The sequence below is a fragment of the Notechis scutatus genome, chromosome Z (genome assembly GCF_049901735.1).
Source record: "Notechis scutatus isolate UNSWTSFEM ecotype Mainland chromosome Z, rNotScu1.2, whole genome shotgun sequence".
Classification (NCBI taxonomy): domain Eukaryota; kingdom Metazoa; phylum Chordata; class Lepidosauria; order Squamata; family Elapidae; genus Notechis; species Notechis scutatus.
The window spans coordinates 100,645,693-100,776,665 of NC_142025.1; the positions used below are offsets into that span (position 1 = coordinate 100,645,693).

Sequence of the window (130,973 nt, forward strand, 5' to 3'; positions counted from 1 at the left end):
ACCTCTCTGTGAGTTTAAATACCACTGACTATGATATCCCTCTGGATTAGTTTAGAGGATTGGGGGTGTTGTGGTGATTTGCCTCCTTCCTTGATTCCATTCAGTGATGATTGGAGAAGAGAGATCTTGGCAATTTGTGAATTGCTACATGATTTGGTGCTTTCTCCTCTCCTTTTTAAGGGCTGTATGGGGCTTTTGGATGAGCTCATTTATTTCCACAGGGTTAGAATCATAGGTATGCTGATGGTACTCAATTATACATCTCCACCACAGGCAAATTAAATGATGCTCTGAATGTCTTATCTCTGGAGGCTGTGAGGATCTGGTTGGGGAACAACAGACTTCTACTAAACACTGGCAAGAATAAGTAGATCTGGATTTTAGGGCCTACAGGTTCCAGGACTGTGCCATCTTTAATTCTAAAGGGGTTGCACTGCCCCTGGTAGACCATGCACAACCTATTGATCCTCCTAGACTCATAATTCCTATTCAATAAGCTGGAGGCAATCATGGCCAGGAGAGCCTTTGAACAGCTTAGTCTTCTGAGCCTGTTGCACCTATTTCTGGATTAGAAAGCCCTGCTCACGTCACTCATACTGTGGTCATCTCTGGATTGAACTATTGCAACACATTCTACATGGGGCTGTCTTTGAAGCATATCTAGAAGTTTTGGCAGGTACAGAATGCAGAGGAGCAGGGAATCATGTGTTCCTAGAACATCACATGTTACACCTCTGATCCAGGAGCACATTGGTCAGGATCAAGGTGTAGATAGCATGGGATCAGACTGTCTGAGGGACCTCCTCTCCCAGGTCATATCAACCCACGCCATTATATCTATCAAAGAAGGCATACTGCATGTACCATCAGCCAGCAGCCTACATTTGGCAGGTCTCGGGAGATGTGCCTTCTCTGCTATGTTGTGCACTTTAAAGAACAGTCTTCCTCCTCCCCAAAATTAGATTAGCTCCATCCCTTTTGATAATCTAGAACAGGGGTCGCCAACCTTTTGGACCTCAGGGACCACCAAACTCATAATTTTAGATCCCAGGGACCACTAACTGGTTCTGTGGACATGGCCTAATTTGTGAGTGTGTCTTGATAGTCATGTGACTGGCTGGGCATGGCTTGTATGTAAATATTATAAATATTTATATAAATATTGAATTTTTTATAAAAAAGAGCAACTTTTATCCAAAATCAGGCAAAGCAGGCAGATTGAGTTGCTCACAGAATCATTCAGTGATCTATCTATCTGCCATCGGCTAGCTCAGTCTCTCAAATTTGCTTGCCGTGAGTCTGCACTGAATGTGCTTGCAAGCAAACCTTCAGTCCTAAGGGAGGTTCGGCTGTGCTTAGCTAGAAAGCAAGAAATCCAACCATTTCCTGCTTCCTAGCTAATCTAAATCTCCCGGCACAGCAGAGCAGATGATGGTCAGAAAAAGGAAAAATAGCAATTTAGCAGACAAGCTTGCCGGGTAAGGAGTGAGTGGGCGGGGAGGGTTCCCGTGTGCCATATGGGCTGAGCAGCCTTGTGTTTCTGCGCAGCCTGGATTAATTGCTTTGGGAGGGTGTTCTGGGGGTGAGATTTCTCTGCGGCCCACCAAAATTTTCTCGCGGCCCACCAGTTGGTGACCGCTGATCTAGAAGCCCCTCAAAACTTGATTATGTTATCTGGCTGAGGGCTCCTAAGGAACTTGAGACACACTTACATGGCTACATTCTGAGTGGACTATTTTTATTCCTTCTTTGCCTATGCCTTCTTTGTCTGGGGTCCTTTGTATCTAATAATATTTTATAGTACACCATTATTTGGTGTATCTGTCATTTTCTATGTGGTTTTGCCCATTAATAGTGTGCTGTGGCTTTCAATGAGATAGGTGGCTATATAAAGTTGATTAATTAATTAATAAAAAGTAAAGTTAGCAATCAAACCAAGATGGCACATATTATTCTGTTTTCTGTTATATGTGCTAAGCACTTAACAACTTGTATAGTATAGTATATGAATAGTCTTATTTATGTAAACATTTCCTTTCTGAAGGTCACAATATCAGGGTTTCAACTGTCTTAATAAAAACAAAGCAAAAGTGCAAAACAAACAACAGAAACAACTCATAAGTGCTCTGACAGGTGTTTTTTAAATTGGGTTATGTACTTTTAAACATTGCCAAGTCTATGACTACACTTACAAACAGAAATGAATGTCAACATTCCAATATTGACTTGCTATGATGATTCCACAGAATGTGAACCAATACGGGTTGAACATCGCTCTTCAGAGATCTTTTGTTTCTGAGACTGTAGTGTTTTATGTACATTTACAAAGGCTTTTATTAGAACCAATTCTGAAATGCTTCAATCAATACCATCATCCTTATAAATCTCAATTCTTTTGAATCAGAACTTTGGAGATACCACTGATCTGTGTCACCCTTATATGGAGCTTTGTATTGACACAATCCATGCAGATACTCTCCAGATATCTAAGCAGACTCGTTCAATGGCTTTTGTTTCTTGAAGTAAAGAACATGAGAGAAGTTACGTCTTCAAAAGTTGGTCAAATAGGAACTGGGTTTTATTATAACAGCAGTGATGAGACATTGTCCTCTTCTTAACTTGAAGGCAGCGAAATAGTTTAGAAGGCAGAGAACAGGCCTTATAGAATGCCTAGCAATATCTCCCACTGAAAGAAATGGTAGAAAATTGTTTCTCAGTTCCCTACCATCATCTATTCACATGGTCTAAAAGTAGGTCAGATGGTTTATTCAAACACAGCTGCTTTCCTTCATTGAACTTGGGTGTTTTGAGAGCTGACATCCTAATCAGATATTCATGCACTTCATAATCTAAGAAGTCAGCATAACATGACTAGGCTGTCAGGTCACCTTTTAGGATCAGAGTTTCACCTGAGGAAAGGTGATTCAGAACACCATGGCGATGAAGAAGAAGCCAGTGCGCCTGGACATGGTGAATCATCTATGGCTGGAAAGGGAGAAGAAAAAATTATGAAGAAGCATGCACGAGAGCAAAAAAGACCCAGGAGCATAAGAGTCACCCAACAGTCCCAGAAGGGTACCTATCATCCTTTCAGGAATGCATTCAGGAATCCGCAGCTGAACATTTTTCACATGCATCCCATTTATATATATTTACAGATTATCTCAAACCCAAAAGACTCTAAGAATTCCTGAATTAATTATTCTTAAAAGATAAAGGTTCCCCTCGCACATATTTGCTAGTAATTTCCTGGCTCTAGGGGGCGGTGCTCATCTCCGTTACAAAGTCGAAGAGCCAGCGCTGTCCGAGGACATCTCCGTATGGCCAGCATGACTAAATGCCAAAGGCGCATGGAATGCTGTAAAAAAGTAGCCCCTATTTTTCTACTTGCATTTTAACATGCTTTCGAACTGCTAGGTTGGCAGAAGCTGGGACAAGTAACGGGAGTTCACTCCATTATATGGCACTAGGGATTCAAACGGCTGATCTTTCTGATTGACAAGCTCAGCGTCTTAGCCACTGAGCCACCATGTCCCTGTATAATTATTCTTAGCTAGGTGCTTTTTAAGCTGACAAGTAAGCAAATTTTATTGTTTATTTTCTGACAGGTACATTTCAAATGCTAAAACAGACAATTCCCATTGTATAGATTGTTGGGGGCAATATGCTGACTCTGTAAACCACTAAGAGAGGGCTGTAAAAGTACTATAAAGCAGTATATAAGTCTAAGTGCTATTACTATAGGATCCTGGCTCAGTCATCAATGTTCATGGCCTTTAAAGGATCTATATAACTCTGGGAATTAGAGAAATGAATTTGTTCATTCTTTTTGAAACAATACTTTTGAACCACCTCTGAGCAGACTATCATACTTGCCTCTGTCTCTCTCTTTGTCTCTCTCTGTCTCTGTCTCTCTCTTAGGAAAATTGATTTAAACAGTGAAGTAAGTTTATATCACTTGTATTTCAAGTGTATCAGTACAGGTTGTCCAAATTGGCAGGCTGCATAAAATACAACTTTGGCTTGCTCAGTAGACCTAAAATTCAAGAGGCTAGGTTGCATATAACAATGTAAGTATGCTTGGGGTTAAACTGGACTTTGAATTTAATTGTGGCATACTAGCCAAAATGATTGCTCAAGCCATGGGAGGTCAGTATCTATAGAGTGTTGGTAACCATAATATATGGAAGGCTGCAATTTGGAATGAAAGTGGAGTAAATGAAATTAATTACTTAATTAAAGGAAAAAGAAAGAAAAGGTTAGGTGTCATCAATAGATCTTAATAAAGGCATATAGTGAAATTGATAAATACTATCCAGGAAGTAATTGTGTATGTCAGAAATGGTATCATCAAGGTTGATTTTTTAAAATGATTTAAGGCTCTCACCAAACAATCCTCGATGACTTATGTAAGATCAAAACTATTATGTAGGATAAAAATCATAACAGTAATGAATGTATTAAAAACACATTACACTGGGCAATTGATTCCAAACTCCACCTAAGCAGGATCACGTGACATCTTGGCCCAGTGCCTATAGTAAACCCAGGTCTTTAAAATCCTACAGAAAATTAGTAGGATTGAAGCTGTCCAGATCTTGGCATGGGAATTCTAATCCACAGAGAAAGAGTGGTGACAAGAAAAAGCATGCCTCTGGAGTTCCATCAGGTGGCATTATTTTATTGATAGAACTGGAATATGTTGAAAGTACATATGAAAGTAGAAGTCATAGGCTGGAGGTAAAGATATCTTATGAACCTAATTTGGAAGAACCGGGGTTGAGTTTAGGGAAATATTATTCACTTGAATTAATGCAATATAGAAAAAAAATTAAATGATATGAATGGATAGGTTGGATGAAAACAAGAGATTTAAAGAAAAAGTGATTGTGCAATTGGAAAAAAAATATTGGTCCCCTATTCAAAGAGAAAACCCCCAGACTGAATGCAAAACATTTATTGGGGAAATAATTTGGGAAGTGTCTCCAGACAGGATTTGGCAGAATTCTGGTTGAAAGATTATGAAGGATGACAATGAGCAAAATTTGGTAAGTGCACTAAGCAAAGATGTGTGATAGTCTCTTAGTTGTTCACTGTGTGGACAAAGTGATGTCCATATAAATAATGCTAATGGTGACATCAATGCTGTGTGGTTAGGGACATGAATGTGCTTTTTCCATTCCTTTGGCTGAGAAAAAGAATGTTTCATTTACCAAATGTTTCATTTATTCTGATACATTTTTCTGAGAAGGGGCATGAAGGGGTATTTCAAAGGGGTCCATGACACAACCAAATAAAAAACCCTGCCATAGCCAAATTTATTTGAATTCCAGAAAAAAAAAGTATTTTCTGATGTATATCTTAAAATCCTATGCAACATAGGATTTTAAGCTACACATGTAAAGATGTAAAGATGCTTCAAGAAGTGGGGATCCAAACAGTCATATATCAAAGATCAAGGAAGTTGAATTTGATAAGGAAAATTGAACGAACAACTAAATCAAACAAATAAATTTGTCTGTCTTTGCATAATGTTTTCGATACCAAAGCTAGGAGTGGCACAAAGAGCCATGGAAAGATACTTGCTCAGCATTACAAGACAAGATAGAAAGACCCGCACATGGAAAGGACAATAGTAATAGTTACCAGTCAGTGATAAAGTTCACATCCAATTGTTATATCTTGCTCACTTTGGAAAATCTTGATTATACCTAAGGAGGGCAGATTTGTGTAGTATTTAAGTAAGAACCCACTAGAAATCCCAAACTTTTAGAATAGAAAGGTAAGATATATTTTTTTAAAGGAGAAATAAACAGTAGCCAACTATTTCCATTCTGCTGCCAAGGAACTATACGGACACAGAGCCACCAGAAGCCAAAGTCCTCATGAGGGAAATATGCAGACATTTTGATGTTTGTTGTTCAAGTGTGCTTTGGCAGAACATGCCAAGTAGATTACAAACTCATCTCCTTTTAGGTTTTAAAAACTGCCCCAAGGAAAAATAAATAAAGGGAGAGGTTATAAAACAAGTTCAAAAGACAAGCTAAGGCTCCTTTTCCACCTCTCCCATTTTTACCCCCTGGAAGATATAACATGTCATTTCTAGATGAAATATTTTTATTTTTCCTGATCTGACAAGTTAATTAGAGGTGGGTTAATCAAATAAGTGATACTTGATTTTCCTCTCTCTCTGTGTGTGTGTTTGTATGAGGAAGCTAACTTTGGAAGGAAAAGTTGTAAAACGGGGCAAAATTCATTTAACAAATGTCTCAGAAATAGAAATCGGGTTCAATTGTTGTCGTAAGTCGAAAACTACTTGAATTAAGCAGATTTGCTGAATGAAACAGTTGTTAAGCAAATTTTGCCCTATTTGCAACCTTTCTTGACACAGTTATTAAGTGAATCACTGCAGTTGTTAAATTAGTAAACACGGATGTTAAGTGAATCTGGCTTCCCCGTTGACCATGCTTATCAGAAGGTCGCAAAAGGGGACACTGCAACCATCATAAACATAAATCAGTTGCCAAGCGTCCCAATTTTGGTCATGCAGCCATGGGGATGCCACAACAGTCATAAGTATGAAAACCAGTTGTAAGTCCATTTTTTCGGGGCTGTTGTAACTTTGAATAGTCATTGAATGAACTGTTGTAAATTGAAGACTACCTGTAAGTTGAAAATGTTGGTTTGCTTACCTCTAGGCAAAGATCTAAAGGCCTTGGGAATGGACATTAACAGCTGGGGAACCTTGACCTCTGATCGTTCAGCTTGGAGGCTAAAGACGCAGCATGGCCTTCTCCAATTTGAAGACACACTCGTTTGGCAGGCTGAGGTAAAGAGGCAGTCCCGGAACCAGTGAAATCTGGGAGCTGGACAGGGGATAGACTGTATCTGTCCTCAGTGTGGAAGGGATTGCCACTCTCAAATTGGCCTTTTTAGCCACACTAGATGCTGTTTAGGACCTCTTTTCAGACCACAATACCAGTCTTTTGAGACTGAAGGATGCCAATAAAGGAAAAGATCCCTGTTTGGCCGAGTCTGTTAGAGAGGGAAATGTGAGAGATGGATGTGAGCCCATGTGTGAGGGGATCACAGGAGCATGTACATGATGGCAAACTGTTGAATTTCCACCACATGCTTTATCGTATCAATTAATTATAACCTAGAGTTGCATTTGCTATTAGTGCTACGTTCGGTTCAGATTAAACTTCATTTGGGGTTTTGCTTTGGAGTTGAGGTAAGCAAGGTTTTGCCAGCACAGTGCAAACTCTCCCTTATTTATTTATTAAATTTAAAACAGCCGCCCAACTCATATACTTGTATGTGCAATGTGACTCATATGCATATAGGAAAGGAGTGGAGTTTGCAGCATGATACATGGTGTTGTTTTTGTCATTTTGACAGAAGTGATGGATCATATGGACACCTCCAGGATTGCCGTCAATTCACTTGAGAAGCCACTTTCTTCAGGTTCTATTCTATCCAAAGGTCATTCTGCCAATCACTGCCAAGGAACTGTAATGGCATAAGAAAGGACTTTGGACGTACCATATGTCCAAAGATTGGCTATCATTTTGGAATATGACATTTTATTCTGTTTGCTGATTATCTTCACCAAAAGATAACCACCAAATTGTTACTTCCTCACTTTTGACGCAAGATTGCATTCTAGCCACCTAGAACTCTATTCCAGGCTATCTGTTCACTTTCTATAACAATGCAAACAATCTAATTTGGATGTTTTGTCAACATTACTTCCTCTACCCAATAACTTTCTTGCTCAACTGGAAGAAGTTCCTCTCCTCTGGTTAGGCCTTATGATCTCATGTCATAGATTGCCTCAGAAAATAGGTTATGGAATTGCTGCTTGACAATAGGATGTTGCTGATAGGAGTCAAGAATAGTCTGAGGATCTGATGTGGTGTGCAAATGCCTTCAGGGACTTAGGTAAGTTGTCATGCTGCAGAAGAAGGCTTCTTGGCTCTCCAAGCTGGGTGTTCACCAACTTCAAAGGTGCTTTGGGAAACAGGATGTAGAAGGGAGGGCCTGTTTAAGAACACCACTGCATAAAAGAAACATGATTTACTACAGTTAAAGGTTCAGCTTATTCTGAAAAAGAATTCCTAAGGATTTTACCAGATCATACTCTAAATGGCTTGTTCTGCTAGTTAATCACAACCTTTTGCAATCTGGTGCCTTCCTGGTGTGTTGGATTGTGTTGTTGGGAATGAGAACAATTATCCTATACATTTGGAGGACACAAGTTTGCTTTATAACATAATGTTGTAAACATACACCTGCACACACCTACATCTTATGATGGTGCTTTACAGTCAAGAAGTATAGTATCACAGTAGCAAACACCCTTTTATACACACCCATAAAGATAAAGAGGAAGAAATTGCTGTAAACAATGGACACAAGCACAATTAATATTTCTATGGCCACATATTGCTGGGGTGGGGGAAGGGGGGAATAGAACATCTGATGGGAGGAGGAGGAGTGGAATCTAGAAGGGCACCCAACTACATTCTGAATAGAATACTTTTATTAAAGTCAGGCCAGAATGCCAAACTAACAATGAATAATGAGCATGGATCATTATGAAAAATTGCTCATGAAAATGACCACATTGGTAACAATAGAATTGGACTTCAACAAATTAACTCAAATTCATGTAACAAATTCAAACTGAACCTGTAAGGATTACAGGAACATGATGAATCCTTCTGGGTAAAAAAGCTGAACATTTTGCAACCAAAAATAAAACTTTTGCTTCCCCCCCCCCCAGCTTTTCCTTTCTTTTTTAAAAGAATAATTATCTCAAAGGAGGGAAAGGCAGTGCTCCTGAAATACTGGATATATTACTTCCTATCCTTCTTTTGAAAAAGTTATAGGGAACACATCAGCCTTTTCTTGCCTAATAATGCTTCACTTCTTGAGTGAAATGGACAATGTTGAATTAATTTCTCTACAAGCTAGTCTTCATCAATCCCTTTGAATGTGGCAGCTAATAAATCCCAAGACAGACAGAGAACAAGTTCAGTGCAACCAGGTACTAGGCTGAGAAAAGTAGACGGAACTTAGGAGTTTCAATTGCATCAAGGAGTTTTATTATATGCATCTTCCTGTCCAGGAGGATTATCCAGTGGGTGGAGTCATGGAATGACATTGGCCAGCACCTATTCAAAAACTCAGGACTCATTGTGCCATAATTTATGGCAGGGTTTCTCAACCATGGCAACTTTAAGAAGTGTGGATTTCAATTCCCAGAATTCTGCAGCCAGCATCTCCACCCATCTTAAAGCTGCTGTGCTGAGAAACACTGATTTATGATGTTTTAGTATGGAGGCCCATGATGATCCCGGAAATGAGATGGCATGGGCAAGATGAAAACGAGTCCCAGACTGATAAAGATTCTGGAGATTGCGTTATTATCTGTCAACTGCATGGCTTCCTATGATCACTGAAGGGTTCTTAAGAACTGTGTCATAGTAAGCCTGTTTGGAAGGAAAAACAGAAACTCTCCACTCAAATATTCTCTTAAATACGTATATCAGTTTAACTTGAAAGTAATTCTAACCTTGGAATTCTCATAGTTCCCTCTTTTCATTTTAGTAAATCTTATTTAAGAGAACTATGGGAAAGTGTGAAAATCTTGCTTGGGGAAATAAACATTTTCAGTTTTAGGCGACTGCTAAATATTCTGTTTCAATTTGTTTGGGATATTAAAATAATGTATTACATGTTGTGGTTTCTTCTAGGGATTAAACTACAGTGTACAAAATCTGTACCATTAAGATTCAGTGGAAAGCTGTGCAGGGACCAACAAATATCGTTCCCTAGTAACATAACCATGGAGTTATAAGAGCCATGCTAGTGCAATGGTTAGAATGCAGTATTGCAGGCTAATTCTGCTGATTGCCAACTGCCAGCAGTTCGGCAGTTCGAGTCTCACCAGCTCAAGGTTAACTCAGCCTTCCATCCTTCCGAGGTCAGTCAAATGAGGATTCAGATTGTTGGGGGCAATATGCTGACTCTGTACTGCTGCAGTGGCTGCAGAGATTTACAATATATCAAAAACACTTACGCTTATCTACCACCTCATAGTGCTTTTACAGCACTCTATGGTGGTTTACAATGTCAGCATATTGCCCCCAACAATCTGGATCAACTTTGAGCCCCATCAGGATCAAACTCCAGACTGTGAGCAGAATTTGTCTGCAATATCACTCCTTAACCACTGTGCCACCAGGTAAATGTGTTATATGAACACAGCCAATGTGTGTGTACTGAACAGAAATTTGGATTTTTGATCTCTTGTACCATGACTAGAAACTTGAACACAATACATAGTTGGGTTTCTGATTTATTTTTTAATTTGACCCAGATTTGGAAGAAGCACCCACTCCTCTTGTGATCTTTTGCTGAAGTTCTCTGGGTCCTGATGTTGTCGGGGGACAAGTCTGAGCATTCTCAGATGGCTTCTCCCATAACGTCTGGCTCCAGAGAAGTTTGGAGACAACAAGAAGAGCCATGATTTTCCCACGGTATTCCCTTATAGGCTTGATGAGAATGTCTCTGTATTTTCAGGGGGAAAAAAAAAGTGGAGACAGAATTGGGAGCATGGGAGTGGATCTTTATTCCTGTCTTGTGAGTAACAAATCCCTCCCCCCAAGGGTACAGGGAGATTAGTCTGCCTCAGGGAGGGTGTTGAGTCATCCCTGACACCACAAGGGACTTTCTGAATTAGAGGAGAATTTCTCTGTGCTGAATGGGATGTTCCTTGTGAAATGGGTGACCACAGATGCTTGGCAAGGCCAGCTAGTGATGATGGGAAAATAGGGAGATTCAGGGAGGGCAGCTTATGCTTTCAAGTACAGCTCTGGGGTTTGTTCAATGGTTTGTTTTTATTCACAGCTATTTGCTTTAGTTTCAACATTGTCCTTGGTAGAGCTGGAAGGAAAACTCCTGAGTGTAGACCAAGCCAATATAATTCTACTTAGGGGCAGTTTCAGAATTTTCTGTAGTTTTTTTTTTTTTAAATCTTACTAGTGGCAAATAAATCTGCTAATTTCCCTTCGTTAAATCTGGGAATAGTTTTTCTAAGCATTTTGCTCTAAAAACCATATCCTTAACATTATTATTGTTTTAATAAATTAAATATATGCCTAAATATTTATTTATTTATTTATTTAATAACCACCAATTCAAGACCTTGGTGGAGTTTTACTTATTTTTGGATATGTTAGATGCTTCCTCTATAGCGGACTAGTCTTGCCTGTAGGCATTATTTCAATGTGTCAACTTATTTTTATTGGGCTGTAAGGATCCTGTATTTACCGTGTCAAATGATCCACCCAATGCAATATTTTCCTTTCAGACTAGCAATGACCCTTAAGAAATTGAAGTAAAGGTTTTTACCATTTTCTGCTCCCTAATACCATTAACTGAAGAGGAAAAAAAAAACACCTCACCATGTATTCAAGAGCTGTACCCTGTCCTGAAATTATGTCACTCCACAAGTCTTTCCTTTTTTCCCACACTATAGTCAGGTATGTGCAACTTTCAGCAGGTTTACTGATGGCAAGAGGCTGGAGGGTTTGGGGAAAGATATTAAACTGATTATAGCTGTTGAAAAAAAAGTGTAAAGGATGCCAAAATGAGAGATAAGCATTTACTTATGACTTAGACACTGATGTAGAAAAATCAAGTTGCCTTGTGCTAAAAAGGATGGATTCAATGGTTAGACGATTTCTTACATCAGGAAATTTTCCTTCTATCTTGAAAAAAATATATCTAAAGAGATATTTGAGAAGCATCATCTTGTTTCAAATATTTCTTTTAGGGCCAGGTGCTGAAGAGGATGGTAGCTGACAAGTTTTAGTATGGGACAGTATGGATTATCTAAACCCATCCCAGTGAAGCTTCAGGTGGGTTGTGGCACCAAAACTGACTTGGAGGTCTTGATAGATGACTTGCTTTGGGAACAGTAGAGGGAACAAAGTGGATCATTTTGAATGTGCGTTTTTTGATATGTAATGGTCAAATTATCCTATCAAATTGACTTAGACTTTTTTCTTATAGCGATGACTTACTCCCAGTAGCTTGATTAGATTACCAAAACATACCACTTGTTGGCTTGTCTTTGAAGACAATTTGGGGGGAGGGTACAGAATGGGTCAGTGAGAATGCTGCCTGAAATTCCTTTTATTGCCAAATAACACAGAGACAAATGATAGGTGATCTTGAATGCTATGCTGTGAAACTGATTGATTTCTGCAGAATAAGCTCTCATTAAATAGTATGAATAATAGTTAATAGAATAGAATTGTGATCGCATATAATATTTACCCCCTTTTGATCAATAGCGAATCTCTATTAGTGTTGTCAAACATTTGAGGTTTTGTAGGTTAGGCTACTTCAGGGAAAATAAGTTTACTTATCTACGTGGTTCGGATTCTTCTCTTCATCTGGTATCATATTGACTGTCATAGAGGCACAAGGACAGTCATGTTGTTGTTGTTTTAAGTAAAAGAGGTACATTCAGTGAAGTGGGGACTTAACGCAACTCTTTACTGGGTTATTTTTTTCTTAAGTAGAAATTCACATCGCAAGAATTTACAGATTTGATGTTGCCTCTCAGAAATGCAATACTGGAGAGAAACATCTATAGTCTGCAACAAAAACTAGATGGCATATATGGCTAGCAAGTTGCATATTGTTCATCTCAGTGACTATATCCCAGTGAATTTTGTATTTCTCGTGTGTGTCACCTATGGGTTTCAAAACTGAGCTTGGAACAAGACTGAAATTGGGAGAACTAAACACAACACAAAAGCTAAGCATCCAGGTGGATAGAATTTTTGTGGGTTTTAGAGAGTGGAGAAGAATGGAGTTTAAAGGAAACATTTCTCTTTGCTTTACAGTGTTCCAAAGAAAGAGGGGTTGAAATGTGTGGTTTGAAAGAGCTGGAGCTAATGTCCTCCCTGAAATGGGACTGCAAGTATTGGGTTACAGCATAGCCTGACATGTGAAAGTTCCACTGGAGGTCACGGATGGATTAAAGAATTCCAGTCCCTATTCAGTGGCCACTGAACCAGAGTTAACAAGAATATTGTTATGAAAGTGGACAGGTAAGGTTGTAAGAAAAAGTGTCTACAATGAACAGTCTACCAATAGAGGTATTCATCTTTTCTCCAAATGACTGCCCAGACTACGTAATCTAATGGCAGAGATATAATGTTGAAATATTGAGTTTGCCATTTGATTCTAGACCTGTACAATTTCAGATATGATCATTCTAGTAAAGGACTTTGATTTGATTGGGAAGTTCAAAGGAAGCCTTCAAAGGACTGACATGTTTGTGAGCCCAAACCTGTCAACCCTTTGAATATAATCTCAGATGGATGCTGATGCTAGTAATGTTATTGGGCCTTCATACAAATGAGATCTGAAGGATAATATACAGTAGCTACATGGAGTTCCGTTTGTTCCATATTCCAGCTAACCTGTGAGCCATATCTTTCCCCACAAACCTGCTTCCAATAAGCACTAACATACCTTGGCCAATCAGGATACTCATTTCCATTTCCACAAACATGTTTAATATTTTTTTAAATTTCCACAATTCTGTGAATTATTACATTCCCCGAATCCTTTTATCTCTTATTTATTGGAATTTGTAGGATTTATGTTCAATCTGTCATTAGTAAAATATTGATGTCAGCTTTCTCCAGCTTGGTGCAGTCTACTGGCCATGCTGGCTAGAGATGACAGGAGTTCTAGTCAGCTGACTTGGAGGGCATAAGAAGACATCATCCTTCTTCCATAAATAGGCCCCCACGTGACATTGTAGTGTCACCAAATAGACTACTGAATTTTAGTACCACAATTCTGAAACCTGGGTGCAAAGGTTTGTTTTTTTTTTGGACAACTGAAGAGCGAACTTACAGAATTGGCAAGGTTTACCCCAAATAGACTAAACAGTTTAAAAAACAAAAAACCCATTTGCTATTTAAAAAAAATGTCCAGAGACTCTCCTCAGCCCCCAAATCCAGTTTTTCTGACACGAGTGATGAGTCTTTTATGTACATCATTGTCCAATACATCTGAGGCAGGAAAGGCTCCCTCCAAAGGATTTCCACATACTTCTTGTTGTCTCCCTTTCTTTTAAGAAAGAAAGAATGAAGGGGAAAAAAACACAAGAATAGGATTCAAAAAAGGGAGGCATGGGTTTGGGTATTTTTTTTTTTTTGACTCCTACTCTTTCAAGCAAGCCTTCTTGATCTCCTTCTTTCAGGTTGGCTTTAGAAATGAAACATAACCAGGGTTGTGAAATACAAACCTCTAGAATGAATTCCAGGGACTAACCATTGAGGAAATCACCAAACAAAAGACAAGGGTAATTTAGGTTTTAAAACACTGAAAAGGAGAAGAAGGGATGTACTATTATATAGCAGTGATGTTTCTGATTAACACAAGCTCATCTGTATTTTCTTTAGTTGTAAATTAGATTTTTGATATTGACTGGCTGATACAAAATTAATTTATAATTTACAAGGAGTTTTTAATGGTTTATTTTTTTAATGAGTTAAGCACCTTCCCTGCTTTTCAGTATTTCTTTTAGCTCTTGACCTTTGGATCTCTACTATTTAGCAACAGGATTCTCATTTATGAAGCTGCCAAAGAGATGTGCAGTATGTCTGGGCCCAGCTGCAGGTATTCAGGTAGTCCTTGATTTACAACTGGTCACATGGTCGCATTTTGGGCCCTTAATAAGTGGTCCACCTTTATGTCTATTTGCAGCATCCTGTGTCCATGAAACCATGATTTTAGACATTTTTTTCTAGAATCTTTCACTTTTAGTTTCAGGTCATAAAATCAGGCATGGTCATATGATGACCTGTTTAATGACTGCCACAGCTTACCACCATAATTCCAGGCCCAATTATGATTATAAACCAAGGACTACATGTACTTATTCAAATGTTCCACTAATGTCAATGAAATACTATACTGTATTGGATGACAATCCTGGTTTTTTGAATGTAGGAAAGCATTTATTTCAACATCCAAGAAGAAGGAGATTGATGCTGTCAAAGTTGATTCACTGAGCATTCAGCAGAGAGGTATGGACTTCATTGTGCATGCTGTCTTGGTAATTTGCTTTCTTTATTTAAAAAAGGGACAAAACTTCATTTGGATATAATTCTTATGGATTTGTGGCTCCATCAACAAAAATACACTTTTGTGCATTGTTATAATTCTTCTTGAACTAAAACAATAGAATTGAAATAAATCATTAATTGTCTGATGGTAAAGATTGTTTGAGAAATAAAGGACTTGAGAAGTAATGGATTAGTTTTAAGGTTTACACTGGCAAGTATTAGACAAAATGAAAGGGAGAATAAGAATAGGCAATACAGTATACTCAAATACAGTATACTCAAATGAGACAAGAAAGGAAGGAAGGAAGGAAGGAAGGAAGGAAGGAAGGAAGGAAGGAAGGAAGGAAGGAAGGAAGGAAGGAAGGAAGGAAAGGAAAGGAAAGGAAAGAAAAAGGTTATGGAATTCTGGGAGTTGAAGTTCATACATCTTGAAGTTGTCAAGATTAAGGAACACTGTTCTACTCTGTTCAAATATTTGACCACAGAATTATCGGAATTTTGATTAATAAATTAATTACATCTGCCTTTATCTGCAAAATAAGGAGAGGGATGAATATAAAGTTCCTCAAATATATAGCCCCACCAGATCTAAAATTAGTTAGTACTGATGATGGACACTCAGAAACGAGACTAAGAATCTTTTTTCCTGTGTGTATGTGTGTGTGTTTGTGTTATTCCCACTTGCTGGGCTGGCAAAGCAAATCCAGCTGTGAATTGTTCTTGGTATTAGCCCAGAAGGCAGGAATTAAGCAGTTTTTTCTACCAATGAGCTGCGGCTGATGGAAACATTACTCCAGCATAACTAAAGAGACCAGGTTGGGCACCTTAAATAGGATGAGAGAAAGAAAGAAAAGAGAAGAGTGTTCAGCCCCTTTTTTCGTTCTCTGGTTGCAAAGAATTGTGCCATTTGTTCCACTGAGTTTCCTTTGCTTGTCTATCACGCTCCCAGTAACAACTGCTGCACATGTGGTCTGAAGGTTTGAAAAACAGGTCACCGTAGAAAAACCTAAAAATGTGGGAGTGTGTATGTGAATGGGGGAACCTGGTAGGTGAAAATTTTGGTGGGCCGCAAAGAAATCTCACCCCAGAACACCCTCCCAAAGCAATTAATCCAGGCTGCGCAGAAACACAAGGCTGCTCAGCCCACATGGCCCGCAGGAACCCTCCCCGCCCACTCACTCCTTACCTGGCAAACTTGTCTGCTAAGTTGCTATTTTTCCTTTTTCGGACCATCATCTGTTCTGCTGTGCCGGGAGATTTAGATTAGCTAGGAAGCAGGAAATTGTTGGATTTCTTGCTTTCTAGCTAAGCACAGCCGAATCTCCCTTAGGACTGAAGGTTTGCTTGCAAGCACATTCAGTGCAGACTCACGGCAAGCAAATTTGAGAGACTGAGCTCACCGATGGCAGATAGATAGATCACTGAATGATTCTGTGAACAACTCAATCTGCCTGCTTTGCCTGATTTTGGATAAAAGTTGCTCTTTCTTTTAAATAAAAAATTCAATATTTACATGCATGGTGTGTTGTGAGTTAATTTTGTGAGTTTGCTTGCTAGCAAATTTTATGATTTTGCTTGCAAGCAAATTTTATGTGACAGACTGAGCTAGCCGATGGCAGATAGATAGATCTCTGAATGAATCTGTGATTCTCTAAGCAATGCAATCTGCCTGCCTGCTTTGCCTGATTTTGGGTAAAAGTTGCTCTTTTTTAATAAAAAAAATCCACTATTTATATGAATATTTATAATATTTACATACAAGCCATTCCCAGCCAGTCACATGACCATCAAGCCACACCCACAAATTCGGCCATGCCCACAGAACCAGTTAGTGGTCCCTGGGATCTAAAATTATGAGTTTGGTGGTCCCTGAGGTCCAAAAGGTTGGCGACCCCTGCTTTAAATTGTCTAGGACAAGAAGGATTTATTGGTCTAAAAGTAGATAAGTTTTTTTGTCTGTAGTTAGTGATGTCATAATTTTGGGAGTTGGGGCAGGATTTGATAGATTCTTAAAGATTACAACAGGCCCCTTAAATTCATGTAAACCTTGTCAAAAATTCAGCAATACTTATCACATTATTTTGAGGTAAGCACTGTTATGTAAAGTTCAGAAGAGGAGTAGAAATAGTACACTGAATAAATTAAATATCAGCTAAGAAAAACTGAAGGTTCTACAGCATAGCTGAATCTGGTTTGCACTGACCATTCTCTATACCTGGCCATATCTTTAAAACCCTACATATTTCCCTGCTTCCACCATTTTCACACGGTTATTCATAACAATTCCTCATTCTTTAAACTTACCTCTTTTTTTCAGAGGATCTCACAAACTCCATCTAACAACGTTCTCAGTTTTTTCATTCTTCTGTGACTCATTCATTCTTCCTTTTTTGCCTTTTGAACATTTATTCTCTATACAGCAGGGGTCCCCAACCACCGGTCCGCGGACCGGTACCGGTCCGTGGAACAAGTCCTACTGGGCCGCTGGCTTGCTGGGTGCCGCCATCTTTTTTGATGAAAAAGTGCTTCGGTGAGCTTTTCGGGTAGAAAGCTCACGGAAGCACGTTTTCATCAAAAAAGATGGCGGCGCCAGCGCTTTCGGTGAGCTTTTCCGGGTAGAAAGCTCACCGGAAGCACGTTTCATCAAAAAGATGGCGGCGCCAGCGCTTCGGTGAGCTTTTCCGGGTAGAAAGCCATTTCTACCCGAAAAGCTCACGAAAGGTGCTAGCGCCACCATCATGATAACTGCTTCGGTGAGATCACCGGAAGCACTTTTCATCAAAAAGATGGCGGCGCCCAGCTGATGCGGTGCCGGCCGCGGCGCCCAGCTGATGCCGTGCCGGGCCATGGCGCCCAGCTGATGCCGGTACCGGGCGCAGTGTAAAAAGGTTGGGGATCACTGCTATACAGTATGACCAAACCACCTTATTTTACTTTTATTTATTTTGATTTTATATTTAATTAACATTTTTTCTGTCCTTTCCTGTCTTTATCTTTTCTTGTTTCACACATCTTTGAAACTATCACATTCCCACAACTTTCAACTTATTATGTTGTTCCTTACATATGCAACTTTCACTTATGTATAACCAAGTGGGCAGAAATATATTCTTCTTTTCTTCCCACAAAAATTTATTTCTCACTCTAGCTACTTACTTCCCGCAACTATTTCCCCAGCATTTCTAGAAGAGGTCAATGAAGTAAGATAAGACCCCATCTCCTCCTCATATGCATCTTGCTCTCTTTCCCCCTATCTTTGTCAATATTAAACCACATTTAATTTTACTATTTATTGTTTGGATATTTCATATTGGTGCTCTATTGATTGTAAACCACCTAAAGTCATTTCTAGGTGAGATAAGAAGCTTATAAGCTTAATAATTAAACAATACCTCTTGAAGTTCTTCCATCTATGTATCCTTCTCTAGTAAACATAATCATCATCATCATCACCATCATTTTAGCTATTGTCTATCTATTGCAGGATGAAGGCCTCTTCCACATGTTCCCAATCTATACAGTCCTGAGCTTTCTTTTGCCAGTTGGGCCCACCATACCTACTGATGTTTTCAATCCATCTTGTTTTAGGTCTCTTTTGTGGACCTGCTTTTAATCAAGTGGGATCCATTCTATAACTCCCTTGGTCCATCTGCCATTTACTTTTGCTATGTGACCAGCCCATTTCCATTTTAATACTCTTGCTGATATACTTTTGTTTCTAATCTAGCGGTTGTTTGTTTCTAATCTAGCGGTCTAATCTAGTGGTTGCCAACTGGTAGGCCACGGCCCACTGGTGGGCCGCGATAAAATTTTGGTGGGCTGCAGAGAAATCTCACTCCCAGAGCACCACACAAAGCAATTAATCCAGGCTGCACCGCCCACATGGCACGTGGGAATCCTCCCCACCCACCCACTCCTTACCTGGAAAATTTGCCTGCTAAGTTGCTATTTTTCCTTTTCCTGGCCATCAGCTATTCTGCTGTGCCAGGAGATTTAAATTAGCTAGGAAGCAGGAAATGGTTGGATTTCTTGCTTTCTAGCTAGTCTTTAGATCTTCGGCTCTGCTTTTAAGCATAGCCGAACCTCCCTTAGGACTGAAGGTTCTATTATTCAGTGCAGACTCACGGCAAGCAAATTTTATGTGACAGACTCAGGTAGCCAATGGCAGATAGATAGATCACTGAATGATTCTGTGAGCAACTGAATCTGCCTGCCTGCTTTGCCTGATTTTGAGTAAAGGTTGCTCTTTTTATATAAAAAAATCAATATTTACATACATGGTGTGTTGTGAGCTAATTTTGTGAGTTTGCTTGCAGACAAATTTTATGTGACAGACTGAGCTAGCCAATGGCAGATAGATAGATCTGTGATTCTCTAAGCAACGCAATCTGCCTGCTTGCTTTGCCTGATTTTGGGAAAAAGTTGCTCTTTTTTTTAAAAAAATCACTATTTATATGAATATTTATAATATTTACAAACAAGCCATTCCCACCCAGTCACATGACCACCAAGCCACACCCACAAATTAGGCCACACCCACAGAACCAGTTAGTGGTTCCTGGGATCTAAAATTATGAGTTTGGTGGTCCCTGAGGTCCAAAAGGTTGGCGACCCCTGCTCTAAAGCATTGCTTACAAGAATAAAGACATATCACAACCTTGCTGGGAATTATTGAATTCTTCTTCTGCTGCTGCTACAATCTGATTGTCCCTATTACTTGTTTATAAAATCTAGAATGATGGCAACATCAGCAGAAAAAAATGACTTCATGTGAGCACCCCAGGCAATAGTATCAGGACTAAAGTTCCCCTCGTACATACGTGTTAGTCGTTCCCGACTCTAGGGGGCAGTGCTCATCTCCGTTACAAAGCCGAAGAGCCAGCGCACGGAATGCTGTTACCTTCCCACCAAAGTGGTCCCTATTTTTCTACTTGCATTTTTACATGCTTTCGAACTGCTAGGATGGCAGAAGCTGGGACAAATAACGGGAGCTCACTCCTTTATGGCATGCTCGGGATTCGAACCGCTGAACTGCTGACCTTTCTGATCGACAAGTTCAGCATCTTATTCACTGAGCCATCACATCCCTACAGTATCAGGATTAGCTCAATCTAAATTTACTGTTTTGAATATAATTTCTAGGGAGAGACTATGCACTGCCAAAGTTGGCTTTAATAATACCACTCATATATGCCTATGAACTCTTCTTGGAAGTGAAGTTGAATCCATAGAAATGTCATGGATCTGCCAATGGACCCTTCTTCAGAGACAAGTTCAAAGGAGGAGGATGAGTTTGAGTCAGCAGAGGAAAATGTGGAGCTGAGCGATGGTTCAGATCAGGGCTTGGAGAATGCTAGCCTGATGGAGAAGCCTCAGCTGGATTGATCAGGCAAGCGACAGGCTGCGCCTGTGCAAGGTGAGCCATAGCCACAGCAAATTGGTCAGGTGGCTCCAGGCAAGGACTGGGAGCAACTGCCACCCTTAAGCAATAAGAAGGCATTGGAGTCCATATGTCCTCCTGATCCAAGGTCACGTAGGGCAGAGAGGAGACAGACACAATACCGGTCAGCTAAACTACACATGAGGAGGCAACATTGCATCTCGTGAAGGGGTGCATCAGCATTGCCTACTTAATCACACCCCAAAGACTTGAGCATTGCTGGAGCAACATACCCAGTTTTGTGCCTTGTGTGTTCATGTAATATATCCTGACCCATTCAACTGGTGGACTGCTTTCCTGGGCTTTGTGTGTGCCCATTGGACTTGGTTACCCAGTGACTCTTGCCATGCTGAATTCAGAATCTGAACTGTGCCTTGAGGATACTTTTTGAGGACTGTTTGGGGGGTATGAATAAACCCTGCAGAACTTTTGCTGTATGTGAGTGTGTGTGAGAGGAACAGGGCAGCACAGTAAGGCCCAGCCACCACATTCACAAACATGGCTGTGGATCTGTCATAATGTGGAATATTAAGTGACTTCAGAATATTAAGTGCCATCAAGTAAAGAACAAGCCAGGACCCCCATGAGGACTGTTTATGCCATTGCCTATGCCAGAAAGGCCTTGGGGAAGCATATCAATGGATTTCAACACTACCTCCTGAAGTCACCAAGATGGCCCATTTTGTGCCATGCATGGGCCTACCCAAAGGAGATGGTGCAGTTGTTTGTGTGCCATATCTTCCAGCTGCATGGACTCTCTGAGTGCATTGTATTGGACCGAGGTATCCAATTCACAACCCAGTTTTGGTGTGCATTCTAGGGACAGCTACAAGTGCAGGTGTCCCTTGCATCATAGGGAAATAGATGGAGAGACAGCATATGAATGCCATGCAGGAGCAGTATTTGTGATGCTTTGTGAATTTTCAGCAGGATAACTGGGTAGATCTGCTGGTGCTGGCAGAGTTTGCATGCAACAATGCCCATCATGCTTCAACATGCATGTCCTGTCCCCATTCTTGGCAACCTACAGATTTCATCCACATTTGTTTCCTTTGGCCCTTTTGGCCCAGTGGTCATCCCTTTGGACCACTGTGCACCAAGCATTGCAGGAACAGTTGGAGCAGGCCAAGGAGGACTATAAAAAGTTTGTGGATTAACATCAATGAGATGTGCCTCCCTTAGCAGTTGACAATTGTGTCTGCCTCTCTATCCATATGATGTGACCTGAAAACTGGATCATCGCTTCCTAGGTCAATTTCTTGGTGGAAGCTGTCATCTATTCAGTGGCATATTGTGACCCTGTGTGAATCCACCCAGTATTCCATTGGTCTCTGCTTGTGCCCACTATGCTGGCCAGCCCCCTTTGGGTGTCAGGGGCCCCCTGGAGTCATTGTTAGTGCAAAGGAAACTGGAATACAAGGTGATGTGCATCAGGGATTCCCAAGTCTGCTGGGTTCCTCCAATATTTGATAGACTGGAAGAGCTATGGCCCTGAAGACATGTCATGGAGGAGACACCGAAGCAGTTCATGGCCACTAAAGCAGATGGTTTAATATTTCCATCACTGCAGAAACCTGGTCCTCAGGGACCTAAGAGGGTGCTGGGGGGGCGGGAGAGTGTCATGGATCCATCCTCATATCCCTCTACAGATGTCAGTTTGGAAGAGGAGGAGAAGGAGAGGGAATTGGCATGAAAGCATGGAGCTGAGTGATGGCCCGGATCCAGGTTCGGAGAGAGCTAGCCTGAAGGAGCAGCCTCAGCTGGATAGATCAGCAGATAGACGAGTGACAGGTGGTGTCTGAGCTAGATGAATCACAGCTGCAACAAGTTGGTCAGGAGGCTCCAGGTGAGATCTGGGAGCAGTTGTTGCCTGTTAGCAATGCCTGTTAGTCATCCAAGGGCAGATGGCAGAGAGGAGACAGACACGATGCAGGTCAGTACACTATTTGTGAGGACACAACCTTGCCTGTCATGAAGGGCTGCACTGGTGTCACCTACTTAATCCTGTCCCAAGGATTCAAGCCTTGCTGGAGCAATGTGCCCAGTCGGATGCCTTGTTTGCTCATGTCATGTATCCTGACCTGTTTGACACACGGACTGCTTTCCTGGACTTCATATGTGTCCATTGGACTCAGTTACCCAGTGACTCTTGCTGTGATGAGCTCGGAATCTGAATGGGGGTGCTTACTTTCTGAGGAGCTGTTTGGGGGGATTTGAATAAAAACCTGTAGAATTCTTGCAGAATGAACCTGTAGAAGGTGCATATATGTGAAGGGAGTGAGGCAACACAATAAATCAGACATGAATGGTAGGTGATCCATGCTATCTTTCATATAAATTAAAACCCACCGGGGATAGAGATATGCATCCATTCTGGGCACTCTATTTCAATTTAGTACCTTCCAGATGTGTTGATCTCCAGTGATCCCAAACTAACTCCACTGTTAATGGGAACTGGTCTAACAGGTCTGAAAGCACCAGGCTGAAAAATGGTGCTATTGTGCTTTCTCCTTGACTATCATCATGGGGCAAGAAAACTCAAGATCTGGCTACCTAAGAAATTCCATTCAATAGATGAGCAGATGAAAATGAGGATCATTTGCTAAAGGAAGGTTGTAGGAAAATGCCAGCTCAAGGTGAGGCTGATAGATGGAACTGTGGCTTCTGAAAACTCGTGGTTCCCCTCAGTCAGAGGCTGGATTTCTGTCAAGGCTGAATCCACCTGTTATATATCAGTGTCCGTCCTGGCCCAGCCTTCCTTGAAGGACCACCTTGTGGCTGTAGAAAAGGGCGGGTGGTAAATAGCAGAGCAAAAATCTGCCCGCAGCATGTCTGCCTTGCTTGCAAAGAGACTGTGAGGCGCCTCTTAATAGCCCTTTAATTATACATCTACCATCACTTATTTGTTTTATTCTTTTTTTTTCTCCCCTTTCTTTCATGACTTCTTTTAATTTTTTTTTTTACGAAAAGCTTAGGGTACTCTAGATATGTAAATATACCACACAGAAAACAGTTCTGCTTAATTACCACTTTGAAAATTGTGTACTGCTGAGAACTAAGCTGAGATTGGAGGCAGCAGGATGATACCCTGGTGGGTAGGAGCTCCACTTTAGAGGACAGAAACAGTGTAAAGGAGAAGACACTTCAGTCTCTCTTGGAAATTTCAGGCAACTTGTAAATCTGGACTTCAAGTCATTGAGGAAACTCTCTTTTCTCTATTGTCTGCATTATTTTATCTGATTGGGCAACCACAATTGGAAATGACTCATTAGGGAAAAGGGCTTAGTTTTATTTTGGATCATGTTCCATAGACTGAGGAAAGCTTGTAGGCTGATGTACACCTGGGTGGATTTGATGTTTCAACCCAAGCTTAGATGGGCTACTTCACTTGTCTTATACAATGAGATTTATCACCATTGCTAAAGAAAAAGTCAGACTCTTTCTGTTTGCCTAGAGTGTCATGGATCACTCAGGACTTTGGTCCAGATTGGATGACCATGGACCATCAACAGAAGCCCAGCTCCATTTTATGGACTTGCAAATTGCTGAAACACATGCTGCCAATTGCAATGCAATAGGATGTGATTTAGTTCTCAATCTAAAAAGATTATGTTTCCTTGTTGTATTGGAAGGGCTACCCAAAGTCCAACTTTAGTTTAAATATTTGTCTGCTTTTTTTAAAAAAAAAACCTAGCTTTTCATTAAGTCAAACTACATGTTGAACCTGGATCTTAAATTAATTCATGTTCAGATTTTATGCAAAACATTAATTCATATATTAATGTCAATTCCCAGGTGGCCTGATACATTAAACAGCAAAAGAAAAACTAAGCAATGTTAATATTAGTCAAATCCAAATTTATGTTCTGCAAAGGCAATTCAAAAATAATCCTAAAACGAGGAGAATGAATCTTGACTTTTCTTTTAGACAGTTTAAAGTGAACAGGCATATGCCATCTGTTTCTATTTATCTTGTTAGGCAAAATCTTTCCAAGTGACACTTTTGTCTAAACTGGCACCTGTAGATACCGACGTGTGCAAACTTTGCTTGAATCTGCCTCTTCCTTTCACTTCTTTTGGGTTGATGCTTTTCCTGCCTTTCTTGGTGATACAAAAGCATCACCCTAGGTGGGTAATTATATTTTAAATAATTAAAAATAGATCCCCATTCTAACCTTTGCCACCTACAGGGAACGGAAATTGGGAAACTCTTGTGCTTAGAATGACCATTTATTAGTAAGTCAAGTCAACAGAAATTCTTGAGATGATAGAATTGAATGGATAAACTGATTCTGTCTTTCCTCCAGTAACCTCCATTGGGGAGATGACAGCTGGAGATAAAAGTCTTCCAACTGAAGCTATAATGAGAATACAGCTTTCTATGCATGTTTAAATGCACTCCATCACAATTTCAACGCCCCTTCCCCCTTGACACATGTGTCTATACACAGACACACACAGAGACAGTCAGAAAGAGAGACAGAGACACAGAGACAGAAAGAAAGAGAGTAGAAAAAAGGAAGAACCACTTTTGGATATGCTTTTTAATATGTATAATACATTCCATATTCCATGTTTAATCCATGCCTGGAGTCCTGCAACCTGGTAACTTCAAATCTGATTGGATAGTTCATAGCTTCTGTATTGTACAAACTAAACCACTGTATTAGTTCATAATTTGGCATCCAGTCATTCATAGTTAAGTAAATAAAGGGAATCTGAATACAGTATCTTTTCAGTAGCAATAAAGACAATGTGCAATTCAGAGAACATAAGACTGGCAGATGTATTATTTTGTGTTTCAAATATTATACATTAGATTTTTTTCAGCTATCCAAGAAGGAAAATGTAACTTTGCTAATAAAATAAACTTGCTTCTCTACTCTATGTCCCTAAGCAGGAAAAATCTATGTGCCTGAGCGGTGAGCAAATTTATTCTTTAAACAAATGCTTAGATTTTACAAAGTCAAAGAAACTGGGATTCTCATGGAGTGAGTGTGCGCTCCAAGGATTCTTCACTATTTATCCCGATGCACAAAACTGTGTGCTACTCAGATTTAGGAGTGTTGTTTGCCTTGCTCAAGCTCAAGCTAAAAAGGTAGGGAAGTGAAACCATTCCAGCAGCTTTTTAATTTTCCAGAAGAATAAACTAAATATGATTTGTGTTGGCTCTAGTTACTCTTTGGAAACCTGGACAACAAAGCAATTTTCTGATATTAACCAAGATAGGCTGTCACAAGTGAGGACTGGGAATGCTGTCAGAGGTAGGGTTACCTTTTCCTGCCATGCTTTCAATATTTTGCATAACTCTTCCCACAAAATTGTCTCTTTTGACAGATCCAGAAGATGTTGGCAATAGGACGTTGCTGCAAGAGAAAATTTTGAGTTGATGTTTTATCTGCTTAGCAACCCATGCCTGTTGGCATGGAAATCCCAATCCCTTGAACCTCAAATATGTGAGCATCAAAACCAGTTATTTGGCGTGAAAGCTTTGTGCAAATTGTGGAATTATGGCGTGGGACTCAAAGCTCAAGAATTCAACTTGTCCTTATTAACACAGAACAGTTCTCTTTGAAAGATATCTAAACCAAATGAAGTTCAAATGAAAAACTCCTAAGAAGATCAAGACGTGGCCTTGCACTTACCTGTCAACACGTAGTGCATGAGACACAGACTGTGAGTGTAAACAGACAGATCACTTGATAACAGTCTTGCATGTTCAGACGTAAGGGATCATATTTCTTTTTAAATAAGGTATCAGGAATATCTTGTCCTTGGACCTAATGTGGCTCATGGTTGGATCTGCAATCAATGAGTCTTTTCCAGACCCTCTTTCCCTATCCCAGGCCCCACATTTTGCCCCTTGCACAAGACTAGTGGTGGGATTCAAATAATTTAACAACCAGTTCTCTGCCCTAATGATTTCTTCCAACAACCAGTTCACCAAACTGCTCAGAAAGTTAATAACCGGTTCTCCCGAACTGGTGAGAACTGGCTGGATCCCACCACTTCACTAGACCTACAAAATAAGAAAGCGAGTCTTTCCAATCTCCAAACATACTGAAAATTAGCTTTTTTCCCCTTCTCCGGGGCTAAAAGGGGGGTGGGTGGGTTTATTTCGAACTGAATTTCTTTTTTCTTTTTTTTTAATGATTCCTGGGATGAGTTTCTTTAACTTTTGTGAAGTCTAAGATTTTATTTTTTTTTAAGAGTCAATGCTCGCTGCTCAGGGTACATAGACTCTCCTGCTTAATTTGGGACTAGGAACAATAGTCATGAGGTGGCATATGTATGAATTATGTGCGGGTATGCAGGAGAGAGTTGGCAACCTGGGACCAGTTAGGGATCAAATTCAGTTCCACTTGCAAGCCAGAAACCAGGGTTAATAAAGGGTAGAGACTCTACTCATTTTCAAAAGCCCTTCTCAGACATTATTTGCTTTTCTAGACCTGCCCTGCTCCATCCTGCATGAAGGGCATGTGTTTTGCAGCTGCTGAATAATTTCACAAGATGGTTGAAGCACAAGGTTCTGACAATATTTACTTGAATAGGACCTGTATTTTTCTTCCAATTTGCTTTAATGCCTATCTGTCATGGGCAATGGCTTAAGAACAACATTATTTTCCACTGCGATATTTTGAATTCCCATTATGTCCATTGGCAAAATACTTCAAAAGACATTTATTCCTCCTAGATATCTCTGGCGGTAGCATGCGTTTCACCTTACCAAAAAGTTTTCACCTTACAAGAAAACTTCATATTCAGTTCCCTGAATCTAACTCCCTTCTCTATTTTAGCATTTAGCAACAATGTAGGCAGTTTAGGATGGGATAGGACTTCCAATGAAGAATCAGGCCTGCACTCTGAAATGCAGCCAGGTGCAACTTTCCATTGGGAAGTTCAAAGGTTATTTACAAGCAGGAGTGCCTTTAGCTGCCCACTACCTGAGCAGCCACAAAGCAGGCACAATGGCATATAGCAATAGGAATAGCACTTAGACTTATATACCGCTTTATAGTGCTTTACAGCCCTCTCAAAGCGGTTTACAGATATTGCCCCCAACAATTTGGGTCCTCGTTTTACCCACCTCGAAAGGCTGGAAGGCTGAGTCAACCTTGAGCCTGGTGGGATATGCTTTGTGATGGGATTATTGTCATGTATGCAATTTATGACTTTTGTAGAATCTGGAAATTGCATGTAGACTAGAATGCAGCAATTGCTGCTTGCAGGAAAGACCATATCAGGCCTGTAAGGCTGAAATGATTATCACTTTCTCGGCAAACTCAGTGTTGGTGACAAATGTTAGGCTACCTTAGAAGCAGCCTCCTATTATACTGTTTGCAATGGAGAGTTCCTTTTGACTGTGAACTTCTACAATGGAGACAAATTCCTTTGTGTCCAATCACACTTGGTCAATAAAGAATTCTAATTCTAATTCTAATTCTAATTCTAATTCTAACTCTAACTCTAACTCTAACTCTAACTCTAACTCTAACTCTAACTCTAACTCTAACTCTAACTCTAACTCTAACTCTAACTCTAACTCTAACTCTAACTCTAACTCTAACTCTAATTCTATTCTATTATTTCCACTCTACTCCACTGCACTCCATGCTAGCTGTGGCAGAGGCACAATTAGGGAGGTCAACAGAAAGGGAGTTCTTGGTGGATACACCCAACCTGTGAAATTCTTCACTTTGAGAAATTTTACAAACCATTTAAGGCCGTGTTTTTCAATCTTGGCAACTGTAAGATATGTGAAACTCATGGTGGCTGGAGAATTCTGGGAGTGGATTTCTACTGAAATTACGGGAATCACAATGATTAAACGGCCCTTTACACATTTAAGGAACCAGCAAGTAATTAAGGTATAGATTCTGCAGAGAAGTCTCGGAGACAGTCCAACACATGATGGCATAGTGTAAGATGCATGCAAGTGTAAGATGCATGCATAGTGTAAGATGCATGGCATAGTGTAAGATGGCATAGTGTAAGATGCATTACACTGAATAACACAATCAAGTAATAGCACCACGTACAGGAACATCTGCATTATGTAGGGTAGGTTTTCCCAAGTCCATAGAAGTTTATGGAAAGTAGTAGAGCTAAGATTCTAAGAGACTTTCAGATCCAGATGGACTGCCAGGTATAGACAGTGTGGCAGTAGACAAGGACCAACGACAGCTGTGGTGAAAGATGTAGTAATGCCAAGTGACAACAACACAAGGAAGAAAGTATATGAGAAGCTGAAAAAGTACCAGAGCCTGAAAGAAAAACAAGAGAGCACTCAGGATTGTAACTGGTAAGCTGGAAGACTGACTGCAACAGATCCCAGGAACGCCAGAACTCTTGTGTCCAGAAAACTGCAGTGCTAGGAACAATAAAGATACTGCCCAGAACGCTCAAATTCCCAGGAGATTCTCTGGTAGGGAATCTGAGACTGATGAAGACCTATAATATATCACACATACAGGTGAGAAATTATTTTTTACATCATTTTTTTAAAATTAAAAGTATAGATAAAAAAATTATGCAAACCCATATAAAGTAAAGAAGGAAAAAGAAAAACTAAGAAAGAGAATGCAGAATATACAAGAAAAGACAAAGTTAAAGAAAAATAGAAAAGAAAAAAGATACAAGGAAGTTACTTCCAATATCCAGTTATAAGTAGATGTCAGTTTCTATCGTTGAAGAATAGATAAAGTGCATTCATAAATATAAATATAGTTTAAAGATTTCCAATTGTTTGCTGCTAAATTCCCTGATATGGAGTTCAATTGCTTAACTTGCAGTCAGTCATTTGGCTAATTTTCCTGAGTTATCTAATGTGATTAAAGGTTTAAAAGTTTCCCTGGCCAGTCACGACCAACCCAAGGGGATGGTGGTCACCTCTGATTCTCAGCCAAGGGAGCCTGTGCTATCTGAGAGACACTTCTGTCATCATATGGCCAGCATAAAATATAGAACGCAGTAACCTTCCCTCCAATGTGATACCTATTTATCTACTCACATTTGCATGTTTCTGAAGTGCTATGCTGGCAGAAGCTGCTGCAAGTAACAGGCGTTCACTCTGTTGAGACCCACTTGGAACCAGGCTGTCGACTTTCCAGCTGACAAGCCCAGCATCTTAACTACTGAGCCATTGTGCCACCCTAATGTGATTATCCTATCCTATCCTGTCCTATCCTTATTTGATTTCTGTTACACTGAATGTAACAGTGTAGCTGTGAATTCTTGACTCAGAGCTACAATCAAGACCAGAATTTCTGTGGCTAAGCAAAGCAGTTGTTACATGAGTAGTGCACAAGTTAACAACTTTTTTGCCCCGGTTCTTAAGTGACTCACTTAAGCAAAACCAGCTTCCTCCATTAACTTTGTTTGTCTGAAGACAATTGGGAGGCTTGCAAATGGCGATCATATAATCCCAGGATGCTGCAACAGGCATAAATATTGGTTTCCAAGCATCCAAAAATTTGATTATCTGACCATGGTAGTACAGTAACTATGAAGACTGGTTAAAAGTAATTTTTTCCAGTGCTATTGTAACTTCAAACTCTGGCTAAATGAATGCTTGTAAGTCAATGACTACCTGTGGTGCCCTCCTATCATCATCATCTTCAATTAATGACTGCATAATCCCTTGCGGGGTGGAGTCTGGCCAACTGAACTGAGCTAGCAGAGTGTTTGAATGGCCGGATGCCCTTCCTGTCACCAATGCAGAGTTTTGTTGGTGGAAAATATGCTGTTTCTAGAAACAGGCAAATGAATTCTTGGAAAAAAAGGGGTTCAGTTTTTCTTTACGTATCCTCATAAAACTTGTAGTTTCTTTGATATGTTTCATCTCCATTTGGATTATAAATAGAAATCTTCCAAGTCACTTCCATTTATAATTTTGCTTGGGAACTATATTGCTGTTGCAAGTACCTCCTATTTATAACTATAAATTTACACCCCAAAACCAGCATTTGGGCTGAAACTGCATCAAATGTTTGTATTTCATGCTGCAAACTGGCTGATGGCCACACCTTCCTTCAGACTCAGCATATTCCAGAAGGAATAGACATTATAGCAATTGTAGAAAATACAACAAAATATCCAATCCCCAAATGTCCAATTTATGATTATTTTTCCCACTGCTAGAAGCTTTGATCTACAGTGAATATAGGTCCTTGAAGAAAGTTGGCAAGTTTAGCAGATGAAGTAAGATGTGAGAATATGTCAGTCTATGCGAAAATAAAGGCTCTAGCAGAAAACCCCATCAGGACTAATGCTACATTGTGGTCCCAAGGTTTACAAGTCAGGACACTGAACATATTCTTCCTTCAGCATGAACTCATTGATAGTTCTAGGTAAGCCATCTTTCTCAGCTTCAGTATTCCCTACTGTAAAATGGGAATAATAATACTGCTTTAATTTATTATTAAAATGAAGTATGTTAATGATAACTGACAGCAATATAAATAAAAGAGCATAGCTGGTGATGTTGATTAGCACTAGAAGAAGAAAAATAGCAATAGGTTCAAAAGCTCCATATTAACAAAATAAAAAAAAAATTCAACTTCTCATTTTTCCTTTTCTGTCACCCCCATCCCTTTAATAGACTCCATTGTAAAATAACAGTTTTTAAATCCCTTTTGAACTGCTCTTACATGTCATAATGGACACAGAAGGCTGGAGTTAATTATCGGCATAATTGATTAAATATGTCACATTTCTTGTTGACACATCCACACCTTCTCAAAAGGGTCCATATGTGGGTTATAATTACACTCACTCCCACCTACCCAAGTCAGCTTAACACAGGCCAAGAAGAGAAGAACAAGAGGTCCAGGGGAAAAAAATGCTTCCAGCAGAAAATCGCTGGCCCCCAATTACTGCTAGGCATTATCAAAGAAAGATTAGAATGAGAAATAAGTGGTGAAGAATAACTTGAAAGCAAAAGCTAAAGCTTTCCCCAGCCTGATTCCCATCATCCATGGCCAGCATAGCTGGGAATCATTGGAATTGAAGTCCAGTAATTCTAAAATTTATTGCTGAGAAAGGTTGTTCACTCTTTTCCTTCTGTGTATCTTCTTGTATATCTCCTTTCATAGTCAATGTCCAGAGATAGTAATTATATGGACTTCTAAAGTTTGGCCACATGTCAGTTAGACCCAGGCTCTTTCTGGTTTGTGAAAATAGCCCAGGAGGTGATCTGGGTGTGTATGTGTGTGTATGTGTGGCGTGGCGGCGGGGGGGAGGGCTGTCCTTGTGGCTTTAAAGGAGGCTGTGGTGTACACCTTCTCAGGAACTTCCTGGACCTCTTCATTCTGGAGAGTTAACCAATTTCCAACCTTCCCTTTGTGGGAAAGGTAATTGTGGCTAGATAGAAGTTGCAGAAAATTTTGGAGGAAGCAGATTATATGGACCATTCCAGCTGGGTTTGAAGGCCAGGATGTAATACAGAGACAGCATTGGTAGCATTTATTGATGGCATTTGGCAAAACTAGATGGAAGTGCTTCTTGATTTCTCAATGAATTTTTTTAATCCTATGAACCCATGGTATCTTTTATGACCAACTGTGGAGGTTTGGAACAAGCACATTGTGCCTCCGTGTTTGCCTCTTTTCTCAGAGGCCAATCCCAATCAGTACTGTTAGAAGGAGAGAGATCACATTCACAACCCTCCACTTGTGGGGCATTGATGCTCTAACACCTCTTGTTTAAGATCTACATGAACCATCAGAGTGAAGGTCATCTGTAAATTTGGGGTTGACCAATATGCAGATGAAACTAAACTATACAATTCCTCCGTTTCTAGAAACTTTCAGATATGATGAGGAGGATCAGATTTGGACTAAGTCCTGACAAGAATAGAGTGAATGCAGCTGTTTGGCCTCTAGATTGGGAACTTCTCTACCTTTGGTCTTGATAGGATTGGACTTCACTATTTGAGATTATTGTCAGCAGTTCATCCGAGATTGATGGGGTGAACGATAAGCTATCAACTCACTCCTGTAGCTTCAGTGAAGTTTTTTATTTGTCTTCCACACCACAACAACAAGTAAAAACGATCAAATTATGTTTAAAGTCAGCTCTGGGTTTCGTTGCAACCCAGAGCTGTATTTATACATGTTATACTTTGGATAGCAACATAATTACTATAACCACCTTCCATCTAGCTTCACTGCCTAGCATCCGGCATCCTTAAATTAAAGAAACATGGTAACTGCACCTTTCCCCTGCTCGATGAATCCATGTACCCTCATTTGTTTCTTATCATAAAAACATCACCCCCTTGACATCCAGCCACGAATCATTATTATTACATCACTCCTTGTCAGGAAGCCGATGTTAGTTATTTGACGAATATTCATTATCGTGTCCACACTAGGCAAGTGAAAGAATATGGTTGTATCACATCCTGGCTGTCTCGGCTCCAGTCTGTTCTTTATTGGAGTCATGACAGAGCGGCCCCCTCTACCAAGATTCTGCCTAGAATACAAGAAAACATTAGACAAAAGGGATAATGGTGTATAGAGGTTATACATCTGCCCCTGGCTTATCAGGATGTCGGCTGTGGAACTTTTTCCTCAATCTATCTCAATTTCTTCCTCAATCTATTTGCACACATATCTAACTCATTCACCCAGGATGCCTCTGATTTGGGATACCCTTTCCATTGTACGAGGTATTGAATAGTATGTCTTTGTATTCTAGAATCTAGTATTCTATTTCAGATTGTTCTGGTTCTCTATGTACTGGTTTCATAGGTATCTCGTTGTTTCTAGGGATACTTGTTTTAAGTAAATTTGTATGAAAAACGGGATGAATCCACCCTAGCCATGATGGTAATTCGTGTTTAACTGTCATGGGGTTAATGACTCTTACTATAACAAAAGGGCCTAAATATTTTGGACCCAGTTTTCGGCTGTTCAATTTTAATTTGATATATTTGGTAGGAAGATACATTTTATCTCCCACCTGGAAGGGTTTAATATTCTTCCATTTTTTGTTTGTTTGAATTTTATATTCTCTGGAAGCTTTTTCTAATGCTTTTTGTACGTTATTCCAGCATCCTTGTATTTTTTCTGTCCATTCTTTAACACCAGGTAGGTCTTCCTCTTGACAGATGAATTCCGAACTTGGGCCGAATTCCATACCATGTACTATATAAAATGGACTATACCCGGTACTGCTATGCAGGGCGTTGTTGTAAGCAATTTCAGCAAACGGTAATAAATCTACCCATTCTCTTTGTTGATGTGAATATCGTTAAATATCGTTCGACCATGGCATTCATTCTTTCTGTGGCTCCGTTTGTATTTGGGTGGTATGCTGAGCTGAGTCCCCATCAAAGTGAGGAACGGCCTCCAAAATCGTGCCATGAACTGCACCCCCCTGTCAGATATTATTCTTCTGGGCGCCCCATGTAATCTATACACTTGTGTCACAAACATATCTGCCAATCGTTCTGCTGATGGTAGGCCTTTACAGGGGACAAAATGCACCTGTTTTGAAAATAAGTCAATTATGGTCCATATTACCGTGTATCCCTTGCTGTTTGGCAATTCAACAATAAAATCCATGGCTATATCTTGCCATGGACGTGTTGGCTCTGATACTGTCTGCAATAGTCCCATTGGTTTGCCTACTCTGGGCTTAGATGTTGTGCATATATGGCATGTCTTTACATACTGTTTGACATCAACCCTCATTTTGGGCCACCAAAACTGACAGCGGGTTAGATGTAATGTCTTTAAAAATCCGAAATATCCTGCCTGTTTTACATCATGACAATTCGTAAGTATTCCGTCTCTACACTTGGCTGGCACGTACACTTTATTCCCTCTCCAAGCTATGCCATCTTTAAATGAACACAAATGGGATTTTTTTTTTCAGCCAAGCATCTTGTGTAGTAGCATTTCGTATTGTGTCACAGGTTGTTTTCTTTAAACGAGTCACTTGAACAACATTTTTAGATGAGTTATCAACAATTAGGGATTGAATAATAATATCTCATGTTGATTGATATTGGGGCAACCGGAACAAGGCATCCGCCATGAAATTTTGTCCTTTTGGTACATACTTTAATTTGAAATTAAATCGATTAAAGTACAGAACCCACCTGACCTGCTTAGGAGACAATCGTCTTGGTTTTTGTAATGCTTCCAAAGTTCGGTGATCCATCCACACTTCAAAAACCTCCTGTGCCCCTTCCAGGAAATGCCTCCAAGTACTTAGTGCCCATATTACGGTGACGGCCTCCTTCTCCCATATTGCCCAGCCTCTCTCTGTAGTAGTAAACTTCCTTGATGTATATGCACATGGCTGTAGTGCTCTGGTTTCATTCTCCTGTAACAGGATAGCCCCTATGGCTACATCACTCGTGTCCTCCTGCACGAAGTATTTCTTCGTTGGATCAGGATGTCGCAAAATGGGTGCTTGAGAGAATAACGATTTCAATGTTTCAAAGGCCTGTTGACATTGGTCCGACCATTTAACTGGTTGATTTGGCTTTGGTTTTTCTGTTTGTTTCTTTGTTTTTAGCAACTCAGTTAATGGCAGTGCAATGTGGGCAAGTTTAGGTATAAATTGTCAATAAAAGTTTGCAAAGTCCAAAAAACTTTGTACCTGTCTTCTTGTTTGTGGGATTTTCCATTCCATTACAGTTTTTACCTTCATGGGATCCATCTCCAATCCTGCATTAGAGATTCAGTATCCTAGGTAGTCTAGTTTCGTACAATGGAACTCACACTTAGATAATTTGATATATAATTTGGCATTCAATAATTTAGTTAATACACTCCTCATCAATTGGATGTGTTCTTCCATAGTTTTTATGTAAATAAGTATATCACCAAATATACTAGCACCCCATGGTATAAATGTTCCTGTAGTACACCATTAATAAGTTGCATGAACACTGTGGGGGCCCCTTGTAATCCAAAAGGCATTACTCGGAATTGATAGCTTCCAAGGGGACAATTGAATGTTGTTTTCCATTCATCCTCAGGTCTTACTCTCACTCAATAATATGCCTCACGCAAGTCTAATTTAGTATAGAAATGTCCAGTTGATAGGGTAGCCAACAACTCACTGATTAATGGTAACGGGTACAGGTTATTGACGCAGACCACGTTAAGTTCTCTAAAATCAACACACCAATGTAGGCCACCATCTTTTTTTTCTCAGAATAGTACAGGGGCAGCTATTTGCGATCGTCTGGCTTTAATAAATCCCCAAGCTAAATTCTTGTCCAGAAAGTTCCTCATTTCTGTCATTTCTTTTGGTGTCATTGCATACATTCGGGGTTTTGGCAATTTTGCCCCTGGAATCAGTTCGATAGCACAATCCATTGGGCGATGTGGTGGTACAATCTCACACTTTGTCTCACTAAATATTTCCGCCAAATCCTGATATACTGATGGAAAAGAGGAACTACTATGTTCATCTAGTAAACTAATGGGCTCCACCCTTAAACTCTGCTGTTGTACTTCTGGTTCTTGTTGTGGCGGTTCTGGTCCTATAATAAGTCTCAGCCATCTAAAACCACCTTCCCACCAAATGGTGGGTTTCCAATGATCTAACCATACTAAACCTAAAATAACTGCCTCTCGCATTTCCGATACCACAATGAATCTTAATCGTTCCCAATGGGTTCCAATTTCTAATCGAATAGGAACCGTCTTCATCAGAGCCAGCACTCCCCCTAACAATGACCCATCAACCTGCTCAAACTTCATGGGGGTAAGAAGGGGTTCTAATGGTACATGCAGTTCATCTACCACACATTGACTGATCAGACATCTGGTACATCCGGTATCTATCAATGCTCCATATCGACCTCTAATCCCTACATTATCTAATAAATGGTCTAACAGGAATGCTTACCATGGTGTCTTCTTGGCTGTCGTCACCGCTATCATACAGTCCCAACACAACTCTCGGCTGCCACAGTTCACTGTATTGCTTCATCTCTTGTGTGGCTGGAGCTACGGATGGTTCTTGTTGTGTGACACCCTGTGATTTTTCACGACCACTAACTCCCCTGCCACTATATCCAATTTGTGAAACATTTCCGGAAGGACCCCTCGCTGTTCGTTTCATACGTCCTGTATCTATTGTAGGGCATTCAAATGCCCTATGTCCTAATATGTTACAATGAAGACACCTTAGATTTAAATGACCCCTGGTATTGTTGGTCACAATTCCTTGTACACCCCTTCCTATTCCCACATTAGTTCCAACTGGACCAGTCCTTCGTGGACCTTCAGATTTCTCTCTAAATTCCTTCAACCCTACGTCTAGTTCAACAACAGTTTTATACCAGTCTGTTATTCATTGGGGCACATCCCTGTAGAGACAAGCCTGTCGTAATCCTCTATCTAAACCGGCCCTGAATTCCCTAATCAATAGACGTCTGGCCAAGTTCTCAGTTTCCCAGCCAATCGTCTGAACTCCCTGACGTATTCAATAGCTGGTCGTCCATTCTGTTTTAATGTCATTATTGCTCCCTCAGTCTGGTGTACTCTAGACTTATCCTCAAATTGATTACGAAGCGAATCCAAGAATAATCCTACATCGATCAATTCTCTAGCATGGGCAATATGCAACTCTGCCACCCAGTCTGTTGCGTCTCCGGTTAACACCCCAGTAATTGCTACTATCATTGACCATTGGGAGGGGTAATACGTTGCATATAATTCCAAATGATTTACTACTTGGCTGAGAAATAAAGCTATACGATCGGGATTTCCATCAAAAGAAGTTTGCAGTGGGGGTGGACCCTGTACCATGCGCTGTTCCCAGCGGCCAGTCCTTTTGGGGAATCCCCAAGTCTCTTCTTGTGGTTCATGTTGAGGTAAGGACTCTGAATGTTCACCGCTAGACGTCATGTGTGTGGCTCCTCTTCTTCTGGGCTCTGAACCTCCCACCACCTCTGCAAGTGAGGAATCAAACCCAGCTGAAAAGTCATGTGTTGCTCTTCTATGGGTATGGTCTCTTTCATCCTGGGGCAGAGAACTAAAAAAAGAAGTGTTCTCCGTGCTGCTTCCCGAATGATGTTTGGTATCACGGCTGCTAATACTCAATTCCCCATATTTTACACGGAGAAGTTCAAGAGTACTAGCTCCAAGCCTGGATGGGGATGTGCTCCATTTGTCTCCCTCGCCTATTCTCCTTTCTTTCCACTTCTCAAAGGTGTCAGAGTATGCAGAAACCTGGGTAGGAGGTTTACTCCGAAGAAACCCCATGTCCTCTGTTAAGTCAAACCCACTCCTCCTTCCAGGCCGTGTCTTTGGTCACACCACCTTTTGTAAACTGTCATCTGTTCCTCTGTCCGAACCTCCTGTTCCTTCATCGGGTGGAATATTACCTGCAACAACACTAGCGCCGTCAGCTCCCAGCTGGCTCTCCTCCTTCCTGGTCTCCAACTGCAATTCATCTTCCCATCTTTACCTTCAGCCATAGTTCGTTACTTCTAGGATTCCAAAGGAACGGAAGCCTCCGGAGGGATTAGACTTTGTGAAGGGGAGAGCTGACTTTCTTTGTCAGCTGTTCATCCAAAATTGAGGGGGGTGAACGATAAGCTATCAACTCACTCCTGTAGCTTCAGTGAAGTTTTTTATTCGTCTTCCACACCACAACAAGAAGTAACAGCGATCAAATTATCTTTAAAGTCAGCTCTGAGTTTCATTGCAACCCAGAGCTGTATTTATACATGTTATACTTTGGATCACAAGATAATTACTATAACCACCTTCCGTCTGGCTTCACTGCCTAACATCCAGCATCCTTAAATTAAAGAAACATGGTAACTGCACCTTTCCCCTGATCGATGAGTCCATGTACCCTCATTTATTTCTTATCATTATTACAACATCACCCACTTGACATCCAGCCATGAATCATTATTATTACACCACTCCTTGTCAGGAAGTCGATGTTAGTTATTTGACGAATATTCATTGTAGCATCCGCGTGGTAACACTAGGCAAGTGAAAGAATATGGTCATATCACATCCTGGCTGTCTCTGCTCCAGTCCGTTCTTTATTGGAGTCATGACAATTATGGCACCACTTGGGGGAATTCCTGGACTTAAAATTACTGTTTGAAGAGCAAGTGGTAGCTTTGTTCCCAGGTCTGAACTTAAGAATGTATTGGAGCCCCTGTCAAATATTTTTAAATGCAATTGTTACTGCTTTGTCCGGGCAGTTACGCTTTTATGTGTGTTTTTAATTATGCATTTGAAATATTGCAACCAATCTTTAAGACCTTTGGAGAGGACCCTTACTGCATAACTACCGAGAATTGACTCCTAGCCAATTATTGGAGAGATGATCTTTGGGACTGTGACACCCTTGCTATGAATCTTCTACCTTCGGGGTTCAGCAAGCATCTTCTCACTCCAATTTTGCTCTGTGTTCAGGATGCAATCTTTCATCAAGCTACCACAGCAATTGAATTTTCTTAGTCACCCTGTGTTAAGAAAGAAAAACATTGGGAAGCTCATCTTGCCTGTGTTGACTTAGTTCCTTTAATTTGAATATCAAATTAATCCATTTTTCTACCTTTGGGCCATAAATTAAACCACCAATTAAGTAAACAGAACTTAGAGTCACTCAACAGTCAAATGGCCAGCACATAAATTTAATAAACAAACAGGTAGATCAGGGGTGTTCAACTCAATTTCATTGAGGAGATTGCGCGTAGCCTCCTCAAGCTCCGTTTTTGCTGGCAGAGGGCTGCAGGAGGCTGTCACAGCTAAAAACAGAGCCTGGGCAGGCCACACACACACCCTCCCAAAGCTCTGTTTTTGCCAGCAGAGGCACCATGGGCTAATCCTTTGCTGTTTCCAGGGTGGCCTGCAGGCCAGATCTAAGCACCCCATGGGCTGGATCCGGCCCACAGGCCTTGAGTTTGACAGCCCTCAGCTAGATTAAGATGGCATAGGAAGGAGAAGACAAGAAAACCCTAATCAAAGTTAAATCCAACTGGGGTTTCATATGTTGAGCAGATGCACCCACTAGATCTTCCACTGACTTGGCTAAAGATGTCACCTAACCCCAGGTCATATTTTTATACTTTAAACCAGAGGATCTAGCAAGGCCATGTGCACTATTGCTGAAGCCAAAGCAACATCTGCATGAAGATCAAGGTCAAGTAGATCAAGATTGCTTGGTCACCTTCTCTGAAAAATAGGCAACATAATGACAGGTAATCCCCTGGATGAAACAGTTGTCCTTCTCCACCGTCTGGATTTTTGTCCTTGGTCTTTTTATTCATAAAGTGCTGCCAGAGCTGCTGCTTACAGTAGTGAACAGGACTTCAGTGTGTGTGGGAGGCCAGACGCCAAGCTGTCTGTTAAGTCTTCTGTTGTCTTGTTATTAACTCCTCCTTGGGCTTCCATTAAACTGAAGCTTCTGTACTTGGCTTCGGGCCTTTGCAATTGTTATTGTGGTTTTTCATTTGCTCTTTTCCTCCTCTCTTTCTTTCCTTCATTCTTTTTTTTTCCGGTTCTACTGCTAATGCATAATTATAGCTGTCTGGACTTTTGTTATCTTTGAAGGTCTCTGCAGGTTTATTACCTGGAACTTGCTTTTCTTTCTTCCTGCAGCCAAAAACATGGTATATTTCCCACCTTCGATCTGTCATGGTAGGAAAGATCAGATGTTTAACTGTTTGGTTTTAATTAGAATTTTTCAATATAGCAAATATGTACAGATTTTAAAAATGGAGAAAGTAAGAAAAAAAGGATGAAATTAAAAAACAGTTATACCTTCTACCTTCTTTCTATCAAATAATTACCATCTTATTCTATGCTCTTCGGCTTTTTTAAAATTTCCAGATCCAGAAATCACCAGTTCAATCTTTTCTTTTTCAACAAAAAGCCCATATAACATTTCAAGTATTGTCTGACCAAAACTGATCAGTTTTGCCATGTCTGAAAGTTTGGTTAGTTTTACATTCAATTTTCCACGGTAGGTGTTTCATTACTTATCCAACTTTTTGCAAAAAATCTATTTAATGTTTGAATATAGGTAGTCCTTGACTCACAACCATAATGGAACCCAAAATTTCTGTTGCTAAATGAGACAATTGTTAAGTGAATTTTGTCCCAATTTAAAAGCCTTTCTGGACACAGTTGTTAAGTGAATCATTTCAATTGTTAAGTTAGTAATACGGTTGTTATACAAATCTGTCTTCCCCATTGACTTTGCTTGTCAGAAGGTCACAAAAGTTGATCACATGACACCGCCCCCCCTCCCCAGGACACTGAAATCATCATAAACATGAGCCAGTTGCCAAGCATTCAAATGTTGGTGACTTGACTATGGGAATCTTGCAACAGTCATAAATGTGAAAAATGATCATAAGTCACTTTTTTCAGTGCTACTGTAAATTTGAACAGTCGCTAAATGAACTGTTGTAAGTCTAGAACTACCTGTATTTTGCCTTTTTATTTATAATTGTCATGTTTGAAAATTATTAACTTAAAAAACCCACACCATTTATTTGATCCATAAGTTAATAGGATATTTCTAACATTACATAAGATAAAAGAGAATGAAATTAGTAATAATAGGAAAAAGAGAAAGGTAAGCAGCAACAATTAAGAAAAGCCATACAAAAAACTGAGTTAATATGAAATAAATACTAAAGTTGAGAATTGAAAATATTCTAAATTTAAAGTAGAGCGTAACAAAGACAGCAATTTGATTGCTAATAGTTGGAGTCATGTTCACAACGAGGTTAGTTTAGTAGTTCAGCATCTGATATATATAATAATAAAACAAATAACAACCACACAGACCACAACAAATAACAACAACAACCAGATATTAAAGGAAAATGCATAAACATGCTTGTAATCAAGAAAACAATATAAAGCAAAGGGAACATTTGCCTCAAATGATATTCATTAGAAAGAAATTAAAATTGGAGACAAAATGCTTCTAGAGAGAGAAAAATGTCTCTCTCTGGGTGTAAAACAGTTAACTTACAAATGTAAAAAAATGAAAAGCTGAACAAAAGCAAAATGGACACTTTCCTCTTCTCGCTTGAGATCCTGAACAAACCTCTTACCAAATGCACAAATACTATATTCAACACTGTGCAGATAATTCTTTGCTTTGTGAGGTTTAGCATTTAAAAGTTATTTCCTCCCAGGATAAATAAAATCCACAGTTTCATAAATTACAGATGCATTATATAGGAAATAGATATATGCATCCTGAACAACAAAAATTAGAAAATGCAGAAATATTTTTACATGAAAGCACATTCTTCCTCATAGAAAGGTTGGTTTTTGATTAATTGATTGACAGATAGATTATAATGCTTTGTAAGAGGTAATAAAAGCCAACTGAGCCTGTGTTGAAAGCTATGCTTTCATTTCTAAATTAGAACTCTTAACTCTTAGGCATCTTGGATTAGCCTTGTAGTATAAATCATTAATTTAAATACTTACTCTGAGTGCGTACTTTCAATCAGAACTTATGGAGGGACCCTTTCTTAATGCAATAGGATCTTATTTTATTTTTTGTTACCTCATTTGCCTCTTCCAAATATTTTTTTAAATGATCAAAACAAATTTATATTTTAAAAAAGTCAAAACAAAGAAAACATCAGGAAAAATGAATAATTTAGTAACAGCCCACCTTGAATCTACATTTTATCAAAAAAAATGAAGGAAGGAAGGAAGGAAGGAAGGAAGGAAGGAAGGAAGGAAGGAAGATGACAAACAAATATAGAACACTAACAGATTTAACATAATCAGAGTTAGAAAGTACCTTGTAGGTCATCTAGTCCAACCCCCTGCCCAAGCGGGAGACCCCACACCATTTCTGACAAATAGCAGTCCAATCTCTTCTTGAAAGTCTCAAGTGATGGCGCTCCCACAACTTCCGAGGGCAAGCTGTTCCATTGGTTGATTGTTCTCACTGTCAGAAAGTTTCTCCTTATTTCCAGGTTAAATCTCTCCTTGTTCAGTTTCCATCCATTATTCCTTGTCTGGCCTACAGGCGCTTTAGAAAATAGCTTGACCCCTTCCTCTCTGTGGCAGCTCCTCAAATATTGGAAGACCACTATCATGTCTCCCCTGGTCCTTCTCTTTACTAGACTAGTCAAGCCCAGTTCCTGCAACCGTTCTTCATATGTTTTAGCCTCCAGTCCCCTAATCATCCTGGTTGCTCTTCTCTGTACTTTTTCTAGAGTCTCAACATCTTTTTTATAATGTGGTGAACAAAACTGGATGCAGTACTCTAGGTGTGGTCTTACTAAGGCTTTATAGAGTGGTATTAGTACTTCCCTTGATCTTGATTGTATCCCTCTGTTAATACAATTTAGGATTGCATTAGCTTTTTTGGCGGCTGCTGCACACTGCTGGTTCATATTTAGCTGGTTGTCCACTAAGACTCCAAGATCCCTCTCACAGTTACTGCTATTGAGCCTGGTTTCACCCAGTCTATATGTGTACTTTTGGTTTTTCTTGCCTAAGTGTAGGAAGTTAAGTTTACTTTTCTCTATATTGAATTTCATTTTATTAGATATGGCCCAGTATTCTAGTCTGTCAAGAGCCATCTGGATCTTGAGCCTATCTTCTTGGGTGTTAGCTATTCCTGCCAGCTTAGTATCATCTGCAAATTTGTTAAGTTCCCCTTCTATTCCCTCATCTAAGTCGTTAATGAAGATATTGAAGAGTACAGGGCCTAAGACAGAACCTTGTGGCACCTCACTGCTTACTTCCCTCCATGTAGACTTAGACCCATTAAGGACTACTCGTTGAGTACGGTTTGCCAGCCAGTTGCGAGTCCATCTAGTAGTGGTGCTATCTTTTCCACTTTTTTCTAGCTTACTAAGAAGTAGTTGTGGTCTACTTTGTCAAATGCCTTGCTGAAATCTAAATATATTATGTCCACGGTATTTTTCTGGTCTACTAATTTAATCACTGTGTTGAAGAATGAAATAAGATTGGTTTGGCATGATCTGTTAACAAATCCCTGCTGACTGCTAGTTATTACTTTACTTGTTTCTAGATGTTGGCAGAACTGTTTTTTATTATCTTTTCCAGTGTCTTCCTGGGTATTGATGTTAGGCTGATTGGTCTATAGTTTCCTGGGTCTGTTTTTTTTTCCTTTTTTGAAGATGGGAACCACATCAGCTCTTTTCCAGTCCTCTGGTAGTTCCCCAGTATCCAGGATTTTTGAAAGATATGGTGCAGTGGTTCTGAGATTACCTCTGCCAGCTCCTTTAAAACTCTGGGATGTAACTAAGTAGTAGTAACTCACTACTAAGAGAGAGTCCAATTTTATGTATAGGCAGTTGAACATGCTGGAAGGCAGGAGAAAGCATCTTAAAATTCTGATTCTAAATACTCATTGAAAGACAGCAGCAAAACATCAATTGAACTCTGAGGATCAATATACCCATACTCGATAAGAGATTTACATCAGTCTCATATCAGAAATGGCTGGGTTCCAGGAAGTAATTTATCACTTAATATGGTTAATTATTCCGATAATTGGAATTGTTTATTTTCTGCAAAACCATAGAAGTACAGCGAAGTCTACATGTATATAGGAGCTGAGCTTTGTGAGCAACAACAGCAGCAATAATTGTATTCTAATCAGAAGTTTAAGAAAATAAAGCTTATGGTGCAATTATACTGAACATCTGCCATGCTAGTCTCACTTACTGGAATTGCTTTCTGTGTCCCATTTTGCAAATATATAGACAAGTTCAATGAAGTTTGATCTCATTCTCCTTACCGATATATAATTTCAGGTTATAAATTGAGATTCACATTTTGAAATATTCTCCTGTGCAACCCACTTCATTTTCACTACAACTGAAAAACTAACAGATCACAGAAACAGCCAAGTTAAAAGACTAACATGTCAAGAGATGACTAGATTAGATTTCTGTTTTTGTTTTAAGGAAATGCATGCTGCCAACTGTTTTTCCTAATTCAGCTCATGTCTGAATTTATAATCTGAGAAGTAATCAAGTCTAAAACCAGTGTTGCCTCCTGAAGAGGTTTTGCCTGGCCAATTGGGCCTCTGAAGGGCCTTTTCTGAGAAAGGCTTGGTTTGTCTTTTCTCACAGTGATTATCAGCAATAGCGACTTAGGAACCCCATCTGCTATTTTATTTTCATACAAAGTCTCAGGTCTGAAAACCCGAAGCAAGGCAGCGTAAGAAATTAATAAAGGTATCTTTGCATGTTCAGAGAGGTTCCATTTTTATTATTTCATATACTCCACAATGTTATAAAGCCCTTTTACATCTTATGTCTAATTATCTGCAAGGACACATATTCCCACTTGAGTCACCTTAACCGTATTTATTGACCATGATAGGAGGAGATGTTGTCCTCTATTCTGGGAGATCGTGGGATGGGGGTGCAAACAAAGCAGTTAAGTTCTGCTTTAAGGTGGGCTGGACTGTAGAATGACCTTCCATTGGAGACTTGTTTTCCTTCAACGTTATCTACCTTCTAAAAAAAAAAAAAGATGAAGACAAGAGCTTTTCTGAAGGACTAACTAACACCATATATTTTGATTGGGTCATGAGTTTCCTAGTATGTGCTATTTTTACAAAGGGCAATAGGAAAGAATCTTCCAATATCCATCCATTCAATTTCTTTAAGTTCAGCATCGCCTGAATAAATTGAAAGGTTGAGAGGAAATGATGAACATTTTACATATAGAACAGGCAGGAATTCATAAAGGCTACATAAAAATCAAGGTCTATGTTATTCTGAAGGTCTTAATTCAAACATACACCATTGGATTAAAAAAAAATATTATATGGCATTTATTGATTTCATTTCTCCCTTTGATTCAATTGATATTTCTCGATTATGGAAGAAAGGTCAAAGGATATTGATAGATTTTGTGTGTGTGGTTTTGTGAATGAGAATAGCTGGGACAAAGTCGCCCAGCTGGCTTCATACCTTAGGAGAGAAGAGAACGTATGGTCTCCTAGATCCAGCCTTCTATCTTAACCACTGTATCAAGTTGCCTCTCAATTGATAACTGCCTCTCACTCTGGCCAATAATCAAGCTGCATGTTGACATTACAGACAAATTGAGAATTTTTACCAGATCCTGTGTCACTGGAGCAAGGTGCTAATTAGGATTTAATATTTAATTTAATTTAATATTTATTTTGACATTGTAGTGGCTAAGAAATTATCACACTTTTTCTCCCCTTCCCTGAATGGACATAAGATCTCAATCCTAACGTATGCCAGTGATATGGATCTTATATTCTGCACTGATATATTTTTTAATCAAATTGACCAATTATTGTAAAAGTGATAAATTAAGGATGAACCATGATAAAACAAAGGCAGTAGCCTTTGGCAGAAGAAACATTAAAATAGAAACTCAATTAATGCCCATGACATAGAACAATGCCTTCCCTTTTAATACTTAAGTATTTTTTTTCATCAGTCCATAGGTTGGAATTTTAGCAACCAAATATCATTTTAGCAATCAACCAACCAACATTCAGGGTTTATCTTAAGTTCTACTCTATAGGATGGCAATTATTAATACTTGTAGTAACTTATTTCACACTCATAGCTCAGAAATTTGAGGTTCAGATCTCATGACTGGATAAGTGCTCAGTTGGAATTGATCTAGAATAATTTCTTAAAGAAGATTCAGGGCCACTCTCAAATACTTTTCCTGCTTATCTTAGGATGGAAATAAGATTGCCTCAGTCGTGGTTAGATTTCCCTGCTAAGGCTAAGGTAACAATACAAAATTTGAAGCTTTTATTTAGTTACATCTTGAATTTAATCTTGTCTTAAATGGGTAGAAATCAGTGGATCAAACTCATGTTTCCTCCCCTAAATTGGTATTGCCTGACTCCTCAGGAGAACTTAGTTCTTGGAGGATTGAAAAGAGATGCACTTTTTGAATGAAATGCCTGTGATATAAATATCAAAATTTTCCTCTTAGTATTACTGTGATAAAAAACATAGTTCTCCCATTATTTGATCAATATCATTAATGCTCCATGGAGGCAGGCTTTTAGACTGCTCCTCTTTCAGACCATATTCATTGAAGGAATGAGCCCATACTATAGTTATGTCAGCCAAGTGGATATTATCATTCATTAAATCCATTGCATGTCCTCTTTATTGATGAAAACAGAGGGGAAATATTGATGGTAAACACACCTAAGGGATATGAAATGATAGCTGCCAGTTCTTAGCTGGTATTGGCTTTCATACGCATCAAGTTCCCAGGATGCTGCATGTATCAGTGTAGTAGTATATGTGAATCCAAGTAGTATAATATTTGAAAATTGACAAATGAAAATGCACAAAATTTTCTAAGTTCCATCAAATATGTTTTTGATATAGTACTAAACACTATATAGTAATAAACACTATAATCTTTCAACTTCAATTTTCAGTTTTTGATACTGGGTTATCTTCAATTCTTTTTCTTCTCTTCTACTATCTCTTAGTATTGCTACATCAATTATCCATATTTTCTTCTTTCAACCACACTTAAATCTGATATGATATGATAGACAAGACTTTATCTGTTGGCATTTTAAAATCTCACAGTATTTTAACTTACTCATTGCCAATTACTTGTTCAACTCTATGTTCCCATCCATTTTTCATTACTGGCACATGGTTATTTTTTACAGGTGTTCCAGTAAATCCCTTTGACTGCTGTGTTACTTTTATGATCAGTTTATACAATCTTTAAAGTGTATTTGATCTAATGTCTCTTCTGCTTCCTCACATAATCTCCACTTTAAATCATGTCATAATGCTTTAATTCTAGACCTGATTACATTATTTCAAATAATTCACTCTTGAGCAGCCCACATTACTTTTGGTTTCTTTTTTTAAATGTTCCAGATGTAAATCATTCCCAGGTTTTATCATTATCCACTTTCCCCTCAATCTTTTGTAGAAACTGACTGTGTAATGCTTTTCCTTGCTAGCATTCTTTTCGTGTTTTTATTATTTTATTTCAATATTCATGTTTTTTGTTTCCGGCACATTCAGAAAGTTCCAATTTTTAACTTGCATTGATGCTTATCCTTGGCTGTCTTTTATGTAATTGGCCATTGCTTATGTTCCTTCTTCAACAGTTTGCTTGACTTTACCTCCATTTCTCCACACAGATATAATCTAGCAATATCAGTACAGGTTGTAACAAATAGTGAATATTAACTTAATATTAATATTAATGGTGAATATGAACATTAACTTTCTTGTTTTTCAATCCAAACTGTTTAGTTCAGCTTGTGTCCAGTTAATCATTCCACCAATGCATTGAACCACAGGTATGGCCCACAGATATGAGAGTTTGATGGTGCTTTCGCCATTCAATTTTGTCTTTAGCAGTTTTTTGGATCTATCCTTTATTAATCATATTTTTAAAATGTCCATGCTTAATGTTATCCAACTGTAAAATGCCCAGATACTTGTAGTTTTGTCCTGATCGTTCTTGATGGTTTGGCCATTTGATATTTCAATTACATTACTGATTGTATGATTTTACTCCAATATCTCTAGGCCAAATTCTATTGCTATATCTGTGCTAAAAATTCTTCCGGTATTTGTCAATGACTGGGTTTCAGTTTCTGACTTTCTATAAAGCTTCAGATCATCTTTTTAAAGCAACCGTGAATTTTTGTTTTTAAATTTTTGTTTTATTCAAAACCACTGAAAGGAGAATCATAGCAATGAGAAATGATAAGGGTGATAATGAGTCACCCTGAAAGATGCCTCTCCTAAGCTTGTCAAGCCCACATTTTTCATTTCCAACCATTAATTCTATCTTCTGCTACTTATGTTATTTTTTTTTCTGTAAGCATTCTAATGTTTTTCTTAAATATATTGCTTTCAAATATTTGATGATACAAGTATGTGATAATGAATCAAATGCCTTTCATAACCAACTAGACTTTGTGCAAATTTGTTTTCCAGCTTTTGCAATTCTCCAAAACTGTTTTACTAACCAGAAGTTTATCTTTCTACTTCTGCTTTTCCTTTATTTCCTTTTGCTTACACTGGAAAGATGTTATTTTCTTATAAATAATCTTGTACGTTGTCCACTATTATCCTATGAGTAATTAAGAATTTAATAAGTAAACTGTATAGGCAAGCATGTTACAGGCTTTTCAGTTTCCTGGTATTGTCCCTTTTGCTGGGTCTTTTAGAATTAGTTCTTAACAGTTGGTGATATCTTCTTTATGCTTCATTAAGCTGTAATTGGATGTAAGCTAATCAGATATTGAGCCAAAATCCATACAACTGATCATTTCCAGAGGATACCTAGTTTTAATCCTTTTTGCTCAATTCCTAACAAGGACGGCCCAATTAGAGTACATTGCAATTGTCCAATTGTGAAGTGGCTAGACTGAGTATGAGGGACTGCCTGAAAGTTCTCCTTGTCAAAGAAAGAATGCAACTGATGCACAAATGAATCTGTGCAAAGGTTCCTCCTGGCCACTGCTGCCACTTCCTCTTTCAGCTGAAAGTCCAGAAGGACGCCCAACTCTATGTATGTGTATCAGTGAAAGAAGGCGTTGCAAAATCTGAGGAAGGGTGAACTTTGAGGAATAATCCAACTTAGAAATATGGTATCAGATCAGTCTGCCTTCAAATGTGAACTAAACTAATTTTTCTCAGTGCTAGTAGCTTCTGGCTGACCAGCTTTCAAACTCATAAATTCACATTGCCCAGGGGAAAAAAAGCCTTGGCAACCCAAGGTCTTCTCATGGACAGGCTGCAATAAATCCAGGTGGCAGCTGGTTTCTTCTCCCAGAAAACGAGGTTGGAGTTTTGGATTCTATTTCTAGGTTGCTTTTCCGGGCAATTATCACGTCAAATGTTGGAGCCATGGCCCTGCCTTCCCTTGTTGAATGTGATGCCTGCAGTCCACAAAGAAATTCAACACCGTAAAAGATTTAATTGCTCTGGCAACAGCAGACTGAGGCAAAGCTGGGCTGTTCTTTCATTTTTATAGAAAGGATGTCTTATTAACATAATTCCTCACTTCAAATAGCAAGGCTGTTTTTCAAATGCTTTCTGGATCATGGATTGCAAACATTGGCCTTACCATGAGCAGGCAACAGTTTTTCTGGTATATTCTGTAATGTAGATGCAAATATGTGTGGCTCGATCACTATAGAAATAGCCCTCGGCTTTTGACCACAGTTGAGCTCCAAATCTGTGTTGCTAAGTGGGGTTTTTTTTTGCTCCACTTTACAACTTTTCTTGCCACAGTTGTTAAGTAAATTATTACAGTTGTCAAATTAGCAACATGATTGTTAAGTAAATCTGGTTTCCCCATTGACTTTGCTTGTCAGAAGGCTGCAAAAGGGGATCACTTGACCCCAAGACACTGCAACCATCACAAATATGAATCGTTGCTAAGCATCTGAATATTAATCATGTAACCATGGAGATGCTGCAATGGCCATAAGCGTGAAAAACAGTCATAAGTTAGTACTTATGACTGTTTTTCATGCTTATGGCCATTGCAGCAAATAGGAGACTATTTGTAGTTCATGCTGAGGGGTCCTTGGTGCTCTCTGGACTTGCTTGTTTTCTTGCAAACTATTACCCAAACTAGGTAACATTATAAGAGGAAAATGTTACCTAGTTTGGGTAATGAAATGTCTGTAAGAAAACAAGCAAGAGAGCATCAAGGACCCATCAAAGTTAGCCGTAAGTCACTTTTTTCAGTGCTGTTGTAACTTTGAACAATCACTAAATGAATGGTTGTAAGTCAAGGACCCAAGTCACTGAGTGCAATGCCACCTTTTGAATGAAATGCGGTATAAAAACATTGCGGATCGAATCAGACAACTCACATTCTTCTACCTGCCATCCTTTAAAAAAGAATTATTTCAACTTCCAGAGTTGTAAAGCATCAGGAATAACTTGGGAATGGTAGGAAAGGCCTCCTATACTACAGCTGGTTTGTGGATTAAAGATGCCATTCCCACCCCGTTGTACATTCGTTCTTCCTTAGCTGATTTTTTTTCTTAATATTTGCCATTTTAATATTATCTTGTTGTAAGCCACTCAGAGGGAAAGAATATATCTTTAATAAACAAACAAAAAACAAATTGCTGCTTTCAGGTGCACTAGCGTAGGTGGGCTATAGATACACAAAATATCAAGCATGTAAACATGGGCACCTTTACCCCTGATTTTGGATGAGTAAAAAGAGTGGATCTTTGATCGATATATTGGTGGTAGGCAGAGGTGGTATTTGTTGAGATTTGAAGTTGCCATTTGTTTGACCATACATAGTCAAGATCTTTTTGTAGGGTATTTTATTTTCTGATTTTTTTTGCCAATATGTAAGACAGAGCATTTATTTGTTGAGATTTGAAGTTGCCATTTGTTTGACCAGGTTTTGACCAGTTCTGGAGAACCATTAGCGGAAAATTTGAGTAGTTTGGAAAACTGGCAAATACCACCCCTGACTGGCTCTGCCCCCATCTATTCTTTGCCTCCTGAGTCCCAGCTGATCAGCTGGGTCTTCTTTTGTTGCCCTCCACAGGAGAACAGAGCTGGAAAGCAAGTTAGTGGGGTGGGGAGGGAATGGGACTTTGCAGTATCCTTCCCCTGGAGTGGGGAGGGAATGGAGATTTTATAGTATCCTTCCCCTGCCATGCCCACCAAGCTACGCCCACAGAATCAGTAGTAAAAAAAATTTGAATCCCACCACTGGTGGTAGGGCATGTCATTTCTTATCTGTCACAATGAAACATCTTACTCACCAGTAGAAATGTTATAATTGTATTCTTGATCAATTGAGCATTAATAGAACACTACAAAAGAATTATTCTCATTTCTCCCACACAGGAAACCAATTTGTTATTCTCTTTTTCTCCCCCGCCCCCCAGGTTTCACAGCACAAAAACTGCTCAATAGTTTAATTTGGGAGAGTTGACATATTTTCATCTTTGGGTTACCATAAATTTTCTGTTGTCCCATCAAAAAACAAACCTTAAAACAGTCAATAGAACAAATTAGAACAAAGTAGGCAAATGGAACAATAAACAGCTATTTATGTAATCTAAAGAATCACTGAATACTATATAACTGAGAAAGAGAGAAAAATATTTGCATGACAATTTCTAGGTTCTAAATTATATTAGCTAATTTTAAAAATGGAGGATGATATCTCACAGGGAAGTAGCTAAATGTGGAGTAATTAACCGTGGAAATTTTCATAGAAATGCTCATTAAATTATCTTGGTGAAGATTCACTCAATTATCTAATGGCCATCTGCTCTCCAAGGCAACTAATGTCAATTCCACCCACACACTTGATTTTGACCTGGTTGGAAAACATCTGAAAATTCAGTTCTACCTGAGAAAGCCAGGCAGAGAGTTCCCTTTCAAGTTCCCATTCATTCTAGAGCTTTTTTGTTTTTTAAAGGAAAGTTTGGGTTCGAGACTGGTTATATTCTAAAGTGTTCAGACTGAAATGCATATTTTTTTTTGGCAGACTAATAGACGCACTCAGCTTTGAGGAATAAGCACACTTCAAAATATAAGCAAACCAAGACAAAATCTAAATCTGAATTCTATAAGCATTCCATTAATTATAGTCATAGTTTCTCCTTCTGGAGAGATAAAACTCAAGGATTTTAGGGGCCCTAAACCCTTGGATTATATACTCCTGTCTTATACACTCCTGTCTTAAAAGAAATTGAGATTGTCCACAGATTGAGAAAAATTAAGGTAGTATCTATATATTTGCAGCCTCACCGCTTTTTATATGTATCATATGCATAAAAGTGGGCACCATCTTGATTTGTGCAAACAACCTTGCAAACATCCCTGGACAAAATTCACTTTTTTAAAAATTATAAATTTTATTAATGAACAACAAACAATTTTTAAAAAAAAACAATGAACGTGGTGCATACATAACAAAAAATACAAATTTACATATGTACATAAATATTAATCATCGTTAGTAAAAATTACTCCTTTTTAAAAAACCAGTGGTAAAACTTCTCCCAAATTTTGTAATAATCAGATTCAGTCTTATCTTTTAATTCTTGAGTTACTCTATCCATTTCAGCGCACGACCAAATTTTTCCAATTATTTCCATCTCTTCTGGCATATCATTTCCTTTCCATCTTTGGGCAAAAGCTAGTTTCGCGGCAGTGGTGACATGAACTATTAGGTATATTATCTCTTTATTATATTTCCCCACATTTATTCCCAATAAAAAAAATTCAGGTCTAAACTCTATTTTAATTTTACACATCTCTTCTAACCAGTTTCTAATTTTCAGCCAATATATTTGGACTTTTTTACATTTCCACCATACATGACAGTATGTTCCAATTTTTTTGTTACATTTCCAGCATTTAGGGGATAATTTCGGGTACATTTTTGCTAATTTTGATGGTGGGATTTGCCATCGGTAAAACATTTTATGTCAATTTTCTTTATATGATGCCGCCAAGGTAATTTTCCTGTTCCAAAAAAAATTGCCAGTCATCCAAATTTATACTATACCTGAAATCTTTCATCCAGGCCAACATCATTTCTTTCGCTTTTCCTCTTCCAATTTACATTCCAATAATACTTTGTAAATTTTTTAAATCAATTTTTCATCCGCTCCTAATATTTTATCTAATTCTGTTTTATGTTTACTAATACCCCATTCTTTCATATCCTTACTATACCTTGACTGTAATTGTAAATAAACCCACCATTCTATCTCAAATCCCAAATCCTTCAGCTCGTGTCTTGTTTTTAACTCCCCCTTCTCATCTAATATGTCCTCATATGTCCTCATTGCAATAAGTGTGGGTACATTAATGCTTCTAATGGAGATAGCCAAGTTGGAATTTCAACGTAAAATTGATATTTAGTTTTATTCCATGCATTTAGTAAGGCCTGCCTAATTTTATGCCTTTGAAAATAACCATGAATTTGATGTTTGCTGGACACAATTCACTTTGAAGCCCTTTGAAGCATTTTCCATTGACAAACAAATGCCTATTGGCCAACTTCCTTTGACCAGTTTTCATGAATGGACAAGAATACAGAAGCCCAGTCATTGATCTTTTTCCAAGCAGCCTTTGCATACACTGTGGATGAACCAAATGATATACAATCATTAATATTGAACAATCAGCTTCTCAATAACTATTCCAGTTCATAGTCCAAACTGGAATATTACTGGGTATTTTTAAATCAGTTTAGCAATTGACCAGTTTGTTATCTCCTTCCATGAGATAACAAACTTATATGGTCTCCATATCAGCAATTTAGTGTTCTTGGTTGTCCTTGCTAACAGTGTGCTATGGATTGTAGTTTCTAATCTAGACCTGGAACCCCATTTATTCTGAGTGCCTTTCATGGGGCTGGATCAGCTTGAATTTTCAAGAAGACCCCAGATAAAGATCATATAATTCAAATGGATACAAACATGTGAAACCATAGTTTACTCCCAGGGAACAATATTTTAATGTTTTTATAGTACACCTTAGTAAACTATTTGTGTCAAGTATTTTCCAAGAAATCTCATAAATGGATCTGAGATGATACCAAAAGAAGCCAAGTAGCATCATTCCATCACTTGAAGAGTAGGTGGATTAATCAAGACTATTCAAACCACTACTAAATCTCAGGACTTGTTTCAAAACCTGGTACACATTTGAACAAACAGCAGGAGGAGCAGCAGCATGAAAGCAATTTCAGCACCTTTAAGCACAGACCTATCTGGGATTCAGAAGACAGTTGTATAAATAATCTTGAATTCAGACATATGTTTATTATATTATTTAAGCTTGCAAGCTAACCAACCCAAAGACTAAACGTTTGATCAATGAAAAGATATACGAATAAGACTGAGAGGATAAAGTTCATCAGAACTAAACAAACTTCCTTTGGAGTTCATTTAAACAACTAAGACAATTATAATCTCTTCCTATCCCATTGTTGATTTTGGCTTTGACTCAGTGATATGAATAATAACAGGTACGCTTTGAGCAGCTGTCTTTGTATGATCTCCTTACTATCTTTCTTTTACATGTAGGATTCATTTAATGCTCTGCAGCCAAAACTGTCAGACAGCTGTTTCAGATGAGAATGATTGCATTTTTATTTAAAATAATGTGTCTGACAGCACAGTGGCTGGGAACCAAACCTGTATTTTGGAGGCTTCCTTTGCTATTGCAGAGAGAAGATTGTGCTTACAATGAATGTTGGAGATGGGCAGTCTGATACTTTCAAAATATATCAGTTTGCCACAATTTAATTCATTCTGATTCTTCTTCTATCCATGGGACAGAAAACATATTACAGCTACAGTCTGCATTGCACGTAATACTATATGCTTTTTTAAAAAAAATAATCAAAGACATTGCAGAGAAATCTTTATGTACCAGAATCAGATTAAAGTTTTTAGGTTTCTGTCCATGTTCTTCAATAACCAATATGCAAAAATTTATGAAGTGAAGTGTTTTGTAGAAAAAGTATTTCATTACCAAGTATTTCATTACCAATTTTGAAATGTGGTTCTCTACCAACACCATTATCAATTTCAAATTTAATGCTAAATTTCTATATGCCAGGCTAATGTTAGAGATTCAAAAGTAAGGCTACAAATTCTGGATTATGTTTCGATTTGGGAAAGATATTTAAAACAATTGGAATAAGGTCTGCCTAGTATTCTTTTCTAAATGAGATCGATGATGGTTAGTGAAATTGATAATGATATTGGTAGAGAACTACATGTCAAAATCCATGTGGTTCAATTCATGTATTCATGTGAAAGATTAATGACTGCAGTAACCTTGATAGGTGGTCATCCAGATACTGCATAAACCTGTACTGTATAATGAAGAACAGTCCACCAGTCCACATGGAAACTTGTACATCTGACAATCAACTTTCACCATTAGGAAAATATTTTTCCTTGTAATTTAGGCCAGTGAATACATTTGGAATTCTGAGGATAGAAGTCAGTCCATAAAATGATTGGATATGGTTTCCCTCCCTCCCTCCCTCCCTCCCTCCCTCCCTCTCTCTCTCTCTCTCTCTCTCTCACACACACACACGTACACACACACATGGCCTCTTTTCTCTTGGCAGGTAGGCTACAAATTCATGTGGGAAGTGGTACTGTTTTACAGCTTGCTAATGAGAAACTCATTGGTGATCTTGTTGAAAATAATATATACAACATCCACAGCGTCCCCCTGATCTACTGTTTTTGATTTAATTCTTTAACACAATTGTCATGTCTCTATTCTCACCAAAAATTTTCTGTAGCCACAGCATTCTTTCTCTGATGCTCGCAGACTATAATGATCTTTATTATAACTCTCAAGTTGATAGCTCATTAGCATACTAGACTTCTCCTCTTTTTTGAAGGTGGATTTATTACCCATACTTCACCTGTTTTCCAAGAATTCTGGGACAATACGGTAGACGTTTTAATGCCACGTGCACATTCCTTCACTACCTGGGACAAAGTTTGTGTAGCTGTGGAAACCCTATCCAGAGTTTTTGGTTTATCATGCAGAATTTTGCTTTGATGCAACCCTTAATTTGTTGGGCCTCTTCCAGCAATCCAACAAGTAGAGTCAATGCCATACATTGAGGGAGGAAGAAGAGGAGGAGGAGGAGGAAGAGGAACAGACCACACATACAACATGGTCAAAATTGGGAGCATCCTTTCAAATTCTGTATCTGTCAACAGTGGTGTTCCCCAAGGCAGTGTTCTAGGACCAACTCTTTTCATACTCTACATAAATGACCTCTGTGATCATATCAAGAGCAACTGCGTTCTCTTCGCTGATAATGTAAAGCTATTCAACACCACAGACAATACTGCTACCCTTCAAAAAGACCTCGACTATGTATCAGAATGGTCAAACAAATGGCAACTTCAAATCACAAATAAATGCTCTGTCTTACATATTGGCAAAACAAAATCAGAAAATAAAATACAAGCTGAATAGTCAAGACCTTGTTGATGATCCAAACTCTGTCAAGGACCTTGGAATTCTCATCTCAAATGATCTCAGTGCTAGAGCCCACTATAACTACATAGCCAAAAAGGCATTAAGAGTTGTTCACCTAATCCTACGTAGCTTTTTCTCTGGTAATATCACACTACTAACTAGAGCAGTGGTTCCCAACCTTTTTTTCACCCCGCACCCCTAAAGAAATTTCACTCGAACCTCGCACCCCCTGAAATTTAGACTTTAGGAACTACTGAACGCATTAAATATATGGTAGGATTGAATCTTTTCAGCTATGTATGTGACGGCCACTAAATAACGATACTTAACTCTAAAATGAAAACAAAGTTAATCCATTGCATAATAAATAAATAAATAAAAATAAAAATTACCTGGACTTTTCTCGCACCACCTGGAATATCGTCTCGCACCCCCAGGGGATGCGAGCACCCCAGGTTGGGAACCCCTGAACTAGAGCATACAAAACATTTGCTAGACCAATACTTGAATACAGCTCATCAGTCTGGAACCCGCATTACATATCTGATATTAACACAGTTGAGAAAGTCCAGAAATATTTCACAAGAAGAGTTCTCCACTCTCTACTCATTGTAGAATACCTTATGCCACCAGACTTGAAATTCTAGAACTAGAAAACCTTGAATTACGCCTGCCTTCGGTCTGATCTAAGTATGGTATATAAAATCATACATTGCAATGTCCTACCTGTCAATGAATACTTCAGCTTCAACCATAACAACACAAGAGCACACAATAGATACAAACTCAAGGTTAACTGCACCAAACTTGATTGCAGGAAATACGACTTCAGCAACAGAGTGGTCAATGTCTGGAATACTCTACCTGACTCTGTGGTTTCTTCCACAAACCCCCAAAACTTTAACCTTAGACTGTCTACTATTGACCTCACCCCTTTCCTAAGAGGTCTGCAGGGGGTGTGCATAAGTGCACCAATGTGCCTACCATCCCTGTCCTATTGTTTCTTTTATTTTTCTTATATGTATCCATTTCATGTATTCATAACTATGTTTATTCTTATACCTATTATCTTGTAAGTGATTGACAAAAAAAAATCAAATAAATAAATAAATAAAAACACAGTGACCATGAACAGTACTATAGAGATTCAGATGAAATAATCTTTTCGTGGCCATGATGAGGTCCCAGTCTGGAGAAGTAGTTGATAAAAGAACTGGATAACTTCAACTCCTTCCCCTTTTTCTTGAATTATTTTAATGCATCACATGTGACTCTTAGGAGGAAAAAAAACAAGAACCGCATCCTATCCTATCTCAAATGTGTTGACAAATATTCCATCTAGATTCCTTTTCAAATTTCTAGAGGGAATTGGCCAGGAGAGAGGAGAGAACTTGTCTAGACCTGTTGATAAAGTCGTTTCATATTTAGACACTCGCTTCCTCCGCCTCCCCCATCGGTATTAATTAACTACTGTATCGTTTTTCCCTGAATTTTAGATAGTCCTCTGCCTAGTCCAAGGGTTGACAAACATTTGGAGTTGGACTTCCTCCTCTCCTTTCCTTCTAATATAGGTGAGAAAAATAGACGTGCCCGGACCTGCTGCGCTCCATCCAATCTATCCTCTTATTCTCCCTCCGTCTTCCCCCCTGGGGTGGGGGGCGGCTGAGGGAGTTGCTTAGCCGGCTTAGTGGGCGGACCTTCAGAGGGAAAGCGGCGGATTTTTCGCCTGGCTGGCGAGGCTGAAGCTTTGGAAGGGAGGTCCCCAGGGGCTCCGTGACATCATGCCGCGGGCGGGCCAATTGGAGGCGGCAAGGGGCGGGCTCGGGGAATGAAAGGAGAAGGGGGCGAGGCGGGAGGGGTGGGGGGAGAAACGTCCCCTCGGTGGTTTTCTCCTCTCTTGTGGCACCAGGCGGGGAGAAAAGAGGGCGCTCGGGGGAGCTTGGGGAGAAGGCGAGGAGTGGGCGCCGTTGCTTGGACGCGAGTGACTGAAGGGCCGAGGAGGCGGCGGAACTGCAGCCGCTGCAGGTGGCAGTATAGACGTCGGAGTTTCCCTTTGGCTTGATACGGCTAAGGAGGCGGCGCTGCCTGAGCATGAAGCTCTCTGGCCGCGGCAACATAGATTGTGGTCGCCGCCGCCGATCTCCCGAAACGCGGTAGTGGCCGGAGCCGTGGATGCGGCGGCGGCGGCGCCTGGGCTTTCTCCTTGTCCCGCCGCGGAAAGTCCCGCAGATCTTTTGATGATGACGATGAATTCTCTGGCCGAGGGCCTACTGGGACCGCCGGACCCGTCTAAAGCGGCTTTTCTGGACTTCGGGCTGGGACCCCCGTCTTCTCCTCACCAGCAACCTCAGCCCTCGCAGCCGCAGCAACATCCGACCACCTTGGCGGCCCCTTACTCACTCCAAGCCTTGCACCCGCTGCCGCCGCAGCAGCAGTCTCCGCACGACGGCGGCGTCTTTCCTCCTTCTGCCGCCTCCTACGGCAGCAGACCCCTGGCATATCCCCCTTACCCCGGGGCGGCCGGTAGCAGCCCTCACGCCTTCTACCACCACCACCATGGCACCTCCTACTCACCTTACCAGCAGACCTCGAGCGCCTTGGGCCACGGGACGAGGCTGGAGGAGACGGGTAAGGGGAGGCTGGTTAGCTTGGGCGAAGGGGCGGGAAGCAAGCCCGGGGCGGCTAAACCCACCACCACCACCCAATTCGCGGTGTGTGTGCAATCTCCGTTATTTTATCCAGATGATAGGTTTCCGACATTAGTAGGGTCACCCTTAAACACTAGTCCAGAACAGTCCTCTCCTCAAGCCACCAAAAGATTGGGCTACAACTCCCGCTGTCCGAGACAACAGGTCCACCGCCTCAGAAGTCATGAGAGTTATAGTGCAGCACATCTGGAAGGAAGGGGCTGAAGGAATGTGAACAGATATGTGCTGTTTTCAAACCTTTAGGAGGGAAACGGGGGGAATGGAGGTATAGGAATGGAACAAATCTGTATTAGTATATGTTACTAACAAAGAATGTTGCCCTTTCCTTTGTTTATTTGGGGGAGGGGGTTGAGTTGACATGCAGATTAGGACATACATACATACATGCATGCATACATACATACATACATACATACATATATGAATTGCCCTTTTCTAAATTAGAAGTTATCCTAATCTGAGGTCGCATGTTTAGATGAGACTTCCTTGTTCCATTGTGCACAAAGAGGGTTGAGCCAGTCTTGGCCTCTCCTCCATAGGATGAAAGAGTTCCCAATTCGTCCTGGAGAATGTGAATCGAATATGGATCGAAAATTTGAGGGCACTCCAACAAGTGTCAATACAATATATATATTTTTGCATTTACTCAGTGTAAAATCTGCATCGCCTGCCGTTTCGTTTGCAGCACATTCTTAGACCTATCTGAGTTGAGGCAAGCATTTCAATTACTCCACAGTTACAAGGAGTCTAATGGGACGGCAGATCTCTCTTCTCTGCATTCCCTACTGGCAGCTTCTAATGTAATCTAAGCTAAGAGAAAAATAATACAGGAACACTTTGTTCAGAAAGATTACCTTTTAGAAAATGAAAACAATTGCTTTTGCAATGAAATAAATTATAACCCACTGTGTTATGACACCTTTAGATAGTACAATTAGAGAGACAGATCTTAATTTGAATAAACTATAGTTGGACCCGGAAATACCTTGCATATAATTCAAAAACTTATTTCGATGAATATTTATCTTCTTCCTCAACCCCACTAGATTCCCCCCCCCCCAAAGAATCAGCACCAGTTTCCTTTCTCTGCTTTTCTCCCCTTCACCCCATTTCCAGGTGAAAATAGTCTGCTTCTCCTGAACTATTTGTTCCTGGAGTCCATTTGATAACTTCAAAACTTCACAGGGCCATGACTGAAGCAGTGGCACATAGGTCTAAGGAAGAGAAAGGCAGTTCTTTTGGGGGCAAAACAGGCAGCTCTTGAGTAATGCATCACTGATGCTCAAGCAGCCACAGGACGAAATCTCATTAGCTTTTCTCCTCAAGACCTTTAGAAACTGGGATATTGCTTTTCCAGGCTTTCTGATCAGGATGAACGCTGCAGTCCAATTCAACCAGAGAATACTAGGTTGGGAAAGGTTACTAGGAGTGTTCATATTTTAATGAATAATTGAGCAACGACAAAATAATGTGCAAGCTTTCAGGACTCTTAATGAGAGAATTGGTGCAAAAATGCAAGAAAAACAGTAAAACTAATAATGCTGAAAATAAAAATAACTACTCCAATCTTGGTGGGAAGGATCAGACTGGGGACCAGGACAAATTGACCTAACCGGCTGTGGATAATAAGTATTGCAAACCTGTCTGAAAGGTATCAAATGAGAAGGGAAAATGTCTCAAGCTCAGTGTTTTGCAACTCCCAGAATTCCCCAGGCTGCATGCTGCCACCAGTCAGCATGCAGGCTGGGGGGTTCTGGGAGCTGAAGATCACACATCTTAAAGTTGCCAAGGTTCAAAAACCTCTCTCTACTTTTGGTTCCTGAGTGCTATTCTGCTTTAAGACTTTTCAACTGACTTACATATCTGTGGTATTCTTTCAAGATTGCATAAGAGATCATGGACATCTTTAATATATTTTGTTTTGAAGACAGCAATCCAGACAAATGATGATCCAAGCAATTTAAATCTGATATGTCACTTATTTCTGACCAAAGTCATTTCTCCTTGCTGGAATGAAATATTTTTTTATTTTTTTTTGCTAACTACATTTGTTTATATCTTTCCTGGAAACTTCCCTTTCCTCCCCAGCCCATCTAGATTGAACATGCCTCTGGGCACTTCTCTGTTGTTTTGCTAGTTTTCATTGCTATGTCAAACAACCAGGTACACTGAAGTACTCTATAAATAACTTACTACAAGAGGTAGAAATTGTTCAGGAAGCCACCTGGAAAAATTCAATAGCAGCTCAAAGGTAGATGGTATATGACTGAAGATTTTGTTGATGTACAGAATGTTTCTTCCCATCCCTGCTACTTGGATATTTTCCATCCTCTTGATATAGTGGCTTCTAGAATGAACAGGAATTAAGCCCTGTTTTTTTTCCAGGCTTAAGTCTTACCCCTAAATTTGGTTCCAAGGGACGTCAATCTCTAAATAAATTGAGTCAGATGTGCCAATAAATTGAGTCGATGTCCCCATACCCTGACCTGACAATTTACATTATTTTACTCCCTCCATTTATGTATTTATTCTTTTTAATTAGCTTTCTAGTCCAAATTCCACTTCAGGAAAAAATAAACTTTCCATTTCCAGGATATTCCTAGAAACATTTATCTAATTATTTATCACTTTGGATTGGAGGTTACTACTCATTATCTTTTGGCACAGAAAACGTCCTGTTTTGTTTTTGAATTTCCACCATCTTGTTAAGAACTTTCTTCCTGGCTGATGTTCAAGGACACTTAGTCTAATGATGTAGGGATTCTTTCTTTCCAGTCCCTTCTTTTACTAAAGGATGATATTGTAGTCCACATTCACTATATATATATTTCTAAACATTTGAGAAACTTGAAGTGAGTACAATCCTTTAATAGAATAATGATTGACTTTTTAAAATGTATATCGCGTACAAAAATATAAATAACATTCTTGTTTACAACACATAGGAACTGTTTTGAAAATGTCTCTTGAAGCCATACAACTTGGCTTCAAACTAAGATCTCAAGAAACATACTGTTTAAAAAAGGAAATTATCTTCTGAACTGTGAATTTACATAAACTGAGTTGTTCTGTTATTTCTTTTGCAGCCAGCTGAGGTTTTTTTTTTAAAAAAATATAATTTTTAAAAAAGCAACAGTAATTTTAAAAAATCTGCCATAGTTTTTAAATGTAAAAAAACAAGGGTTGTGATTTAAGTATCAATTTATGCTTTTAATGTGTGGTTTATTTTTCTAATCTGGCAGGGAAATGCTTTGGAGGAGAGAAAAGAAAGACTAACATTATTTATGTTTTGGAATGCACTAGCAAAATTTAAAAAAGATTACTTTATTCAGTAACTATAGCTATTTTAAAAAATTGGAGCAGTGTTCCTTTCTAATTCTAGAAGTATTCTGACTTTAAGGTTAATCCATAACCCTTAGGCTATCTGTCTCATACACACCCCAACCCCATCTGTCCAAACTTCACAGAACCCTTTGCCAGAATTCCATGAGACTAGTTTGCTAAATTTAAGGGAAGCTCTCATAGTTTACTTTAAACAATGCCTTAATGTACATATCTACACATGTAAAAATGGACAATTTCCAGAATTGTTCGGTGATCGACCACTGTCAGACAGATAAAGGGAACATGGGTATTAGAGAGTCAGAGCGAAATGTCTTCCCTGCCCCCCCAAAAAAAAAAAAAAAGCAGGACGTTTTAATTTAAGCATGGTAAGAATGATTTACTTGCAATACTGGAAGCAAAATGCTTTCAGGGTTGGTGAAAGGCAAAGCAGTCGGCTTCGTCTTTTGGAGAAATAGCCTCGCTTCAACTCTTGCCTGTTTCTGCAAAGAAAGGAATCCCTGGGTTAGTAGTGTCAGTTCGTGCTCCCTACTGCAGTTAGGTGTTTATTAAATGTCCCTTATTTACTTGTACTATATAATTTTTTTTTAAATTTAATTGGTACCTGTCAAATAAATATGTGAAAGAGAAAGCCTCTTGCTAAAATCGCAGCAGCCAGCGAAAGGGGTCCCTCGCTGGTTCTTTGATTGAAGAACTAAAACTATTTTAAGGCGAGACAGTGGATAATTAGCAGTTACTAATTGTAATGAACCCGAAGAGTGGGGGAAAAAGTCGGTGGCAAATATTCCAAATCGGTCAGCAAAGAACCGTGGTTGTAGCGTGCGCGCGCGCTCATGGAGGGATTGAGCGATCTCCATTTATGGGGCGCTGAGTTTCGGAGCTATGTAGGTTTTCACTCCGATTTGTGAATCCGACTAGGTAAAGCGCTTCGTTTTTTTAACTGCTAACGTTTTCCAGGTTTGTTCAGGAACAGCTCGCCGCGGAGGGTCTGTTGCCCCTCGTGGTTTGTTGCATCAACCACAGCTGTTGCTGGGGCAATGTATCAGCCACAGAAACTTTCCTTGTTTGTTCTTAGCGTCACCCACCACCACGGCGGTGGAAAGCCGATCTTCACGACTTAGTTACATCGACCCAGCAATATAACGAAACGTGTTAAAACCCATAGAAGTTATTCTTTTTAGGCCAGATTCATTCGCTAAGCCATAGAGTGGTCGCGGTTTATGGAACAAAACACGCCTGGCTTGGTTCGCTTAACGCCTAATCAAACCCAAACAAACTTATTATGGTTTAATATGAGTAGGAACCCAGCACTAGCCTGCGCTCCTAAGCGTATTTCCCAGCAAGTTAGTTTTGCTGAATAAAAAAAATCGTTCGTTTCCAAGTTGAATGTGCTTCGCCTCAGCGCAGTGTGAAGTTTGTGGGAAGATCAGAAGAGCAGGAAGTGATGGTCCCCTTCATTGTCCGAGGAGATGGCTTTCCTCCAGACCTGGGTAACCTATCTGATACACTCGAAATGGTTGGGACTACAGTCCCCGCCATCTTTTGCCATTAATCATTCTTGTTGGACATGGTGGGGGGTTTAAATCAAACACAGCGGGAAGGTGCCAGTTTCTGTGGCTTTCTCTTTGAAGCCATAAATTATTTCTTCCTTTGTGAGAGTCTTCATAAGCATTTTCCTACCGCCTTTCATATGTCTTCTAAAGGGCGGTTTACCAACATAGGTTGGATAGAAGCCAAGGACCCTGTCGCTGCCGATCTTAAGCCAAGGAGGTCGGCAAGATTTGAGGCCGGGGGAATCTATCAACAACTTAAACGATTGAGACAATAGCCTCGTTCATACAATAGATTGAGTCTTCATGGGAGTTGTTTGTTTGGCCTAGATGGTCCAGGCGAGTATATTATTCTGTAAATTGATGCATCTTCGAGGCAAATGAACCGCGACGTCCAGTGTCTGTTTACTGAGAAACAAGCCCAAATTCATTTCACAGGCCTTTCTCAGTTGCGTATAAACCCATCATTGCAATCCTTGCCGGTTTTCAATATTTTTTATATATATATTTGGTAGTGAACCGGCTTGTGTAGAATTGTATCATGAAATTGAATTTCATCGGGAACAAACCTGTCCGGGATTGCTGTATGAAGTGGTCAGTTTTTGAAGTGCGGGTTTTTCGTTTTTTACTTTTTGGAGAAGAGGCCCTAGGAAGCTGGAAGGAAGTCTCGAATAAGTGTGCCAGGCGGTCATAAATTAAACCTCTGAGCAAGCAAATGTGGGGTTCCAAGGAAAGAAGCTACACAATCAGTATCTCTACACAAGCAAAATATAAGGAGGTCATTCCCTAAATATATGTCTCATTTATTTTAAAATACGCAATCACAGGAAAAAATAGAATGCATGAATATATAGGGAGTGGGGGGTTGTTCCTCGTTCATACATTGCTCCGAGACTGGGGAAAAGAATTTGAAGCTGCTGGAGAAAACAGGGGAGCCTGCGCCCTATTCTTTCCCCCCAACCACATCCTTCGCGCAACAGGTGGACAGCGGGGCCTTTGGACTCATCATTGAAACACACTCGCTGCCCAAGAGCGCTTGAGGTGAATCGTGCAACTCAGAATCGATGCCGGTCCCGAGGTGTTTAAAATAGTTGTTTAAAATACCCCCCCCCCCCACCAAAGAAGCCGGAAATGGGCAGTTGTGAATGAACGATAAAGAAAAAGCTCACTTTGGTAAGCTTAAATCAATCTAACAGTTCATGCGTTTTGGAACTTGGGCTGATCTTTCTTTTTACCCGAAGACAAAATTCAAGCGGATTTAGAATGTTCCACCGCCCTTTTTTTGGTGCGCATCTGCCTCATTTCTATTCTATTATTGTTCAGCCTGATGTAGTGGAAAATCTTAATTCCCTATTAATTCTTACCTTTACATTTAGTGAGTTTCAGCTCTAAGGTTACTGCTAAATATTCAACCTTCCCTAAAAAGCTGAATTAGAAGCCAAAGTTCCAGGTAGATCAGCCAATAAAACCTTAAGGGCTCCTTGATTTTGGTTTCTTTTAAGGGACATGGTTTTCAGTTTTATTAAGCAACTAACGATACAAACCATCAGATTCGCCTTCTCTCTGCCAATCAAATTTTACTTTTTACCTATTTGTAAAGGGATGTATAATTTAAGGCGAGCTAGTAGAAGCTAAGTGACTGGCAATTTATTTAAATGCATATTAGTTTACTATATCTGCCCCTAGTTTTAGAGTAATTAGCAGTTATTAACTGGAGATAATGGGGGTAAACGTGCCAGTTTTCACTTAGTGTTCTTGTAAATTTCTCCTTCCCACGCATTCACAAGGTTCCTATTATTTGTCTTGGGCATATTCTTCTTGTCCTTATTATTCCAAGAAGCCTGCTGACAGACAATAGAGTTCCTTTGAAAAAACAATAACTAGGGGAAAACCCCAAAGAGGTTAAGAAACAGTTTATATAATACAGTGGAAAAAAAGCAGGCGTGTTTTTTTGTGAGAGAAAAATCCATATTAAGAAAACACTGTTATTAACCTAACGGAAGGTTTACAAAATAGAGTGCAAGCCTTCGGGTTTCCAAGAATTCTTTATTACACAAGATTATTTCTAGACGACACGGGAGGGGGGAAGCGTTTAAACCTTCTTTACCCCCCTCCCTGTGATTTTCTAATCAGGTTGGGAGATGCCCTAGGAAAGGCATTACATGGTTGATTAAGAACGGTTTTCACCAACATGATTTCCTTCCAGTCCACAGACAAAAATAACCAATTTGCACTGATATTTCCAGGCATTGGAGAGTTCTCAATCGAAGTGTTGTGTGTGCGTGTTTGTGTGTGTGTGTGTGTGGGGAATAGTTGCAGAAGGAAACCCCTCTTTGGAGGTCATGAATAGCATGCCGCGCTGTTGCATCATCTCAGACACAATTTTCACAATTTGCCTCTATGCGCACAACCCTGTTCTATGCAACTACTATACATATGCATAATTACAAAGACTTGAAAGAAGGAAAAACAAAGAGAATAAATGCACGATTCAATAGATTTCCCTTTCACTCTGCGCCCCGCCCCCCCATCTTTTTAGCTTCTCACACTTATGTGGGCCCTTCTCAAAGCTGGTTTAGTTTGGAGAAAAACACACTCCATCCCGAAACACAAGCTTACTAGCCACCCCTAAATGCAGTGGCGTAACAGACAGACACAAACCTGCAGGTCAATAAATACCTAAATTTTGAAAGAAGAAATTTGGGTCTAGCTAAAGGGGACCCCCGCTGAACTTGATAGGGCGTGTCACGTCCTGCTTGCAAATTCAGTCTCTGGGGTTTTGCATGTCCGGCCCCAACCCGGCGGATTTTCGAACGACCATCTTCGAGAGAACAAGTTTGAGGCGTGGCGCTCCCTTTTCTTTTCTTTTTCTTTCTTTCTTTCTTTTTGTTTTGTTATTACACTTTATCTTTTTAATTAGGGTACTCACTGGGCCAGGCGCCTCGGAGTTCGCTCTTGGGTTGATTTTTAAATTAAATTATTCCTTTAGGGTTTCGGACGTATGAGATCTTTTTAAACTCCGTTCCTCCGAGGGCTCCGTGGAAATGGTTGGCGCCTGTTCAGGCCACACCTCAGGTTGATTTGCCAAATTAACAGAACCCGGAGGTTTTTTGATGTTGATTTTTAATTTAATCCCAGCGTGCTCGATGGTATCCTTCGAGTTTGTGCTGTGATCTCGTGTGCCGTCAGTTTTATTCAACAATAATAAAACCCCGCCAGACTGAATTCAGCGGAGACAAATTCAGCGAAGTTGCAAAGCCAGAGCTGGATTTCAGGTGGCAGCCACGCTGAAATACGGGTGAGGGTACTTTTGAGTAAAGAAAGCCTTGCATAAGCATTATTGATCAATTCACTGAAAGTGGTGATAGGAAATAAGGCTGAACTTCAGGAAAAGTGGTTTGGAGAAAAGCGACTTCTTCCGCTTTTAATCCTCTTTGAAAACTCATTAGCTCGGTTTAAATCGATTCGATGCCTATCAGATCGAATCATTTAATTCCTCACGTAATAAATCGATTTTTTTAAAAAGGAGTAGATCTTTTGGGAACATCAAACTGGCTGAAATTATCAAATACTTGACAGTATGTTTCCATATTCGTTTTGAATATGATGATGATGATGATGATGATTAGGCAGAAAGACAAGGTAAATGAAAGGAAAAGGAAGGGCAAGCCCATTAAACTGACCTAACTTAAATCCAGTTATTAGATTTGAGTCGACTGCAATCTAGCTGTCTGAAAACGGGGGAGGGGGCTTTATTTTCCTCTTAACTCAGTCGGCTTCCAATATTTCCACTCCATCTGTTCTACAAGGCAGATTAATTGCATCACCGAGCCATCGTTGAGATGCTATAAAGGTATATAGGTTGATACTTATTAGCTGCGAATAAATACTTCTTTACTTAATATTCACCCAGAGATTCCCCTGTCGACTTTCATCTCAGTTGTAATCTGGTCCATGTTGACTGTCTCTTCTGTGTTCAGAGTGTAGTAAATGGTATTTTATTTAAATATGACATAATCTGCCTTTGAAAGTAACCTCTTCCAAGGACAATAACATTCAAAAGCATGTAATTACACTTTAAACAAACTTACAAAAACAATATTTCCTTTGTATTCTTGTCCGTGTTGGGAAAAGCAAAGAAAGGCTATGGATGGATTTCTGTTTCTGTCCCGCTGTTTCCTATGGCATACTTCGTTTTTGCCTAGGATTGCAGCACTTAACCTTAACGCAGTCTAAATACCTTTACTCAATTGATTTGTTTGTGGAAGTAAATGTGCACATAGCAGCTGTCACCTTAATAGATGTGCCTACTCAGAAGTAAGATCATCAGAGCTCTGTAGCCATTCCTCCCTCCTTCCCCTCTCCTTAATATTGAAGCGCATCTTAAAAGTGACATGGGCTTTCTCTCCTCTTCCCTCCCAGTGTCTTTATCTCCATCTTCTTTTGCTTAAGTGAAAAGTTGATTTTGTTTCTGGCTGAGTCCTAATCATTTCCAGTCATGCCTCCTGCTTTAAATCTGAATCGTTTTAACTGGAACATGAATCAATTTTTTAGTGCCAGAGCATATTCATATGACACCTACCAAGTCGCCAATTCTACACCCTTCTGGAACTTGATATCAGTGCATAAAATTGAACTTACTTTGGGAGTAAAGCTTGCAGAACAGTCATTTTAGGATAATTTCAAATTCTGGTACTAAACTCCACAGTGCTGGGTCCTTATTGGGGTTTAGCAAATAATCAGTATGTAATTCTATAGATTACATAGTTTTTATTCTCTTGGCAATGGTTCTGACCTTTATAGCGTATAGAAGTTGTCCTTCCAATGAACTAAACCTTCAGTTGATGAAAGCTACACTCCACCACTTAAACTTGAGGATACTTTCTGCTTGACCTTTATGAGAAGCAGAGGTTTACAACTTAAGGCCCAGGGCCACATGAGCCTCATATGCCTCCAAAGGCATTCCTTTATTAAGTGACTAACTTTTTTTAAAAAAACCCACTAAATATGAAAGTGGAGACTATATGGATATCTTATTATAATGTCAATGTCAGTTTTGATTGCTTCTCCCATGATTTTTGAGAACACAGCTCCTGGCATAACTTTTTCTAAGAGTTGTGCATGCAATGCCAAGTGCATCCTTGGCCCATAATAGTTGGGTACTTCTGGTTTACAGAAAACTCTAGTATATTAAGTCATAATATCAAGCTTTAAGGAATATCTCCATAGTTCTAATGATTCTTTTTTTTTTTTGTCAAGCCCACATCTGGAGGTCATCAGGTTGGGGAAGCCTGGAAGATGAGCCAATTAAAGTGATTAAGATAAAAAGCCAAACAAGATTAGGAAATTAGGCACACTTTAGCTTTGTAGGAATGCTGGCAAGCATAGATTGTATGAATCTGGTCCAATGCAAGATGTCTGAGTCAATATGATTACTAAATTTGAATAAGCTGCATTATTAATACTATTGGATGTATTTGCTACCTTTCTATTGAGTGAGATAAGAATCATGTTCATAGTATTTAGCATAATACATCTTATAATTTTATGCTAGTGTTAGTTTTATCCAATTACCCTAAGGATGAAGAGTTTACTTCCCATCAGGTGTTGCTGAATTACAATTTCCAACTTTCTTACTGTTGATCATACTAGGTATGCTGTTATGAAATATAGTTCAACAATGTGGGCCAGGGGCTCTCCAACATCTGAGTAAGGACGGACAGTCATATGCAGTCATATAGATGGTTCACTCCTCTGTCCTCTTAGACACCATTGTATTTGTGGCAATGGCTCTTCTGTGGATTTAGCTTGCAGTTCAATGTATTGGACAAATTTAGGTAAAAAATGTTAATTCAGTAAATGATGCTATAAGAATCCAGCTAGTGTTTTGGTTCATTCATGGTTCAGTGAATTGGACAATGCCAAAAAAAAGTCCATTTCATAAACTATGGTTCAATTAACCATAGCTTAGTAAACAAAACTAGTTTTGTTTTCATGGTGTTAAAATACAGTAAATGTGTAGCTCTCCTGCCGGTTTGTAAACATTATCTCATCAGGAATTGTACTCTTTGTTGATTTTCATCTTACGCATGGTTATTTAAAAAAAAAAACCATTAAATATAATTTGTTATGTGCATTTTGCAGACTTAGATTTATGCTTATCTGGATGTGAGATGCATTGAAGTCTTTTACTTTTGAGGAAGGATGCCTAGAAATGCAGAATGATCTGAAAACCTAAATCATCAAGGTTATCAATCAAATAAAAAGAGTAGCTGAGAAAGGGGGGGGGATGACAACCCACTGGTTTAATACATGGGATGCAAATTTAAAGGAAAATAATACTAATATTAAATTAAAAGAGTCATTATCAATTTGATTAATTTTCTTCCTTAAGTACTGTACTACAGCAAATTCTCTAGCAACCTGAGTGGGTTTTTTTAGTTCTGCATTTCACCTTTCTTGCAGGACAGAACTTGAGAAAGAGGTATCTTAAAATGCTGCCATCCATTCCTTTGCAACCATATCTCTGTGAGATAGGGTGGCCCAGAATTATTCAGTTGGCAGGGAATACACTTGTCTGGATCTCCATGACTATAGACCAGCCTTTTTCAATCTGGAGTCCTCCAAATTTATTGGATTTCTTTAGGGCAGAGTTTCTCAATCTTGGCAAGTTTAAAATACATGGACATCGACTCCCAGAATTTCCCAGCTGGCAGTGCATAGGGGATCATGGTAATTCAAATCCACTACTGCCCCTAGAATGGGGAAAGGCACCATGTTAAAGGATAAATTACATTCCAGGTAAGGCTTTGTATCTCTGTGTGCACATAACCACTTATCCAAGTCTGCTTGATTACTCCACCAATAGAATTTACCAGGATTGAAATTCATTTGTAGGGCTGTGATCCCACCAATATTTCATCAATAGGGCAGCACCAATTCCAGGACTGAGCTATGTTTTGCTATTGAAGTCTACATGTGGTCAGGAATAAATAGTTTGCGAAGAATAAAATGTTGGTATCCTTTGGTCAGGGTTGAAACAAGAATCATGCATGGATTAAATTCCTTGTTTTGTTTCTTTCACTTGCATTTTCTTTGTGTGTTGCTTTAAGCCCCCTTGAAAGTCCATGTTGAACTAAAAGGCAAAAAGAAAGAAAAAGTTACACTTTAAGGAACATGCTTTCTTCTTTGTAAGGCAAGGCAATGCTAGAAGCCTTTAAAAAATACAGAAGCAAACTTTCAAAAAACTTTTTTTTAAAAAAAAACAACTGTTATTATCTGTAAGAGAGTAGTATCTTATTATTCCCTCCTACTGTCTCTATTTTTTTCAGCTTGTCAAAACTTTGTATCTTGTGTTATCTGCTCTATTGTGGCTTCTCCAGTAGCACATGGATGTGGTTTACTGAGGCGTCTAGGGAGTATTCTTCCTTGAGCTGAAGAGTTGGACTTGCTCTTTGCACATGAACTAAGCTTCTTAATTAAATCTGCACTGGTGAGAATTAAAGGCAGCCCTATAGAGGGATCTCATCTTCTTCCCCTGACACAATTTCAAACCGAGATGAGGGAAAACAAGGCCCCTGATTGGGCCACAACTGCTCTCTGAAACTGTTTGCATTTTGCCGGCTTGCTTTCTTCTGTTCAATTATTTTCTCCTGGGGAAAGGCAGGTTTTTAAAAACACAGAGGATAATGAGGAATTCTTGCCATAATGCAGTAAGTTTGGAATGCTCAGCAAATCTAATAGGCTGGGAAGAACTGGGTACACAGGCTAGATTCTTTGAACATTGTTGTTGTTTTTAGCAAATTACAGCACTATATCAAAATGCACAGAAAAAAAATGCCATTGATCAAACATACCTTGCAACTTTAAAATTTGACCTTGTATCTTTCATTCCATGCCCCTCTCTCTGCAGCTCCTTTCCCCCTTTTTAATCCAGAAAAAAAAAAAAAAAGAATCTTTGAGACTGAAATATAAAGAGATGTCAGGTTGTTGTTTTTTGCCATTAACTTTGCTCTTTTTGAGAGAAGATAAGCTTTTTGTAATAGACTGAATTTAATTGTGCTGCATCAAATGATCTTAATAAACATTTTCTATATGTGTTCCATATTCTTTGCAGCCTGATTGACAGCTGCTTCAGTAGCATGTTCTTGTTATTTATACTACTTCTTGCCCATGTTATCTCAATCAATCAAAAATGACTTGGCCAGTTTGATGATTCCATAGTGAAAGAATATTGTTAATTAACCAATCAGATCAGGTTATAATATCACAAAGCCAGTTCAGGATGATGGCATTCCTGCTTCTCTTCATTCTTAATGGCTATGCTTTTTCATCTTGTGTATTTGCATAGACCAGTCAACTAAAGCAGTGCCCCTCCCCTCACACGCACACACATTTTGGGCACTAGGGACCGGTTCCGTAGAGAGAGGTTTTTCCATAGACCAGAGGGGGCGTGATTTCGTGTGCTGCCTGCATCCCACGGATGTGGCTTCACTTGTTTGTGTAGCCTAGTTTCTGGCATGCCATGGACTGGTGCCAGTCCATGAACCAGAGGGATAGGAAACCCCTGAACTAGAGTGTTTTCAGGCTGTTAAACACTTTTCTGATAAATGTGCTTTGTTGGATCAGAATGTCAGTGAGCTAGGAGTGTAAAACAGCTTAATTGCCAACATTTCTTTCCTCTGATCACAAATATTTCTAAAACATTTGTTTATTTATTCTGTTGAATAATCTTTCTGATGATACTTATTATTTGTGGTAGAAATCTACTGGAGCTCAAATTTCTCCCCCAAATTCCCATGTTAGCCACTTATTCAGGGTACCTTGATTTAAATCCAAATCCAGTGATTAAAAGTTCCTTTCTAATTGTTTAGATAGTGATTCAAGAAACATACTTGAATGGCATGACAAAACTTCATGGTGGTTCATTCTGAAAAGAATTATATTTTTCCCAAGACAACACACGCACATTTGGGGGATACTGGATCCAACATTTGGTACTGATCTCCAGTGTCCTCCCCGCCAACCCCTAAATGAGTAAAGATACCTGCTTCAAGCCTTGGAGAGTCTGGGAGTCAGACTGATATAGATCCGTCTAAATTTAGGTCTAAATTACTGTATTATAGTTTAGATGCAGCTGCCCTTAAAGAAGGGTTGTAAATGCCAGCTGATGCAAAAGGTTACCAGTCAGAGATTAAATATGTAGGGAGACAATGCCAGGGGTGGGATTCTACCAGTTCGCACCTATTTACTAGAACCGGTTGTTAACATTCTAAGCAGTTCAGAGAACCGGTTGTTAGAAGAAATTACTGGAGTAATCCTGTAAGGAAGGCAGGAAGGAAACATTCTGGTGTTGCTTACAGAAACTGCCTCTCCGTTAACATATTACATTCTTGGTGAGACTAGACTTCCTGTCTCAGGAACGTCTCTGGAGTTTTTTTCCCCTCCTTTGCTGGTACTTTGCTTATGTGGAGTGACCATTCAAAGTTACAATGGCACTGAAAAAAGTGACTTATGACCATTTTTCACATTTACGACTGTTGCAGCATCCCCACAGTCATGAGAGGCCAGGCGAGGAGATGCATGCCTCAATGTGAGTGATATTGAGTTGGCCATGCCCACCCAATAACATGACCACCAAGCCATGCCCACCAACTAAGCCATGCCCACAGAACCAGTTGTTAAAAAATTTGAATCCCACCCCTGGACAATGCTATATCCTTGGACTAAGCTTATATTTCAAGTTCTTCATATGATTCTATGATTTTTCCTGTGTTCTTTAATGGCAAAAAGCAATTATCACAATTCAGAATTTAGGAGCAGACTTGTCTTCGGGGTTCCTATCAATGTTATCTATAATTCCCATTATTTAATTTTGGCAAGATCAAACAGTGACTTATTGAAGGAGCCCATAAATATTTAAAAAAAATATCCATTCTTGGCAATGGAAGAACTTCAGTTGTAAGTTCATATATAAATTGTCTCTCGGTTTAGTTTTTTTCAGTGCAGCTATCAATTGCTGAGAGCTGTCAAGTTTCTGGAATTCATTACTCTAGCAGAACATATACCATGAAGTTGCTAGGCTTATTTGCCTTTACATAGATTTAATTTTCAGACTGGTAAATTAGGAATGAGGAGCCTCTGACCATACACAGGGTACATTTCCATACAACACAACCACCATTTATCATACCCATTATGAATGGTGATTATTTTGGACAGATATCATGATATTCTTGTTACCGTTCATTTTAGAATTAGGATTTGTTTTATGTCTACAAATTGAGAGATGGAAATATTATGCAGGGTGCTTTCTGGATATCAAATTATATCATAACAATAAGCTGCCAAACAACATTTGTGGTTATTATCTCAGAAATCTGACATAGGCAATTGCATCATGTTCCATTGAAATTTATTGCTTTGTTGTTACTGAAAAGCGACAAAGCAGTTGCAAAGTCAGAAATCCAAGGAATTCACTATTATCTTTGGGAAGCAAGCAGTGTACATGATTTCCTCTCCAACTTTACCCTCACAACGATCTTATGAGGAGGATTAAACTGAGGGATAAACAAGGCACAAAGGTGCTCAGTGATCTTCATAGTGGAGTGGAGGTGAAGCTGGGGGTTTTCTTGTCCAGCATTCTGTCAGTGGCTCCATGCTGAAGCAGCAATTTAAAAAATTGCAAATAAGTATTGACATAGATGTGAGTCTCAAGTCTTCTTAAAACCAAGCAGTTCAACAGCCACTGATGTTGGCTTCAACTACACATTGAATCTTATTTTTCTCTTTAATTCTGTTTCTTTCAAAAGAACTGGAGAAATCAACCATCATAGAGAATGGAGAAATCCGCATCAATGGGAAAGGGAAGAAAATCCGGAAACCACGCACCATTTATTCTAGCCTTCAGCTCCAGGCCCTCAACCAGCGATTCCAACAAACCCAATATCTGGCTTTACCTGAAAGGGCAGAATTAGCAGCACAACTGGGCCTGACCCAAACACAGGTGAGATGCTCTATTGATTTCTACTCCCCACTTGTTACCCATCAGTCTCTGCTTTCCGAGGGTGTATATTATGAAGATAATCTTCACAATAACCCTGTAAAATTGGTTAAAATGAAGATGGTGACTTACTTTAAATCTAGTTCTTTCCATCTACTGGTTGTAGATGAAACAAAGTTCCAAGTGTTTTTCAATCTTGGCAACTTTTAAGATGCGCAGATTTCAACTCCCAGAATTCCCCAGCCATTCATGCTGGCAAATTTTATGCTGGCTAGGGAATTCTTGGAGTTAAAGACTACATATTTTAACGTTTTCAAGGTTGAGAAACACTGATCTGGAATGACAGCCATTGGGAGGAATATTTGATATTGAAAAACTGGAGGAGATTTTTATCCTATATTGGCTTTTGAAGAGTACAGTCTAGATTTCTGTTCTAGACATTAAAAATGAAACTTCCACTGGCGTAGGGCAAAAAAGAATGATAAAACCAGGCTTGAGAACCTGATTTATAATGTTCTAACGGAACTTCAGCTCCCAATAGCCCATGTCCCTGTTGGCCATGCTATTAGGCCTTCTGAGAATTGTACTTTTCTCCATCTGCTTGCATGTTAACTCTCATGAGTAACTGACCTATAAAGGGATGATAGCTAATGTTTTTCACATTCGGACCAATGTATTATAGTTGCTGTTGCAACCTTGCTTTCACCACTTTAAAGTCAAGTACTAATGTTAATGTGTTGAGTACACTAGAACCCCCTCATATTTCTTACTGAGCTGTACCATATTAATATCATTAATTAACCTGAAGTTCAGAAATTCTGGCTTTCCAAGGGTATCTTATATTTTCTTCAGAATTCTTTTGTCCTTCCCAACTATTTTCCATCTTCACAACTGACCTGGGAGTTAAATTAAGATGGCCCCAATTCAACGAAGTAACCTTCTATCTGAGCAAGCTTTTAAATCAATGGTGCTTTCCCTGATGACTTAATTGTCGCACCATGGCTTTTAAAATATGATCTGTGAAGAAAGAAATTGCTTTCTCGGAACAGTACAAAAATAAAATAAGTAATGAAATAAGTAGCACAATAAGAAATACATTGGACAGTCCGTTTGCATCAAATTGAAACACTGCAATAACTTATCATTTCTGCTGGTAACATTGCTTAGGTGGTGGATAAGAGGCAATCAGCAAATTTTGGGAAACTCAGATGTACACCTCCTGAAAAAAACACACACCTTAGGAAACAAATTTAAATGTGGGGGAAGGAAACCTCCAATCAGCTGGATGAGAACTGAAACTGAGCATGGTGATTATAAAATATGGACTGATTGATAAAAGAAAGAAATATGGGCATTATAAAAGATGTTAGATACCAAAGATAGATGGAAACTGAGTCATTGCAACATTTTATATATATGTCAACATTTCATAGCAGATTCTATGGGTACAAAATAATAAATTGATAATAACTGCAGCATTTAGTGTGTTAGAATCACTTCCCAGAGAATGCTGCATTCTGTCTTAATAAGATAGGATATAAGTAAGGATGGACATATGAGTTGTGAAAAGAGGGGAGGTTGTCACTAAAGATAAGATTCAGTGCTGTCAAAAGTCCCTCACACACAATTGCCTCTTTTACAGATGGCTAAGCCACTTAAAGAGATAATTTGAGACAGATGAATGGCACAGATGAGATCTTAACCAGAGGCACTTAAAATATATTTGGACAAAGAAGAATTTCAAGTAAAATGGTGGAATCTATGTGCTTTTGGAGGGCAGGATGGCAGAATTCTAAAGCTGTAAATTGTTATAAATAAATGTTCTTTTTCCAGATAGAGCATTTACAAATCTACTATTGATATATCAGAAAGTGGAACTTGCTTGGTCTTCTTCTACTTATTTGTTCCTTGGAATGCAGAAAGAAACCAAACAGAATATTGCCAGCCAATCATCTTTTCCCAAGAGACTTCTCAGGTTATGAGCGTTCTCGAAGAGATCGTCTTAGCTTCTGGATGGGTGTGTGATAGATATTTCACAATGCAGTACTAGTTTATAGAAATGGTGCTATACAAGGCAAGGCTCTGTCTCACTTTCATGTGAAACAATGTTGTGCACCTACAGAAACAGATTTTTCTGCTGTATAAGGTAAAGGTAAAGGTTCCCCTCACACATACGTACTAGTCGTTTCCGGCTCTAGGGGATGGTGCTCACCTCCTTTTCTAAGACGAAGAGCCAGCACTGTCTGATGACGATTCCATGGTCATGTGGCCGGCATGACTAAACACCAAAGACGCATGGAACACTGTTACCTTCCCACCAAAGGTGGTTCCTATTTTTCTACTTGCATTTTTACATGCTTTCAAACTGCTAGGTTGGCAGAAGCTGGGACAAGTAACGGGAGCTCAGTCCATTACACGATACATTACACGATACTAGGGATTCGAACTGCTGAATTGCCGACCTTTCTGATCGACAAGCTCAGCATCTGAACCACTGAGCCATCATGTCCCTGTATATGATGTACAAAAATTTTGCATTTTTATCCATCATAAATACAGTACATAATGTCCACAATGTCCATTAAGACCATTCTTGATTTGTTCCTAAATGGAGTACAAACATGGTGTCATAATCATTTTTTTGGTCATATTCCCATGCCTTCATCTCACTGCCAGCACATATGTGAGTGAGACTTAAATTACAGTTAGTTACACTGATATTAAAGAAATACTCTCCCCCCCTCAAACCCTCAACATTGCCAAGGTCAACCTCAGGTAATGTAAAATCAGTTAGACTTTGCTAATAAGTTGAACTTGAAACAAAACTAGGCTGGAGATCAGCAGAGGTGACAGCAAATCTCACTTCCCTATAAGTTTAGGACCAACAAAACGATGTGTGTAGTCTACTATATATCAACAGTTTAAAACTTACACGTGCATGAAATTTCTCTTTTTGGGCCACAAACAAGAGGTGCTTGTTTTCCCTAAATAAGCATGCCTTGCCATATCTCATTGATACATTATGAGTAATGCTTATTTCTAATATAGTTTTTATTTAGTTTAGAACTTGACAACTTTTAGATGTGTAGACTTCAGCTTCTAGAATTCCCCAAGCAACATGTTGGGAGTTAAAGTCCATACGTCTTAATATTTGGGATTAATTCCAGTTTAATTGTTTAATTATGTATAATTATATATAAAATTGCTTTTTAAACTTTGCTAATTATTTTGAAGATATTTTTCTGCATGAAAGGCTTAAAGTAATGTTTTTAGTAGATTAAATATTGTTTCTAGGTGCACTACTGTTAAGCAACTTTCTACTACGGTACTCTCCGAATCTTCACTGAAATCAGACTGTCAATTTCAATAGAGTTTAAGGGGATCCAGATTTTGGATGCAGTGTTTCTCAACTGTTTCTCTGAAGGTGGCTGGAGAATTTTGGGAATTGAAGTCCCATATTAAACTTGTTGAGATTGAGAAATACTGACCTATGTTTAAATATTAAAATGTGTATTCTTGCCCATTTACACTATATTTGCCTACTATTAAAAGGATTCCCAGCTTTTTGGTTAAGACGTAGGTTAAATGCACTTCAAGGCAAATAAGTTCTCTTTTCTGAGTTTAAGGGTCGATGTGAGTAATGATTACTTGATAACACTAACACTATTGTTTTTTTTAGAAATTATGGCTTGTCAGCTCAGTGCACTTGTTCAATAAAAGTCCGGGATAAACTTTTTTTTTAAATGAGAGCTGGAGGTGGTTTCAGGGAGGTTTCTCTTCTCCTGGGCTGAATGTATATCTTCTTTGTCCGGAAAATTTCCTTCTGGGCACACAGGCTTTGCTGGTTTCTGAAGCAGTACAAAAGCTTTCAAAACCTGTTTTCTGGGGACAAAAATGGGATGAGTTCACACCGTAAACAGCAAATCCTTGTTTAGACTACCTTTTTTGGAGTGCGAAGGAAGGAAATCTGTATCACAGCAAATATATTTTTGATGATGTTAGACTTTCTTCTATTGCTGAAGTTTGCAGGGTTGTTGCTTGGGAAGTTCAAACAGGATTTGCTCTCATATATATTGATGTGTTTATTCTCATTGTGTTTCTTTGACATTGCTTACTTTATCTATTTTACTTTTGTCTATGTGCCTTTTCATTTTTCTTCCTATTTATTATTATAAGCCACCTAGAGTGGCCTAACAGTGAGAAATAAATACATAAATAAATAAATAAATAAATAAATAAATAAATAAATAAATAAATAAATAAATAAATAAATATAAAAGGAGGGAGGGAGGGAATCTAAGAGAGGCCAATGAATGTTGTTTGAGCATGCTCAGTAGCCACAGCCTAGTTTAATCTTTGCTGGGGTGGGGGGAGAGACAGAAAACTATGAGGGGGATTGAATTATCAGAATTCTGATTGGCTGCACTAGGATCTGCAACATTATGCTTTTGCCCCATTGGTTCTAACTAAAAGCACATCTAAACATTTTGCAAAACTATTAGTGTTTTTTCAAACTTAGCCACTGTAGGTTGTATGGACTTCAACTCCCAGAATTCCACAGTCAGAATTCTGGTTGGGGAATTCTGGGAATTGAAGTTCACACATCTTAATATGGCCAAGTTTGAAAACAGCATTGTAGACTGAACATACCAAGGATTCTTATGCTAATAATAGGCTGGACCTTTGTTTATCTACACATCACTTATTGACTAATGATTTACTGTGATGGTGGAAGTAGCTTATGGCCTCTTAATACCAGTCTTTCACATCACTTGGAATTGCTCAGGTAGCTTTAGCTAGAAATGCTGAGACTTGAACCTAGGATCTTCTGTTTGCAAAGCATGTCTTCTTTATCACTGGTGTCTGGCTGAATACCAAGCAAAGCCTTATTTTTTTTTAAGATTAACCACCTGACAGGTTAAAGCTAATCTATCAGATCAGAATTTAACACATTTTAAGAATATTCTCTTCCTTGTATTACTAGCATCTGTCTCCCACTCTACCCTTCTGTGCTAATTTTGTTTAGGAGACAGCCTTTCCCTTTTGCTGGTTCATAGGCGAAGCATGTTGCTCTTTCTATTTATATTAATTTTAAAAAAAGGTGAATCAAGCAAGATCACATAAGGAAACATTAAGAAAAGAAATAGATAAAATCCCAGAGAAAGAAATGCAAGGTAAGCTGAAGGAAGAAAGAGAAACACAGCATCTAAAAATGATAAAGATTGACATTGCATCCCTTTTCCTAAAAACTCACTCCTTGCTTTTGACCCCTTCTCTATAATGCTTAATTTCCAGCAGGTCCAGCTCTAAAAGATTTTTTTTCTTCTCTTTTTTTTTTCAGAAAGCTGCAGGCTTGCTATCTTGATTCTAAACTCTTCTTCTGTATTTTCTTTTTGCATTTTAAATTCTTATCTGATGCAATGCATGGCACTCGAGCCAAATCTGCAAACTAATCAGAAAAGGTAGTGTCCCCATACCTATGAGGACTACAGGGAGTGGGTGGGGTCTCTTGCCTCAGATGCCTGTAGTTTTCCTTTTCTTCAACATGCCCTGAAGACCAAACTTTACACTTTGCCCTCCTTCAATCTTTCCACAAGTGCCTTTGTGCAATAGGCTTTGAGGGTGGGGGGATGGGAAGGAGCCCTGCTTGAAGCAACCAGTTAGGGTTAGGCTTCAACAGGGAGCCTGAAAAAGACGTGTGAGAGCAGGTTGCCTGGGAAATATTTATAAGCGTAATGCGATGATCATTGCAAGAGTCCCGGGAAATGGGGCGTTCTTGTTTTCCATTTTACAGATGAGGGGAATTAAGGAAGAAGGAAAGAGGCAAGATCACTACTCGAAGGTAGCAGGAGCTACCCAACAGTCAACTTTTTGCCATGAGGGTGATTTATATTTGTTTGTATGTGTGCATGCATATGTGTACAAGCATACCATCTTTCAATTTGAGCATTCGAGGATGGTAGCAAACAATAAAATGCAGATTACAAAAATAATTCAGAGGCAGAAATTTAAACCAGTGCAAACCTTAATTATCAATTACAAGTCAGGAAAATACATGTTTTGGCCACATATCCAAAGGAAAGGGTGACAAATGCAACTCCTATTGGACTGTACTACATCCTTTGGGAATGATGCAGGAGAAGGCATTTCTACTTTGTGCCACATGGGTACATCTCCAATGTAGACATTGTCAAAGAGGGCATGTCTACAGTTTGTAATACTCAAACAGGTTTGCAGCAAAAGCAGTGGGTATTCAGACAATTGGGTTCAAGTAATTTAATGTTTTTTTCAATATATGTGAGTCCAATGTTTTGCACCATTATATATAAAAGCCATTACTTTGGGGAAAGGCTGGGACAATACATCTCCTATCAGCATGTCTGAGATCAAAGAGGATGGGTTTTAAAGTCCAACAGTTTATAGTGCAGCTCCATATCCTTTTGAACAGTGGCACATGATTTGGGGAGTAAAATGCTGGAACAGTATATCCAAATGCCTGTCCTATAGGGTATGTGATACTGCTTCAATGTGTGAGCTGATTTCCTCTGTACTTTGCATTTGGCAACAGATATACTTAACAAATCCATGTCCGATTTAGCAGTGACCATCACTTTACATACATGTCCACATACGCCTAGGTTCAGGGCTACCTGAAATTTAGGTGAACCAAACCTTGAAAAGATGAAGGTACAATGACTGCCAACTTTTATTAGATACAGAACTAACAGAATTAAGATCACTCTTCAGAAGCTTTTTTTAAAGTGTCTTTTGAATCTAAAGAGCATGAAATTTTCTTCCTTTTAGCATTTTCATCTTATCCAACAACATTCATTTGTTATTTTCAAGTGCCTCGGTATTCAAGAATTTTAAGGATCTTGGAACAAGGTCAACAATGAGGGAAAAAACATTTAGAATTTTCCAATCTAAAATAACCATGAGTAGAAACATTAGGTAGGGAGAAAATAAAAACCATTAAAAAGTAGAAAAAATGTAGATGCAAAAAGTTCTAGATTAAACTCCTCCCAATTTTATTGTAGCTGTTCATGCGTTCTCTGCTTGCACCCATTTTCTTTTAACCCAGGTCAAGATTTGGTTCCAGAACAAACGTTCCAAATTCAAAAAGATTATGAAGCAGGGCTCCAGCATCCAAGAAGATAATTTACATAGCTCTTCATCTTTGTCCCCATGTTCACCCAACATACCTCCGCTTTGGGACATCCCCATGGCATGCAAAGGACCTCCTCTGCCTTCTAACACCTACATCAACAGCTTTGGACCTTGGTACCAACAGCCACAACACCAAGATGCCATGGGAAGGCCTCCAGTGATATGACAAAGACAAAAATTGGAATGTCAGACCATCTCATGTGCCCTTTTCTATAAACCTCTGACCAACTTTCCTGCTATAGGGAAGTGGGACATGGGTGAAGTAAATGGCTTCTTTAAAGGAATTTTCAGGCCTTTCCCCTTGACAAGAAGCCCTCTAGCTAGAGATGACTGCCAATATAGACTTCCTTTCTCTAATCCAGGGCCATATCTAACAATGGTGATGGAATATGTGATCAGAGATTGGGAAAGTGCCCCAGATCCCCCCTGATTGTAAGTCAGGAGCCGCTGAGAATACCTCTTCAGTGGAAATTTATGAAAACAGTGCCTGTGTTATGGTTCCAAAGATAAGCTCATGAGTAATGTGGCCCTACATAGCATATTCTATAGTTGTATTAGGAGTATTTTTGTTGCCTTGAGTTTTGTTTGCTTCTGTCAATTTTTCTGTGTCTTAAACAGTTTTGATAACAGATATAAATGAAATTGGTGTAAGCTTTTTCCCCCTAATGTAGAGCTTCAGGCAGGGGTGAAAAGGTTTCATTTTTTGTATCTCTGTCCATCATGCAGATAGATAAAGGTATGGAAGCATTTATTCTATTTTTATGGCAATCTTAGTATAGTGAACAGAATTCTATTTCAGAAAGGTATTAGAAAAATGGACTACTGAATTGGATAAAAATTCAGAAATGAAAGTCTATGCAAGGGGCAAGGAGTCTGAGATTTTCTGTTGATACTGGACTCCATCTCCTGTCAGCATGTCTGATGATCAAAGAGGATGGGTTTTAAAGTCCAACAGTTTATGGTACAGCTCCATACCCTTTTGAACAGTGGCACATGATTTGGGGAGTAAAATGCTGGTTACTCTGGAGATTTCTTCTCATGGGATTAAATTGGCAAGAAATACAGTATAGCCCATCAAATTGTGTTCAATATTTTCCCACCTACAAAATAAATTACAGTTGTAGGTAGTGAATTATCAGAAGCCCCCAACTTACAAACATCAATAAGTAGGTTTTGAAAATACTCAAACATCATAAAGCAAATTTCTTAAAGTTTATGTTTAAGAAACCCAGAATTGTGTTTACAGTTGATAAAAAGTTTATGGAATGTAATCCCCATAGTCGCCTGATGAAGTTTTTGGGGAAAAAACATATTTGTTCCAACCACTGTTTGAAGTCCTCTCTATTTGAATAACTACCTGAATAATTTTAATTTTAGGTACCCTCCCCCAGGTTTTGCCAAGCAGAATGACAAATGTTTTATTTATTGAAACAAAACTTTTGGTATATTGTATTGTTTTCTCTTTATAAACAGAATGTAAAACTATAAATATTTTCCTTTTTTTCGTACACATGAATTTGTCATGCCTTTTCTTTACTTGGCTTGCAAAGTGTGAAGCTTAGGTTAAACCAGAGATAGTGATAAAAGTTCTTCATGTTAATTCCTGCAAACTTAATTCATGGGTGCAAATAACACCTTGGGAAGCATTGGTCTCTAACAGAACATACAAGAATTTGGTAACAAAAACTCTGTGAAATTTCATACATATGCAACCATTCTTGCTTGCTTGTTTGACCCAGAATTGTTGTTGGACCAGAGTGAATGCCTGAAACATTACAAGAGAACAAACTGATTTAGACTAGGATTGAACAGAGTCTATTCAGAGTCTGTTGGCATTCCTGCTGCTCTACATTCCTTCCTTAACAACTCAAGTCTGACTCTGAAATTGGATGGAATGATTTGTCTGAGACAATGAAATCCATTCCTTCTCATTCCTGGATCATCCCTCTTCTGAGGCAGAATGATTTAATTCATCATGAAAGGGAAGCAAAACATTAGTAATGTAATTTGTGCTATTTTTTATTGCCCTCAAAGGACCCAGAGACAGTTTTTGATATTTTATGTTGGGAACCAAAAATCAATTAGGATATTTCACTCTATGTCTTGTCTTAGGAGAGACATCATTGCCTTTCTGTTGCAGGCAACAAATGCCCAATATTTACTGTTGCTTAAGAAGAGATATCTCCCCCACTCATCTAAGCCAAAGAGCATGAAATCCAAAGTCAGTCAAATTATTTGGGTACATGAAGAAGGGAATCTCACAAGTTCATCTTTCCATCTCTAATGGGGAAATTAAAAAGTAAATATCTATTAACTATCTTGCTTTTTCCCTGTGTGACAAGTTGACCACTTCTCTCCATGGTTGGTATCCAGGCTTATCATAATTGGGCAGATGTCAATAGATTCAATTCAAGAATTTAACATTAATTCCTGCAGCACAGTTTCTTTTTGCTTTTAAATTTTCTGACTACTGGTCCACCTTTCTCAAAATGAATAACAAGACTGATGAAAGAGTAATAACAGAGCCCTTTCCAGATCCTTTACTGTTGGAGATTAATATGACATCCACTCTATTCTTTATGTTGAAATATTAGCCAAGTTTGGAAGTTGCATTTTTTTCTTAGCCTAGAATTTTGCAGGACAAGCAACACAATCCACAAAATTCTCCCACCCCACCCCATCCCACCCCATTAGCACTAAGCTCACTTCTGTCTTGAGATACTTGAGTGATTATTTGCCTAGATTTTGGTGGATCTTCCTATCACTTCTCACATGCAAAATGTTTTAAGGGAACAAGTGTTCCTATTGGTAAGGGTTAAAGTAGGAAGCTGTTTCTATTGTATCGTTGCCTTTTGATAGAGTTTTCTGGATCTCGTTATGGGATGGCTACTCTAATTCCTTTGTTTTTGGCCTCTAGACTTTCATCTGGCCACAATTACTCGAAACAAGACACACAACTTCTCATTATTTTAAGCTCTAAAATCAGAGGACCAAGTTTCTAGAAAATTTGGAACCAAAAAAATTCCTATACAAATAAGTATGTTTCTGCTGAGCCTATTATCGTCTGCACATATGTTTAGGCTAGGTTATCTGATATGAAAAATACCTCTAACCTATTTTATGAGGTTTCACTGGTATATTCAAAAAGACTGAAATATTTTTTATGAGGGGGAAATGCTTTTACTGGCATATTGGAAACAATACGGGCAGCAGTCAATCAACAATAAAACACCTTCCCATTTGGAAACTGCCAACCCTGCCTGAGGTGGAAAACTTTGAAAATTTTTCCAGCCTGCATCTCTCATTAAAACTGGCTTTTAAATTACATTAAATGTAATTCTTCCCCAGGAATGTCCATGGGATGGGGGTGGTGTTTCAAAAAAAAATCAAGATGGCGCCTGTGAATTTAAATCTCCATCTCTTTTATATATTACATATATGATTTGTGTAAAAAAAAGTGGGGCTTTTTGTGTGTTCTCCCCAAGAAAAGGAAAACATCTTGTCCCTGCTACTTTACACCATCAATTCTCTCCCACTTATCAAAATTTGCCCATTGATGATGTCACTGGTGATTATTTTTCATTGATGTTGATGATATTTCCACTACCACCTCTGCAGATTACTAGATTCTTCTGTAAGCTTCAAGAGATTGGGGAACGTAGTCAAAAATATATAGCTCCATGGACATTGTCAAATTTTTGACATTATTCGGAGGAAGATATTATTTGGAGCCCACAATTCAAACTGAGCTCATCAGTTTCATAATTAGACACTGACAAATATTCCTACTTGGTGGGGAAAATAACTGTAAACTGTCGAGGAATTAACATATCTAGCGCACATCTACTCATTTTACAGATGGAAGTTCCTGAAACTAATAGCCATTGTGCCCTAGTGCCTAGCAGAGCCTACTGGATGGCGGGGTGGTAAATAAATGAATAGAGTACAAACTGTCTTTGCAACACCTTTTGTTAAAGTATCCCCATGATGCCATTCTCTCCTTTGAAATTAAATTAATTAATTCTAGTGACCAGGAATAGAGCAACTGAGGCAGGATAGGCATCAAATCAGTTCAAATATTTATTTTAGTCACTGAATGGCATAAGAGTAGGGAATCTAGGGATCTACAACGGAGACTTCTATTTCATGCCGATTCAAGGATATATGGATTAGTATATATGAACTCAGCAATGGGGGAAGAAGACTTAAGACCAAGGGCAGTTTTTGACTCTGGCTGCTGAGGAGGGAAAATCTGTGATTTGCCTCCAGAAATGCAAGCGGGCTCCAGACTTCTACATATCAAATCTTGCACATGCACATTATGATCAGGAAATGAAGTTCATGGGAAACAGTGTTCTAACATATCAAATTCAGGCATACAAAATACAAAATGGGATAATCAGATGAAAAACAAGAGAACTAGATTATAACCAAAAACAGTGGATCCACCCTAGCCTGTAGTGGTTGTTCCTGGCTCAGCAGAAGTCAGGGTTGCACAAGGGGTTCTTTTACCTGGGCATGTACCTCAAATCAGATACTGGGTAAATGTAAGATGACAGGCCTGGCCAGGAAGAAAACTCTGAAAATACTTGCTGCCACAAAGTGAAAGAGCTGCTCTTTCTTGGAAGCAACGTGACAATACATTTGGAAGCAACTGCACATCTTTTGTCGATGTTATTGTCCTCCTTCCTCCTGTTCTGTAAAGGCAGTTTTTGTAGCTGTTATCAGTTGAGGAAGGGAAGGAAAGAAGAAAGAGAGGGAGGAGGGAGGGAGGAAGAAGAAAGGAAGGGGGAGGGACAGAGGGAGGGAAGAAGGGAGGGAAGAACGAAGGAAGAAAGGAAGGAAGGAAGGAAGGAAGGAAGGAAGGAAGGAAGGAAGGAAGTCTTCCTCCAGGCCCTCATAAATTGGTAAGTCTTTTCCCTTACAGGTAGAGCTTGCTTTACTACAACAATTCAGCTCAAAATTTCTGTTGCTAAGTGAGAGGTTTGATAAGTGAGTTGGCCCCATTTTAGAACCCCATTTCTTTCTTGCCATAACTGTTAAGTGAATCACTGCAGTTGTTAGTAACATACAGTACTGTAGTTGTTAAGTGAATCTAGTTGCTCCATTGACTTTGCTTGCCAGAAGGTCATAAAAGACAGTCACATGACCCCAGGACACTGCAACTGTCATAAATATGAGTCAGTTGCCAAGTGTCTGAATTTTGACCATGTGACCATGACGATGCTGCATTGATCGTAAGTATGAAAAACAGTCACTTTTTAAAATGATGTTGTAGCCTAGAATGGTCACTAAACAAACTTGTAAGTCGAGGACTACCTCTATCCAAAAACCAGATATGAATGTTTTGGTAAAAATAACAGGGAATCTTGTAGCACTATAAAGTAGCTTTGAGCTCCTAAAATTCCCAGTCACCATGGTCATTTCCAAAAATGTTGATCATTGAAACCTGAATCTCTAATTGTAGATTAAGATCTGGATGATCTCTACATAGCAAATACATAAAATGACAACTATATCTCTTACAGTTATCTAGTTGTTTGCACCCAGATCTCGGAGAACTATTTACCAAGAGTTGAACTTTAAAAGTTTCTTATAAAAGAAACTCCTGGAGCAGGAGAGGCAGAGTGGAAAATTAAAATGAGAGCTTGCCGTCTCAGGGAACGAACTTTGCCTGAGAACCAGGTGATCTCTATGGAGAAAATAGTAACAACCATTCTAATGAACAAAACAGGATAAAATTGACTGAACCACTCAGGAAACTTTCTGAGTTTCTTTTTATTTAATTATATTCTTTCTATTTAGTTATATTCTCATTTATTTAAGAATATATTATTACGTCTTCCTCAGCAAACTTCTTCAGTAAGGCCCAATTATTGGCCTGCTTAGAAGGATAAAAAGGGGAAAAACAATTAAATATTGTTTGTGTGAACTACAGGTAAAAAAAAAGTATTGATTGGCAGTTGATTTTTCATTTTGTTAAAACTACAAGCATACCACACCTCTTTGCTCACAGGGCTTGATGTCCAAATAGTTTGCAAATAGGACACTTCCTTCCCTCTGTAATAAATGTGTGTTACAATTCAAACTGCATTGAGAAAGATTCAACTGAGCTGGGAAGGATAAATCTGATCATTAAAAAAAACTGTCTGACATAATCTGAAAATATCTCAGGGTGCAAGCAGAGCTTCCTTGCCTCACTCTTCAAGGTGGGAGTGATGGTAAAAGATGGGAAGATTGACTCACTAAGGCTTTCGGAATCTCATGTGATCACTTACGTCTTTCTACCTTATCATCTTGCTTTCTCCAGAACTAGGTAAATACCAACTGTGTTCATGTAACATACTGACGTATACATTGGCCAATCTAAATCCAGCTACATTAAAAGTATTAATTTGCTTTTTAGTCACGTTAACGTATCCTGCAAAGTTAGAAATGTGGTTTAATTAACCAAAACAATGTGTATTATAAAAGAGGGAATGAAACAAAAAGGTCAGATTTCCCTAATTTGGCCATCTCCAGATGTGCTAGACTGCAACTCCCACCATCTCTACTCAGTGTACGCTGTCTGGGGATGATGTGAATCGTAGTCCAATCTGGAGACATCAGATCAGAAAAGGCACTGATGAAATGGACAAGCTTTCATGCATTGGCTGCCTTTGGAAGGGACTCTGTTGACTTTTTCATAATTTACAGGTCAGAGTCAACAAAATTATCTCTGCCATGTAATTAACCCCCATTGAACTCCACCAGGTCACTGGAGCTATTTTTTCTCTTTCTTTTTAACTATCCTTCTGGAATAAGTAAAATCTTTATCTTTCCACATGCATTTAGGTTCTTTCTCTTCACCTCCACCTTGGCCTCTATAATTACCCAAATGAGAATATATATTATATGCAGGGATTTAAAGCTGGCTAGAAAGAAGAGAGAAACTTATTTTAATTTGGCTTTTTATTTCATATGAGCTCTTTCCTTCTCTTTCTTTGATAGTTCAACATTGAAAAGTTAATTACTTCAAGACTGGAGTTGAAAGCAAGCAGACATTCAGACCAAAATAATAACAATAATAATTGAGGGCCAGAGAAAGATTCAACCTATGCCCTCCTTTCTCCCCAATTCAACTTCAAAGTTATATAAAAATATCTTCAGCTTTAAAGCAACCATTGTAATTCAAACATTATGGAAAATGGTGAATTGTTAAGTTAGGATTTGGGTAAGAAGGGATGGATCTCTATCTTTAAAATCAGTGTCATAGAGTACCATGGCCTTTCCCCACATAGATTTAACTCTTAATGTATTTCATATGAATTATGTCCTTCAGGTATTCAGTAAGTTTTTTAGGCCTTCATTCAGGAAAAAGTCTACAAAGTTTAAAGATATTCATTTAAATTCCCTCCTGACAGTGATAATTTAAGGTAGATTGGATAAAAAGTAAATTTATAATTTACAATTATAATTACTTTTTCCCTGTAATTGTGAGTTAACCTATATACTGGGTTTTTACAATTCCCTGAACCATAGATCAGTCAACTGGTTTTTTTATACATTATGCTAAGCCACAAGCAAACTAAGGTTGAAACTTAGGGAAGGAAGCACTTACATTTTTTTCCTGATTTGCTCAAATGTTTTTTGTGAGCTCAGACTTTGGGGCTCTAATTTGGGAAATTATGCCATGAGTGAAGATAGCCCAGAATTTGGATCGTTCCCAGTGCTAACCCAAGTCTTAATTACTTTATAAAATAAATTTCAGAAGAAAATACAGAATCATTGAAATTATTTATGAACAACTGGGACCTGAACAACAGCCTTGTGAACATTCCTTTCACTATAGTGATATGTCTTACACTTGTATTTGTAATTTCTAATTATTCTATGCATATAAATTGGCATCTCTAAGTCTTTCAGGCAATCCTGTTGAATTTCAATGCACCTCTCAAACCATCTTTTGTAGTTTGCAAGGAAAGAGACTATGTTTACTATGTGGCTGCACTAGGAGGACAGGGCCCCTATTTTTCAAAGCCTATTTACTTGCTTTAAGCCAAATACACAAAAAAGATACATGTACTCATTTAAAAAGTATATATTATGGCATTTAATAGGTTATTTAAGAACATAACAGTTGTTTTCACAGACTTAAACTTGATTTCTCTTAATTTTGCTTAGTTTCTTGTATCTTAGTATGTTGCATGAATCCACTTTAGTTAGAAAGTGGTTCACTGTATTGTGCGGTTCCAGAAAATGGGATATAGTAATTCAGAAACAAGGGTTAGCATATTTTGTGAATTCAACTAGAATGTGCAAGATCTTACAAAGAAAAATGGCCAAAAAGAAAATAATACCTTTATAGGTATCCAGGCAAGTTATTAATTATATTATACCTGTATGTTTTTTTTCAACATTAAGAGAGAATAGAATTGTCTCACCAAATATGATTTATTCTTATCAGTTATTAAAAAACAAGAAAGGATTAATTAGATTAATTAGATCTGGATTAATTAGAGGAATTATGGATTAAAAAATAACTCACTATTGTAAAAAGTAACTATCGATTGCTGCAATTATTGTCCACTCAAATTTTGGATGCCACATTGCTTTACAGAAGCATGTATTTATGTAATTTAGTAGGCTATTCTATTCCAAAAGATTTGTTCTCCTAATTTATTTCACTCCAGGAAATTATGCAAAACATTCTTCAGACTCTTCTATAATTTACAGGTAGACTCAGTATTCTGAAGATTATAAATATTGAGTGTAAGGAATTATTTCCTTTTATAAGGAAATTTTGACTTCATTTCCACTGAAGTCAGTGGATCTAGAGCAGTGGTGCCATCCATTATTCCAATCTCTTCTTGGTTCACTGAGAAAAAAAAACTGAGAAAAAAATTAAGCCTCATTGTTTGACTAAAACGTTCAAACCATTTCTGCAGCATTCACAAAGCTCAAAGTAACAAAGTTACAATGAGATGGAAAGTTGGATAGAAAACACTAAGTGAAAGAGAGTCAGATCATAAGAATGAAAACAATGACAGTTGGCTTGGTTGCAACTGATATTTGTCCAACCTCACCCCCCACCCAAAAAATCACTCCTAGAACTACCTAAAAAGAGAATATGGGCAACACTGAGCAAGACAATAGTTTGAAATAAATATTCATCTCTCCCACTTAACTTTTCACAATTCTCTCTTAACCATCCATGAAACCAATGATAGACTCACTTAAAGATCTAGTTTAATTTAAAGACAGACCCAAGAATTACCAAATCAACAGTCCCACTCCCTCCCTTCCCTACCATTGACTTATAAGTGAGTTCTACTTATTTCCTTCCTCCAGCCCTTAGGCTGTGATGACACCCTGCCCTTTACCCACAGTAGAATGTCAAAACTACCACCCAGAGGTTGAGCTTTGCAGGGGCTTCAGAATTGGTGATAAATCAGGTTAAGAAACATCTGAATGAAGAATGAATGAATGAATTTTTTATTGGCCAAGTGTGATTAGACACAAAAGGAATTTGTCTTGGTGCATATGCTCTCAGTGTACATAAAAAGAAAAGTTACATTCATCAAGAATTATAAGGTAGAACACTTAATAATAGTGATAGGGTACAAATAAGCAATCAAATCATAGTAGGAAACAGCCAATATAAATCGTAAGGATACAAGCAAAAAACTTACAGTCATACAGTCACAAATGGGAGGAGATGGGTGATAGGAACGCTGAGAAGATGAATAGTAATAGCAATGCAGACTTAATAAATAGTTGGACAGTGTTGAGGGAATTATTTGTGTAGCAGATTGATGGTGTTCAGGAAAAAACTGTTCTTGTGTCTAGTTGTTCTGGTATGCAGTGCTCTATAGTGTCGTTTGAGGGAAGGAGTTGAAACAGTTTATGTCCTGGATATGAGGGGTCTGTAAATATTTTCACAGCCCTCTTTTTGACTCATGCAGTATACAGGTCCTCAATGGAAGGCAGGTGGGTAGTAATTGTTTTTTCTGCAGTCCTAATTATCCTCTGAAGTCTGTGTCTGTCCTGTTGGGTTGCAGAACCAAACCAGATAGTTATAGAGGTGCAGATGACAGACTCAATAATTCCTCTGTAGAACTGTATCAGCAGCTCCTTGGGCAGTTTGAGCTTTCTGAGTTGATGCAGAAAGAACATTCTTTGTTGTGTTTTTTTGATGACCTTTTTGTGTTAGATGTCCATTTTAGGTCATGTGATATAGTAGAACCCAGAAATTTGAAGGTCTCTACTGTTGATACTGTGTTGTCTAGTATTGTAAGAGGTGGTAGTATGGGAGGGTTTCTTCTAAAGTCTGCCACCATTTCTGCGGTTTTGAGCGTGTTCAATTCCAGATTGTTCCACTCGCATCACGAAGCAAGTTGTTCAACCAATCTGTCCTGCCTCAAAAGAGTTATAATGATTCCAAATTGCCCTACTGCAGCCAGAAATAAATATGTGTCTTGAAATGGAACATTAGCCTAATACATGTGGTCCTTCCCATATATTAGTGTTAGGAAGCTGGGAGGAAGTTTTCCCTCTCTGAAAGATACCACTTTTTAAAAAATGCTGTTAACCAGCAAGAAACACTCCTGCATATCTTGATAACTACATTGCATATGAAATCTTTGTCAATTTTCTTGCTGTTAATTAATTTCTTCCACATTTTTAATGATTTCTAATGGTGAACTCTTCAGCTTCTTCCCTCTCTTAAAGACAATTCACAGTTATAGGGGGATCAGCTTATTTCTGGTACTGTGCTTTCAAAGTTCAGAAGAACATCTAACTCTGATTGTGAATTTCTGAAAGTTGCCTAGTAAGAAGAAGCACATTCTAGTAAATGTGGCTTTTGCTGCCATTAATACATATTTCTTCACTCATTTTATTTTCATTTTGTATGTTAATTGGTCAGTTTTGCTCAAACCATAGAGAACTTTGTTTACAGGATTCTAAGAACTGGTTCTCATGAAACATGGTTTCATTAATCAGTTTCAAATTAGCACAACATGGTTTGTAAAACATCATTTCTGGTTTGAATTGTGGTAGAAATGCCTGGAAACACATTAATGCTCCTGAGCATCATAGGAAGGAACTCAATCATCGGTGTTTTTTGTATGCCTTTGTTGAAATCACATGAGGATAACCAAAACAGAGACATGCCCTCCCTCTATGTTAAACACTGCATGTCTCAGCATTCCTTCTGTGAGATTAAAGGAATGGCCTTTTGTTTCCTTTGTATGACAAGCTATCAAAATATACTTGCAACATTAAAAAAAAAAAAAAAACCAGCCGTCAGTAGTTTATTGTAATATCAATTTGTCTTTTTGTTGGAGGGAATATTACCTGAGATAGCGATCAGGATTTAACTGTATGCTCTGATGTATCCTATCTCTGACTGGATTATTTAAAAAAGAAAATTATCCGATTGAGTAATTGAATATAGAACTGAATGCAAATTATAATAATTATATCAGGTAGTGAACTTGAAGATAATTAGCCAGCAGCTGTAGATGTTAAACAGTTATGTCTCTGCCACAGAAATTAATATAGACCTGTTCCTGCAAAGGAAGAGCAAAGCAATTGAAAACATCTGATTCCTTTTGGTTTGGCTATTGTATTATTCAAGATTGAGGTGATGTATTATTATTATTGTTGTTGTTGTTTGTTGTTGTGATGATGATGATGATGATGATGATGATGATGATGATGATGATGATGGCTTGTCACACAGTGAGATGTCTAGACTGGATCTGACAACTTTATCAACCTATTGAATCCTTCCCAAGGAGCTGGGATAGGCAGATATTGTTGTTTGATGTGATGTATTATTATTGTTCGGCTGGGCAGGGTGTACAGTTGTAACCTGTCAATATCCAGACACTGATATAAGAGCATTAACAATAAGCAATGGTTTTCTGGTTTCATTTCTTCCCACTTTGACTGCTCTCTTCTTAGAATTTCTAGAAGGTATGGTCACAAAGTCAGGATGGCAGCTGCAGTGATGCCATTGAGTTGGAAATAAAAATGGATAGACCTTCAGCATGTCATGGGGTCTGTCATCTTGAATGTTTTGACATACTCTGCAGACACCCCTGCTCTGTTCCTTGCTCTCTCTCCTCTCTCCAACTAGAGCAGGGCTGCGAAGGCGGAAAAAGTCCCATTACGTGACGCCACCATGATGACATGAGTTTGACACCCCTGAACTAGAGGATTATTCTTCCAGAAATGAAGTAATTGCATTTAAAGGGCTTTTGAAATTACAATGAAGGTTGCGTGCTATTTGCAAATCTGTGATCTTTACAAATGATCTTTGGGTGGATGGGAGGAAATAATGTAATAAAAGAATCCTAATTGCATCTTAAGTATCATATGTGATATGCACAATATTACATGCTATATAAACATTTTTGGGTAAATAGAACATTTTCTGAATTAAGCATCAATATTCTTGCAAGACATCAATGTAATGTGATATCGCATGCTCCTGATGAGGTGGCGGATGGTCTCCTGAGGGATCTCCTTCCACACCTGGACTAAAGCATCCCCCAACTCCTGGACAGTCTGTGGTGCAATGTGGCATTGATGGATGGAGTGAGACATGATGTCCCAGATGTGCTCAATTGGATTCAGGTCTGGGGAACGGGCGGGCCAGTCCATAGCATCAATGCCTTCATCTTGCAGGAACTGCTGACACATTCCAGCCACATGAGGTCTAGCATTGTCATGCATTAAGAGGAATCCAGGCCCAACCGCACCAGCATATGGTCTCACAAGGGGTCTGAGGATCTCATCTCGGTACCTAATGGCAGTCAGGCTACCTCTGACGAGCACATGGAGGGCTGTGCGGCCCCCTAAAGAAATGCCACCCCACATCATTACTGACCCACTGCCAAACCGGTCATGCTGGAGGATGTTGCAGGCAGCAGAACATTCTCCACGGCATCTCCAGACCCTGTCACATCTGTCACATGTGCTCAGTGTGAACCTGCTTTCATCTGTGAAGAGCACAGGGCGCCAGTGGCGAATTTGCCAATCTTGGTGTTCTCTGGCAAATGCCAAATGTCCTGCACAGTGTTGGGCTGTAAGCACAACCCCCACCTGTGGACGTCGGGCCCTCATACCACCCTCATGGAGTCTCTTTCTGACCGTTTGAGCAGCCACATGCACATTTGTGGCCCGCTGGAGGTCATTTTGCAGGGCTCTGGCAGTGCTCCTCCTGTCCCTCCTTGCACAAAGGTGGAGGTAGTGATCCTGATGCTGGGTTGTTGCCCTCCTACGGCCTCCTCCACATCTCCTCATGTACTGGCCTGTCTTCTGGTAGCACCTCCATGCTCTGGACACTACGCTGACAGACACAGCAAACCTTCTTGCCACAACTCGCATTGATGTGCCATCCTGGATGAGCTGCACTACCTGAGCCACTTGTGTGGGTTGTAGACTCCGTCTCATGCTACCACTAGAGCGAAAGCACCACCAGCATTCAAAAGTGACCAAACCATCATCCAGAAAGCATAGGAAGGAGAAGTGGTCTGTGGTCACCACCTGCAGAACCACTCCATTATTGGGGATGTCTTTCTAACTGCCTATGCTTTCCACCTGTTGTCTATTCCATTTGCACAACAGCATGTGAAATTGATTGTCAATCAGTGTTGCTACCTAAGTGGACAGTTTGATTTCACAGAAGTGTGATTGACTTGGAGTTACATTGTGTTGTTTAAGTGTTTCCGTTATTTTTTTGAGCAGTGTATATGAGGTTTAGGTTATAGTTGTGTGTGTGTGTGTGTATGGATAGATAGATAGAGACAGATAGATAGATGTATAGATATTCTTGGAAATCAGCTTTTGCTTGGTAGATTTGATTTCTACTTCCACAATGATTCAGAAAAAAATCAACACTTTCTACATATGCACAGAAGTCATTCAGAATATTAAAATCAATTCAGAAGCATCCAATTCAATTTAACTTTTTGAATTGTCCTGTAAGCAGGACCCTAGTTTGTTACAGGTCAAATCTCTGAATTGAATATTCACATACTTCATGCACAAGGCTGAAGTCGTGGTTTCTCCTTGTCCAGTTCATAATGGACACTTTTGAGTTCTGCCCAGAATATGGGCAAGATTTTAGAAAAGTCTGTATTTGATTGTTGTTCTTGCTAAACATAGGCGCATGGGTGGGATGGGGGGAATGTTAAGAACAGTGTTTGCTTTTTTTTTAATAACAGCAATTATATGGACCATTAGTCAACAGTTAAAAGAAATGTGGTATCCCTATTGGCATCCTGTAAACGTTGATCCACATTTTATTTGGGATGGAATATAAACATTGTAAAATAAATAATCTCCACTTCTTCTCTGGGAATATTTGTTACTTTAGAACAGCAGTTGTCAATCGATGGTCCGCGACCCATTGGTGGGCCGAGAGAAAATTTTGGTGGGCTGCAGAGAAATATCAACCCCAGAGAACCCCCCAAAGCAATTAATCCAGGCTGCATAGAAACACAAGGCTGCACCGCCCACATGGCCTGTGGGAACCCTCCCTGCCCACTGACTCCTTACCTGGAAAACTTGCCTGCTAAATTGCTATTTTTCCTTTTTCCAACCATCAGCTGTTTGCTGTGCCAGGAGATTTAGATTAGCTAGAAAGCAGGAAATGGTTGGATTTATTGCTTTCTATCTAGTCTTTAGATCTTCGGTTCTGCTTTTAAGCACAGCTGAACCTCCCTTAGGACTGAAGCTTCTATTATTCAGTGCAGACTCACGGCAAGCAAATTTTATGTGATAGACTTAGGTAGCCGATGGCAGATAGATAGATCACTGAATGCTTATGTGCGCAACTCAATTTGCCTGCCTGCTTTGCCTGATTTTGGGTAAAAGTTGCTCTTTTTTTTAATAAAAAGTTCAATATTTACATACATGGTGTGTTGTGAGTTAATTTTGTGAGTTTGCTTGCAAGCAAATTTTATGTGACAGACTGAGCTAGCCTATGGCAGATAGATCGATCTCTGAATGAATATATGATTCTGTGAGCAACTCAATCTGCCTGCCTGCTTTGCCTGATTTTGGGTAAAAGTTGCTCTTTTTTATATGAAAAATTCAATATTTGTATAAATATTTATAATATTTACATACAAGCCATGCCCAGCCAGTCACATGACCACCAAAAGCCACACCCACAAATTAGGCCATGCGCACAGAACAGGTTAGTAGTCCCTGGGATTTAAAATTATGAGTTTGGTGGTCCCTGAGATCCAAAAGGTTGGCGACCCCTGTTTTAGAATAACTAACATCTGCCATACAGACATCAGTGCTTATCACTATTGATAACTAATTTATTTGAAAGATGTAGTTTAGGGGTGTCAAACTCTATTTCATTAAGGGCTGCATCAGGGTTGTATTTGACCTCAGAGGGCTGGGGTAGGTGGGCGTGGCCATGGTGGGCTTGGCCATGGTGGGTGTGACACAGGATCATGTTAGGGGCACCTGTGGTGGCCAAGTGCTAAGGGAGGACTTCCCTGAGACCCTCCCTTATAATCTTCCTTCCTTTCTTCCTTCCTTCCTTCCTTCCTTCCTTCCTTCCTTCCTTCCTTCCTTCCTTCCTTCCTTCCTTCCTTCCTTCCTTCTTTTTCCATCCCTCTTCATTCCCCTTTCTCCTTCCTTCTCCTCTTTCCTTATTTTTTCTTCCTTGCTCTCTTCCCATCTTTCCTTCTTTTTGTCTTTCCTTTCCCTTTGTTCTATCACCAGTAAAGAGACTCGCAGACCGGAGTTGAATTCAGCTTTTTAATAATAACAGTAACTTCAACTGCAGTCGAACCGCAGCAGCCCTTTTTATAGCGGCTGCTCCATGGCTCGCAACCAATGACATTTAGTTAAACTTCCCGCCGCTATTGGCGGCCAATCAGGTACTAACATTACTAACCAATCGTATCGTTGCTTCTGTTAACCAATAGGAACATCGCCCTAGAAGTCTCTATTTAAATACACTACACCCCTCCCCTCTTGGTTCGTTCCAATGTAACGTGGTTGCGCAGGTAGGCGGGGCTCTTGTGAGTCCTTGTTGACCTGCGCAGTTCAGTCCCTGTGTTGGTCTCTGCCGGTTCGGACAGGCCAGCTGTCCGTTCCTCTCTTCCCTCTGGAATCTCCTGAAAGGGTGCTTCGACCATGCCGCTTCGGTCGTGTCTTGGGTTTGTTGGTCTTACTCTGCGGTCTGGGCTTGCTGGAGGGGCAGCGTGGTCTCCTCGCTGTGTGTGTGGGCAGGTCAAGTCGGCCTGGCTGCTTCTCCCCTGAGGCTCCTTCAACTCCTCTTGTTTCTCGAAGTCTTCTAAGGGTAAGTGATTTTTATTTTTTTATTAATTTGTCCCCCCCCCTCTGGATGTTTTATTATTGTCTGGGGGTGTTTGGAAAAATGTTTGTTCTGTGTTTCTGGGAACGTCGGTGTCTCGTTCGATGTGTCGGGATCGTAGCTGGTCGATGTGTCGTTTCCATGATCTGCCATCGGTGGTTTCTAAACGGTAGGAACGAGGGCCAGTGATTTGAGTAATCATTGCCGGTAACCACAATGGTTCTCCGGTAAGATTTTTTGCGTAGACTAAATCGCCTGGTAAGAAGGAGCGGTACTTACTGGACGAGTCTGGTGGCTTTTCTGGGTTGTAGGTAGGGCGCAGTCTATCCAAGTAAGATCGCAATTTTCTTCCCATCAAAAGTTCAGCTGGGCTCTTGTTCGTAGTTGTGCATGGTGTTATATGTTGGATGGTGAGCATGGTGTTGAGTTTTTCTTGCATATCACTTCCGCCAAGCCTTTCCAGTGCTTCTTTCGTAAAACGAACCATGCGTTCCGCTCTACCGTTTGCCGCCAGATGCACTGGCGCTGTCAAGGCATGTCGTATTCCATGTTCCGCAAGAAACTGTTCGAAAGCCAAAGCTGTAAACTGTGGCCCATTGTCCGATACTACTACATCTGGTAGACCGTGGGTGGCGAAAAGTTTTTTTAGTTGTTTGGTGACGGCTTCTGTGGTTGTTGAACTCATGATGATGACTTCCAACCAGTTTGAATAGGCATCCACGATGATTAGGTAAGTATAACCTTTTGTGGGGCTGGTGAAATCCATATGGATTCTTGACCAGGAGCCTCAGGGTTTCTCCAATTCGAGGACTGGTGCTGAGGGGTGGGTGGGCCTGGAAGATTGGCATTTTTTACATGTTTTAACCCAAGCTTCAATGTCTTTATCTATTCCTGGCCACCAAATGTAGCTTCTGGCCAGGGACTTCATTTTTACTAGGCCGGGGTGTCCTTCGTGTAGCATGGTTAGCACGTTTTCTTGTAACTTTTTGGGAACCACCACCCTGTCTCCCCACAAAATGCACCCTTTTTCTAGCGATAATTCGGTTTGCCGATTTTTAAATGGTTTAAAGGTCTTGGTTTTCATGTTTTCCGGCCAACCCCGTCCCACCCAGTTCAATATCCGGCTCATCAGTGCATCTTTAGCCATTTCCCTGGCGATGTCTGATGCGGTAATTGGCCAATTTGGCATCGTTTCAATTTGTAGTGTCTGTGTGGTGGGAGCTGGATCGTCGTCGTGCCCTGGTAGTGGTGTGCGGCTTAAGGCATCTGCGTGGGGTATGGCTTTTCCCGGGCGATAAATGAGTTTGTAACTGTAAGCCCTGTCTCTGGCTAGGATTCCCAATAATGGTTTGTGGTCGGTAATCAAAGAAAATGTCCTACCGTATAAGTATTCGTGGAAACGTTTCACTCCCGAGATAGCTGCCAAAGCTTCCCTGTCTAGTTGGCTGTAGTTTCTTTCGGTTTTGGATAATGTTGTGAATCAATAAAAGTGAATAACCCAAATGCAAATTAGGGGTTGAAAACCTGCACACTTGATTGGTCCTTATACAACAACTTGGGATTGGGCCAGAACTAGTCCCTGATTGGCCACTTTTGGGACTTTTATTATTGGTTAGTAGTTTGAACTTGTTGCACATTTTCATTGGTTAATAAGGCAGCAGCTAACCCTATAAAAGGGTTACTGCTGCCCATAGCGTTGCTCTGTTATGTTCTATTACTTTATTAAAGAGTTGAAGTCACTGGTCAGATGTCTGGTCTCCGTTATTCTCCATACTTAACACTGGCGACGAGGGTGGGATCCGGAGACCGAAGAGCTGACTAACCTACAGAGCAACTAACAGAGCACGTGGTCGAACACATACCATCAACGGCAACATGGCCAGCGGTGCCGTACCACCCGCTCCATTCAACCCAGAAACCGAAGACTGGGAGGCCTACATGGATCGGTTCCAGATGTTTCTGGAGACCAACAATTTGAAAGATGCGACAACCGGCAAAAAAAGAGCTATCTTTCTAACTCATTGTGGGCCAACCGTGTTTAAAATGGCAAAGTCGCTTGCCAAGCCAGCAGAGGTAAAAGAAATGGACTGGGACGTCCTCGAGCTGTTACTACGGGCTCACTACGCGCCCACCATGCCAACCTTAGTAAGAAGACATGAATATTACCAGAGGGACCAACGGAAGGGCGAAAGCCTTGCCAATTACATCGCGGACCTCCGGAACCTAGGAGGCCTCTGCGGGTTCGCAGACTTAGAAGAAGCCCTCCGGGACCGCCTGGTTCTGGGCCTAGAAGACGGCACGATCCGGAGCAAAATTATGGCTAAGGGGGACATCAGCCTCACCGATGCCCTTAAAGAAGCCTCGGCAGCGGAGGCGACCAAGAAGTCGGCAGCCCAAATGCGCCGCACCAACGCACCGCTACGTAAACTCGCCACTGATACCTTGCCTCGCTCGGAGAGACACCTGGTATCAACTCACCACGAAGACCTAGAGTCCCCGTCCGACAGCGATGAGGAAGAGGTCAACCGACTTCGAACGGAGAGAGACCAGTCCACACAACACTCTTTGCGACCGTGTGCCGGCTGTGGAGCCAATCACCCATGATCCGGCTGCAAATTCCTCGATGCACTCTGCCGCCATTGCGGGAGACGAGGTCACATCGCAAAGGTTTGCAGAAGCAAACAGAACTCCAAACCCCGACAGGCCGAATGCCAGTCTTCCGGATTCTTCGGCACACACCGAGAAAAATTAAACCACTCCTACAGAAACAAACCGTCCACCACTTCCACCAGGCGTGAAGAAACCCCGCGGGAAGAGACCCACCAAACAATCACCATAGGCCACGCTACATCCCTTGATGCCGGGAAAATCCGAGTAAAGGTCGCCATTGAAAACAAACCTTGCGTGATGGAGGTAGACTCGGGATCTTCCCTCTCGGTGGTATCGTGGAAAATGCTCCAACAGCTCATTCCCACGATCCACCGCCAAGACCTTAACCCTCAAAGGGTTATACTCAAAGACTATCAGGGTAACAGAATTCCCGTTGTCGGGTCCCGCAAATTCCAGGTCTCATTCAAAGACCGCACTGTCGCACTACCACTAACGGTTGTGGATCGAGACAGGCCTAGTCTTCTAGGCCTTCAATGGTTCAGGCCGCTCGGGATCACTGTAGCCGGAGTCCACAAGGCCGAGAGCGTCGATTGGGAGGAAGCACTCGTGCAAGAATTCCAAGACGTTTTCGCGAACGGACTAGGCAAGTATAAGGGGACCCCAATCTCATTTAACTTGAACCCTGAGATAGCACCCATCCGCCTTAAGCCGCGTCGGGTGCCGTTCGTTTTGAAGCCTAAAATCGACGAACAACTCGATAAACTAATAGCGCAGGGCGTACTGGAACCCACCGACCACGCCTGTTGGGAAACCCCGATAGTGACGCCTATCAAGCCTGATGGGTCCCTAAGAATTTGCGGAGACTACCGGGCCACATTAAACCACGCACTGCAGCAAAGTGCTTATCCAGTACCGGTAGTGCAACATTTACTCCATTCCCTGGGCGGCAGGAAAGTTTTCGCCAAACTAGATCTAGCCCAGGCGTATCAACAATTGCCTGTAGACCCAACCACAGCCGAGGCGCAACGATCGTAACACATAGGGGCGCATTTAAATGCAACCGGCTCCAATTCGGGTAAGCGTCGCCCTGGAATCTTCCAGAGTCTAATGGAAAGGTTGTTACAAGGGATAAAAGGCGTTGTCCCATATTTCGACGATGTACTCATCGCCGCACCTAACAAAGACATCCTAGAAAAATGACTCAGAGAGGTTTTACGAAGATTCCAAAACGCAGGCCTCAGAGTAAAAAAAGATAAATGCCAGTTATGTACCGAAAAAGTAGAATTTTTGGGATATCTCCTGGACAGCCAAGGAATTCATCCCACTGAAGACAAATTACGAGCAATTAAAAGGCACCCACTCCAAGGAACAAGGCAGACCTACAGGCGTTCCTTGGACTTATCAATTTCTATAATGTGTTTTTACCCCACAAAGCAACAGTAGCTGAACCATTGCATAGACTATTAGACAAAAAAGCAACGTGGGTTTGGGGGCAACGGGAACAACATGCTTTCCAACAAGTAAAGAAATTGCTAACTTCTGATTCAGTACTTATGCAGTACAACGAGACTCTGCCGCTCACTATCACATGTGATGCATCACCTTTTGGGGTTGGGGCAATTCTGGCCCACGTGTTACCAAACGGAGCGGAAGCCCCCATCGCGTTTTTTTCGCTAAAGCTGAACGAAATTATAGTCAGCTGGACAAAGAAGCTTTAGCTATTGTTGCTGCAGTTAAAATATTTCACGAATATGTTTATGGCCGTATGCGTTTACAATAATCACTGATCATAAACCGCTACTGGGGATCATTTGGGTAATAAACCAACCCCGTATATATTGTCCCCCAGAATGACCCATTGGTCTGAATTCCTGGTGCCTACAACTACACCTTGCAGCACCGCCGGGAAATCGATTCTCCACGCCGATGCATTGAGCAGAACACCGCTCCCAGACGCTGTTGTGGATCCAGCCCCAACCCTCTCAACACTACAGATCGAAGCTCTACATGCACCACCCTTGACGGCTAGAGACATTGCTTTTGAAACGAAACGTGACCCAGTTCTGCAACACATACTACGCTGGGTTGAACGGGGGTGGCCAATGGACCAAATAGCACCTGAATGGGCGCCTTCAAAGCCCGCCAAACCGAGCTGTTTTCCCAAAAAGGCTGTATCTTGTGGGGCGATCGAGTCGTAATCCCTGGCAAATTGCAACAGACTGTTTTGGCGGTATTGCATGAGGGACATCCGGTATTGTGCAGATGAAATCACTCGCACGCAGCTATGCTTGGTGGCGGGAATCAACAAAAGAATCGAGGCCTGGGTCGCTACGTGCCAACGTTGCCAGGACGTCAGCAACGCCCACCTAAAGCAAGCCCAACCGAATGGGAACGCCGAGGGACCGTGGTCCCGTATTCATATTGACTTTGCGGGGCCTACCAAAGGTCACACTTTCCTGATTACTGTCGACGCCTATTCTAACTGGCTCGAGATTCATCGAATGCACACAACTACAACAGCTCAGTTATTAATAAATTAAACAGACTATTTGCCCACACGGGTTTCCGGACGTGTTGGTCTCGGACAACGGCCCACAGTTCACTGCATTGCCCTTTGAACAATATCTTGCTGATCGGGGCATCCGCCATGCGCTAACCTCGCCCGCGCACCCTGCAGCGAATGGACGTGCAGAACGCATGGTACAATTTGTAAAAAAGACCCTTCACAAAATGGAATTTGGCAACATCGACGAGAAAATCAATCGAATTCTCTTGTTGCAGCACATCACGCCCACAGCGTGACCAACAAAACACCCACTGAACTTCTTATGGGGCGGAAAATACGATCGCACCTGACCGGCTCCACCCCGCTTTGCACCGGAAAAACCTTTCGGCTCCAGCAGCAAATGCCGGGAATTTAAGGTAGGCGATTTAATCTTTGCCAAAAACTTTGCCGGCAACCCGTTATGGATACCCGCAACCGTTACCCACCTCACCGGGCCTAGATCTTACCGCCTGCTAACAGACGATGGGAGGGTGTGGAAACGCCACATAGACCAGCTCCGATCGAGATTACCAACCAGCGGCCATGACTCCCGGGTTCACCAACTCAAGGGGAGGAAGTATCGAGGGAATTGACTTTGATACAACTAATAGCAGGTCAACGAGAACCCTACAGCCCAGCGAAGCACCGGGCGTGAAGCGGGGAGGAGTTGACGTTTTCAGGGAACTTTAATACGGGGAAAACGAACTGCAGAACCCGAAGAAACACGGAGTAGCAGAGACAATCACAGTGAATGCAGCACGGAATCGCCGTGCAGCGAAATAGAATTTAACAAAGGTCATCCAAACGCTCCACCGGAACCGGACATTAGACAAAACCCGGTGGAGCCTCGAATCATCCAGGCAGACCAAACGGCCTGCCTATCTTGAGGATTTTATTACAGCTCCCTCAAACGGAACCCAAGGGGAGGGGTGTTGTGAATCAATAAAAGTGAATAACCCAAATGCAAATTAGGGGTTGAAAACCTGCACACTTGATTGGTCCTTATACAACAACTTGGGATTGGGCCAGAACTAGTCCCTGATTGGCCACTTTTGGGACTTTTATTATTGGTTAGTAGTTTGAACTTGTTGCACATTTTCATTGGTTAATAAGGCAGCAGCTAACCCTATAAAAGGGTTACTGCTGCCCATAGCGTTGCTCTGTTATGTTCTATTACTTTATTAAAGAGTTGAAGTCACTGGTCAGATGTCTGGTCTCCGTTATTCTCCATACTTAACAGATAATGTCTTGGAATAAAAGGCAATTGGTGCTTCCCTGCCATCTGATAGTGTGTGGCTGAGTATTGCGCCTATTCCGAAGGGCGAAGCGTCGCAGGTGACAGTTAGAGGTAGCGTGTTGCTGTATTGAATCAATACTGATTTCGATGTGATTAGATCCTTAATTTTCTTGAATGCTGTTTCTTCTTGGTGGCCCCATTTCCAGTTGGCTTTTTTATCGAGGAGTCTATGCAGTGGTTCTGCTACTGTTGCCTTCTGTGGCAGAAAGACATGATAAAAATTAATGAGACCCAAAAAAGCCTGTAAATCCGTTTTGGTTTTGGGCCTGGGGGCTTCCTTAATCGCTCGTATTTTTTTGTGTGTGGGGTGGATTCCTGCTTCATCAATAAGGTATCCCAGGAACTCAACCTGGTTTGTGGCAAGTTAGCATTTTTCTTTTTTGACCTTGAGTCCTGCTTCTCTAAATTTTGTCAGAACTGCCCTTAAACGGTGTTTAAGTTGTTTTTTTGTTTTCAGCAGATATTAATACGTCATCGAAATAGGACACCACCCCTTTTAGACCTTGTAGAAGGCGTTCCATTAGACTCTGGAAAACACCAGGGGCCACGCTTACACCGAATTGTAATCTATTGCATTTAAATGCTCCTCTGTGCGTTACGATGATTTGTGCCTCGGCTGTTTCAGGATCAACGGGTAATTGTTGATATGCCTGTGTGAGGTCGAGTTTTGCAAAAATTCTGCCTCTTCCCAATGAATGCAACAGGTGTTGGACTACTGGAACGGGGTATGCGGTCTGTTGCAATGCGTGGTTCAGGGTGGCCTTATAGTCACCACAGATGTGCACGGACCCATCAGGTTTTATAGGGGTCACAATTGGGGTCTCCCATCTGGTGTGGTCAGTTGGCTCTAGAACCCCCTGAGCGATTAGTTTGTTTAGTTGTTTGTCAATTTTGGGTCTTAGTGCAAATGGTACCTGTCTGGCTTTGAGCCTAACTGGAGCTACATTCAGGTTTAAGTTAAACGATATAGGGGTCCCACGGTACTTGCCTAAGGTCCCGTCAAACACGTCATGGAATTCTTCCATCAGGTCTTTTTCCCAGTCAGTCATGGTGTTGTTGTTTATTCCTGTCACCTCGATCCCGAGCGGTTCGAACCATTCTAAACCGAGCAGGCTGGGCCGATCTCTGTCAACTATGGTTAATGGCAGGATCTTGGTGTGCCTTTTAAAACTTACTTTGAATTGTCCTAGCCCTACTACCGGTATTTTGTTACCCTGGTAATTCCTTGATGAGTAAGCTTTGCTTCTCAAGTTCTCTGCGTTGTATATCGGGAATTAATCTTTTTATTGTGTTCCATGACACCATTGATAAATACGAACCGGAGTCTACTTCCATCTCGCATGGCTCACCTTCAATCAGGACGTTGATTCTAACCTTCTTAGTGTTTGTTGTTCTGGCCATCCCAATTGTGATAGTTTGGTGCGTTTCTTCCTTTTCATCTTTCCGTTGACCTTTTCCGTCACGGTTCCAACGGCTTCCGGTTGTCCTTTCTTTGTTTTGGGGGGTACTGCCCTGTCCCCTTGAATTATAGCTCTTTTTGTTTTGGCATACCCTTGCGATGTGTCCCTGTTTCTCACAATGCTGGCAGGTGGCATCCAGGAATCGACACTCAGATCTCGGGTGGTTTCCGCTGCAACCCGCACACTGGAATTCGGATCTTCTGCTTCGTCTCTCTCTCTGGTTCCTTTCTGAGTAGAGTCTGTTCACTTCCTCGTCTTCGTCATCTGAATCGGTTGATGATTCGATGTCCTCATGGTGAGAGGACGTGGCAGCGTGCTTTTGGGTTCCTTCTGTCTTCTTCTCTTTGTTCATGCTCGGGCTGCCCGCCATATTCATCTGCTTCATTTTTGCTGCAGATTTCTTTGCGGCTTCAGCGGCAGTTGCTTCAGCAATGGCTTCGTTGACGGTGATGTTTGGTCGGTTTAGTAGTTTGCTCTGTAAAGTTGCGTCTCTTAGTCCAAGGACTATGCGATCCCTCATGGCTTCGTCCATGTTGAGGAATTTGCATGCCCCCCCAATGTCTCTTAATGCTGCTACGAAGTCTCCAATGCTCTCGCCTTCTAGTTGGTCGCGCTTGTAAAACTCGTGTCTTCTAATTAGGTTGGATACGGCCGGTGCGTAATGGTTCCTCAACATCTGATTCAGGTCTGGCCATGCCATCTGTTTAATATCATTTGGTCTTGCTAACACTTTGGCCATTTTAAAAACAGTCAGACCGCAATGCATTAGGAATACAGCTCTCTTCCTTTGGTCAGTGATTCCTTGCAGCTCGTTGCTTTCTAAAAACATCAGGAATCTGTCAATGTACGACTCCCAGTCTTCTTTGGCTGGGTTGAACGGTGCGGGTGGCGAATTGTTGCCAGCCATCTCGTTGGTCCTTCAGCTGTCGTTGCCACGTGCTTACGGTCTTTGTCTCTTTAATCCCACCTTCGTCGCCAGTGTTCTATCGCCAGTAAAGAGACTCGCAGACCGGAGTTGAATTCAGCTTTTTAATAATAACAGTAACTTCAACTGCAGTCGAAACCGCAGCAGCCCTTTTTATAGCGGCTGCTCCATGGCTTGCAACCAATGACATTTACTTAAACTTCCCGCCGCTATTGGCGGCCAATCAGGTACTAACGTTACTAACCAATCGTATCGTTGCTTCTGTTAACCAATAGGAACATCGCCCTAGAAGTCTCTATTTAAATACACTACATCCTTTCTCTTTCCTGTCCCTTCTTGCATGCTCAAATGCAAAAGGGGAAACATTTCTCCTTTTGTTTTGTTTTGTTTTGTTTGTTTTCATAGCCTTCTGCCACTGAAAAAGGAGCTCAGGGGGGCTGCATGAGTACTCCATTTTCAGCCATGATGGCCTCCTGCAGCCCTCTACCATGAAAATGGAGCTTGGGGGGCCATATTCCCCCCCCCAAGCTCCATTTTTGCTGGCAGAGGCGCTGTGGGTTAGTCCTTTACTATTTCCAGGCCAGCTCTGCAGGCCACATCTAAGCGGCCTGCGGGCCTTGAATTTGCCACCCCTGATGTAGTTGAATGTGCCAAATATGTGAACATTCTTGTATCAGCTCATTATTAATGAAATAAGCAGTTTTACTAACATTGTGCACTAGCAAAAAATATAAATAATAATAAAACCAGGGGAGAGGTCCTCTTTTAAGGTCATTGGTGTAGAACTACCAAAAACTAATTCGTTGTAATATGACAACAAATCATGCTCTTGAGATATTTGAAGGTGTCATTCCCCCTTCGTGCTAAAGCTCTTTCAGCTTTTCTTCTGGAAACTTTGGCTTCTCGCCATCTTCACCATTCTTCTCTGTAGAGCTTGTCAAATTAATTTCTAAACAGCAGTCTAAAATTAAACATTATTGTTTGAGATAAATGTCTGTAAAATATACTCTTATATCTAGTTATGCTTCAGTTTGGGGTTTGGATTGTGCTTGGTGTGTGTGTGTGTGTGTGTGTCTGTGTCTGTGTCTGTGTCTGTGTCTGTGTGTGTCTGTATGTGTGTGTCTGTATGTGTGTGTCTGTGTGTATCACTGATACACTATGAGTATCAGATTGGAAATAGAATTGCTATCTTTTAAAAAAATGGAATGGGCCCATTAGCGATTCTGTATTTTTCCCTGTTTATACCAGCAGCTCATTATTTTTCTTCTTTTATTCCTGCAAGGTTGAAGGAAAATGCAAAAGATAAAGACCAGAAATCTGATGAATTGATGCAACAACAGCCATGGATGCCACACAGAAGTTGCGTGAGTGAAGACCAAACATAGTTTGAAATAACTATCCATGTGGTCACCATATTGGCTTGAACTAGCAGCAGCAGCAGCAACTATAGGAAAGTGTAGGGATCCACTCTCTCATGTTAATAATTATCCCCCTTAAAGATTTGTTTTTACTCAAATATTGGGGTTCCTCTGAACCTGTTTCTTATCTATCACCCATTAGATGAATTTGCTATTGGGAAATGAGACTTGGTGGAAACTGAAAAGAAAATGGCAATAAATATTAGCTATCCAGAATAATTCTGCATTCAGTAATATCAAGCTTTAAAGAGTTGACCCAGCTAGATTATTTATTTTCTTGCAAAGAAAGAAGTCATCTATATAAACAAAAGTTCTGTCTAATTAAAGTGCATATGGGAATCTCTCAGTATAGAGTTTAAATTCTAATCTTTCTCCATTTTTCTGCACCAATAGATGTTTTGCCAACCTGCTCAAGGCCAGAAGAAGCAACTGCAGCGATGTCATAATGATTGTGCCTAGTCTCTGAATAATGGATTCCTGTACTGCCAGTTTCAACCTTTCCACATAAGTAGGAGGCAGCCAGCATATCTAAATGCCAATTGTTGTCCAAACTAAGAGCCACTGTTTTTGTGGACAAACTTGAGTGGTCATCAAAATCAGTGTTACTCAAAACTTGACAATTTTAAGATGCGTAGGCTTCAAATGCCAGAACTCGCCATCCATCCATGTTGGCTGAGATATTCAGGGAATTGAAGCCCACAGATTTTAAGATTGCCAAAGAGGACCACTGATTAACATGCTGAAAAAGCATGCGTGAAAGACGCTGGATAGACACACCTAACAAGAGATAGTGTACAAGGTAAAATTCTACAATAAAATAAGTAATCATATGCAGCATATAACTTGAGGCCTCAAGATGGAGTGTATTTTCAAAAGTTTGTAGCACAGACCATAGAGCCCTATATACGAGGGCTATCCACAAAATAGATTATGTTTTCGTCTGTAGCAAGAAGGGGCGGAGCTAGCATGGCCATCTTTGGTCTGTGCGTCCGCCTCTCAGTCTGCATCTAGTCGTGCTAGTGGGAGGTTCGTATCGTTGCCCGTTATTTCACAGCAAACGTTTGAAATGTGTGCTGCAATTGAAAATCCCTCGAGTTGTGAGGTGCGATCAGTGATAAGGTTTTTGTTGGCAAAAAACCATAAACCAATTGAAATTTTTCGGCAACTGTGTGAAGTGTACGGGGACAACATCATCACTGAAGGTGGAGTGCGCCAATGGTGCATTAAGTTTAAAAATGGCCGAACTATGGCACTCGAGAAGTCCTGAATGCTTTCAAGTGGGAGATTTTTCCTCATCCACCCTACAGCCCCGATCTTGCACCAAGCAACTACCACTTGTTTCCGAGGATGAAGACCTGGCTTGGAACACAGCACTTTGACGCCTGAGATTTGAGCCAGTCAGTCACGCCCGCCCGCAGTTCCGCGTCGTCGTCAAAGCCATGCTAGCTCCGCCCCTTCTTGCTACAGACGAAAATGTAATCTATTTTGTGGATAGCCCTCATATATTTATATTGGAGCATGGCAATGGTGTTCCAAAGGCAAATGTAACTTTCAATTATATGCCCCTTTAACTTATGAATTAAAAGCTAACTTTAATTGGTTTCTTGGGCACTGAACTCTGGATCATTAAAAGATGGGAATTTTCAAGATTTATACGGGACTGTAGAATAACTTTATTTATTCATTAAATTTATATGCCTTTACTGATTTATATGTTTAACTTGTTAATTGGTGCCAAGATAAAATGGCAGAGTAGAAGGTAAGCACTTCTATGTTGACAAGCATCAGTGCCAGAGAGCTGGGCCATCTCGGGAGGGACTGTCCCAAATTTTGCTACCACACCCTGGTTGTCTCACTGTCTCCTTGTGCCACCACCCAATCCGCCCCACTGGTTTGGTAAGAAGTTACTGTTCAGCCTAGTTCAGCAAAACTAGTTGGACAACTTTTGTTTGGCACGTGGCTCCTCTTAAGATAGGGTGAGCTTGGGCTGTCACCCCTGGGCGGAATGCCTCTCCGAGTCATCACAGCTTCCTGTCATGATCGGACATTGGGGACATTGAGAAGGAGGATGAATGGCAAACAGGATTAAAAACCAAAGAGTCCCACATCTGAGTCACTTGCTTCCCCAAACTGAAGAGCCCGTGTTTCCCATTTGTTTGCCATGATCCACGCTTATTCCCTCAAATTACCTTGTTGGAGAAATTCTCTGTATGCGCAGTGCTTTCTGGATAAGAGTACCAATGTGGTATTTTACTCAGCAGCTCATATTTATTCCTGTGCTTGATTTGCTATGTCTTTCTTTTCGAGAAGGATTTAATATTTGGGTTATTCCACTAACAGTAAACAATGTTGTAAAATAGCTTCATTTGATCTACAAAATATTCAATGAAAATATGTTTCGTTTTATAATAAACTGGTGGAGAAATATAAGGAGTTTCTGTGGGACTTAAATTAGTGATCGGGGGAATAGTATGCTCTCTTTGATAAAAATAGGAAGCAGTATCAAAACATTAAAAAATCTTCAATCATTAAAATCTTCAATTCCCAGTCTGCAGTTGCAGTCCATTTATGCTTTTTGCCAGTTGAAAGTCATGTACATTTATTAACTTGTTATCCTTGTAATTGTTTTGATTTTATGTAAGTGAGCAGCTGGTGCGTGGTCAACATTTGATGCTATCTTTTTTTTTAATGGCTAATACAGATAATAACACTGAACTCAGCTAATTTAGGAACTGCTTTGTCACTACTGACAAATTAAAAAATGCATTTCTTTATATAGACTTTTAAATTTTAGATTATTACCATTATATTTTGTTTTGTTTTTGTCCAAGCATTGTAAGTCTTGTTTATTTTTATTAGTTGCTGATATGTGTAGTGAACATAAGCTCTGCAATAACTTAATAAAGTTTTATTTAAGCTACATAAATACAGCACTTCAAATCTACTTGTTTTTGCTAGCTAGGCACTGATGAAGGGGCATACATTTGAAAAGTAGGTATGGGGAGAAATAAGAAACAAATTACTAGTAAAATTGTTGTTAAAATTAAAAGTTTTACTTTTAAAAAGTGAAGATGGTGAATAGGGGAAGCTAGAAGAAATAGCATTTAGAATTTTATTTTAAAAAATATCATCTTGCACTGCAATAAAGATTTGTAACCTAGACTGTTTTCTCAAAACCATTTTTTCTTTTGATGACTTGAATATATGGCAACTGTTGGTTGGTATACTACTGAATATTTCTTTTACAACTAAAAACATGTGTACTTATTTCACCTTTTTTATTTTACATGTTATTTTAAGGAAAACTGAAATGCCTTAGAGAAAATTATGGGTTCTCAGCCAGACCACTAATAAAGGTAATTGTTGGATCTGTAGGGGGAAAATGGATAGTCTACCAATGGCATGTTCTGGTTCTCTGGTTCTAAGCCAGAGTTTTGTTAACCAGTTCAGTAATGTAGGCCTGATCAAAATTTGAATATAGATATATTTTATGACTATACACACACACACACACACACACACACACACACACACACACACACACACACATACATACATCTGTACCAGGATGAAACTTTGAATAGTCTAGGTGGGCATAGGATAAGTCACTAGAATGTTTTTAAGATGTATTATAAATGATAAACATGATAATAAAATGCACACAAACATGGTGATGGACTTTTCATTTCTATGATGGTAGACCTGGGCTTTGCATGGTGTGATGAGATATGAAAGGTTGAAAACCACTGGTTTAGAACTTGAGTATATATCATTTGGTATCATATTTTACATATTTTTAAATGTTCCAGTCACTCTAGAATAAAAAAGTCACAAGATGTTTAAAAGAATTTAAAATGTCACGGAAGGAGAAAAGACAGAAACAATTGGGTGTCAACACTAAATGTGATGTGTCTTCAGATATGTCCTTTCTTGGATGCATATTGAAATATACATATGCATGTATCAAATTTAAAGGAAATTAAAAAGGACAATATTCCTTTTTAAAAAACATCTATCTATGATATACATCAACATACTGGCAAATATCTAGGGAATCTGAGTAGGAAATCACACCAGTTACCATTCTTCTGTGGCTTTTCTTCTTCCTTCCTGTTGCGGCTTGTCTAGTTTCTTCTAAAGCGAATGGACAGGAAAAGACAATGAAATTGAACAGAGGAAAAGGAAATGCAGAGTCCAACATGTTCAAGGGGTTTAATAAGATGGCATCTTCTTTCCCATCACACTTGGTTCAAAAGAAGACCACTTCTATATGCTTGGACAGCAGACCCCCACAAATACAGACAACCATTAGTTGCTCTAGAGTAGACCTCTCAATATGGGCTAATTGAGGCAACTGCTCACAGAATGAAGGACACTAGGTTTGGGAAGGTAAGCTAAATGATCGAGTGTGGACTGCAAATACTGTGGTTCAAAGCTCTAATCCATGAAGCTTGCTGCGAATTCTTGGGCCAACCACCATGCCTCAATTCATTCTACCTCATAAGGTTGCTGAGTGGATAAAATAAGCACCATGAAAAGAAAGACCCAAATGGTATTATGTGGAATAATTTATGAGTTTGGCTTGTAGGAAGACTTTGCATTCTTTCATAAATGAATCATATTTCATACTCCAATCAAACTTATTTTCCACCATGTTTCATTTTAATGAGATAGAACTGAAAAATGTCAAACAGAGAAGAAACAAAATTTGGAATCAGATCTCTCTTATTTAAAACTTGTATAATAACCCTTCTCAATGAAACCTTTTTTAATGTTATTGACTTGGGAAAATTATTCTGAATGAAACTATCTGGTTATATTTAATGACTGATTATTAGCTATCTAACTAGGACCAATTCTTAGTGGCTACATAAATTTTATCCATGATGATGTATCCTCACCTGTAATTGGCTGTATCATCCTTTTCTTCTCTTTCCTTCTATCTTTCTCAGCATTAGAGCCTTCTCCACAGAGCTGGGTCTTCACATTATGTGTCCAAAATAGAATAATTTGAGTCTGATCATTTGTGCGTTGATATGTTCAAAGACCCACTTATTGTTGTCATTATACATGAGATCCTGAAAAATCTTGCCCAATACCAACATTCAAAAGCATCAATACACTTTCCATCTTGCATACATCAAAACCCTATCCTTTACAAATTCCACCTGCATTTTAAAAATAAAACATTTCAAGATGTTTGTTTTCATGTTTAGGTTTGAAATCTGTTATGCTCACATTCCAAAGAATCTTTATTTTATTTATTTAGTTTAGTTTGTTTGTCAAGCATGTATGAGAAAACAAGTATAAGTATGAACATAACATATAAACATATAAGTATGAACAAGTATAAGTATATATATAATAAACGAGTACAAATAAATTGGAACAGTAGGACAGGGATGTTAGGCACGCTGGTGCGCTTATGCACACACCCTTATAGACCTCTTAGGAATGGAATGAGGTCCACGGTAGACAGTTTAAGGTTAAAGTTCTGGGGGTTTGAGGATGTAACAACAGAGTCAGGTAGTGAGTTCCAGGCATGGACTACTCTGTTGCTGTCACTCTTAGCATCCCAAAGTGGTGGCTCCAAATGAAATATTACTAGGGCTTTTAGATGTTCAGCATTGCAATTTTCAGTGTATACCCACAAGCATGCACATCTAAAATTCCCCAACTTTCACCAAGAAATCTTAAAGAAAGTCAGTTGTTCTTTAAATGAGAGGAGCTGATGACCCTCTCTTTGGCTATTCTTCCTAGTCTCTCTCATTCCAATGGAAAATGGTGTATATTTATAGAAGAAAGAGGCTCAAATAGGAAAGTTCTCTGCTTATTTAGCACTCGAGAAATGTATACATACTCAGAGACTGCGTTGTACCTATTCTTATTGCTAAACTCAGCTAGTCTTTCAAATGTTTTGGATGTTCAGACTTCCATTAAAGAAGATGCTTCACAAACCATTGGTTCTTTAGCTCAGTGTTGTCCATTCTTTGACTGCCAGCAACTTCCCAAGATTCAGGTCAGAGATCTCAGACACATACAGAAATGTCTGTCTTTGAACAGGGGTTTCTGTCACAAAATAGAGGTTCTCCCCTGATAAAAAAATATCCTCTGATTCAGAGCCTTCAATAATATTGAGAAATGTATGTGTGTGTGTGTGTGTGTGTGTGTGTGTGTGCGTTTGTACCTATATGCATCTGTGTGTGGTGGTGTACTCCCAACATAGGTTTAAACACGTCAAACAAACAGTTTTCTTTCTTGTTCTTTCTTTTTTCTTTAATTTTTATTTGGCAGCTGTAGTAAAATACACGGCTGTCTCCACATTGTCTGCCCACCCGCCGGCACAAGGTTCCTGTTTGTACACAGCCCTCAAACAAGAAAGCTGAACCTTGGGGTGTGTGTGTCTGTGCAGAATTACTAGTTGGGTTAACTCTTTCCTTGTCCAGGACTAGACGTTTTCCTCCAAAATGAAAAATAAGGGCAGGCCTAGATGTTATATTGCTTGACAGAGGTGGCAACAGATGGAATAATACCCCCACCAGTATCTCAGCTGAAGGCATCTGGTATTGTCCAGTGGCACCTGAAAAAGTACATTTCTATGTTTAATCTTTAAAATAAAATCACAAAGTGAAGCCCACAATCACCCAGGCTTCTAAGCAACAGAGTAGATGTCACAGATATTCTAAAGAAAGCAGGAAACATTTCCTTCACCAGTTAAGGCTGGTGACAAAGTGGAGCAAGCTATCTCTATCACAGAAAGCATGATGTGGAAGCAGAGCATATTTAGTTTACACTCTCCAAGTTCAATAAGTTATTTTGCTATTGGAACTAACAGCCCCCAAACCAAGGCCATGTCTTTCCATAGCACCACAGAATTTGTTGCCTTTGTCTAATGGTAGAAACCCCTGGAAATGTAAGGTAATTTCCCATAATCAGAGGTATTGAGCCAGGGAAAACCAATAGGGACTCTCTGTGCAGAGTAGATTGGATAAGTCAAGGGCTATCATGGTTTCCCCTAAACATGGATGATTCAAGAGGTTACCCTGGAAGACTAGATTGCTTTCCAAATCCATTTGTGTACAATACACTGTATAACATTATGTTTTGGCTATGACTTACTATTCAGTATATTCTTACCATTCATCAATTACTATCCATGTAAACTACTAGAAAGAAGTAAGAAAAGCTGAGTTCTTGCATGCTGATAAGCCATCATATGGTCTCTTTGGAATTGGTTTGTAGTGTTACAAGAATCACAGCCACCCATGGTGCCTGAATCATGATAAATACAATCTATTTTTTATTTGGAGCCCACAAATCCAAGGAAACTGGTGGGCATCCATTATCTTTTAAGTAATTGTTAAGCATGTGATTTTTAGATCGAACTTTTAGGTAGATGAAGATTCAGAATGAATTGCTCATGGATAAGGTCACAATGGTCCCAGACTTGACCTATTCTGTCAAACCTGAAGCAAGGCCAAGTAAGTAGGTAGAGAAAACAACATTGCTGTAGCACATAACATGAATTTATTTGTCGGGGTTTGAATTCAGAGCTGCCTATACATTTTAAACCTGTCCTGGTCCTGGTCCTGTCCTGGTTTAAAATGTAGTTTAAAATAAGATTGTTTGGGCTCTGCAACCTTTCTTCCCATTGCACAGAAAGAAGATGGTCTGATATCCTTTTTTGACCAATATGAAAGTTATGAAGGGAAACTAGCATTCTTGAAACCAGATTTTCCCTCAAAGCACAGGACAATAGATGCCTTCAGTTCATCTTCTATGATATCTTCTGAGCTTGATATATCTGCCAGTCTACACTGGCAAGCCATGCAGGCAGGTAGCATCATGTTAGCCAAATAGGCAAATCTGACAAGTCAGCTTCAGCGGTAGGTTGATATCTCAAATCACCTACAAAAGAGTGAGGATTATGGAGAAAGTCATATTTGCCATGATGAGAAAAACTGGGCTGGCATCAGGAAAGTAAGTGGAGCTGCCTGAGCCCCAGGCAAGTCTCTCTGACTCCCACCAAAGGAGAACCAAGTCAGATGCCAAGCTGTGGGTAAGGGAGATAAAGAGAAGACTCTCTCTGAGTTGCAAAAATCCAGATGGGCACTAGATGTCAGCAAAGATATATAGATTTCTACTCTTTCCTACTTGTCCAGAGTTTTGCAGCCCAGATATCTTCTCTCTCTCTCTTTTCTCAAGCAGGAAGGAGAAGGAAAACAAGAAAAGACAGTGGATAGGAATTGAGAAGGGAAGAGCAATGGTTTCTCAGGGTGGGTAGTAACAGAGCAGATGAATTCCCCTCCCTCCCTCTTTTGTTATTCTTCTTCCCCTATGCCTTTAATTGGGGCCCTACACTTAGTTTAATATATATGGGAAACTATTTGACATTCCAGGAAACAGTAGGTAAGCTTCCTGTGCCCCCTGCCCTTTGTAATGTTTCTGTTGCCAGCTGGTATAGGTTTCCTGGTATGTATAATCTCCATCACTAGATCGCATATTCATTCATTCATTCATTCATTCATTCATTCATTTTCCTATTATTTTATCCCAGATACATTTATCTGGGATAAATTCTCCCCTACAAAAACCTGAACAATTCTATCTTACAGATAATCAGAATTGGAAGGGACCTTGTAGGTCGTCTAGTCCAACCCCCTGCCCAAGCGGGAGACTCTACACCATTTCTGACAGATGGGAGTCCAATCTCTTCTTGAAAGTCTCAAGTGATGGCGCTCCCACAACTTCCGAGGTTAAGGTGTTCCATTGGTTGATTGTTCTCACTGTCAGAAAGTTTCTCCTTGTTTCCAGGTTAAATCTCTCCTTGTTCAGTTTCCATCCATTATTCCTTGTCTGGCCTACAGGGGCTTTAGGAAATAGCTTGACCCCCTCCTCCCTGAATAGCTTGACCCCCTCCTCTTCAAAAATAATAGAGGGACTTACACTTTCTCTAAAAAGAAATGTAGAAAACTGATGGCAGAAAAAGATCTAGTGCTCCACAATTCTACTCTTTGGGATTTATTATTATTTTTATATTTTAAAATTTTTGTTGGAAGATGGACATGTGTTTACTCTGAGCGTGTTTAAACTCAGTTATGGATGATTGACCCACCACCTCCAACACGATAAGGAGTTAAGGACTCGATAAGGTGATAAAGACTTAACTGAAACTTCTCTCTGACTAACTAACTCAGAATACTGGGAGTTTTAGTTCAACTACATCTTAAAGAACCAGAGAGAACCCATTCTTCTTGTAAGGGAATCAAATATTTTGGAAGATAGAAACTGAACTACAACTGATTGAAGACTTCCAACAGGTATATCAGCCACTGTTGTCACCTGCCATTTCTCATCTCCCAGAAAGCTGATATCTTTCTTTTTAAAGAAAAGAAACAGAAAGAAGAAGTTGTAAAAACCAGGAATCTGATTTCTTTTACACCCAAGACAAAATGGCAATAGAATTACAGGGCCCAGACTAGATGGGAAGGAAGAAATGTAGATGGTTAGAGGAGCAGGATGGGTTGCTTGTCAATCCCCAGGTTTGTCATTGAGGCCCTGTAGCTTGGTCATTGTCAGGATAAGAGGGAAAGAGACCACTAATTGCAGAATGCTTAAAACCAACTTCAGTCTGTCTCCACAGTGGACTGGGGATTAAACAGGGGTGACATCATGAGAATGTCTCCCTTAACAATGTTAGTCTTTTCAGGCTGTGGTAAGGAGTGTGTGTGAATATGTGCTTAACTCAGCTGCTTAGCTAGCCCCTTTTCTGGGTTACATATTATACTGACTCCTTAATTAACAAAATGGCTGGGTTTAACCAAGCATAAAAGTTACCAACCTTAACATATTGTATATGCCTATAACTGATCTAGTGCGTTGCATGAACACAAACTTAGAATCAAAAGTGATCTTTGAGACTTTCATGTCTAGCCCTTAACTTCAGGCAAGAATCCAAATTAAAGTATTCACAATTCACTGTTCTCAGTAATTAGTTGTACATGTAGTCCTTGTTTTGCTACCGTGTTTAATATCCATTCAGTTACAGTAGTGATGCTTTACGACCAATCCTCTCAATTATAACATTCAGAAATCTGTAAAGCAAACTGAAGTAAGATTACAGGCACAGTTCTACCTTTACCCTAGCAACTGCTGTGCTTAATGACCAAGTTGTCAGTTCATAATTTTTGTCAATAAATGGGAACTACCTATATACTATCAAACTCTTATTACTCTTAGGAGGTTCTCCCTAAGATTCACTTGGAATCTGCCTTTATTTAAAGCTAGTGTTGTTTGATTTTCTGCTCCTTTGTTATTACATCATCCGCATGTACAGCATTGTGGAAAGTTCTAACACCAAAGTATTTGAGATCTGAAATCTGGTATAAAAGAAAAATGCTAGGGGCAGGAATAAACAGGGGGGGGGGGAATCTTTTTCAGTTCTATATCTATTCAACTGAATTACATGATGAGTAACAGCAAGATATGGCAACTAATGAAATGCAGCAGAAGCTTTTGAAGGGCAATTTGAAAGCAATAAAAGACAAAGTGAGAGCATGAATGCAGATGTTCATAGCCAACAAGCCCAAAGACCTATACAGCCATCCGTAAAGTTCATGTTTAAAGAAGTGTTGCCCAATGGGCTAGGTTTGTGGGGGAGGACAGTTCAGTTTGAGGTACAGTAGGGATGGCATTTCTCGAGTCCTGCCAACTGATTGGTACATGGAGTTTCACACCCAGCAGCTTTGCTTGCTTGTAGCTAGGTCATTTAAGATCAGTGTTTCTCAATCTTAGCCAGTTTAAGATGTGTGGACTTCAACACCGAGAATTCCCCAGCCAACATGGGAGCTGAAGTCCACAGATCGTAAAATGGTCAGAAAGGGAAACACTGCTTTAAATTCCATCCTTAAGCCCCTTGCTAAAGACTGCCTCGCTCTTGAGATGATGTATCTTGCAAAAGATACCCCACCACAACAATTGCAATCATAAATACATTTGTGGCAAAAGTGGGCAACCCATTCCAATCATATAGCCTTCGAAGCATCTTAAATTTGCATTCCCAATGTTTTATACCAAACCACCAACATATAGGCGCACAATTTTCCCTTTGGAAAAGTAATAAAATAAGTGTCCTATTCTCCTTCATTTTACTAAACTCTCCAACTTGAAGAATTTGAACTTGGAACAAGTTGTCTTTCTAGTGATACAGTGCATCAGTTCAGTCCTACCAGTGCCCTTCAGGAGGTGAAACAAATATTTTAAAAGAATGGATCTTGGCAGCAAAAAAGCATTTAGGGAAAACACTGGTAGATGACTCGCACAGCTCTGAAAAATGAGTCCTTTTAGCCCTCCATCTTGCAGTTTGGAGGGCAGCTTAAGACATTTAATAAATTTGTTGAAGGTGCCACATTGATATCAGAGCTTTCCTTTTTATAGCAGCACACTCTGTTCCCCAGATTGTGCCACACACTTAAAATATCAAGCTTAAGTTTTCCTATTAAACATTCCAAAGATTTAACCATGCTTCATAAGGGCAGTTTAGTTTGAATCAATGTTTGGGATGATATGACAGACACACTGGGCATTTGAATAGTATGCTAGGGAAATCACTCCAAAAAACAATTAGCCAAAATCCACATTTCACATCCAGTTTAATTAAACAATTAGTATAATTACTGATCAGCCTTGAATATAACAATTTTCTCCTTCTGTCAGAGGACAAATTATAATTTGATATCGATAGCCAAAGCTTTCAAGAGGAGCATGAAGGCATGTACATCAGGTTATGAACGCAATGGTACCCAATGTCAGGGCAACACTTTGGGTGAAAATGGGGTTTCACCCAGCAGAAGCAGTTTGAAGTTCTTTCATAGTGTGGTCAGCAGGGCCATTGACCCTCAGCCTCAGCTCCATATTTTTTACATTTGAGCTTCCTCACATGTCAGGGCTGTGGAAAAGCCAACCAATCCAGCTAAGCTAGGAGGCCTGTCTCCTGAGCTGTCTCAATGCCCGAATGGTTTCTCATCTTCAGAACAAATTTCAACACCGCCTTTTCATTCCCCTGCCCTATCCCCAATCCAGGTCTGCCCAAGCAGGCTCCAAAGTGGATAAAAAACACTTGGGCTGTGTCAGACTTAAGCAAGGAGCTTCCATAGCAGATGACAGCAGCTCTTCCACAGGGCATGGATGGAGTGCCTCAACAATGACTCACGAGCTCTCGGCCTCCCCCTCAGGTGCAGGAGGACAAACAGGAGGTGCTTGCCACCCCCAGAATGTTTGCCTCTTTGTTTATGTTGTGTCAGCTGTAAAACACCCTTTCTTCTGGCAAGACCTCAAGGGCTTTGATTGACTCAGTCGTGCAACAAGACTCCATCCTGTATTCAGGGCAACTGTGGAGAGTGTTGAGCCCTGTGTGCAAATATTGCTGGGTGGAAGAATCAAATCCAGTGCTTTTAATTTATTAATTACATTTGCATCCCAATTGTTGTCCCAGAAGCTTCTAGGTAGCTCAATGATTTTTCTTCTTACCTCACTTTTCTACGCTTACATTTCTTTTAGGTAAGCTAAGATGAGATGTGGTAATTTGTGCACAGTTAGTCAGTGAGCTGCCTGGAAAAATGGGGATAGAATCCAGATCTTACTCAATTTCAATTAGACTTCTGTAAAGCCTTTGATTCAGTGGTACACGACAAACTACTCCTAAAAATAAAATCCTATGGTATCTCTGGACAACTGCATAACTGGATAGAAGTATTCCTGTCAAACAGACAACAAATGGTCAAAATTGGGAGCGTCCTATCAAATTCTGTACCTGTCAATAGTGGTGTCACCCAAGGCAGTGTTCTAGGACCAACTCTCTTCATACTCTACATAAATGACCTCTGTGATCATATTAAGAGCAACTGCGTTCTTTTCGCTGATGATGTAAAGCTGTTCAATACCACAGACAATACTGCTACCCTTCAAAAAGATCTTGACTATGTATCAGAATGGTCAAACAAATGGCAACTTCAACTCTCAACAAATAAATGCTCTGTCTTACATATTGGGGGAAAAAATCAGAAAATAAAATACAAGCTGAATAATCAAGATCTTGTTGATGATCCAAGCTCTGTAAATGACCTTGGAATACTCATCTCTAATGATCTAAGTGCTATAGAGCCCACTGTAACTACATAGCCAAAAAGGCATTAAGAGTTGTTAACCTAATCCTACGTAGCTTTTTCTCTGGTAATATCACACTACTAACTAGAGCATACAAAACATTTGCTAGACCAATACTCAAATACAGCTCATCAGTCTGGAACCCACATTACGTATCTGATATTAGCACAGTTGAGAAAGTCCAGAAATATTTCACAAGAAGAGTTCTCCACTCTCTACTCATTGTAGAATACCTTATGCCACCAGACTTGAAATTCTAGAACTAGAAAACCTTGAATTACGCCGTCTTCGGTCTGATCTAAGTATGGTATATAAAATCATACATTGCAATGTCCTACCTGTCAATGAATACTTCAGCTTCAACCATAACAACACAAGAGCACACAATAGATACAAACTCAAGGTTAACTGCACCAAACTTGATTGCAGGAAATACGACTTCAGCAACAGAGTGGTCAATGTCTGGAATACTCTACCTGACTCTGTAGTTTCTTCCCCAAACCCCAAAAACTTTAACCTTAGACTGTCTGCTGGCTGACCTCACCCTTTCCTAAGAGGTCTCTAAGGGCGTGCATAAGCGCACCAACGTGCCTACCGTCCCTGTCCTATTGTTTCTTTTATTTTTCTTATATGTACCCATTTCGATGTATTCATAACTATGTATACACTTATACTTATTATCTTGTAAACAATTGACAAATCAAATAAATAAATAAAATAAAAATTTAATGCAAGATTGCACTTACTGTTAAGATTGCATTCTTTTTAACAGAAAAAGGGCTTTGAGGACTTTAGAAGGATAGGGCCAGTTTGATCAATATGAACAAGAGCAAATGGAGTTTCTTTCATTATAGCTCTAATTCCCTTAAAATGAATATTCAACATCCTACTATGGGATGTTCTAACACTATAAAAAAAGGTGCTGCTAGGGCTTTAGAATAAAGTGTGTTCACCACTCATTTAGTCTAATGCTACACTTTAGGTTTGTAAAGTAATAAATATGCATTTCCTAAGTTTTACAATTTCTTGTTGGTTTATATTCTAAAATGGTCTGCCCAGATTTAAAGTAAGCAGAATTATTATTTTTGCCCTTGTTCAGGACAGAACTGAAAATAACACAGCCAGGCATTTCTTGTGCAAGGTTATTTCTATCTCTTTTATATTCAGGGAAGCAGAGAGAGGAGTAAAATAATATGCTCAGGTGCAGGGGCAAAATTTAGTTTGAGAAAAGAGATGTAGGCTGAAGAGGTAAGATGTGGCTTGGAGAGAATCTAACCAGAAGTCAGCCTTCCTGAAGACCCAAGTATGGGGTATAAATCATAAGTATAAGATAGATCATGAATGCAGTCATTCTACTGCATTCATTTTACTAAAAAATCATTTTAATATGCATTAAATAGGCTGTCATCTTTTGCATTGTGTGTGGCAGCCTCTTGTCATTTGCATATTTAAGAAACTTAGGGGACACAGAGTCATTCTTGGGGATGAAGATGGGGCTGGAACTGGAGTTTTGTTGATGTTGTTTTGCAACTTGCTAGGTCTTCTTTCTTTCTTTCTTTCTTTCTTTCTTTCTTTCTTTCTTTCTTTCTTTCTTTCTTTCCTTCCTTCCTTCCTTCCTTCCTTCCTTCCTTCCTACCTACCTACCTACCTACCTACCTACTTATGTTTCCTTCCTTCCTTCCACCCATCTATCAGGTGGGGGACAATATGTAGCAGGAGCAAAAGAAGAGGTCCAGAAGTTCTTTTCATGTGGGTTACAGATATACATAATAATGTACATTAAGGAAATATATAAATCTTGTGGGGAGAAGAATCATCTGAATCCTGGCCTTCTTTCAAATCACTGGGAGCAACATAGTTTATTCCCATTTCTTACCACCCTGGCAATTTGTAAATGTACAGTACTAGAATTAATTATCCCAGGCTATAGTGATATGTTGTGGTGATCGGAATTATAACCTACTATTTTTGAAAGAAGAAATGGCTGAAGACTGATATCGTAGGCATCAGTGAATTGAATTGGGCTGGACCTGTACACCTTCAGCCAGGAGATCTAATTGTTAAAAATGAGAACATGAAAAACAAGGAACAGCACTCCTTTTATACTTAGAAAGGGTATAGTAAGGACAGTATTTGGCTACAGTTCAGTCAATGACTGAATAATATCCATTAGATTTGTGGACAACCCTTTAATATTATAATATTTCAAGTTTATGTTCCATTTAACAATACAGAAGAATAGAAAGTAGAAGACTTTTAAGATGACGTTCAATTTGAAATTGACAAAACAAGTAAGCAACATGTAAGCAAGATAATGGGAGACTGAAATGTCAAAACTGGAAACATTAAGGAGGAAAATGCAAATGGATTGTGTATGCTTAGAAAACAGTCATAAATCAAAAGTCTGACTTACCAATTTCTGCCATTTTAATGATTTACTTACATCTAACACTGTTTTCAACCATCCAAATGATTGCTAAAAAGAAGCAAAATTCAGTTGTAGCCTGATGTTGACTGTGAAACAGATCACAGACTGCTCATGTACAGATTCCAAGTTAAGATCTTGAGCATATAGTCACCATTTCAGGAGGACATCAGGAATCACTTTGGAACTTCATTGATGGAGAACCATAAGAATTATGGAATGAACTTAAAGAAAATGAATATGAAAAGAGGCTGCCAAATATGAAGAAACAAGAAAGCAAACTAGATGTCAGAACAAGAGAAATTGCCAAGAAGACAAGAGAAGCTAAAGATGCAGTATTGCAGACTAATTCTGTTGACTGACAGGGGTTCAATCCTCACTGGCTGAAAGTTGACTCAGACTTCCTTCCGCAGTCAGTAAAATGAGGACCCAGATTGTTGGGGGCAATATGCTGACTCTGTAAACCATTTAGAGAGGGCTGTAAAGCACAATAAAACGGTATATAAGTCTATTGCTATTGCTAAGGACAAAAAAGACAAAAATATATCCAGCAAATGTGAATGACAGTGGCCAATAAACTGGAAAAGGTCAATCTACATTCCAATACTCAAAGGACATTTAGCAAAATATTCAAACTAACTATTGTACAATATCCTTAATTTCACACGCTAGCAAAATAATACTTAGGATCATCCAACATGGATTAGAGCTCCATGGAAAATGAGATGCCAGAGGCTCAAGCAGGCTTTTAAAAAGACTGAAGAACATAAGATATTATTTCTGGATAATTGAGAAAGACAAAGAATATGCAAAAGAAGTCAATATGTGTTTCATTAATTACAGAAAGGCATTTGATTTCATCAATCATATCAAACAGCAGAATGTCATTAGAAGAATGGGAATCCAAGAACATCTAATCATCCCTATGTAAAACCTATAAACAGTCAAGAAGCAAGAGTATAGCTAACAGAGAGGCTTCTGGGTAGCAAAAAAAGTGAGGCAAGATTGCATGCTTTCCCCTTATTTATTAACTCTATATGCAATTTTAAAATTTTATAACGAAAATATCAAACTAATATTATTCCTTTGAGGATCAATCACCAACAGTGAAGCGACAAACAATCTAGAAATACAATGCAATTAGCATTGCGGACAGCAGCCATGAAGGCCTTAGAAAAGATATTTGGATGCTGTGATGTGTGTATACCTAAAAAAAAAATCAGAGTAGTGCAGGCCAAGATATTTCCTGTGACACTCTATACAAGTAAAGTTGGACTTTGAAGATGCAGGGTAGGAACAGTATTGATGTTTTTTTAATTTTGCCATTGGAGAAGATACCTGAGAATACCATGGAGACACAACAAACAAACAAGTCATCAAACAAATTAACTCAGAGTTCTCACTCAAGGCACAAAGGACCAGGTACAAATGATCTTAATTCAGATACATTATGTGAAGACTCTCTCTGGAGACGGCTGTAATACTGGGAGAGTGGAAGCAAAGAGAAGAGGATGATGAGCAGTAAGGGGGATAGACTCAATTACAGCAAAAGTGGGTGCATTTTTGGAAGACCTGAAAAACCAGGTTAGGAAGAAATCATCATGGAGAAGAACTGTCTTAGCCAATTCTAAGCCAAGGGTGTTATTAGATGCTGGGTCTATTACAGCTGAACCCTACAGTATCTACAGTATCTTGTCTCCATTGTCTCAATGTAGCCCTTCAACCACATGTTTCTGTCCATGTCTGCTATTAATATGTACTTAATATGAAATTGGCATGTTCTTATTTCATTGGTTCAGAGTGAATGATAGCTTGTGAAACCACTTCAAGTTGATTCATAAGATCTGAAGAAGAAAACAACCCTTTTTTGCTTTTTCTGACTCAGTTGGAACACAAAATGTTTCCCAGCTACACAATGTACCCTACCTAATCAAAACTATGCCAGATATGGAAAGCAACCCATTCTCAGTAGCTTGTGCAAATGAGATAAGTTGCAAATTTTATATGCAATAGAAGATGTAGAACTTTTGGGGAAATGAGGAAAGTAAGAAAGAGATTTCATTTCCTAATTCTATTAGATTCCATCACACTGAATTAGCTTTGTTTCTGTCTGTTAAGATTTCTTTCTTAAATTTCTGTATGTGTTGTTAGAAACAAATATATAGAAATGCCACTAAGCTACTGGTTCATATGCTTTCAATGTATAGTGTATGAACTCATGGACACCACTGTAGATTTGTCACTGATGTGCAGGGATTGTATGCTTCACTTAATGACCATGGCAAAAAAAGACAAACATTGAATGTGATTCACTTAACAGCCACTTCACTTAGTAACAGAAGTTCCAGTGCCAATTGTGGTCATACATTGAGGACTACACGTAAATACAATGGAAAAAAAAGAAACTTGAGTTTTACAAATAGTTGGCAAAATCGGCTATAGCAAAGATAAACAATATTGCTTTGATGACTACGTGGATATGTGCTGGTTTTCTCTCGGTTTTGTGTGTGTGTGTGTGTGTGGTGGGGGAGAGAGAGAGATCGAGAGAGAGAGATCACCATCCTTATCTTCACCTATTTCACCTCATATGGAACCTGAGCCTGTAGACATTTCTTCCTTAAACTTTCAGCTACTTCATCTTTGAGATACTAAAATTTTCAAAGTCAAACAAAAAGAAAATATGCAGGTTTTCCTAAAGACATCTGCCACGAGCTCAACTTCTGGCAGAAGAGACCTTAATCCTTAAGATCTGGTTTAATTAATGTGATCTTCCTGAAGAAGCAAGGTTTTCACTGGAATATAATTCTTGTTCATTTGCTAATGCTACATGTATTGAGGAGGGATCTGAATTTCCTCTTGCATTAACTTACCAAGTATCTAAAACTCTTGCTCCCTTGTAAGTCGCAGTTTGATCCTGGAAGCATCTCTAGAAGACCTAGACACTCTCTACAATGGTGGTTCCAAGCTTCCAGTTGAAGCAACACCAAAACTGTCTCAAAGCCCTCACAGGACCTGCAAGTTATGATAACATTCTCTGTTGCCAACTCCACATAACCTAGTTATAATTTGTATTTCTAATCACAGTCAACGACAACTTGGCATTTGACCCATCTACTTAAAAATGTATATATTCCAATAATTCAACAAAAAAAGCAAATGAGTATCAGCCTCCCTGTTAGGCAAAAATTATTCCCTTATACATCTTTCTACTGTAAACATCTCTAAAGCATTATCTTCTGGGCATTTGTCTATCAGTTTCAAGGATATCTGGTGATTAGAAAGGTTTCCCCACAATTTCAACATATATTTGACTGTTGGCAATAGTCTTTAACTAGTTTTTCTGTTCATTCTGGATTTACTTGCTACTACCATATGTGCTAGTTGGATGACCACTGTGACCACTGTGGTGTCCATTATGTGAACAGTGAAAGAGATGCTGAGAGCTTGCACCCCCCAGATAATACCTCAGGTAGCCATGTTTTTACAGCATTTTTAAAAAATGGGTAAAGTAAGAGAGCTTGAAAATACGTACTTTTGTGCTATTCTGGTTGTTCTGTCTTACCTATTTTTAAAGATTGCTTTGAATTTCAAAATCAAAGGGAAGCTATCGTGCTGCAAAAATGAAATCCAGTTTTGAACAAACTTAATGTCCAACAATGTATTTACGTTCCACATTATTTTGGTGTCTGCAGCACCTTGCTTTTTTCCTGTTATTATATCAGTGTTTTGTGATTAAATCAACTCATCATGGCAAACATTTTATGAGAACACTCATAAAATATTTCAAAATTCTAAATGTGGCCCTACATCCAAAAATACAGGGGAATCTGCATGCACTGAGAATTGCTAATAATTAGTTACTGGTATATGTATTTCTACATACATTGCTGGTGCTTCTCAGTTTCAAGTCATAGTTGCACAGACTGCTCCACTTTTTCAATCGTTCTTTAAGTCCATTCACTGTAGCTTCCCACAGGTTGAGGAATCCTATATGTCTTCATTTCTTTATGATAATTGCTCCACCAAAGTTCACGAGGAGCCCTGAAGAGCTTACTGAAGAACTTCCTTGAATTCACCATGGAAGCCTAACAAGGGCCTTCGTTGAAACAAGCCAATTGGTTGTTGAATCCCATCAATGCTTATTTTTTATATTCACAATGTTATATTCCCGAAGTGAATATACAGCAGGGTCTGTTAGATTATTGGAACCCCAACAAGAGCCATGGATGCTATGCTACCAATCTTACTGGATTTGTCTACTGCATTTGAAATATTTTTCTCTGCTTTAACTCCTACAAATTCTAGAAGGCTGCAAAAATGTGTAGTACATCTACTAGTTCAAAACCAGACATAAAGAATTGGATTCATCCTATCTTTCTACCCTTTCAGGAAACCTTTTGAATTAAGCAGCTCAGGTTGATTTTTCTCTATTCATATTGTTTTCTCAAACGTATCTTAAAAGAAGAATGGTTGAGATACCATTTTTATTATCCCTGTTGAAGACTACTGTCTACACAAGGCAGAGAGGATTTCATAAAGTTCACGAAACACTTGATGTCTTAAGCCCAGGATCTTCTGCTCATGGCATTTGGCATATTCTCCTATATCACCTGTCATAATTGCTGAGGTGTCCCTGAAGGTATGGTTATGTTTCTGATATTGCTAGGATGAATAGAAAAGCCATACTTCCAAACTGTTAGTCTCCAGATGTACTAACACCTCAAATTCTATATGGAATTTCTGAAATTTGTAGACCAGTAGACCTATATAGCATCAGGTTAAGGACATCAATTACCATCGTTTGGAAATGACTATTCAAATGACCCTTTCCATATCTTTTTTTCATAGATTCCACTGTAGACTCATATACTGTATGGTGTATGCTAAAACATTGTATGCAAAGTCTTCAAAATATGTTATGATCACATTATCCTGGAATGAGAACTTTGAGGAAGAAAAGAACAAAATCCATATTCCTCAACCATAGCTGCTTGAGCAAAAAAAGTCTTATTCTGTGAAGTTCAAAAAACATTTTATTAATATTATATAGAAAGGTTCTGTTTGCTATCAAAACAGAAAGGAATCTTAAGCAAAGTTTTCATCTCAGTGAAATGATTTTTTAAAAAATTTCCCTAAGAGAAAAACCTAAAGGTTTTTTTTTTAATTTAAAATGTTTTATATAAAGCCATATATGCATTCCCCTCACCCCAACTCTCCTTATTTATTATACCAGGCAACATGAATATGAACCTGACACTATTATATTTGATACAGCATAAGAGATCGTTTATTCAAATTGTAGCTCTTATTTTTTGCTTTAAAAACTTACACAGCTTTATTTCAAAAATATCCAAGATGGATTTGTTTTGGGTTTTGCTTTAAAAAAATAACCTTTCCTTTTTGACAATAGCTTAAAATGGCTTTAGAGCAACATACAACTATTAGTTTATTTTAAAAAAAATAACTTAAAATTATTCTGAAGTATTTTAAATATCTCCCTAACTTTTAAATAAAATATTTATCTGGCATCATTTTTTAAAAAAAAAATAACTAAATGAAGGTCAGCTTCTCAATTGGAATAAAATGCATGTATGTTTTTTTTTTTGAGAGGGGGAGAGATTTCTAAATTCAAACCTGAAGTAACTTGTTTGATGGTGAAATAAGCAGAGACCAAGACAGCAAAGAAACTTTGGTGTTATTCCCCCTTGTTATTATAGGTTGTCAGATTTTGCTTTTGACCAAAGCAAAAATCAGGATTCCTACAATGTACTCCTCATAATTATATGAAAATAAATTCCACTGATATCAGTGGGCTCAAATTCAAGAAATGGAGGAATGATTATGTAGCCTTACTCTATAGTACACCTGGAATTATCTAGGATGATTGGCACTTTTTTCCCCTCTTCATGATCTCTCCATTCCTTGACACAAACTTTGTCAACTATACTTGGCCTGGAGCAAAGAATCCATGTCTTTGATATCCCAATTCTATGTATAATTAGCACTTCTACAATATAACTTATCAGTTAAGTGGAGAGCTTCAAATGTGGTTCACATATTAGCCTAAATCATATTTACAAGATTTATGCTTTGGTTGATTTTAACTTAGATTGCCATACAAACTCAGCTATAGTAGTTTGTTAACTTTGGTTAATTATTTACTATATTGTATGAACCCATTGGGCAAAGCATAGTTACACCATGTATTGTGTGACCCCATGCAGGTAGTCCTTGACTTACACTTCTTTCATTTAGCGACTATTCAAAGTTACAATGGCACTGAAAAAGGGGACTTATGACTGTTTTTCACACAGCATCCCCATGGTCACATGATCAGAATTTGTGTGTTCGGCAGCTAAGTCATAGTGGTGATGATTGTAATATCCTGGGGTTATGTGCTCATTTTTTGCAACCTTCTGACAAGAAAACTCAATGGGGAA

At 39.5% G+C, this 130,973-nt stretch overlaps 1 protein-coding gene across 6 annotated transcripts; it reads left to right on the forward strand.

Moving 5' to 3' along the window:
- The first annotated feature begins 58,442 nt into the window (after positions 1-58,442).
- DLX4 (distal-less homeobox 4) lies at positions 58,443-110,389 on the forward strand. Of its 6 annotated transcripts, none has more exons than XR_015745866.1 (4): positions 58,515-59,215; positions 74,999-75,192; positions 93,825-93,982; positions 108,809-110,389. XR_015745866.1 is itself a non-coding variant. In XM_026669562.2 (3 exons), exons 1-3 carry the CDS (start codon positions 58,825-58,827, stop codon positions 82,520-82,522), a joined length of 837 nt encoding a protein of 278 aa, XP_026525347.2. In that variant the 5' UTR covers positions 58,443-58,824; the 3' UTR covers positions 82,523-83,866. The 6 variants fall into 6 exon arrangements, 2 of the variants coding, with proteins under 2 accessions (XP_026525347.2, XP_087802855.1); XR_015745869.1 differs by lacking the exon at positions 93,825-93,982 and having other exon boundaries at positions 58,516-59,215; positions 108,809-108,890; positions 109,338-110,385; XR_015745867.1 differs by lacking the exons at positions 93,825-93,982; positions 108,809-110,389 and adding exons at positions 77,023-77,206; positions 82,271-82,358 and having other exon boundaries at positions 58,516-59,215.
- The last annotated feature ends 20,584 nt before the right edge of the window (positions 110,390-130,973 follow it).

Bases quoted from the DNA above. Each gene is read 5' to 3' on its own strand.
- DLX4 (XM_087946729.1), top strand. From the start codon at position 58,825: ATGATGACGATGAATTCTCTGGCCGAGGGCCTACTGGGACCGCCGGAC. The intron at 59,216-74,998 runs GTAAGGGGAGGC...TTCTTTCAAAAG, and splicing joins GACGAGGCTGGAGGAGACGG to AACTGGAGAAATCAACCATC. The intron at 75,193-80,983 runs GTGAGATGCTCT...TCCATTTTACAG, and splicing joins TGGGCCTGACCCAAACACAG to ATGAGGGGAATTAAGGAAGA.